At 37.8% G+C, this 144,179-nt stretch overlaps 5 protein-coding genes across 19 annotated transcripts in view; 2 read left to right on the forward strand and 3 right to left on the reverse strand.

Moving 5' to 3' along the window:
- The first annotated feature begins 1,434 nt into the window (after positions 1–1,434).
- Positions 1,435–9,281, forward strand: LOC306992188 (uncharacterized protein). 2 transcript variants are annotated; one of them, XM_079600804.1, is made up of 18 exons: positions 1,435–1,602; positions 2,668–2,910; positions 3,069–3,158; positions 3,302–3,440; positions 3,960–4,055; positions 4,142–4,525; positions 4,647–4,748; positions 4,824–5,056; positions 5,150–5,328; positions 5,428–5,518; positions 6,001–6,348; positions 6,453–6,570; positions 6,857–6,948; positions 7,051–7,168; positions 7,443–7,550; positions 7,837–8,025; positions 8,163–8,339; positions 8,555–9,281. In XM_079600804.1, exons 3-18 carry the CDS (start codon positions 3,084–3,086, stop codon positions 8,770–8,772), a joined length of 2,667 nt encoding a protein of 888 aa, XP_079456930.1. In that variant the 5' UTR covers positions 1,435–1,602; positions 2,668–2,910; positions 3,069–3,083; the 3' UTR covers positions 8,773–9,281. The 2 variants fall into 2 exon arrangements, with proteins under 2 accessions (XP_079456930.1, XP_079456929.1); XM_079600803.1 differs by lacking the exons at positions 1,435–1,602; positions 2,668–2,910 and having other exon boundaries at positions 2,956–3,158.
- Positions 9,282–12,328: 3,047 nt separating this feature from the next.
- Positions 12,329–18,823, reverse strand: LOC306991144 (uncharacterized protein). 2 transcript variants are annotated; one of them, XM_079598702.1, is made up of 9 exons: positions 18,696–18,823; positions 18,361–18,578; positions 18,086–18,254; positions 16,359–16,655; positions 14,754–14,813; positions 14,314–14,364; positions 13,753–13,826; positions 13,572–13,615; positions 12,329–12,517 (listed from the first exon to the last, which is right to left on the reverse strand). In XM_079598702.1, the coding sequence occupies exons 2-9, from the start codon at positions 18,574–18,576 to the stop codon at positions 12,469–12,471; spliced, it is 960 nt and encodes a 319-aa protein (XP_079454828.1). In that variant the 5' UTR covers positions 18,577–18,578; positions 18,696–18,823; the 3' UTR covers positions 12,329–12,468. The 2 variants fall into 2 exon arrangements, with proteins under 2 accessions (XP_079454828.1, XP_079454827.1); XM_079598701.1 differs by having other exon boundaries at positions 18,361–18,718.
- An 8,399-nt stretch (positions 18,824–27,222) lies between these two features.
- gfra2b (GDNF family receptor alpha 2b) lies at positions 27,223–77,250 on the forward strand. Its single transcript, XM_079600287.1, has 10 exons — positions 27,223–28,037; positions 30,046–30,360; positions 43,356–43,433; positions 57,458–57,842; positions 68,752–68,861; positions 69,386–69,526; positions 69,748–69,935; positions 75,065–75,115; positions 75,692–75,835; positions 75,948–77,250. The coding sequence occupies exons 1-10, from the start codon at positions 27,986–27,988 to the stop codon at positions 76,014–76,016; spliced, it is 1,533 nt and encodes a 510-aa protein (XP_079456413.1). The 5' UTR covers positions 27,223–27,985; the 3' UTR covers positions 76,017–77,250.
- Positions 77,251–137,664: 60,414 nt separating this feature from the next.
- LOC306991235 (uncharacterized protein) lies at positions 137,665–141,672 on the reverse strand. Of its 5 annotated transcripts, none has more exons than XM_079598898.1 (4): positions 141,576–141,672; positions 140,681–140,755; positions 140,536–140,591; positions 138,352–140,435 (listed from the first exon to the last, which is right to left on the reverse strand). In XM_079598898.1, exons 2-4 carry the CDS (start codon positions 140,737–140,739, stop codon positions 138,391–138,393), a joined length of 2,160 nt encoding a protein of 719 aa, XP_079455024.1. In that variant the 5' UTR covers positions 140,740–140,755; positions 141,576–141,672; the 3' UTR covers positions 138,352–138,390. The 5 variants fall into 5 exon arrangements, with proteins under 5 accessions (XP_079455021.1, XP_079455024.1, XP_079455023.1 ...); XM_079598897.1 differs by lacking the exon at positions 141,576–141,672 and adding an exon at positions 141,162–141,238; XM_079598896.1 differs by lacking the exon at positions 141,576–141,672 and adding an exon at positions 140,867–141,156.
- A 1,763-nt stretch (positions 141,673–143,435) lies between these two features.
- LOC306991956 (uncharacterized protein) overlaps positions 143,436–144,179 on the reverse strand; it is a 5,048-nt gene continuing 4,304 nt past the window's right edge. For all 9 annotated transcript variants that reach the window (XM_079600288.1, XM_079600296.1, XM_079600294.1 and 6 more), the window contains one exon: positions 143,436–144,179. This exon is cut by the window's right edge. The gene's annotated coding sequence lies outside the window, so the exon portion shown is untranslated.

Here is a 144,179-nt window from a genome sequence, read left to right on the forward strand (position 1 = left end):
TTTAAAAACTAATGTATATTGCTTCCGCTAAAAAAAACACACTATCCATGGCAACGCTGTTTTTCATGGCAACGGTGTGTTATCCTTAGCAGCGGTGTGTTATCAAGAAATAACAGACCGCACATTAGAATTCAACCAAGCCATGTAATAATAATAAACAATATATAAAGATAACAAAACGGAAGAAAGATATTGTGCGCTAATAATAAACTATAAGGATAACGTCACGGAAAAACGATATCCTGAGCTAATAATAAACGATATACAGCGATAACGACATGGAAGAACGACATTCTGCGCTAATAATAAACAATATATAATGATAACGTCACAGAAAAACGATATCCTGAGCTAATAATAAACTATATATAACGATAACGACATGGAAGAACGATGTCGTGCGCTAATAATAAACGATATAACGATAACGACATGGAAGCAGAATATTGTGGGCTAATAATAAACAATAAATAACGATAATGACACAGAAGCACAATATTGTGCGCTAATTATAAACGATTGTCACAGAGCTGCCCTCTGTTCCCTGTGTTCCCCTTGTTAGCCCTTTCTTTTAAATATTTTAAAAGACTCTTTATTTACCTTGATGTACCAGCGAAGGGAGAGATGGATTACACACACACCCACACAAACATACACCTACAACTAGACTGTTGTGTCTCAGACTGGCCACCTGAGCACTAACCTAGTGGACATTTAAGCTTTTCACAAACTGCTGACTATCACCTGGATCAGCATACATAGTGGCGGCCATCTTGATTTGAGTAAAAGACCGGAATAGACTTTTGTCATGCTTTTTGTAGCTGTGCTGTGTTGCATCATGGGAGTGGGAGATACCAAGTATGGTGGGTAAAGGGTGGAATTGTTTTGATGAAGTTATTGCTGTATAATTATTGTTGATTGAGATACCGGTAATTATAATTGTCTTTCTATAATTATTGTTGAACTGAAGTTTGTGCTGTGTTATTTAAATGTGTGTGTTGAAGGAAATGGGGTTACTTGATCTTTCAATACTGTTACTTGATCTTTAACACATGTTTATGGTCTTTAATACTTTCCCATGTTATGATTGTTGAGAAATGGTTGTACCCATTATGTATAAATTCTCACATAAGGAAGTGGTCAGGGAGTCTATGACTGGTGGTAGAGAGTGCAGTATCTGCTGAATACTATGAGTGCTGAGAATTGTTATACCTGATCCAAAGTTATTGTTTTTGTATATTGAAGTTTTTTTTTTCTTAAGTTTTTTTTCTTTTTAAATTGTTCATGTTTTTGGCACCTGTGAGCAGAGCACCTTGCACTTTCCTGGCTTGGGAGAACCGAAAATAAACTTAAAACTGGCATTTAACGTCCTCCATGTGTTGATTCAACCCGGTATCACGCTAAAGCGTGTAATACACACGCTGGACCACTAGCGGATGCGTGTCAGGGTCACGCTTTGCCTTCTCTAGGCGTGAACATGACACGCATGAATGTAGGTTGAGTACCAGTAGGGGGCGATCATTTCCTCAATGCCAACAACTCTCCACGGACCAAAGAGAAAGCGATATAGTGCATTCTCTCCAAAATTCCCGCGTCGTTCAGGTCGGTCAAAGGCATATTTTTATTATGGTGCTGTAATTTAAGAAATCCTAACGTTGCTGTAGCCTAACGTTATATTTGTGTGTGTGTCGAGTGTGGAGCTTTTAATCAATGGTGCTGTTAACGTTACTGTGGTCAATAACGTTAATGGAAATTGATATTAATTGGCTAATTAATTAATCACAGAAAAATATCGATTCTGATGTTGTATCTATTCTAAAAGGATCGATCCTCACATAAAAACATGTCGATCTTAAGGTGTTTTTTTAAACCAGTAATGTTAATTTTATTTATTTAGAACGAATTTATTTTATTCAGAAATTATGCATTAAACTGATTAAACGTAACAGTAAATGCCTTTACATTGTTACAAAAAAATGTATAGGCCTATATTTCATTTAAATGCTGTTCTAATAATTATGATGCTGAAAATTCAGCTTTGATCACAGGAATAAATTACATTTTAACATATTCAAATTGCAATAATATTAAAAAAAAAAAAATTATAATTCGTTTTTACAAAGATTTACTGTATTTTTGATCAAATAAATGCAGCTTTGGTAAGCATTTTAGACTTCTTTCAACATTAACCATCTTAACGACCCCAAAACTTTTGAACAATAGCGCACATGTTACATTTACTATAATTATTCTAGTTTGTGCAATTACATTTATTTTTTATTGATCGTTAAAGTTTTCAAGTTTTACCTATTGGGGTACAACAGTGGCAGCCCTTTAAAAAATGAACACTGGTTTTACTACGGTAACCATACACACGACTAATTACAGGTGCATCGAGAGCACAAATTACAAAATCTTTTAGTGGTCATGAAAATGTATTCAGATTTAGCATATTAATGATGCATTCACCTCATATATCACGACACACTGCTTCTGTTCATTCGTGCAGTTTACATGCTGAATATACACTGTACAATAAAATAATCACAGTTCCTTATTATCTTTGTTTATTTTGTTACAGTTACAGTACTTATATGTATAATATGACAAATCCAGGAAGCCTTGCTGCAAGAGAATGAACTGTTTTTGTTTTCCTTTGTCCAACAGCTCCTGTTTTTACCCACCATCCTTCCCTGTTACCTCCACCTGCATACCTTTATAAGAAAACCAACGGCTCTTTTAAGAGCCACTCCTATACTCCTCTTACTACCTCTCTCTCTCAAACACTCTCACACACACACACACACACACACACACACACACACACACACACTCTCTCTCTCTCTCTCTCTCTCTCTCTCTCTCTCTCTCTATATCCATTTATTTTTTCTAAAGCTTCACTATCTTCAAGTAAGTATTACTCTATATTCTTTATTTATCTTTCACTTTACTCTCTCTCTCACTGTCCAAAACATTTTTTTAAAATTGAGTTTTTATATAGCCTAAAGCCACCCTATACTCCGTCCTCAATTCTTTTTGTCTGACCGTGTTTTTATCTTCCTTTCCAGTATAGTATCTTTGAAATGGCTGCTCAGCAAGACAGAGGGAGAGTAGATGATGCTATTTTCATTGCAGACATGCTTATTGCTCAAAACAAAGTGAGTATTTTTTTAGACAGTGCTCTTCCAGTATTGGTAATAATACTAAAGAGTGGCAATTAGAGTGCAACATTTGAATGAACTGCTCAAGAGTTGGCTGTATTTCAGTGTTATCATACAATGCTCTCTTTCTGTCATGCAAGGCAAAGGAAGCGAAGGGCAAAGCAGCATCTGCTAAAGGCAGTACATTTAATGTCCGATGGGTGGAGAGAGATGCTGAAGGACGTCCACTGCTAAAAAGAAGAAGAAGTGGAGAGACACGAAAACGTGCTTCAGCTACAGGTAGTCCATGTCTTCCAAGATTATCTGTGATTACCCACCACCCAATGCTTTTTAACTAAGTATAACTGTGCCCATTGTATACAGAATTCAGCTTGCTATTTGTTAGGTAACATATATGGTTTTGTGTCACTTTTAAAACATAGACCACTAAACTGTGGGGGCTTCCAGTGCACAGCTTTTTCCTTTATTTATTTTTTCTATGGTAAAACTTAATAGGATTTCTGTTTTCCGGTTTTGAATAATTTTCCTTTAAATACTGTTTGTTAAAATGTGCCATCAGAAACACCACATGTTGGATGTGTTACTTATGTTGACTTCACTGTAATGCTAAGCAATTACAAAGAAATTAAGTGGAAGTGAAGCAATCGGTGTCAGCTTCATGTTCAGCTGACAGTTCAAGATTATGTCCAGATTATGAGGGGGGGGGGGGAAACGTTTTGAGATTAATGGAATTGTCAGACTGTATTATGTGCTTGTAAGATATGAAAATTGTTTACTCTTTCCTTTCTATCTTTTCAGTTGTTTCCGTGGTTGGCAGTGAGGATGCTACTCATTTTGAGTCACCTGAGGAGGTTCCCACAGTTACCCAACCAAACTGCTCTCAACACTTATTCGGTAAAATGACACCTGACCTTACTGTAATTAAGCAAGTTAGCAGTAAGCATGAAAGGAATGATTATTTTCTTATTTCTGTCTTTTAGACAGTGAGATGCAGAAACTGCAGGATATTCTGACATCAGCAGATGTTCAAGGTACCAACAAGCATCCTTCAACATCCACATCATGGTGCTTGCGCCAATCTGTAGCCCAAGATGAGTGGCGGAAAGCAAGGTCTTATCACATCAACTGCTTGCTGTCCTGCAATGTGGCTCCAGAAAAGAACTGCAGCCACTGCACATCTCCTGCTGTCATTCGCTGCAGAGACTGCATGCCACAAGAGTGGCTGTGTATGGATTGTGACATACACATACACAAAACACTCACTCTCCATAACAGGGAGTCCTGTATTGAGGGAGTTTACAAGCCCATTGAGCCAACAGTGTGCTGTGTAAAAAAAGAAGGCAAATACACACTGGTCAATCAAGGTAGTGTTTTGAACCTTTTTGGTAAATTGATTAAAGTTTTTTTTTTATCTTTAGTCTTTTATTATCTTAATTGTACATATTTTTAATGCTTTCTCACTAATTATTTATCTTCTCCTTTCAGTATGTTTATTGCCTACAGTGAGACCTGTCCAATTATGCACTTGTGACCCTTCAAACGTCACAGAATCAGCTGGCAGAGCAATAATTTTGGTTTGCATAAATGGTATGAACTATGGTTTTATATTTTAATTTTATCTTGTCCCTTTGTGTGTTAGAATGTTCTACTTTTTGATTTTAGGTCGGTATGATTTGCACTTGCCAAACTTGCTGTGCAGATTATGTCTGGCTCATTGGACACCTGACATGAGCGACCTAATAAGAAGTGGGTATTGGCCAGCATCTGTGAATGCTGACACGCTGTTTTCCGTAGATGTCTTCAGCTCATTTGAAGAAATGAAAACTGTTGCACCAGGTTTATCAAGACAAGGTTTTTTGCGGATGTTGGAGAGGAGGACCTGTCTCTTTGGAAGGGTAAGATCAGTGTGGATAAAAGTTGCCTTAAGTAGAGATGGGAGAACATTAGTGTAGCTATTTAATTTTACTCTTTACTAATCGCATGTACAGACTGGGAAAATACATGGAGACGTATTCCAAAGAAGCTTCATGGAATACACATTCTGCCAGTACCAGTGTGAAGAAATGGCCAGTGTAGAGCACTTCACCTGCCCGGCATGTACACCCAACATGCTTGCTCTTTGTGCAGATGGCAACAGAAAAGTGTACCGATTTCGGCAGTCAAAGGGGTTAGTTGTTTTAAACTTGTAATTGTTTTACTTAATGTAAAGTTAACAGAACATATAACGTCTGACACTGAACATACATTTTTTTCTTATTCTATTAAGGTCAGAGGAACCCTATTTTGATGGCACCTTCATTGCCAAGGACACTGATGTACACCATTTTGTTGATGAGATCAGGAGTAAAATGAAAAGTGTTAGTGTTGCAAAATTTGAAATGTATGATTGTTGCTTTATTAAATAGATATTGTATCCCTAGTTGGTGTAAGCTTATATAATACACACTAGTATCTTAGTTTGTTACAAGCACTTTGAGCATGGTGCACTCTTTCAAGCAATCTTGTGTTGAGGTTTGAAATTAGATATGATATGTGTGGTGGCATCCAAAGTGGCTAGTTTAGTAGCTCATTCATTATGTAATAGCAGATCTCTGTAAGAGATGGTGACTATGCATGCAGTTTGTCACCCTGCCTTTCAACTAGTTTGTGTTGCTTGAGTAGAGAAAGTGTTGATGCATTTTCTGAAGCTCCTCTTTAGTAGTAGTTTGAAAGTAAACCTTTATTGTCACCGATCATTACAAAGATGCCAGTTGGTGTGATGTAACCTGACTCATCCTGATGGATGTAGTAACTAGTTCTAGCAACTTTCAGTTTTAACCAGAATTATTTTGTCATGCAGACTGCCGGCAAAGGGATCTGTGGAGCCAGTCAGTGGTCTGCTGCACGTGAAACGTCCAGAAGAGCAAGCAAACTGGATGAAGAGGGCCTTGAGGTGGTTGTTTGCAGACACGGAGTGCTACTCAAGGCTCTTAACATGTACAGGGGGGAAATATTTGCTTATCCGCTGTACCTGCAGAAGGAGCTCCAAGCAGCCACAAACGGACAGTTCTATTGCACGGATATTGCTTGCAAGTATTGGCCTTACCTGGAAAAGTTGGCAGTCTCCATGTTGGAACTCAGACCTTTACTGCAGATGAGACCATTCCTCTCTGTCATGCATGCCAAGGCTCATTCAACCAAGTGTGAGGTACTGCATATTCTTTATCATACCATTTGAAATTGTATTTTTATGACTTATATAATACACTGACTGTATATGATTATAATATAAGTGCCACCCTAATTTGTTAGATAATCTGGAGTGGCAAAAATCAGGAAGGTGCTGGCACAACTGCAGGGGAGGAGGTCGAAATGGTAAACAGCTACCTGTCTCGGTGTGCCCTGACAACCAAGTACATGACAAAATCTGGTAATTGTTGCTTATTTATATTATTTTAGGAAAACTGTCTTTTATTCTTTCTTCTTTTTATTGTTTTTATTCTTTCTGTCTAATACTTTGTACTCTAAGGTTGCAAATATTATATATGATTTATTGCAAATATAAAGCTGGAAATATTCTAATATGATAGTAACACATTAATAGAACTGCATTACATCTCTCTTAAATTAAAACTCAATGGTCAATGTGTGGATGAAGTAAAATGTCGTGAGCATTAATGGGACTTTCCTCCATCACATCATTTTGTTGTTTAAAGCCAGGAATGACATGCTAACTGTCCATGCCATTGGATGGAACCGACGGAAGCAGGAAGGCCTTCATCTTGCACTATCCAGCAGATACATCAAGGTATTATGTTGTGTCTGAGTTATGTATACAACGCTTTTCATGATTTTTCTCACTTTTTAAGATCGCAAAGGCAGAAATCTTGTTGTTGTTTTTTTACACCAGACTTTCAAAAAGGCTGAGGCTGAGTCTCAGAGACTGGAGAATTTGAGCAGTGAGCTGGGGTGTCCTGAGAATATCGTGCATCAGTGGGTAGACGATGTCAGAAAATGGGCTACTGACGGTACAGTATTTTATAGACATTCTTCTATGTAGTTTACTAATATTGCAGTGTGATAATTAATTGTGTAACTGAGAATCTTTGCCATGCATAAGGATTAAGTAAGGACGTGTCGTCCTGTTTTTTTTGTTATAAACTTGTGGTCTTGTAAGCTCCTTTGAGACTGTAAACAGTGATTTGGGGCTCTAAACAAACTTAACTTGAACTTCAAACTGTTTAAATGTACAGCCTAAAATACATTATAAACATTTACTTGTATTATTGTTGTTGCTTTAAGATTCTGTAGGTACCAGATGTGAGGATGACCAACATGAACGTCAGAAATCTATAGAACAAATGTTTCTTGGTGTTCATCAAAAAAAAGCCAGCCTTTATAATCAGACTGGTATGTTGATAACTCATCTAATATTTATGTCATTTTTATTACTTGCAGATGTCTTATCTGTATTGTTTTGGTCTTAACGTGTTTTAAGTTCCTTAATTTTAAAATGTCTTCCTTAAAATTTTACAGATATTAGGCCTATTAAGCCTTTTAAGTCATTCTATTTTTTTTTACATTTTAATTGATTAATTCTTTAGTCAGTTATAAATATTAGTATTTCATTGAACTTTCTGATATCTGCATACACATGCTTGTGCATCATGTTTTCTGTGTTTTGCCATTTTTATAGACAGCAACAAAATCCGACACTTGCGTCGAAGAAAATTGTGGGAAGAGAAGAGAAAACTCTTGCAAACAATCAAGCTCTACAATGAGCAGGTGGCAGATGAGGAGCGCATCGTTGAGGAGAAGGTGGAGAGCGGGCTCTCTGTGGGGGGAGGAGACAGTCTAATATGGCCATGGGAAGTGCACAGCAGTGGTATGTAGCAATTTCTAACTAAGGCTATTTTGCACCCTGCACCAGGTTATGGGATGTACATACACTAATGTTTTGCCTGCTGTTTAGAATGTACAGGTCAAATTTGTATTGAAGGGATGTTATTTGTGTGACTTCAGAATCCAGCAACATTCTCACCAAGAAGAAGATTTTTGATGTGTACATGTCAAAAGTGCGGCTTCAAGAGGAAAAGATCATTGTGATGAGGGAGATGAGACAGCACTGCACCTATCTCAGAAAACTGGCTGGAAACATTAGGAGAAGGATATCAGAAATGTCTTCTGACAGAAACTGTGGTAAGAAGCTAACTTTTATTAGATTCTTGCTATAATGCTTTTGGGGATCCTATAAAACCCCTCTCACTTTGAGATCCTCTAGTGTTACATTATGGCTTCCTTGTGGCTGGATCTAAATGGTCTGTACTTCTTTAGTAAAGTCAGTTAATGAATAGCTCAACAACACTAACTCAATGGAAGTATTATCATGCCTCGTTTTTAATTTTTCCTTCTAGGCAGTTTAAGTGAAGAGGGTCATCGCGGGCTACTGTGTCTTCTTCAGAAAAGGCTTGCAGATGTGGAGGAGAAGTTCCAAGTCGTATGCTCAAGTTACAGCCTGGCTTTAGGACCAAATGCTGCTTCTCTGCTGGAGGATGTGCCCGAGGAGATACCGGAGGACCATGAAGAAGTTGATTTTGAGAGTTCAGATGACAGTGATTTTGAAGCAGTGTAAATTAGTGCTTAACTGGTGGGATGCCTTTAGACTGCGTATCAATTATGACTGGACTGCAGGTGTGTTGCAAGGAAAACATAAAACGTTTTGAAGTGCAATGGATGTCTGATACAGTGCTTTTATTTTGGACTATAATTGTTTCCTGCAGTGTGTAGGTAGCATTAGCTTCATAGATGGATAGGAAACCACTGTTAATTTTTTTTTATGTGATTCTCCAAAACTCAGTTTACAAACAGCAGGTCGGTTTTTAAGTTTCACCTCCGATGTTTTCACGGTCTATTTCTGCGGTCAACTGTGGTGCTAGAGCTTGCAAATGACAGCAGCCTCTTGCAGTGGTGACTTCCCCAAGCTTTACCCATCTCATCTTGTCAACATAATGACCTTTACTGTACACAAATGTTACACTTACATTGATGTAATAGTTTGATTGTTTTATACTCTATACACCTGTATAATGTTATTCACAGTGATTGTGGATACTTTTGGAATAAACCATTTACTGTAAATTACTGATTTTTCATTTTTCTCTTAAATTTGTATGCCAGTTGTATACAGGGTACATAACTAAAAGTAATCACACAAAATAACATTTTCACATGTTAATTGTCAAGTAGGTATAGAGTTGTGTGTTGTATTAATTAATTAGTTAATTATATCCATAAATAAGACAAGTTTTTCATTATCCTGCTGCATAACTTTGCTCTGTCTGGATACAATAATTAACACTAGACAACTAGTGTTAATTAGTTGGTGTTGTAAATATCAGCTTACAATCATAAGCAATTTGCTTTCATTTATGTCTAGCATTTTATATACCGGTACATATATTTATGTATGTCCTTGTGGTCTTTGTATCAGATATAACTTTGTTCTTTACATTGAAAAGTGCTATGCAAATAAATTTATTTGTATCATTATTTTCTGTATAAAAATATATTTAACCTAAAGAAAACGAATAGAATAGGTTAATTGGAGACTCATAAAATTGCCCTAGGTGTGAATGGGAGTTTGATGGTTGTGTGATGGACTGGCGATCAGTCCAGAGTGACCCTGCCGCTCTCCAAAATGTCAACGAAAACATCCCTAGCATCTAGTGCCTCGATTTCAACATGAAAACACAATTTTTAATAAAGGATAACATATTTTATAACATATAATGTTTTAATATGTTAAATTATTTGTTAATGTCAGTTATTCATATTTCTTTCCCTAACACGTTTTTTTTTTAAACGCACCCTTCTTCCGTTTCTTTTTTAATAAAGGATGACATATTTTAAAATTATTTGTTGGCAATGTCAGTATTCACATTTCTTTACCTAACACGTTTTTTTTTTTAAACGCACCCTTCTTCCGTTTTTGTGGTCAGGCTCACGGTTACCTTAGCAACTAGCATGAATCTCCCAAACAAGCAATTTTGGCTGATATTGATAACCATAAGACGATGTTTTTGGTCTGAATTTATACAACACGTATATGCTTTTGCAGTAGCATGTCTGTTAGGAAGTTACTTTATACTATAGTTATTTTTGAAACCCTACTTACTTACAACCCTATTTTGCCAACCGGAAGAACTACATATTTAACGCGCTGTCTATCACGTTGTAATCTGCTGCAACAGGGAATTGTAGTTTTCTTTTTGTAAATGACTAAAACATGTAAATGGATGTCTGGAGTATAAAACTGAGAGTTCACTAATGGGTATGGGGGGATGTGAAACATGATAGTTCGGTCAGAATTTGATATTATAAATGATAACTAGGTGAGATTCAATTTTTACCATTTTTGGTGATGCCCCCTATTGGTGATCTCACCAAACGGTATCCCTCGTGATGGAAGAGTTCAAGAGCTTTACATAACAGTTGGTTTCATCATTGTAGCCCATTCAGTTGCTGAATTATAAGACTCACCACATGCATTAATATCAAAGTTCAGAGGTCAATATCTCAAAGCAGGAGCCAGGTACTGCCTTCAGATTGCAATGCTGTTACTCGGCTGATCAAGACCTTTCCAGTGATGTGTTTGGTTTAATCATATGACAAAATTTTAATTTTCACTCTGCCAACTCAGCCCTTGTGTCATGCATGCATTTCAAAGAAACATGAAGTGGTGTAATGTATAAATGTTAATTAAAATGTATTTGTTGGACAAAGTGGCCAATATTCGTTAATTAAATGTTTATTTTGACTTATTTGAATCACAGATGTCACTGTGGACCTCTTGGAACGTTTCTTTTTCACAAACCCTAACCCAGGGGTAGGCAAGTTCGGTCCTAGAGAGCCACTGTCCTGCAGAATTTAGTTCCAACCCTAATCAAATACACCTGAACAAGCTAATCAATGTCTTCAGGATTACTAAGGCTATAGCCAAGTGAGGTTTTGTCAGTGTTGGAGCCAAACTCTGCAAGACAGCGGCTCTCTAGGACTGAACTTGCCTACCCCTGCCCTAACCTAATAAAAAAAACTTTCAGAGTGATCTCAAATTAGTGGTGTTCATGAATATGAATTAAAATACAGAGGTGAGTTACATTAAAAAAGAAATCACAGTATCATAATAGATATCCAGTGTCCATCCTCCCATACCATACTTTATCATAATTAAGTGTTTTTATGCAGTGGTCATATGGCTAAGTGGCTATATAGACAATCGTCATCTAATTTACCTTAAATAACTATGTCATTAAATTACACTTCCCATATCACCAAGAGCAAAACAGTAATTAGATTTACTAATTACTTTTGTGTAACTTTGTAAAACTCACACCAGCTACCACAAGCAGAGCAAGACACCAAATCATGAGGTCTGATTCAGGGTCAGTTTCACATGCACACACACACAAAAAAAAAAAACATATTAAAACCTGGTCCTTGACCAAAAGACAGCAGGCAGACGGGTTGGGACAAAAGTTCAGCAGACTAGGTTGACACCTCCTGAAAAGTCCTGTGCTCAAGTCATGTACATTACCTTGTTAATGAAAGACATCTGTTTGCAATAATTTTAGTAAAAGTAATCTATACACTGTTGGTAATAACAGTGCCATCTGAAGAGGAAGGGGGATCCAGGGACAGTTGTATAACAGGTTGCCATTTAGAACCATGGTGCTGTATGCAAAGGCATTTCCATTGTTTGACATCATCCACACTAATTAATTGATCACATATTTTGCCTACACATTTCATTGTAGGCAAAATATGTGATCAATTAATTTGTGGATGATTGATATGTTTCAATAGCCCAACACTGACAGGACATCATGTATTATTCATAGGAGAAACAGTATGTTTTCTACATAGAGAAAAGTTAAGGATCAAAAGCTACAAATGGTTTTATTTTTTTAAACTATTCTCTGAATAAATTCTCAGATACATTTTTATGTTGTCTTGGAGGCTCATATAATAAAGTGTATTATTCAATAAATAGTGTGTCTGAAAATAAATGAAATGTTTTATTGAAGAAAGTACAGTAAACAACAATGACAAATCATAACTAAACTTGCTCAAAAGTGACAATAATTGGAGTGCAAAACACGAAAGTATTAATATCCAATATAAAGTGCAAAATGAAATACAACTGAAAGTGGCAATGAAAGGGTCCAGTCGCAAGAAGCGTTTATTTTCATAACAGTAAGAAGAAAGAAAGGCAAACTATTACACACACACAAAAGTGCTCCAGCACCTTCTTGGGCACCTGATGGAAGCACTAACAAGTGTCCATATCCGCCACCCACTCCAATGGCCACTTCTTTCCACTGTCACACAAAAAGGAAATAATATGCAATTAGATGTTTTGGTTCTGCAGATGAACTGTAGACACAAAGACACACATTAAGACTCCTGTAGCTGTTTTCCAATAGCTGTGTTTTAGTGGGGTTTCATTACAGGCTAATGTTCACTGTAGGCTAATGTTAGTCAACTACAATGCAAGGAAAGCCTTAATTGTTATTTTTAAGTCAAGAAAATCCTATAATCTGTTATGTTTCTGACATGAATCACTGTTTGGTGTGCACAATACTCCAAAGTGTTTTACATTTTTGGTAGGTTTATCTTGCTTACCATTAGGCCAACTACTTAGTTTTTGTCTTAGTAACTCAAAAATGAGGAGTCCACATTTTACTGTGAGACAACATATGTGACAAATGAAGATCACAAGCTGACACTAAATATATTGATCCAGTTATTAAGGCAGTAATGCTGTAACAGACAATTTCTGTATCTCTGTATTGTAGATTTATGATAATTAATGATGTCCTAAAATGAAAAATGTCACATTACTTTTGAGAAACTTAATTAAAAATGAGCTCCAATGTAACTACATGGGGCATATATATATAGACTTTCACATAATGCAGGCCGTGTAGTTTGGGCATATCTTAATCATTATTGGCTATAACGGTACTTTTGGTGTTCATGTAAAGTGTTAATGGGAAATAAGATTAAGGGAATTAAGAGAAAAAACTAAATAAAGTGTCTTAGTAAGGTGTTAAGCCACCAAGAGCCACCATAACTTTTTGGACTGAAGCTGTTATGGTTTTGGACACCACCGTCATCAAAACACCAAATGAAAGCATAGACGAATGGAGCTCCCCAGATTTCAGAGACTTAAAGAATCTATGCCAAAGAGCATGAAACTCTTCTGGGGCACGTAGTAGCCCAACACCTTCTTAAGACACTTTGTGTTGGTTATAATAATATATTTATGAACTACATAAACAAATCTTACCTTGATCTTACCTAACATATGTCAATAGTTTGTACATGTTAAAACTAATTGGCTATGTGTTACTCATGAGAAGTCGTACACACCAGAGTTTGCATGGCTCCCACTCCACTTGCTTCCATTTTTGGCCCTAAAAATAGTGAGACTTTTTCAGTTTCAAATATTTGCTATGTTTAGCAGTTATACCAATCACCAATACTTTTTTAAGACCATTACACCAATAAAAGAACATTGTGTAACTTGTGTAGTGTTTTAGTGGTATTTAACCTTAATAACTTTGTATTTGGCAACCCTCTTCACAGGGTAATAATCCTGGCTCCCTGTCACTGTATGTGGGCATTCTGAAAGGAAAAAAATATTACATTCACAGAGCTTAACACTACAATAAACAAGCCATTATAGAATGATAAGTGGTTATTAAGCTAGCATGTTACAGTTAGTTAGTTAGTTAGTTAGTTACAGTTTTCATATTGTAGTTATTATGGTACAGAAGTTGTATTGAACACTGATAATTTACTGTAATAAACACAAGCTTTAGGGTTGGGCAGTTGTGATATTGGCAAACAAAGACAAGTTAAATCCATGAATTCAAATGAATCTCTGTTGTACTGCTTGGGAGTTGTTAATCGCTTTCTCATAGCAGAGACTAACATGCTTTTGACTGTGAAAACCAAAACCAAAAAAAATGTGTGCCACTTTTTTTTTTGACTATGCTATTATGTTGCCAAATAATTGCCAGAAGACTGTAGCTAAGTAATGCAGCTCATACTAATCAATTTTGTGGCATTCAGTCCACATTACTATACAGAAAGCTTTACATCAACATACCTTTCCTTTTATTTGGCCGCACTGTAGTGGGAACTCCTTCCACAACTTCCACTGTCAAACAGGGTAATAACAACATATTTAAATGATTATGGTGTGAATTTTGCAAGGATTTGTATGTAACAAAGAGCTGTAGAATATGATGTGTAGGCCAGCGCTACTATATTTAATTTAAAATGGTATTGTAACACAAATTTTGCCTTTAACAAATATAGCACCTCCTGTGATTTGAAAATTGCAGTAGGCCATGTTGCGATTTCGATAAGATTTTGATTAGTTGTTCAGCCCTACTGTTCAGCTCTACTGTTAAATAAACATATGCATTTGGACATCGTCTAAATCTAATAGACCACAGCCACTTACAAATGCAAATACAGCCTTCATGAAGACTCACAACAATATAAATCCCAATGTATGGATTTACACACAGTACATCAACATACCTTTCCTTTTATTTAGCCGCACTGTAGTGGGAGCAGGACAGCCTCCTTCCACACCTTCGTCTGTTAAATACAGGGAAACATTTAAAATATGTTAAAATATATATATTATTTTGTGTAAATTTGCAAAATAATGAAGATGAAGACTGGGCTTTATTTGTCTAAATGTTTTTCCAAGGCGAGACAGAGACCTTTAAAAAAATGCTCTTTAGACAGACCAATTTCGAATAATACAACCAGGTATCCTACACATTTCAAATTTCCAGATTTTTCTGTAGGTTTTTCAGACCATATTAGAGATCTGAGTACAAATGTCTAGATGTTTATTATGTACATGAATGGTTTTAAAATCTTGCTAAATCAATTTCCATCAAAGTGTCTATGGGAAGTAGGGTTGCACGATATTGACAAAATGTGATATTGGAATATTGTGATACCGATATTAATTTAGATATTCTTAAACGTATGAAAAAACACTAAAGTTGATTGGCCCCGTTTCTGATATTTTTTCGCCTCCGATCTCCATTTTTTTCGTTGTCTCCCAGAACCACACTCATCTTTTTTTTGTTATTTCTTTTCTTTTGCTCATCTAACTCTCTTCTCTCTCTCCCTCTTTACTCACACACTGTCGAAGTATGCACACACATCATGTGGTCTTCTACAGGGAATGTTCGTGCATTTGACAGGGCAACTGGCCAATGAAACATGATCATTACATAGTGGTTTCAAGCGGGCTCTAAATTGAACACAACTACAGTCGACAGATGCAACTCTCCATAAGATGAACGGAATATTGCATACCTTCTGCAACATTTTTATATGATATTGCACAACGTGATATTGCAATAAAGATAGTGAGTCAATATATTGTACACCATGAATGGGAAGACACCGAAACACCCAGAAACAATGTCCTAAATATGTGCAAACACAGGCATGGTTGAAGTAATGATGTAATGATAACAGTAGCAGTTCATGGAATTTGATGAGAGGTTCTAATCCAAAAATCGTTTTAAAATATATATACAGTGGTGGCCAAAATTATTAGAACGGTTCGATTTATTTATGTTTTAAAAGAAGAATTCCAGTCTCCAAGGCTTCATTTATTTGAACCAAAATACAGCAAAAACAGTAATATTGTGAAATATTTTTACAATTTAAAATAACTTTTCTATATGACTATATTTTAAAATGTAATTTATTTCTGTGATCAAAGCTGAATTTTCAGCATCATTACTCCAGTTTTCAGTGTCACATGATCCTTCAGAAATCAGTGTAATATGATAATTTGATGCTCAAGAAACATTTATACAGTATATATGCATTTGGCAGACGCTTTTATCCAAAGCGACTTACAGTGCACTTCCAGGGACAATCCCCCTGGAGTAAAGTGCCTTAATCACAGACACACTGTGTAATTTATTATTATTATCAATGTTGAAAACAGTTGTGTAATTTTATTTTTTTCAGGATTATAATAATAATAAATGTTTCCGGGACTCTGAATTTGTTTACAATTTCACATTACACAAAGTAAGAGTATGGTTTTGTGGGGCTTACAACTTATTTTCAATACTCTTCATATACTGTAGCTCTTTTTATAATTACCTTTTTCAAGAGAAACTGGGGATGCTGCTGAAGGTCCTTCTGGGGAGTGGGGTCTTTCCCCCAGGTTCAGGGATTGCTGCTGTGGTTGTACTGAGGGTGCTAAAAGGGACACTGACTGTCCAATTGGGGACTTTGGTGGTTCAATAAGGGCTGCTGGGGGTCCCGTTGGAGCTGTTGGGTGATTAAGCAGGGCCACTGCCTCCTGGTGATCAGGTGTGACCATTGGTGGTCCTGTTGGGGGTTCAACTGGGTCTGAAGGTTCATTTAGTTGTTCTGCAGCGCCTTGTGGGGTCCAGCCTACATTGTAGAAGTACAGAATTATCTAGAAAACATTGATCGTCCTTTTTCACAATTTTACGTCACTTTATAGAACAAACATCTAATCGATTAATCAAGAAAAAAAACGACAGTAAAAATAATCGTTAGTTCCAGCCATAGTAGCAAAAAGAGATGTGTATAGACCTAACAAGTGCTGTTCTAACTACTTCCAATATTGTATTGATTTAATAGGTGAATGTTCTCAAGACATGTGATGGATGTTTGAGATAGTCTGGTGGTTGACCAATTGTGACATTTTTTCTACTGGAATTTTATAATAAAAATTATAGCATGGCTAATTACCTTGTCTTTCAATTCAATAGAATAGAATAGAATAGAATGAAGCATTTACATAGAACTTTCATATGTACTACTGTACACCCAAAGTGCTTTACAATGATGTCGGGGTCTCTCCTCAACCACCACCAGTGTGAGCATCCACTTGGATGATGCGACGGCAGCCACAGTACAACGGCGCCAGTGCGCTCACCACACACATGCTATAGGTGGAGAGAGAGTGATAGAGCCAATTCAATGGATGGGGATTATTAGGAGGCCATGATTGGTAAGGGCCAATGGGTGGAGTGTGGTCAGGACACTGGGGTTACACCCCTACTATTTACCAGAGGTGCCATGGGATTTGTAATGACCACAGAACCTCGGTTTAACGTCTCATCTAAAGGACGGTGCTCATTGACAGTATAGTGTCCCCGTCACTATACTGGGGTGTTAGGACCCACACAGACCACAGGGTGAGCGCCCCCTGCTAGCCTCACTAACACCTCTTCCAGCAGCAACTTGCTTTTCCCAGGAGTCTCCCATCCAGGTACTGACCAGGCTCAGCCCCGCTTAGCTTCAGTGGGCAACCAGTCTTGGGCTACAGGGTGATATGGCTGATGGCGTCATAGTTCGTTCATCAATGTCTTAGTTCGTTATAAACAAACAAATAATAAAATATAGGCTATCGTGAAGTTACTCTGCTAGGACCAGTGTCACCACCTAAAAAGTGTACAGCCCTGATCTGCAACATCTATAATGTGCATGGATCACTAAGTTTAGGACCAAGCGCTGTTTTAGTGAAAAAAAGGCAGCATATCTGCATGCGTTTGTAAAATAAATTTCATCTCTATAAACGCCAAAGTGTGTGCTTCTGCGTCTATACTGGATCATCTGGTGTGTACATTCTATTTTATTTAAGATTAAAATTAAAACCAAGCTTAAACGTGAGCAGCTAAATAGCTAGCTGCTTAACTTTTAACCTCTCCCAATTAGTTTAGTTTTAGTTGTAAGCGAAAACCATCAATGATAATCTGAATGATCTATTAGTCAAGAAAAGGCAACCACAGCCTTACCTGTGACAGCATCAAATAAAGGACATTTTTAAAAAATTAATAACAGAATATTCTTACCTTGAATAACAATATCATACAGGCCCTTAATTCTTTCGAGACATGTATGTGCTGTCTCCTTCAACTGGCAGCGGGGTGCCAAAACCTCAGACACCCAATCATTCGGCTTTTTTCCAGGCTTGGACAAAAGTAAAACCCCCCTTAATCCCAGGGCCTGCAATTTTTCGAGCTGAAAAGACAAGGACACACATATAAAATAACATATATTATTTTAAAATATATATAGCAACATTTGGAAAATAACCTGCATAAAAACAATAAAACCAATCGCATACCAACAACACAGCTTCGTCCTCGATATGAGAGGTGGTTCGATTTTTTTTCTGCATATGCACCCAGCTCTCCCTCTTCTGATCAAATTTTTTTAGTTTTTTTTTTAGCCTCAGCTTATGTGGCTGTTCTTCCTTGCATGTGTTGCAAGTTTTGCAGGCCACATTAAGATTTGTATGGCAGACCATACAATTTCGCCTTGTTGACCCTTGGCCTGGCATTTCTATCATAGATAGAGTAAGCGGGAGAGAGTGACAGAGACACAAAAAGATTTTGAGAAGTACTTCTTTCACACAAACAAAACGGGATGGATTTTAAATAAAAAAAAAGCAATACTTACTTGAAGACAACAGGCTTCTGGAAGAGAGGAAGAAAGAGAGAGAGAGAGAGAGAGAGAGAGAGAGAGAGTGTGAGTGTGTGTGGGAGAGTGTGTGTGTGTGTGTGTGTGTGTGTGTGTGTGTGTGTGTGTGTGTGTGTGTGTGTGTGTGTGTGTGTGTGTGTGTGTGTGTGTGTGTGTGTGTGTGTGTGTGTGTGTGTGTGTGTGTGAGAGTGTTTGAGAGAGAGAGGTAGTAAGAGGAGTATAGGAGTGGCTCTTAAAAGAGCCGTTGGTTTTCTTATAAAGGTATGCAGGTGGAGGTAACAGGGAAGGATGGTGGGTAAAAACAGGAGCTGTTGGACAAAGGAAAACAAAAACAGTTCATTCTCTTGCAGCAAGGCTTCCTGGATTTGTCATATTATACACATAACTGTAACAAAATAAAGAAGGTAACTGTGATGCTGCTGTTATTGCACAATGCATATTTAGCATGTAAACTGCACGAATGAACAGTTGATCTGAATTCATAGAAATTAATTACATTTACTGTTTAGCCAAAAGAATAATTTCTTGTCACTGCAAGCTTGTGACAATGTTATTAATGACAACTTGTTGCAGGACTGCATAAAATAGGAGAGATAAATAGTGGAGATTGCACACCACAGAACAGAAAGCACTATTTGGTACTTTGGTACTAAAGTAAAATTTGGTATTGATCCGATACCAAGTAAATACAGGGTCAATAACGCCAATACCGTTACTTTTTACTTTTAAAAGCATCCACTTGGATTTAAATGTATTTTCCTTTAAGGGAAAGCAGTGTGTCGTGATATATGAGGTGAATGCATCATTAATATGCTAAATCTGAATACATTTTCATGACCACTAAAAGATTTTGTAATTTGTGCTCTCGATGCACCTGTAATTAGTCGTGTGTATGGTTACCGTAGTAAAACCAGTGTTCATTTTTTAAAGGGCTGCCACTGTTTTACCCCAATAGGTAAAACTTGAAAACTTTAACGATCAATAAAAAATAAATGTAATTGCACAAACTAGAATAATTATAGTAAATGTAACATGTGCGCTATTGTTCAAAAGTTTTGGGGTCGTTAAGATGGTTAATGTTGAAAGAAGTCTAAAATGCTTACCAAAGCTGCATTTATTTGATCAAAAATACAGTAAATCTTTGTAAAAACGAATTATAATTTTTTTTTTTTTATATTATTGCAATTTGAATATGTTAAAATGTAATTTATTCCTGTGATCAAAGCTGAATTTTCAGCATCATAATTATTAGAACAGCATTTAAATGAAATATAGGCCTATACATTTTTTTGTAACAATGTAAAGGCATTTACTGTTACGTTTAATCAGTTTAATGCATAATTTCTGAATAAAATAAATTCGTTCTAAATAAATAAAATTAACATTACTGGTTTAAAAAAACACCTTAAGATCGACATGTTTTTATGTGAGGATCGATCCTTTTAGAATAGATACAACATCAGAATCGATATTTTTCTGTGATTAATTAATTAGCCAATTAATATCAATTTCCATTAACGTTATTGACCACAGTAACGTTAACAGCACCATTGATTAAAAGCTCCACACTCGACACACACACAAATATAACGTTAGGCTACAGCAACGTTAGGATTTCTTAAATTACAGCACCATAATAAAAATATGCCTTTGACCGACCTGAACGACGCGGGAGTTTTGGAGAGAATGCACTATATCGCTTTCTCTTTGGTCCGTGGAGAGTTGTTGGCATTGAGGAAATGATCGCCCCCTACTGGTACTCAACCTACATTCATGCGTGTCATGTTCACGCCTAGAGAAGGCAAAGCGTGACCCTGACACGCATCCGCTAGTGGTCCAGCGTGTGTATTACACGCTTTAGCGTGATACCGGGTTGGTTGATTTGAAGAACTCAGGTATCCCTAGATGATCTTTGACAACGATATATAACGATAACGACACAATATATAATGATAACACCATGGAAGCATGATATTGTGCGCTAATAATAAACTATATATAATTAACAACACGGAAGCACCATATCGTGCGCTAATAATAAACGATATATGACGATAACGGCATAGAAGAACGATATTGTGCTCTAATAATAAACTATAACAATAACTGCACAGAAGCACGATATCATGCGCTTATAATAAATAAAGTTTTAACATGCGTTGGAGTGGACTCTAATTTAGTTATTGTTACAGTTATGTTTATGGTCATTGTTTTTGATGTCAATGGGCCGAAACCTCCCTGACATTGCAGAAAAATCATCTTAAAATACTCTGTCATTTATGGGCATTCAGATAAAAGCAATACATATTTTGAAACTGTAAAAGGTCTACTTTTGCATGCGTCCTCTAACAATCAAACAATCAAAACAAAACATTTGCTTTTGTAAAATAAAGAAAACAAACAGGGTGTGTGCTTCCTGCCCTCTTGGTGAAACTTTTTCTGGAGCACGTATCTAAACGGAAATGATCAAATTCAAAAACGAAAACAAATATCCTCTGTTTATGTAATCTGTATGAAAATCGAGAGATGTCCAGTCGCTAATGTAAAGACGCCTATGGATCACGAGCGCTGATCTGAGGCGATCCATGCAAACAGGGCCTGACATGATCAAAATTTTGCTTCAAACCCTGTTGTACATCTTTTACAAGCCTTCTGCAATCTGATTGATAGTTACAGATCTTTGATTATAAAACTATCATAAATATCGTCTTACTAAGAGCTATAGAGCGACAACTCTATAAGCCACCGGAATTTCATCTTACTTTTGGCCATATAATAATAATATCAGCAATTGCACGAATCTGCATATTTTTTGCTCAGTTTAGGCTGTGAATAAGTGTGTGAATAAATATGTATGTGCCATAAAAGCCTGATGTATCAAATATGATTCTCAAAAAAACAGATATGCAAACTTTAAAAATATATATATTTATTTTTTTCAGATTTTCTCCAAAGGCTTGTCAAGCTGCATTTGGGACAGAGCCCGCAGACATTGGACTCAATCTTGAACATATAATGAAGAATTATGTAAGAATTCATAATGCGGTCAAATGGAGGTAAGAAAAAGAGCGAGTTTTTTCTCATTATCGTACAAACAGCCTGTCCCGCCCCATTGACATGTGAACAATGTGGACAGTCTCTGTGGACAGAGAGTTTTCCACTAGGAAAGTCTGTCACATCGTTTCCTTTCTCATCATCACAAACATCGCCGCACCGCTTATGACAGATTAGGAGGTGGAGTGTGCTCTTTCGTTTCACTTTAAAGTCACCTTTGTCTCTGCTGATGACAAGGTCAGTGCTTTCAGATTGGAAGCTCGGGCGAGGACTGTTGCTGTGTGATCGCTGAGTGATGTTGTTTAAATATGCCATTGCTTTTGCTTCTATTGTATGTCTGAGAGAATAACCTTGTCATGCAGTCTATGGGCATGAGGTTTGAGCAAACAAACCCACGCAGATTCTTGGCAGCCTTCAGGTCGAAGAGCAGAGAATGCTGGGTAAGAGTTGTGTTTAAGATTATATATATGAATTGTATATATATTCATACATACATGTATAGTATATACACTGTAAAAAATTTATTTATTACAGAAAAATACTGTAAAAAAAACTGCAATAAAACCTGTTTATTGGTAAACTGTAAGTTACCTTACCATATAAAAAAACTGTAAATGGTTTAATATGAAAGTATAAGTAACATTAATGTAAAATACTGTCAAATGTGCAGTTATTTTGCAAGTAAAAATTAATAAAATTACCATATACTTTACAATGAAAAACAGTAAAAGGACATTTCCAAAAGTCCCTGATTGGCCCATCACATCATTTTATTTTATTTCAGTAGTTTTGATTATCCTTATTTTAATGTAAATTAGGGTAATTTGTGTTACATTTTATGTTATTTATAAAAAAAATTGTTGCCATGGGCATAAAGACAAAAATGTCAGGATGTTACAAATCTTTCCATATTATAATGAAGCATTTTATCCACCAAATCAGCACAAAAAAATGGAAGTAAAAAAATTATAAAACAAGAAATGACATCATAGAGAAGACCCCCACAGACCCTTCTGACTGTGCGTCAAGGTCGTCAAGTAAAAGTGTCAGACAATGTGTCTTTAAGACGTGTTTAGTTCAAGTTAAAAATTGCCATGTGGTATAAATCCCTAAAACTTGATGCTTATGAATTATATAAAATAATAATTATGATTTAAAGATTCATTATTACATTTTGCTCACTCACATGTACAAGGTGAAAGGAAAATATATTAATAGTTTGTATTGATGGTTGCACCACATTACCTTTTTCGGGTTAATACATTTAAACATTTGTAAAAATGGTTTAAAAGTTTTTCAAAAACAAAGGAACCCAACATGAATACAAAAAGTCAATTCCTAATGAACCTCTCTCATGTTTTAAACATTTTTTTCCTTATCTTACTCGCTTGTCATTGACCCTTGCATATGCAGAACAGACAACTTCCTTTTGCAGACGGCATCTGTCGATTCACACTCATGTGTTCACAGGCGGCTCTTGACCTTTCCAATATGGCCGACGCACAGATGTGTGGTAATTAGAAAGAGCTGCTAATGCGACTTTTTGTATTCATATCTATGACGTGCACACAAACAAAAGCAAGTTGCCTACAGCATGTAGATTTAATGACGCTCTCCATTTCAGCCGGAACTCAGATAAGGTTTTAGCGAAACAGTGAAAACATCATTAACATACACTACATGGATTCAAATGACTCATTGAGAATCTCGCATTTTGAGTCAGATTGGCTCAGTTCGCATAATCTACGATGGCAAAGATGGTGCCTCATGCCTTTGTGTGTGAAATATGAAAACGGGACATGATTATTGCATCAGATAATAGTGACCAAAACACAGCCAGTTGCTCTTTTTTCAGGATAGCGGAATGATGAGACCACTATGCGTGCCAGTTTGATCCTGCAGAGCGAATGCTGATGGGGAGATTGAGAGACGAGCCAAAAAATATCAAATGCACGTAAACGACAACAGCACAACAGCCTGCCGGGATAATGATATTCTATCCTCCTCTGCAGTAAAAGCTTGCCTCGTTCGGGCTTATTTGAATACCTCCATCGGTTTTACACAGAACATCGAGCTACTGTATATCATAAATATTGATAGGACTGGGAACTTCTAGTGTGCGAGACAACAAATCCGCAATCAGCATTTAGCTGTTAGAAAGCAGGAAATCCTACACTATCGCTTAAAGCACAAAACAGTCGTTGCCCATTAGAGTAAAATCATTCGAAGTGTTTTACAGACGCTTGCACCCAGGTGAGAGGAATACATGTGTGCAGCGGCCCTGTTAAGCACCGCCGGAGCAAACAGAGCAGATAGGAGGAAATGTACATTACTGATGACTGCATTAGATAACTACATCAAAACGTCTCGGCTTTGTGCAGGATTCTGAAGGACCTTGAAGGGTTCCGCACAATGAGAAGCGAGACAATTATTTTCTTTCTCGTAATGGGCTTGTCAAAGGCTGCTTTCTGCTCGCTAAGAGGGGCCGTCGTCTTTTATGTCGACTGCCTGTTTCCTCTCTCTACTTTAAAAAAGGCTTAGGGGGAAAACCTGCACGGTGACATGTTGACAAAGTAGCCATGTTTCTCTTCCCCGACTGTCGATTTCAAAAAAGCTATAACTGTTTCATTCCGAATTGCAGAGCAATGCAACCGATGACGGGGCAAATATCAAGCTGCTTGAAGTGCATGAATATCCTTTTGCCAGACAGAAAAACAACTCTCCTGTTAAAGCCCATTTCTCTTCTGAAACAAGCCATTTGCACATGTTAGTACTTACTTTTATTATTTATATTACTCAGAGCTATATTTGACGATAAAATGGAATTTATTATCAGTTTATACAGTTACAAGATAGTCATTTATGTAATAGAGAATATAAATGAAAAAATATATAATAATAATTCCAGAGGAAATTGGAGAAGAATTAGCATGTACTTACTTGGAGTTATATATCTGATTAAGCTTTTGAATTGAATGCCTCCATGCTTCATTCCAAACTGTTTGTTTATGACAGGCAATGTGCATTTACAGATTTCCATTAGAAATGTATCTCTGTTTATATGGTTAATTAGCTCGACTCATTTAGACACGCATTTTATAAATGGCATTTTCCTCTTGTTTTCATTTAGACATACAAATAGATTTGTTCAAACATAAGCTAGAGTTTTTTTTAGGTCAATTAATTGGTAACAAATAGATCAATCAATCAATCAATCAATCAATCATAAATAAATAAATAAATAAATAAATAAATAAATAAATACATAAATAAATAAATATATAGGGTCACTCTGAAGCGTGTCTATAGAATAAAATTTTTGAAGATTTTATTTATTATTTCAAAGGTTTTGCATAATTTCTATAGGGATAAATTGCTGTGTGTCACACTTTTGATTCCAGCAATACACTCACCATCCAGTTTATGAGGTACACCTGTTCAACTGCTCATTAACACAAATATCTTATCAGCCAATCACATGGCGGCAACTCAATGCATTTAAATTCCCCTTGTAGTCAATGATTGTTTCCCTTAAAACTCTTCTTTGATCACCAAAATTACGTATTTAAACGGTTTTCCTTGAAAGAAAATTCCTTCATGCCTTAAAAGCTTGAATGTAACTCCATACCCTTGCCTCATTTATTATACACGGAACCATGAATATGTAAATTAGCCCCGCCTCCACTCACACCAGCTCAGAGATCCACTCATTTACGATCACACGTTAAAAAAGGTACACACACGTTGGTTAAATGGTAGTTTGTGACGTCAGAAACACCTGCTATTTCAAACTGCGTTTTTGAGACTGTCTTTGGTTCACTGCAGTTTTAAGGAGAAAATACTCAGCAATGGTGTTGACTTATGAATTTGTAGTACATGGTTTGTCTTAAAGAATATTAAAAACACCATGAACATTAAAAGCTTGATTTTCACCACAGGGGGACTATGTAGACATGGTCGAGGCGATCTCCTGAAGTTGTTGCATGGTTGTTGGTGCTAAACGGGCTGAGTATTTCAGAAACTGCTGATCTACTGGGATTTTTTACACTCAACCATTTCTAGGGTTTACAGAGAATGGTCTGAAAAAGAGAAAGTATCCAGTGAGCGGCAGTTCTGTGGGCAAAAATGCCTTGTTGATGCCAGAGGTCATGGAGAAGGCCCAGACTGGTTCGAGTTGATAACCAACAGTAACTCAAATAACAACATGTTGCAACCGAGGTCTGCAGAAGAGCATCTCTGAAAAAAAATTATATATATATATATTTATATGCTATAACTAGAAGATGTGCAAAACCAAGCAATCTGTAAATGCAACCTGCCCTGTTTGTGTTCGTTTCTATGGTTTCTTGTTAATTTCATTATCATGCTGTTGTTTATTTCATTAATTGTCTGCTCTCGTCAGGTTAACATGGTTGCTCTGTTTTTCAAGTGTAGAGTTTTTGTTTTGAGTCATTGTTAATAAATCTAGCTGATGCGAATAGATCCTCCTCATCTCCTCCTCAAGCTATAGCAAACATCACATGATAGGTTAGTTGTCACATTGGAAACCTGCCAAATAATTAGTGTATAATAGCCTACGGTTTGTAGCAACATATTTTTTAAACGCGTATGAAATGAGAACACTTCTCGAGACAGCAAAATGTTTGTAAAACTTTATAATTATAATATAATCATTAAATGTTATTTAATCAACACATTGTTACAACCTGCCCTACTCTGAGATGTATAAAGTGATTGTGGTTTTTATTGTCTTTATCCAAAATATGGTGATATTGTTATTTTAATGTTTAAACCCATATTAATATAAAACCACTGCTCGAGAAAACACGTTTTTGTTAATCGACAGTTTGCCCATGTGACAACTAGCCCCTGTCTCCATTACACTGCCACTGAAGTAGGGCTACTTTAGCACACATTGCACACCAATGTAATTCGCAGCAAATCCCATTCTATATAATAGTGCTCACTTAAAAATGGCAAATTGTCCTCCTTAATTGGCTATATATATATATATATATATATATATATATATATATATATATATATATATATATATATATATATATATATATATATATAAAGCCAATTAAGGAGGACAATTTGCCATTATATATATATATATATATATATATATATATATATATATATATATATATATATATATATATATATATATATATATATATATATTATATAATTACAATTGTAAATGTGAGGGAAGTAAGCTAATCCAATGATGGAGGAGAAACAAATCCAAACAAGAGTGCCAACAAGTCATATTTGTGTAGTACAAGGTCATCTCAGACATGACTGTGCTGTGGTGCGTCGATGCCCTTGTGCACTCAGCCAGTGAGAAGCGGTCAGATTCATGCGGTGATATGTTTTCATTGCGTCCTCTCTGACGTGAAGAGAGACAGAGCCCCGAGGGTCGGACGTGTAACTTCAGTTTCGTGGGAGAAAGCGTTTGCATGCGCCACAGAAAACAGAAGATAAGTGGAACTGGAAGTGCCCTTTTTCCTGTTTGTTTTCTTCATTATCACCGACTCGGAAAAACTAAGGCAGTTCTAAAGCCACAGGCACGCTGGTGGACACATACGGATTTGCTGATGAAAGTCAAGGTTGTCCAGCTTAGTCGAGGTTATCCAGCGAGGAAGATTCATTGCTACTCACAGGAGTCCGGAGAGATTTTTAGTTCACGCAAACAACCAACTTCAGTTTGAACGTGCTTAAAACATGCGTTTGTACGATACAGGAATGACCGGTCATATGACAGACAAAACCGACTTATTTGCCGTTCGAAGTTTTGTCGTTTGTATCATAACATCTATGAAATAAAAGTTTTTAAAGATTATCTAACGTTCGTATAGTCAAGTGTTATTCACATTTGGAAACGCGGACTAAAACGCTGGCTCGTGCTACCTTTTCTTCGCAAACTAGAGGAATGCTTCGACGCTCTTGTGGAAAGGATATGTTGAACAGTTTCATCAAATAAACGTCAATTAGTTTTTTTACTCACTCACTTCTCAAAAGCCCCCAAAAGGAAATATCCAAGTCCTGGAATTGTAAGGTTTAAACTAATTCTGACGCTATTTTAACCAGCGACTGACTGTTGGAAATGAACCTGAGGTTTGAAAAGGACGTCCGTTAAATAACCATTGGATTTGTCTGCGAACATTAACGGAACCTGGGATCGTAATACCTCACTGGTAGTTCGAATGGGATCTATCATGATTTTACTGAATATTCTGAGCGTCCTGTTTTTACTGGGTAAGTACATCTAATGTTTCATAAATGACACAAGAGACAAAAAGTAATAACCCGAGAGAATGAACGAATGATGAAAACCCCACGCAGACAATCATTTATCATATTGAGAGAGTGTAATATGGTTTAACTGCCGGGGTAAAGTAGATGACGGTTTACAGTTTACAGAATAAACTCACTCTTCTTTCATGCTGGCAGTCTTTTATACTTAGTCTCATAGGCTACAACATAACTCAGTCAGAGGAAAGATAAAGATTAAATGAACTGTGTAACATTAGAAAGGCTGTGTTTACTATCCCGATAATGTTGCAACGCAATCTATATATTACGATGCAGAAACGCGTTTCCCAACTAGCAGTAAATTGCTCGTTAACTTTAGGGCATTGTTACGGGAGCTGTCAGGTCCAAAGGTGCTGAACTAAGACCATGTCAAAACTTAATAGCGTGAAAATGCTGACGCTGAAACATTTCTGATTTTATTTAAAGGTTGCTTTTGTTTCGAATATGGGCTATTCATGTGAAGTTTATAAACATTAATAAAGGCTGTGCGAAATAAACGCTTGCTTGTTTATTTATTCCCTTATTTGTTTGCTGGTTTATTTATTCCCTTATTTGTTTGTTCCTTCGTTTATTCATTTTGGCTATCTAATACATTTTGTTTTTTAGTCCAGGGTTCATAATAGGATCAGGTAGTGGGGTCGGGATACATAAATAAAAAGTGCATAGCCTGAATACTTTTCAGTGAAAAAAAAAAAAAGCAATCCCAAAATTACGTTTTTACCTGCCGCCAAATAAAAAAATGTAAAACATAAATCGCGTTCGCTTGAGGTAACCACAGCAACAGCCTACACTGTTCAAGCACTTTCAGTTTGGATTGGTGGTCTACCAAACAGCACCCTGGAGAAATAAATAGCCTACATAAATAGGCTATTGTACATAATTTATTAAACATTCATCTCAGCTATAACCAAAACAGCAATTTATAAAATAGCGTTGAAGATAGGACCACAAAGACACTTACGCAAAGCGAACCTCAACAGATTGTGCCCCATTAATTATCATTAGTTGTACATTTATGCTTTAAAGTAAGCCTACATAAAGCTGTGGCTTGTTGTCCGACTCCGTCGTAGTACACATTATACTAGCAGCTAAATTTAGGCCTAGCATGTGGGATTCGCAGACGTTGTAAATGATCCAAATATTTTTTTAGGTGTGCATTTGTCTCTTATAACCTGTAAACGTTTTACGTGCTAATCAGATAATGATGCTTTTGGGGGGAAAGCACAGAGATTTGCATGTACTGCGGGCGTGACACTACAGTACTACAGGGGAACTGTCCATGGTGCTGAACACAAGGGGAGGCAGATACAACCACTTATATAATAAAATTACTTTTATACACCGAGGATTTTTTACATACATATTCAGGTAGACTGTATACATATTGTACACTTTAAATGTTTTCTTCTTAAATATAGACCTTATATGCCAGATAAACAACTTTTTTAAAAGGAGTGGTTCATTCATTGATCCGTAAGATCTTACCTTCATGCTGTGGAAATACAAACTGGAAAACAGAATATAACGAGAGCAGCGCTGAAAAGGGGCGGGGCTGCTATAGGACACATCAAACAGATTTTTTTCAACAGACACACCCACATCACATGACTCCATAACAGCACACGGGAAAGAGCAGAGTCATGCTTTTTTTTTTTTTGAAAGTAAGATGGATTGTGTTTGACATGCCTTCAACATAACTTAAAGCTCCCATATCCAGTTTTGTCAAGTAATTCAATTTAGTGCCAATTGAAGCAGTTCCTTACCCTGTCAACAGGGGTCGCTTTACTTAGGGTTTAATGCTTTCAACCTCAATGTCACTGTGGGGAAAAAAATGGTTGGGACTCTATTTTCACGACAACTGAATAAATATGACTAGTTTTGTTCTTTTCCAAATGAAGTCATTACAAAAACGAATAAATAAATAAAAACTTCTTTCACGCCCTTCCCACAGATGAGGTGGTACTTTCCATGGCCAGCCATTCTGCCTTGTCAGGGCTGGGAACTCATGGCTGGAGAGCCCCCATGGACTGCCTGAGGGCCAGTGAGCTGTGCAACCAAAACTCACAGTGCAGCTCACGCTTTCGCATCATGCGCCAGTGCCTGGTAGGTCGTGACAGGACTACCATGCTGGCCAACAGGGAGTGTCAAGCCGCCCTTGAGGTGCTGCAGGACAGCCCGCTGTATGACTGCCGCTGCAAGAGGGGCATGAAGAGGGAGCTACAATGTCTGCAGAGCTACTGGAGTATTCATATGGGTCTCAATGAAGGTACATTTTTGATCCTAAAGTATTTTTCTATCCCATCCCATATAGAGACAGCTATACATAAGCCATATTAGTAGGTTGATTTCTGGGAAAAGTGTAAAAACTGTGGTGCTGTTTGTTTGAGCATCCCGACAGGCCCAAAACAATGGCTCAACCAATGGGGTGAGTTTGGGGGCGGGACTATCCCTTTGGTGACACACTTCGGCTTTAAAGGGACAGCTCACCCAAAAATTTACGTTGGGTCATCAGTTACTCATGCTCATGTCGTTCCAAACAGGGCTATCTTAGACTAAAACTACAATTAAAAACATTTTCTAAAATTGAAACAAATTTTAAATAAAACATAAATATTAGAATACAAAGTTTAAGTTGTAAAAACGTTACTAATTGGAAATAAAAATGAAAACTGAACTAAAACTGAAATAAAATAAACAGTAATATTTAAGAAATGAAATGACTTAAAAAATATCAAAACAGCAAAATTAAAAAAATAATAATAATAATAATTAACTACATTTAAAATATTAATAAAATGTATTACAATATATAAACAGTGCTGAAATAAAACTGCTGTGAAAAAAAAAAACGATGACATTTTGAAGAATGTTTTTGTCCATACAATGAAAGCCAATGGGGTCCAAAAGAAAAGTTGGATCCCATTGACTTTCACTGTATGGACATTTTTTTCTTCAAATTATCTTGTTTTGTGTTCAGCAGAAGAAAGAAAATCACACAGGTTTGCAACGGCATGAGAGTGAATAAATTATACCCGAATTTTCATTTTGGGTAAACTGTACCTTTAAGTGACATTTGATGTTTAAAAAATAGAGCATCGAATTGGTCATGGTAGAACCCTGTAAACAAATAATGGCATAATAATGCCACTAATGTGAGTTGCTCTTCCAAGTGCTGCATTATAGGCGATTTGTTTTTTTTTATTTGGCGCAGGGGAGAACTGTAGCGTAGATATATGATGGCGTCGATGTGCGGATCTGACAATTAGCCAGATTTCACAGTAAGTCAACGCGTACCTGCTCTCTTTACAGTCAGTCCATCACGGAAGCATCCAGACCTCTGAGATGGCAGTTAGCGTTTGCCTTTGGGAGTGTTGGGGAATCATTATAGGATTTAAGCAGTGCAAATCGGCCTGAATTATAACCCATCTGCTTTGGCAGTTGCTGCGGGAGCCACAACAAATAGGGTCCTATTGATGCGAGTAATCAGAGAGCCTTTTAAAGCAACTGCCCCTCTCAAGTCTGGCATTTCAATGAGGCATTGTGGACTGCTGGGCCTGCTTACTGCCTGCTGAGGTAAGGGGGAAAATAAAATAAAAATCACACAGCTTCCTTTCATCAGAAGCTGTGTACTAACAGATTAGGTACCGCAGAAAGTTAATGCCATGCAAATGTGCCACATTCCAACCGTCACATTAGAGGAAACGGAGAATAATAAGTGATCCAACAGACATGTTAGCGTAGATGAATGTGTTCATACAGGGTATTAACAATTAGCAAGAACTTGTTTGGATGTTCCAGAAGTTTATACGCAATACTTACATAACAAATAATTTGTTCTTTGGGAATTTCTCTATTGATGTCGCTCAAACGCTTGAAAATGGCTGGACCCAGTTTCGTGTCCTACTTTGGACAGCACCAGCCCTCATTATGGTGTTTTTTTTTTCTTTTCTTGTGATTTTGCTCTTCAATCTACTACAGCCATTTCATTGAGCTCTGGAAAAACACAGGTTGCTCTGAATCTGAACCCAGAGGGACCACGCAATGATTGCACCTCGACAGAACTCTATCAAATCCACCGACGCTACACAATTGGCCCAACGAGCACCCTCAATAATCATCCAAACTAAGAGTGGCCCCATCAAAGGTTCATCTGTCTGCCATTCGGTTTGAATGGAATGGATTTTCGGTTTCTTTAGAAACCGGCCTCCATAAAACAAAACAAAACAAAACAGGTCAAATATTGGTCATGCTGCGTTATGATGCAGAAAGAAAAGAGTAGAAAAAAAGGTTAGCATGGGCACTTTACTACCGTTAAAAATTATTTATAAAAAAAAAAAAAAAAAGATTGTTTACATTTTTTGAAGGAAGTCTCTTACACTCACCAAGGCTGCATTTATTTGATCAAAAATACAGTAAAACAGTAATATTGGGAAATGTCATTACAATTTAAAAGAACCTGTATTTTAATATACAAAAAAAAATAATTATTCCTGTGATGGCAAATCTGAATATTCAGAATCACTACTCCATACTTCAGTCACATGATCCTTCAGAAATCTTGATGCCAAAGAAACATTTCTTACTATTATCAAGGATCATGTGACACTGAAGATTGGAGGAATGGTGGCAGCTGAAAATTAGTTTTTACCATCACAAGAATAAGTTGCATTTTAAAATAGAAAACAGTCATTTTAAATTGTAAGAGCATTTCGCAAAACTACAGTTTTACTTTATTTATGATTACATAAATACAGCCTTGGCGAGAGTAAGACACTTTCCAAAACATTTCATTTAGTGTTAAATTTAGTAACATTTAGTGTTACATTTAGTACGTTTAATTCTAATCTTTTGACCGGTAGTGTTCACTCATTTAAATAAAGGTTCCAGTACAGTTCTTAAAAGAACCAATTTTTTTATTAGCGTGAAGAACATTTGTATAATCTGAAGTTTTTCCACTATAAAGAACCGTTTGGGCAATGGAAAGGTTCCATGGATGTTAAATGTGGAGCCATAGATGCTAATAAAGAATCTTTATTTTCAAGAGTATAGGAGAGATACAGGAGCTGAAGTCGCGGCAAGACCGTGAGACGTTTGAGGGTTTGCCAAAGAAATCAGAAAGCCAGAGTTCTCGCTAAAACGACTCTGCGCTCTGTTGGAGCGTAACCCCTTCGCCTCCATCTTGCCAAGTCAAAGCCCTCGCAGCGTGGGCAATAGTCAGTCTGATCCATAACACAGACAGGCATGTTGTGGCATTCAGAAAATCACCAACAGACACTGCCAACTAGGATGCTTGGGACGTCTGCTCCAGATTTAGAAACACAGGACTGGTTGTGCTTTGCAATTTACATGAAGCTCTCCGTCTGAACTAAAATCTCCCGTTGACCGGGATTTATGAAACCTGCAGGATTTGTGAGGCCAAACATCGGGAGCAGAGCCCTTAAACAAGATGTGTTTAGCTGAAAACATTGTATTCTAAGCCACGGTGAGCCTAAAACAATGTTTTTTACTCGATAATGCAGATAACAAACTAAATATTTGCTATTTGGATTTATTGAAGTACATTTTAGCCGGAGGAACACTAATGAATACATTAATAAGAAACATTTAGGTGATTATTTCAAAGCGTAATGATTGCTTTGTGCTAATGGAAAGATAATGGCTGTTATAATTATTCTAAATTATTTGATAATTATGCATCTTTTTTATGGAAAAAGCACTGCATTTTCGGGACTGCACTTTTTAATATAAGCTGGAAAAAGAACATGCAGTGTGCAGTTGTGTCTGTCTGATAAAAACATTACTTTTGCCTAATATAATAATAATAATAAAACAGTTTGAACACTAAATATACATAATAATGTACACCACATGCATACAAATACATTATGGTTTTAAGACTGGGGTAAGCGAGATAAAAAAAAAAAGAAGAAATTAATAATTTTATTCAGCAAGGTTGCAAAGACTTTTCCATTGTATTAAATACAAATAAATTTCACATAAATGCTGTTTTTTTTAACTTTCTATTCATAAAACAATCCTAAGAACTATTTTCAACACTCATATTAATCCGAAATATTTATTTAACATCAAATCAGCATATTAGACTGATTTCTGAAGGATCATGTGACACTGAAGACGAGTAAATTCAGTTATGCAAGGAATAAAATGACATATAGGAATAAATAACATAAATATGTTATTATATATAAATACAATATTTACAATTGTAACAATATTTCACAATATTACTGTTTTTACTGTATTTCTGATCAAATAAAAGTAGCATTAGTGAGGATGAGGAACTTCTTACTGACAACGCACATATATGTGCCTAAATATAAATTGCACTACATCATAAGAACACTGTGTAATAGGGGATGTAATCACACCAAACCTAGTTATTCCTCCCAGCTGGCTTGCTTTTTTGACAATTTTAAAAGCAAATTTTTGCTTGCATGCAGTTTGCCCGTATCACTGTCATTGAACACTAGGGGCAATTATGCAATTACAGTCAAATATGTGGCTTATGACCTCAGCCTGAGCCCATGCTAATTTTTATCATAGCTGTCCATGTTAATTAGGAGATTAAATTAAGAGGACTAGACTTTAAATAAAACAACTCAGAATGTCCCCTGGCATAACTAAGTCTGCAAGTACATCTGAAATACAGGACTCAAACTGATACTTAATACAAGCCAATAGCAGACTGTTGTGCTTACAATGTATACATTGCATTTAGAAGCATTTAGAAATATGTAGGATGAAAACTCAACCAAATAACTCTCTTTTATAGTACAAATAGATTATTATGGAAAAGGTTTTGAAATAATTACTATTTCATTCATAGCTTTTATATATTTTCAAAATAGTGAGAATTTGAACAGCTGTTCTTGTTACATTTGTGGCACAAGCTTTACACTGTTATCACCAGGGCCGGATTAACCATTAGGGCAACTGGTCACTTGCCCAGGGGCACAGGACATCTAAGGGGCCCTGGGCACCGTCAAATATTATGTTAGATCATAAACGCAGTCCTCACTTTCCTAATTATATGCAGATTTTTGCAACCCGTTTGATCAAAATATTATGTTAAATCATGTCAAAAAATTGTGTCTGTAGCTTCCTGTGCAGCGAGCAAGAGCGAGCTGTCACGTCGACTCATGTGACTTGACGCTCTGAAATTTGAAATCAGTGGGAAGATGAAAAAGCAGTTGCCTAACAAAGGTCTCGACTCTCTCGCGTTATATTTTGCCAACAAAATATAAAAATGAAACCGTGATATGGCTTTGTGCCTTTATAAAACATTAATATTTATATTTAATTAAGTAGCCGATAGGCAGTCTGTTTGTGCTGCGTGATTTAAAGAAAAGTGTGCACTTTTCTCACGCGATCAGCATGGTGATCTGTTTTCTCCAAAACAATAGCTCAAGGGTTTATTTCTGGCAAGTGAGAAAATTAAGACAAAAGTATTGTAATTTTCCTATACTATAGTGTAATGCAAAATATACCTTTGAAATATTCATTTTCATTTATACAGTATTTATAGGCTATATGGATTTTACGTCATTTTATGTTTTTATGTTGTAGGATTTTATATTATTATTATAATTGTTTTGCATCCTAAAACACCAGTGATAATACTCTATATCATAACTAAAAATATACAGTCAATGTTTTTTCTTTGTTCAATGTGCACAGTTCATGGGTTGAAGCTCTTATTTTAGAGCTCTCAAAGTGCACTAGATTGATTTAACCTTAAAATGTTAAAAAAAATTCTTGCAGGGGAGCATGCCCCTGAACCCCCCTAGAGGGACAAAGGTCCACCCAACATGGTTTTACAAAATCCTATGGGAGAGAACGATAATTTATGATTTTCACTCCAGCATAGTACAACAAAGTTTGTTTTAAGTCAGTAAAACTGTTAATGCCAAATTAAAATGTCCTTGAACGAACTACATTGGGCCTGCCTGGGGGTGGGGGGTCTACAAGACATTGTGCCCAAGGACCTCTGAATTCTTAATCCGGCCCTGGTTATCACCTTTTCAGATCAGAAATACAGCAGTTAGTGTGCTAAAACATGACATACCACTGACATGCAAAAATAATACTGTTCCACGCTATGTAACGCAGCATTCATAATTCAAGCAAATGCCCATTGATATAATCAAGTCCCACCCTGCATTTTTTCCTCATTAAATATCCTGTGTCAGATTACTGAAGTAAATGGGTTCCTGTTAACTAAACATAGTCCCGCATGCGTTCCATTAGAGTGTCTGCATTCACAAGTACTCCAGCTCATAATTACATTGGTAATCAAAATATTGACATTTTGTCATAATGTCCCAGTAAAGCACTAATTTTTGTAACATTCCCTGTGAATGATAATGATGCATGAGCGACACCGTTTCAGCAGTCAATGAGTTAACAAATAAATATATATATAAAAAATAGACCACCATTATGAATTTTCCAGCTTTACTTATGCTGATTCTGTAATTACATTCCTTCAGCTTATCAGAAGATTAGTATTAACCAAGCGACGTTTTAGAAGCTAAATTGATTGAAGATAATTAGCGAAGTCCGCCAGATAGTCCAGGATTTCATTGCAATGGAGGTGCATGTTTCAAACAGCATGCTTAATCAAATATCAGTGTAGTCCACCCTCTCTGGAAGCTTTAATTAAACAAGCATGTTGATATGAGGATGGGAAAAGGGCAGAATTCATTAGCTATTGTGCACCTGACAAATCGTGAAGCAAAACTGGGCCCTCTGTTGCCAAGTCATTTGGTATTTGTGGATTAATGAATCTGCTTAGACTCCACAACAGATTTACTTTGTTCCGTAGAGGCAATGTATCAGGCAATTGTTCTTTGTTTGCTAATTGCATCCTTTGATTCCCACCAGGCACAACATGGGGGAAACGTAAGCCCTACCTCCTCATGAAAATAAGATAATAACTGTCTCCAGACTCTTTGGATATATTCTCATAATAAATCTTACCATAACAAACCATTTCTCATCGAGCCAACCTTGAGCATTTTACTCTGCCTTGAATATTCACTTACTCACCCCCCTATGCAAATTTAAATGTGCAAAGTTAAATAACTTTAAATGGCATTTAGGTCAATTGTTGTGACCCTCGACACTTTATAAAACCATAAGACATGATAAAAAGAACATAATAAAAGATTGTTGATCAAAAGACAGGAAGGTAATAAATTGGGGGCTCGTCCGGGATATAAAACCAGCACGGCTCGCATCCCAATTAATTAAATTCAGCCCTACAAAGCGTGGCTTCTTTTACAAATTCATTTTTATGTTTCTCCTTGGACAAAGTTTCTTCTCATTTGCTGATATGAGAGTTTTGCTATGAGATTAAGTCTGAGTATGAAACTCACAAAAGTTCTTCAGTCTCAAAGAGCCTTTGGAAGTTTAGTAAAGAGTTGTGCATCTCTAAAATCGCAAATATAGATGCAGTCAAAATGTTGATATTGCACGTTTTATCCGAACATACTCAGTGCATACATTACGCATGAACGCAAATGATTTCACTTCGGCATTGCAAGTCATCCTTTATTTATTTGTTCAAGCAGGGAATTTGTGTGGTATAATTGATTTTAAAAGAAGAAAGCAATTTCAAAAGCATCCCCTAAAGCCCCCGGTTTGCACAGCATTGTTGTTGTTCTGATTACTGCTGACTGGTTTGGTTCATATCTGGGGGTGGCAAGAGAAAAGAAACGCAGTGACAGAGCCATGCTCAGCTAGACTGAACCAGTTCTGATAGTGATAATAATAGATCAGGCTCATATAAGCACACACACTTAAACTCAACACCACAGAGACCCCACTTTGCTGTTTGTGACAGACGTCCTTCTCTCACTGAATACACCCACCTGCGAATGTATAAGCTGGTTAGATTGTTTCAGTCCATAAATACGAGTCAGCCTAAATGTAACTTTGTCTTTTTTGCATAAAATCTAATCGCAGTGAGCAGTAATTATTCATCGCGAGGTTTTAAAAGCTCGAAATGTTTTATTCAATCAGGTCCTGGTGCTTCTCAATAATGGATCTGACTAATGGATCCTTTTTCTAAAAATCCTAGCAGGGAAACTTTTTTTTTTTAAATGCCATGAGGGAGTATAATAGAATCGTGTTGCTTATAATAAGTTAAAGCATCACACATGTATATTCTGAAAGTAACATCACAAACTGCAGTTTACTTAAGAGCTCTTATTAGACAGATGAGTTAGTGTAAGAACTGACACACTAAATGTTCCCGTATACAAATATGGGACCACTGGACCATAAATCTCAACACATGTATCAAATAGTTACGCTCCTATTCATTTGGACTTTTCATCTATGCATCAGTACCGGTATTTATAAGATTTATTCCATCTGAAAATTTTCTCAAGGGAAATTTATATTTTTAATATTTTTTCCTTTTCTCTCATGAATTCGTTTGAAATCAATTTAAAAAATGCATACATTTAATTATAATGTTTAATTTGAACGAATCAAATGTAATCAGTTTAATAAAATCTATTAAATCAAACCAATTTAATAAAATATATTACAATTTCCCCCCCCAAAAAAAAGATTTCAAAGTAAATCATTAATAGAAAATATATATGGTAAAAGAAACACGTTTCTGGTCTGGTGTTGATGAAGGGGTTTTTGAGCCTCACGGATCAGGCTGTGGTTGGAGAAAACAGTTCTACACATCTTCACAGTTAAAGTTTTATGCGAGTGGAGGATAAATACAGCTGATGAGAGGATTCTTCAATGCTGTTACATCTCTGCCCCTATGAGGAGAAGACATAGGCTGTTCAAATCCAGAGATGGGGACAGTCTTTATCTGAAAGTCGGGCTCCCCGATTGAGTCTGAAATATGCCATTGAAGATGTTTCTCCAACAAAGGCCCCAGCTTACAAGAAGAAAGCACCAAGTGCATTTCTTACGATGGAGAGGTTAATTAGAAATTATGCCAACATTATTGTCTGAGGTAATTAAAATTGGTGGCACAAAGACAGTGCAAGTTTTAATCAAGTTGGGTAGCCTTTTCGACTCATGTCTGGTGACTTGTATCCATCCAAGCCAACTTAATATTCAGCTCCGGTTACTATGAAAACCCACAGCCCTTGTTGAATCCTCCCCCAATGTGTATAATAGAACTATAGAAATGACTGGAGAACACAGAAGGGTAAATCAGGTTGTTTTTCTAAGAGGTCAAGGTTTGGCAGTTAGCATATCTTTCTCCATTTACTTCCATTCAAAACAGCAATGTACTGTGACCACATGCTTTTTCCAATCAATATTATATTATATTATATTATATAATATTATATTATATTATATTATATTATATTATATTATTATATTATACACTCATAAATGTAAAGGTTCTAAAAGGTTATTTTTGTACAGATTCAATAGAAGAACAATTTTGGTTCTCCAAAAATCCTTTCAATTCTTAAAAGAACCTTTTTTATTTTCTCAGTGTGAAGAACATTTTAATAATCTAAAGAACCTTTGTCCGTTGTAATGAACCTTTAATGCAATGGAAAGTTTCCGTGGATGTTGAAGTTTTTTCATAGAACAACCAATGCAAATAAAGAAGAGTGTACTGAGCAGTTCTTGATTTGTTCAAATCTTGATTGACTGTTCAAAACATCAAATGTAGTTATATTTTTAGGTCTGATGTCTTTGACGTCATAGCTTTGGACAGTAACAAGGGTTTGTGATCATAAGAACTGACGGTTTTACCGTCAGCCAATCATGACATAATTTTAATGTGGCTACTCAGTAGATTTTAATGAATGAATGCCGTTTTATCTCTTTATTCAATCCAATTTAGTGAATTTATTATAAACTCCTCATTAGTGCCATAAAAAACAGAGTAAAACCCTGAAAGGTCATTATGGCATCTGTCAGGAGTTCGCACACGAGACAGGAGTAGCGAACTTCATCCATCTGGTTTACTCATCACTTCTATTCTTACATTACACAAGTTCAGACTTCCTTTACAAAATAGTAGTTACAAGACAATTCACGCATGAACACAACAGTCATTTCTACGGCAGTTTGCACATTTGAAATCTTTCCAGCATCCAAAAGCGAGTCTAATTTCGGTATCTTGGGAACGCTCTCCATCTGTTAAACTCTTCAAGTCACAGCATTTTTAACAGTGCAGGGGACAAAGTCAGCGGCAAGGACGATGTCAGTGGATGTTTGTGTTCTCTGCATTGTTAAATCTGCTTACTAGAGTAACTCCCGGCCAATAACTGCTCTTTTGCATTTATCATGTCAGCATCTGCTCTCTAATGCCCTGCTGAAAACTCTCCGAAGGATCAAGTTTTGAAGATTACACTCACCTAATTTATGCTAAATACATGCCTAGTACACTCCACAAATGTGACGGGGGGACAAATGCCTCTATCCCGAGATTTATGTGTCCACTTATTTTATGCCACTAGCAGTTCCCCTCTGGAACTTTTGCAATATTTCCCCCAAGCAGGCACTGCGGGGCTGGTATGGCAGAGATTAAGGCTGTGTGTGCAGGATTAACTCATTGAGGAACAGAACATAAAGGTGGCCACACAGCAGCAGAGCTGGGAGGCGGAGAGCAGAGAGCTACAGTGACACAGCAGATAAATTCTTGATCCAGGATGATCCCATAAAAGAATTCCCAGCCAGAAGTACATTTGGGGTGGACACAAAGACACTGCGGAGACCAAAAGGCCCTCTGAGCTCATTGGGCTGGGAATAGGGAAGCTCAGGCTGGGCTGATGATGTTAAGAACCATCATAGGGTGACGGTAGCACACATGGCTTCAGTGTGGAGCTCTAACCGGCACATGGCACCTAAACCTACCCAATGCATACCACAGAGTCATTATTTATATCTGGATCTCTGACTGTGACCTTCATCTTTATCTATCTTTGAAAAAATAAAAATTAACCTCTACTGGAAAATGGTAACTGACGGTAATGTTAACTGAAATTGTTTGGTTACCAACCTTTTTCAAAATATCTTCTTTTACGTTCTACAGCAGAAAGAAAGTTATACATTATATAGGCCTATATATATATATATATATTTTTTTTTTTTTTTGTGAGAGGTTCTCCTGTGCATACAAATACGAAATAATCCACACAATTATTAGTGAATGAGACCCGATGTTCTTAAAAATCATTGTAAATACCTTCTTAAAGTTGAGGTAACCTCCAACCCGTCTTAAATACGCAAAAGTTGGCCAATTATTGGTTTGTTTCAAATATTAAGCATTACAACATAACACTTGCTACAATACACATTACTAGTACCATAAATGTGGACGAGTACTCTATACTCACAAATGATTTATTTGTGTCTCTTCAGTCTACTTGAAGCGTTCCCTCTAGCTAGAGCTAGACACAGGACGCATTCACTCTGGAGAAAGTGCATGAAAGACGGATGAGTAAATGAATGGGAAGAAAGACTGCTACATCTTAAAACAGGCTCTTTTAAAAGAACGATTTTAACTTGAAAGTGCATTAAAAATATGACTCTGAGTGATTAACTCCCGTCAAGCCAATTCCAAGAAAAATAGTCTGCACGAGTATTATGATATCTATGGTAATCTGCAGCAGTGGAAAAGACGCGCTTTGAGGTGTTTTTCATTCCATGAGTCTTTAGCAATATCCACCTTTCAATACTCAATTTCCCCCAGTCCCCCTGTGGTGAAAACTGAAAATCAAGTTTTTAATGTTGTTTTTATGTTTATGTTGTGTTTTTAATATGCTTTAAGACAAACCATGTGCAAATTCATGTCAACACCATTGCGGCGTTTTTTCTCCTTAAAACTGCAGTGAACCAAAGACAATCTCAGAACGCGGTTTAAAATCGCAGGTGTTTCTTACGTCACAAACTACCTTGTGACCAATCGCGTCAACGTGCCGGCGGGCTTTAGCATATCATTAACTATGTTCTGAACCAGGGGAGTTTAAAGAGAAGGCAGGTTATTCTGGTATATTTTTCTGTTGATATGAAAAACGGGGAACATATAGCAATGTAGCGGGTGAATGTATGGGATGTATTATGATGTTATGATGGACTAAATGCCTTTCCCCACTTCTCCATTTGTTCAAAGCGTTTGTAGGGACACATATTTTTAGAAGGCAGCTGGCAGACTCTGAGATGGCACATGGTTCATGTAACATTAGCAATGAATTGTTAGCTGTTGATAACGTAGTCAAGCCAAAGGCTAATCATGTTAATTACTGTTATTTGTCCGGCATTTTAGAGAGTGATGCATAAAAACACATTACCATTCTGATATATCGACTTGTAGATCACCCTTGTATAATTCACTTTTCCACTTCTTCTTCTGAACCAGCTCCTGGTTCAAACATATATGGCTGAATTAAAGCAGCCATTAATGCAGCCATTGTGCGGTGTTTACTACAGTACAGTTGACCGAGTAGATCTCTGAGCTGGTGTGGTGAGTGGAGGCAGGATACTTTGCATATTCATAGACCCACGTATACTAAATGAAGCAAGGGTGTAGAGTTACACTCAATTTATTTTAAGGCAGGGATACAAAAAAAAAAAATTCACAAGAAAAAACCTTTAAATATCTCATTTTGGTGAGTTTTTAAGGGATAAAATTATTTAAAAAAAAAAATATTTCTTAAGAAAATATTTGATAAGTTCTTCAAGAATTGCACCTCTTATAAATTAGCTTAAGAATGTTCTTAACTTCTTCCTTAAGAAGACTTTTGTGAATCCAGCCCCTGGATCTCGAAGGAAAATGTCAAGGAGCTGGACAGCTGGAAGTCTTCATTTGAGAGCTTCCCATCAGTCTGTTGAAGGTCTAGTGTCACAGCTTTCATTGTTATATTGGCACCTCTACTGGGACCAGTTAGCAGATTTGTTGCACTTTGTGGGCTACAGCTCAAGGCCCTGGATTAGAAAACAGCAGATTTTTCTGGACACAGCGGATGGAATGCAACACCAGGGAGCTAATTTGTGATTGTTGGCTCGTACAAATCTGGACAAAAGACTGCTGAGCTGTAATTGTTCAGAGAATTTATAAGAGTCAAGCCATTTGAAAGTATAATTTTAAAGTATCTATCCAATTCTTGCTAGATGTAGATGTATTCCTAAAAAGACCAATTAATTAACTAACCTGTATGCTGTGTCCTAACCAAAATATTATATTCTTGTAAAACCCAAATAATGTTAATATCTAATATTTCTATGCTTTTTATTATTTTCAAGGTGAAGAACTGTATGAGACGTCCCCATATGAACCAATGCATCTCTCTGATGAGTTTCGACTTGCATCCATTATTTCTGGTAAGTTAAGATATCTTATGAGCTTTTCAATGTTGTTAAAGAAAGCCCAGTTTCCCTGTTCAAGGTCAGCGCTGTCCTTTATGTTCATACACATTCTCAGACGATTTAAGTGTGATCAATTGATTTCTATAGACATTCAGTTTGCAGTGTGATGTTATTAGCACAACCAGCATGATCAAAATTGTTAGCTTTTATCCAGTCTCCAGTTTTATTCAGTCAACAGTGAAAAGAACTATTGCTTGCATATCAGCGTGTCAATGTCCATTGTCCACACTGCCAAGTCTTTTCTGGATCAAAATTGTGAATTTGAAATGATTGAAATGGAGTGTGACACTATAGCAAGGCTCAAGGATAGCTACTGTCTTTTAGTTAGCAAAAGTTAGATTTTTGTTCCTAACTCGTATTATTGTCATTAATATTACATTTAAATTAAATTATCATACACATTATTACAATGATTAACTTTTTAAATAGCCTAAATAAATACTGTGGCTCAGGGTAACTAAAACCAAAACTAACGGAGCCATGCGGGGGGAAAAAAGTATGTACATCATGGCCATGAATTAAGAATTTGTTCCCTCCACAATTTACATATACGTCGACACATTTTACTAATTCGTTCCTTCATTTTAAGTAAATTGTGCGCACAATATAATAATTAGTTCCCTCGTATTAGTAAACATGGCCACATTGTAAAAATGTGTTCCTTTATTAAATCAAAATAAGGGAATAAATTAGTTCAATGTGGCCACAACACAGTAAAACGAGGGAACAAATAATAAGTAGTGTGACCAAATTCTTTATTCATGGCCACCATATATGTATGTATATATATATATATATATATATATATACACTGGTATATGTGTATGTATGTATGTATGTATGTATGTATATGTATGCATGTATCTATATGTGTATAGGATCTTTCCTAATTTCAGAAAAGACCCGCCCTCTCCAATTTTTTTTAAAAATGCACATGCGCAACACTCTATTTGCTCCCGAGAGGGAACGCCTACTAGCAGTGATTTTAAATGGATTTCTCCAAATAGCATGACAAACTTTACCTGTCTAGTTGAATCTTCACGACTGCGGCATCAGTGGGAAGCCCAACCTGTGCTTTTAGCGCACGCCAGCGTGTGAACGGCCTTACGTAAACATATCACCAGAATGATTGACACTTAGGTGGACCAATAGTATAAGCTACCCACCCGGAAAAAGAAAATCCTCCGCTATACCTTTAAATATATATATATATTTAAAGGTATAGCGGAGGATTTTCTTTTTCCGCTATACCTGCTGTTTTCTAATCCAGGGCCTTGAGCTGTAGCCCACAAAGTGCAAAATATATATATATTTAAACTAGTAAACCGACTAAAGCACAAATAAATTACTAAAAATGAATAATAAAATAATAAAATTAACGTGAAAATAAAAAAAAAAAAATATATAAAAAAGGTAATAAAAAAATAATAGCACTAAAATATCACTGCATTTCAAGTACATGAATGTGTTAGCCATTAATTACAATGAAAAAATAGATTCATTATTTCTATTAATTTTTTGACAGCCACAAAATTTATATTTATAGATGTAATTTCTGTTTTATAGGTTTATCAAAGCAAAATCCAGCCATAACTTATTATACAGTAAATGACTCAATATGAAAGTCTCAAAATGAAACACGTCAAATCAGTTCAAAATCGCGACATAAACACATTCTTTACTTCATAAAATGAAGGATATATACTACCCAGTGTAACATGCTTTTGATTAAAGCGATCACTTTTCTTTAACAATACAAATCTTTATAAAAACATATTTCCAAGTAATTAAAAAAAACACACAAAAAGTATTATTCAAATGCTTTCCAACAACTAATGTATTCTTATCAAGGAAAATTCTGTGCTATACAGTAATTACACAGCAGTCGCCATCTATCACTAAAGCACAGCCTCAATTCATCTTAAACAATGTAAATGGGACTATGTGTATTAGTCATGATGGCCATTCAAGAAGACCACCGACGAGAACGAAATTACTCTGTTTTAATCATAATTGCAGCTTTGAGAACGCCATTGAATAGCAGCTTCTATGATTCATACGTTTTGCCTTTCTTATTCATTGTCGCCTCCATATGGATTACATTTTCTTACAAACCAGCAACACGATGACATGCTGGGGCTATTGGGATATGGTTTGTTGGGAGGCAGCAACCAGTTCAGGTGAAAAGGTAAACAGAGAGAGAATACATCTATAGAGAATAAAACGCATGCTGCAGTCTCGCTGATGGCTTTTAACAAAAGCTATCAGCACACAGCCACTAAAAAAAAAAACGATTTTTGTTTCCAAGTCCTTATGTGACTGTTTACGTTTCTCATATTTTCAATCACAGCAGAGGTAATCTGTAGCCTTATATAAGAGCGACTAGGATGCCATCTGAAAAGCCATCTCTGCGGGCTGCAGGTGTTTTAGAGCCACATCCAGGCACACGGTAGCAACATATGCAATCATAACGAAAATTATTTGGTGTGTCAGAGACATTTAAGGTAGTAAATGCACTAGGAGGAAGTGTTATATTTTCATATGTTATAGGCAAGGACATATTTTGTGAGAAGTGTGGCAGTTTCAATTATTTCTGCAGTATTTGTCTTACACCTGTTTTGCTGTGCTGTCGTTTTATATTACCGCACAGTAAATGCACATGGTCAAATGTAAATCTAAAACCTTGTTTCAGAGTTTCACAGTCAATTACTTGAATACATATACTATTTCGGGAGCTTCTTCGACAGTTAAAGGGGGGGTACAATGGTGTTTCATGTATTCAGAGTTGTTTACAGTGTTAAAGAGATGGATTCTCATGCTAATAATGGCCAAAGTTTGAAAAGTTATTTTGAACGAATAACAGAGAATTTCTGTGCTGAAAATCATACTTCCGGGTTGCAACACGTTTCGGCTGTTTTTTTTCTATCGTAGATCTAATGACGTAGACCAGAGTGGAACTCCTTATATGAGCATTGCTCTCGGAAAAGCGCGTTCACGCACACGTCGACCAGAGGAGAGAAAGACCGCGCTCATCGACGCGCTACTACCGGAAATCATCATCAGCAGCGCTAAATAGGAATGGTTGATGTCAAGAATGTCTCCAAAAAAGTGTGTTTTGGGATGTGAGGGAGGGAAGTTTACCTTGTTCAGCTTCCCAAAGAACCCAGTGTTACTGGAACAGTGGATGCAGTTTGTATTTCCGGGACAGCAAAGGAGTTCGGCAAGTGCGGTTTTGTGTTCTGGTCATTTCAGTGACGAATGTTTTATTAACAAGGCCCAGGCCGTCGCTGGATTTGCAAACCGGTTGCAATTAAAACCTGGCGCGGTCCCAGTGATAAAACACCCCATTCATGTAAGTACAACGGTATCACGCGCTCCCGCTTGACTCTATAGCTCCGCCCACGCCCAGAATCAAGGACCTCGGCTTTTTCCGGATAGAATCGGAAAGCTGTATTTTTATTTTATAAATATGATGAAACTAAAGACTTTTTGGAGATATGAAGGACGCACTATTACTCTATAGGTACTCAAGATTAACATGAGATTGACTGAAACTAAGTATTTTACCCCCCCTTTAACATTTGTTTGAGAAATACTCTGTGATGGAAATTACATTCTAAAGTGCCTCTAGTTTACCTTTCATGCAGTGTGTACTATAGCTGTTTGTGAATGTAAATGGCTTGCATCGTTTTAAAGATCAAACTGCACTACAAATAAAGTTATTGCATTCGAAAAGAGTCTCAGCTGTCAAAACGACTGATCAGCAATTCCAGTCTCACTTCCTTTTACACACCTACTTAAAGTTACACTATGTAGAAATTAGTGTTTTGTTAAAAGTACCGACTTCGGTACCAAGTCGGTACTGAAATTTTAAAAATGTGACGCTTTGAGCGCTGTTGAGCAGAATCGTAAACACCTCGGAATGGCCGGCCACTGTCACGCGCTCATCAAATATGTCTGTGATTGGCTACAACGATCAGCGCTTCAAAAACATGTTGTAAATATACATCAATAACGCTCTTCAGCGAGCGATTACAAAGATACGCACGGGAGCGTTTGAAAGCAGGCGTCTATCAGCGGATCGATCCACTGGCGCTGATAGACGCCTGCTTTTGCTTTCAAACGCTCCTGCTTTCAAAACACTTTCAAACACTTCCGTGTGCTCTCAAACGCTCCCGTGCGTGGATCATTGTAGCCAATCATAGACATATCCGATGAGCTCATGAACACAATGACCAATCAGAGGTGTTTATGATTCCGCTCAAAGCGTAATATTTTTAAAATGTCAGTACCGACTTGGTACCGAAGTCGGTACTTTTTGACAACACTAGTAGAAATTGTGTTTTTGTCAAACAAGTCGCTGTGGAATACTTGCACTGTCGTAAATATACCCCCCAATCGTAATGTTTCACGATTTCATACAAATATTAGGCTACTGCATACTGCATAGTCTACTGAACTATTATGGTAATATGATAATAGTAAGTTTATGTCAAGTGTTAGACTACTTTATAATAATAAAGTAGCCTACCGCGTTTGACGTTTTTACATGATTGCAGCTAAATCACAAGTAAATAGCCTATAGTCTAGGCCTACTGTATAATTTAATTTGTGTTTTTTGATTGTAATGTAAACATTACAAAATGCCAGATGACATCAATAAAGTAAAAATGACGCCATCATTCGTATCACTGTGTATCAGACACTGAGGATGCGGAGCTGAAATTTAGATATGGTAAAAGGTGTTTTGTTTCTGACACACTCTATTAGCGGTAGACCAATCACAGAAAGCTGGGCCGTCTGACCAATCAGAGAAAGGAGGGGTTTAGAGAGACTGAATCCTCGAACTAACCGTTTTCAGACTATTTGAGAAATTAGGGATGTGCAATGTATATTGTGAGAAAATTAAAGTTTAATTTTTTTGCCTATATCTAAACCTATTGTAAAATACCTCCAAAATTGTACCTTTAGAGGTACAACGACTTGTCACTGGGGCAGTACCCTCAATGGTACATCACCTGGTGTACCCTTTATAATGGATACATATTGGTACCCGTACAGTTTGTCCATTTTAAAGGCAAATATTTACATTTATGCATTTGTCAGACGCTTTTATCCAAAGCGACTTACATTGCATTGCATTTCAAGGTACACATTTTTACATTCTTATCAGTGCTCAGTTCTTGCTTTCCCTGGGAATCGAACCATGACCTTGGTGTTGCAAGCGCCAATGCTCTACTGTTTGAGCTGACTAAATTGAGCCTTGAAGTGCTATGGTACCATAATGTACCTCTAAATATGGTAAAAATTTGTCCTTTGAAAGGTACTGCCCCAGTGACAAGCAGTTAGCACCTCATGATGGTCAGTTTTGTACACTTAAACCACTGCCTGATGCTGCTTCTGATTGCTTTTAGGAGGGACAACAGGCCATAATTGCTGACCTAGGATCAGTTTTCTCAGTAAAAATAGCATATGGGCGAAACACCGGTTTTTGCGCACTGGAGAGCATCAAAAGTTTCTATTTTCAACGTGTTTTTGCAGAGTTGAGCAATGTAGCCAATGAAAAACATAGGATTTCTTGAATGCAATGGCCAATCAGAGGGGCCAATCAGTGCCAAGTTAGAACTGAACATAAACTCTTTTGTTTTGAGAGGTGAGTGTATTCTGAGTTCTGCACACTCGCAAATCCTTTCATTATAACAAAGAAAGTGTAGACATTATGCAAATTAGAAATTCATTGTGCAGTCAGCCTCATTTATTATAACAGAACTTTGTCAGATCGCAATGAGCTAAGAAGAGTGACATATTTTTTAGTGATTATAAAGGGAGCGCTCTTTGCACGCTTTCTGCCATGCCAAACTATGCATTATTTCCTATTAAAATTAACAGAGGTTTGTGAACGTAAATAATTGTTAACAACAAATAATTTATCAGGAGCATTTATGCTAGGATGTGTAGGTTCGGTTGTGCAGTGACACTTAAAATTGTAGCATGCTAACTTCTCCAAATAAAAGGTGAAGGTGTTTTAAATTGTGTAACAATATTAATTATTTTTCAGATAATACATATGAAACAAAAACTATTATAAATGACAATATTCATGTGACAAAATTACTAAAAACTTAAACTAAAATGAAAACTGAAATAATAGCTAATTCAAATACTATCATAGTATACATAATACTAAAATAAAAGTGATATGAAAATGGTTGGTTTATTTCTCTTTGTTTAGATGATCATACTTTTAAATATTATTACTAAATAAAATTCTGTGATTCTTCTTAATATTATTATTTTAAAAATATATATTTTAAGATTGAAAGTCTGAGTCTATGCATAGAAAGCATTTAGAAGTAGCAAAGATATAAAAGAAAATCCCAGTGAAATGTTTCTAAGACAATCTTAATGTGACTTTCATATAACAAAAAAATTAAAAAAGGTGTTTGTTTTAATAAAAGCCAACCCCTGGGGCATAAATATGCTTGTTATTGAAGAAACACTCATTTACAGGTTTGTGAAATGGAATCTGAACCCTCTAAATAGCTTTCTGCAAGAATAAAAAAAGACTAAATACATGGACCAACAAGCACAAGATGGTGTTTGTATTAATAATCTACTAAGTGACCTGAATACACAGGGCCGCACTGATCCTCGGATATTTGCATAATGCACATAGATTGTGCCTTACTTCTTAAATGCCTGTTGTATACGGCGATACAAAATGCATGTAACACGTGAATAAGTACTCAAATTACTAGTACACACTTAAACAACTGCCTTAAGGCAAGTCTATACAGAAATGTTAGCCGCATTTATTGCATTGATTTGCGTGTACTTCTCATTTTCAAGTGGAAATATACACAAATTTATTCTATTTGAGCAAATTGACATTAAAGGGAACCTATTATGCAAAATTCACTTTTACATGGTGTTTGAACATGAATGTCCAGTTTGTGTAAACAACCATCTTATAATGGTAAAAATCCACCCACTCCATTTTTATAATACCTACAGTAAATCAGAAACAGTGTCTCAAAAAGAGCTGTCCCAATTTTCATCCTAATGTGATGTCACAGTAGGGCAAGCCCCGCCCACGACTGGTGACAATCTATTAGCATAGATCCCGCCCTAAATGTGAGCCGCACAGTTCACAGTCTGTTTATATCCTGGCTAGAGCAATAGTGATGAAATATCTAAACTACATAAGCAATATAACTGTTCTGTTGTTGGCTGTAATAATGAACAGTAGAGTCTCCAGCATCTGAGCCACTGAAAGGGGGCGGAGAGCAGCAGCTCATTTGCATTTAAAGATACAAACACGAAAACGACGTGATTTTGCTTCCATCCAAAAAAGGCCAATAAGGGCATGCTATAATAAATGATCAGTGGGGTATTTTGAGCTGAAACTTTTACAGACACATTCTGGGACTTATATTAAATCGTAAAAAGGAACATAATATGTCCCCTTTAAGAAAGCATCACCGACAATGTAAGATTGCAAAGAGAACTTTGGAAAGTGCGCTGACATGATTTTTGCTTGTTTTTAACATGTAGGTTATTAAAAAGCTTGTGCAGATGATATCAAAATACACAAGAGAACCAGCTGATTCAGATCATGCTAGATTTATGATCCCAAAATCGACTTATAAACAAAATTGTACATGTTTACACTCCCCCAAATATGACTAGGAACCAAATATGTTCCTTCAATCTACAGTGTAAAAGGTGATTCAAATGCAGATGTGCAAGATGCAGTCGAAAATCAGCAGATGTTCTCCACTCAGAGCTGAAGCCAAAACAAAATCAAATATTTTTCCTCCATAAATCCCTTCCCTCTCTGGCGAAGCTCCCGTAAAGCTGGCTCTCCTTGAGGATTTGTTAGAGACCCCTTTCCCTTCGACATGAGATAAGATGAATATCAGGACCAAAACAACACACCTCCAAGCACACGTTCTGCTTCAAAAGCAAGACTGGAAAAAGCACTCGTAACATAAAAATAATCAGCCATCTTGTTACATGGCTCTCGTGTTCATTTGTCAATGAACAGATGACCGCTCACATCTGCTTGGTTCTTTAAACCGAAGAATTGCCATTGAACCCGGGTATGATAGATTCTCAAGACAGGAAGGGGAGATAAGAGGATAATAGAAAGGGACTTTTTTGAAGAAAAAAAAAAATAGCCACACTAGAGAGAGCAGTGCAACATTAAAGGATGTTTTCGATGAGTGTTTCCAATTGATTACTGTGGAACAGCCAGCTAAGATGGGAGTGATGTTGAAAGAGCATTTATGCTCTGCGATTGCCAGCGGATTTGAAAGCAAGGAAGGATTCTGAGAAGCATGGATTAATTTTTATTTTAGCCAGGTGCCGGATGCATGATAATCAGATTTTACTGACCTTTTTTTTTTTTTTTTTTTTTTGAGGATGATGCATAATAGAAAAGACAGTTTCACATGTATGATAGTAAGGATATAGACGTAGAAAAAAGAGAGAGTCTATGTAAGAATCTCAAATTTAGTCCTTTAAAAAATTCAAAGTCAACATGATCAGGAGATCTAAGGAAGTCTATAAGAGCTGGAGGATATCCGTTAGCGTTCCCGTTTTCCCCTTAAGGCAGTTGCTCTGTCATTATGTTGAGCGGGAAGTATTTAGTCAGAAAACGCAGATTTTTTGGAATGGCTGTCTTTTTTTCTTTTTTTTTTCAGAAATGAATACTTGGACTCAGTAAGAATGCATTAAATTAATTAAAAGAGACAGTAAAGACATTTATAATATTACAGATTAGGGCTGGGAGATATGGCCCAAAACAATTATCACAATAAAGTTTTTCATATCAGGTGATATCGATAATTATAATGAGAAATGTCAAATCTTTATTTATTTCAAGTTATAAGGCATTTTTGCTCTTAAGTGAAAGTTGTTGAAAACAGATCATTAATTGTGGTTTTAAACTAATATTTATTGACGAAGACTTTACTTATTTTTGCATTCTTTACACTTTTCCAGGCGTTCTTCCTTAAAGTCTTAATAGAAAAATGATTTCGTAGTTTCTGCATGCACTAACCGGTGATATGGTTTCAAATCATGAAGCATATTTGTGTTGCCTGAATTTGATGATGCGTATCTTCAGCCCAGTTTGCAGAGCAGGCTGCAATATTAATAATATTACACGTTTTGTCTCTTAGAAATGCACATTTGACAGTATTGAGTTGACAGTAGTAGACCTAGTAGCTTGAGTTAGAATGCAGAAGCAAATTTGTGTTAACGAAAACAGTAGCATCCTGTGTAACAACCTCCTTTTTACAATTTTAAATATTCTGACTGTTTTATTAAAATTAACCATTGATCTTCCATACATTTAGATCATGATAACCAGTTAAAACCACAAATATAGCAGCTCAAAATTTTTATTATATGGTTTCTATGGTATTTGTATGAAAAACAGTAGCCTGACTACATTTATATAAATGCACAAATACTATAGCTTAATCACAAAACAATTATGTAATTACTCCTTTAACACATTTAAAAGGCTACGGGCCAGATTTACTAACACAAACCTTCTTTATGAGTTAAACTACTGTCGGGATTTACTAAAGACACGCAGAGCAAAATTAGCGTTGAACATGCGTGGACTGAGATGTTTTTGCGGCTGACCTTATTCCATATGCATTTGTAGGAGTTTCCCTTTCAGACGCAAAATGTTTGGGAAGAGAACATTTAAATGAATCATCCGTGGCCCTCAAGTCACTGTAGAAAATGGCCATGTCAGATTTCCCCTTTGATTTTCCCGGTTAAGGACCACGGACAGCACAAGGTGTTCCCCCGACTGCATTTACTTTGCCCACAATAGAGTTCCATGTGTCCCTTTTGCGAGCAGGTTGGACATTGTGATTTTGAAGTATTTTATGATTATTATATTTATCAACTAACACCTCCAATTCTTCGGCAGAAAACTTCTCATTCCGCAGCCTCTCCTTGGTCTGTGTTGCCATGCTGTTTCCTGAGAAAAGCATACGTGTAAAATCTGCATATATATGTATATATATATGTATATATATGCCTATATATACAGTATATGTGTGAGTGTGTGTGTGTGTTTGTCAGATTACATTTAACAAGTTGCGCCTGTGTCGACCCGCACCTGATGAGCATCTATTTGCGACCCAACGCTACTTTGCGCTGCTCTTGGTAGATTGTGTTGGTCATCATTATATAAATGATTTGACTGCGCTTGTGTTCTTAAATTTGTTCGTCAGCAGTAGATCACGTGCAAAACTTGCTCCTCCCATCGGCGCATTTGTGGAATTGCGCTCTCACGCTAATTTGCCCCATTTAATAAATCTGGCCCTACATTGTCTACATTAATAATATAATAAAATTGTATATGAATGTCCCACATTTCTGCCACAATACCATGGTGCAGTTAGTGTTACTACAGTAAATTAAATTATGGCGATTTGTAGATTTAAAAGCCTTCTGACTGTATCGTTGCGCACAGTGTTTCTCCTGTTTTCCATCTGGCTTTAAACTAGTTTAAAACGCCAAGACACATGAAAACAAGCGTTTTTTTTACTGGATCTCACAGCGCCGTTTAGTGGTCGCGTGATCGAGACGATCAGAGAGTAAAGCGGATAAATGCTCCGTGCGGCGCGGTTCAAATGAGTAGCGCTGTTTCGGTCCGCTTTTGGCGCATAAAAATTATATTGAACATTTATTGAACTCTTGTTATCGTTTTATCGAGGAAAATTATACCGCAATAATTGTCGTTAACGTTTTATCGCCCAGCCCTAATGTGCACAGATAAATAATTTATAATAAATACTGCAATATTACATAAAGAATACGAATTTTCCATTTTGATGGTAACTTTCAATTTGTACTTGATACGTGCTATTTTTATGTCAAAACTCCATTTATAGTAGTAGTGCATTACTGTGTAAGACTAATTTAATATGTTTAACATCGTAACATTTCTTTAAGCCAGGTATACCGCATTAATTCAAGCTATTTTAAAAGACTGGAATGCACCCTCTTTACAGACTTCCACAGTTATCAACATCACAAATCTAGTGAAGTTTTTTCTTTGATCATTTAGGACTCCTGCGTGAGTGTTTATAATGCAATGGCTGACAAGCAAACATTCCGTCTTTTTGACTGCTGTAATCAGTCTCTCTAGTCCTTTTTCCCTCTTTTGAAATTCCGTGGAAACACTATCATGGATTTTTTTCTCCTCTTTTGTTATTGGAGCAAATTGGAATACAACTATTAGGAGATGAGCACTAGGCTCCTGCAGGTTAGTAGGGAAATATATTATTCAGAATGCATGTTTGGAAAAGAAAATATATTTAATTTCAGCAGGTTCAATATAATTCATGTTAACACAGAGCACATGATTCACTGTTTTAATACACTCACAGCCTTAAAACATATAATAATCTCCATTCTCACGAGTAACCGCATTGGTGTGCTGAACACTGCTATCGGAAACATCTGAGCCATAATTAGTAGAAAGCAGAAGTAGTTGTTGTGCAAGTAGTCCATGATGTATTCTGAAGGCGAAAAAAAAGTTTAAGGAACATAAATATTCGAGACATGATATCAAAACACAACATTTCAAGTTTAATTAGAACCACTTGATCATTTTTTAGTAATGTAAAAGCAGGCTTTTTAATAAATGCAGTCATTGTCTAAGGACCTGTAGGGGGTTTCTGGAGCAGAAGAGAGTTTGTGAGTCTGGCAAGAGAGCAAGGATGTTTTTGCCAGAGAGGTAATCAGCGGACAGGTACACTTTCCACTTACATGACCTTGTGAGAAGCGAGGCCTCGGTGAGATCTGGTTTGAAGCCCCTGCCCGATTCCCTCAGCTTTAATAAAACATGTGCGAGCACGCAGCAAGGAAGCGCTTTGAGTCGCGGATACTGTAAAAACCTTGTCTGTCAGAGAGATAACAGGGTAGCTCTGGCGTAGTGCTAATTGGCCATTGCGTTCCTATATGCAAAGAATATTTATCACTTCTGACAGGGCTTGAGAGCATTTCTCTTTTTTTCCACTTCAACAGTTTTGCCCTTTGCAAACAGTGAGATTTATCAGTGTATTTGAAGATGCACAGTGTGATAATGAGTTTTGGAAACATGAGGAAATGTTGGCCAGTGTTCCTTTGGGGTTGGATGTTTAAAACTGCTTAACATGCACACACTGGTTGACACACACACACACACACACACACACACACACACACACACACACACACACACTCTGGGGGCCGTGTCTTTGCTGCCAGACCTCCCTTAGCCAAAATGTTGTATTTGACCAAGCTATGAAATATTTCCCATGTGCTTTGCTCTGTTTAACAGCAACATTATGCAATTTTGTTACAGCATACATGGTATTTGTATCTCCATCCCTGTCCCTTTGGTGTTATTCTGCATCATATGAATAGGACAAGTGTTATTTTGTTCATTATCTCCATGAACAAAAAATACAAAAAACATATTTAAACATAACTAATACACTGGTTGCACTGTATGTTATTGATTCACTAAAAATAATCAACTCTTAAGAGTTAAAGGGATAGTTCACTTTAAAATGAAAATTCTGTCAATTTTGATTAAAAGCCCTAGCAAAATTCTGTCTATTTTGAAGAATGTCGGTAACCAAACAGTTAACTGGTCCCATTGACTCACATAGTATTTTTTTTTACAGGTTTGAAACAACTTGAGGGTGAGTATATGATGACAGAATTTTCATTTTAAAGTGAACTATCCCTTTAAACATTTCCATTTGTTTGGAAATTGTACTACACTGTCATGCTCTATATGATTGATTCCCAAAAAAAGGGGGTCTTAAGAGTCATTCGTTCAGGAATCTTTCTGCACTGATTGCGCTGAGTGTTTCTGAATCACCAAAAAGAACAGAATATATATAGTTCAAAATATTCATGCTTTCAAGAATCATACTACACTGGTCACCCTGTATGTTATCTTTGTATGTTTTTTTATTTATTATTTACCAAAGAGAAGTGGCATTTGTTTGAAAATTGGACTACATGCTGTATATGTTAATGATTCGCACCAAAAAATCAGTACAAAAATATTTAATTCAGGAATCCGAGTACACAGGATATTTTGTGCTGTAAACCGCATAAACAAAATGCATGAAAATTATGGTCCAGTTATGACATTTTGCTTAAACATTACAAAGTTAAAAAAAAAAAAAAAAAAAAAAAAAAAAGGTATTTTTTAAAGATGCAACCGATTCTGAATGAAACCTTTTAGTCAGAATGTAATGTAAAAGAGCAATCACATCAGCTTTAAAACAGCCGAACCTGAGACAAAAGCACTAAAATAAAAAGGTAAATAATCCTGGGTAAATGTTTCCTTAAACTGTAGATAATTAAATATTGCCAGTGTGGAATGATTCTCATCCTGGAGCATGACAATGACAAAGCCATCTCAATAAGATTTCAAAAATCAGAAAAGGCTATCTTCTAAATGACAAGCAAGAGCTATTTCACACTGAACCACCCAAGACGTCTAACAATGGCTTATCCAGCAGTTCTCATTGGGTAAAATCTAATTAAACATGCTTCAAAGGACAAAAGCCTGACTACCATGAAGCCGTCTGTGCGAAAAACGCTATTAGAGCACATGTTAGCTCTTATCAAAGAGTCAGAAAAGGTCATAATATGTCATGGTTTTCAAACGGAGATGTGAAAAGAGGCTAATTTGGAGGACACATGCACAGCTAGGGTCATATTTAATAAATGCGCTTGTCTTGATTATTTTCATATATGTGCCTTGCAAAATACCTTTATTAGAATACATGTGCACTGACATTTGCAGATCCGAAAGCTGAAGCAACCTGACAGTATGTTGCCTGAGTAGAAAAATCTAAATATGTATTTTAACTTGAATCTAGTTTGTCTCTGTTTAGTCAAGCATGCTGACCCTCACTGTTTCCCTCTATCTGTGCCGACAGCCATGGACTCCGCTTCTGCAAAAGGGAATTTGTGTTCTGACACAGGCAAGCCCTGCAACCCATGCCTGGATGCTACGAAGGCCTGCAACCTCAACGACACCTGCAAGAAACAACGCACTGCACTCATGGCTACCTGCAACCCTGCAACTCCCATTCATCAAACTCACGAAACCTGCAACCGAAAACGCTGCCACAGAGGTCTGCGGCAGTTCTTCGACCGTGTACAAACGGAATTCAGCTACCCGTTACTCTTCTGCTCCTGTCGGGATAAAGCGTGTGCTGAACGTCGCCGGCAAACCATCATGCCTGCGTGTTCATATGAAGAGAAGACAAAACCCAACTGCCTTGAGCTAAGGAGGACCTGCCGTTCAGATCCGCTCTGCAGGTAAGGTTATCCCGTCCGGGTCACGGCACCAGAAACGCAACAAATTCCACTAGGGATTCAACCAAACTATTTCGATAACCGATTAAACGTGTGCATGCTCTTTCCCAATGTAAAAGGTCCCAATGAAATAAAAAAATATATAATTTGGTGCTTCTGGTATGAATATTATACCCGTAAGGTTATCTATAAGCTAGTGTCCTTCAAAACCAAGACAAATATCACATTTACAAAGATATAAGCTTTCAAAAACCAATATGTATCAATGATTTTGATGACATCACTCTGCATTTCAGCTTCTCATTAGATTTTCTGTCCAATCAAATGCTCTCTAGAATCTGAAGCGCCCTGCCCCTAACCAGCCGTGGCTCGTCAATGGGCTATTCGTCCAAAACATAGACCTCTATAAGATTTTAGGACTGCCTAAATTTTTTCTTAGGACTGCCCCCTATTAGTCAACTAACCGTTAGTCGAATAGAAGAGGTTTGGTCAACCAAAATTGTATTAGTCGTTTAGTCGCAGATACTAAACTCCTCAGGAAGTGGCGAAATTACAATAACAACAAACCGTTGTGCTTTTGTAAAATAATGGTGCTTTCTGTCGATTCGGTCATAGTGAACTTCAGCGTGTCATAGAAACTAAACGAAACTCCACTAGCACGTCCACTAGCTACTGCGGAGATGACGAGTCAGCATCGTCGACTTAATCTCTGCAGCCGACAATACAGAAAACATTACCAATAAATTAAAATATCTCCCTTTTTCACAACACATTCATAATCATTACGTTTGCCAATGCGCTGTGGCAAGCTTTATGCATGCGTTTGAGCACTGATTAGGTATATGTATTTTATAGGCAGTTAAAGGCTCACTATTATGATTTCTGGATTAATAATATAAACGTGCGATTAGTCGAAAAAGACAGACTACTAGTCGACTAGAAAAATCTTTAGTCGAAGGCAGCCCTAGATTTTCTATACTATTTTAAGTCGTAACGTGACCAGGATATATTAAAATTTAGCGCATGGCTTCGGCAGGCATGTATTATGATACTAATAGACATTACTTTCTTTTCCTCAAAGGAATTCCTCCACAACATGTAATATTCCAAAACAACATTCAATGAGTGCTACTTTCAATATAAAGCTTCCAAAATGTTTATCATAAACTAGTGCTAAGACCCAGAATCTGCCAGATCTAAATTTACTGCCAGGAGCCGCTAATGCCCCCTACACTATACATAGACGCTGAAGCTATGGCTAAAATCAGTCCCTTTTTCACACAATTACTATTTTCTATATGGTAAATGGCTCATTGTGCACTATATAGGGGATAGGGAATGATTCAGACAGTGTAAATAATGCTTTCTATTGGGGTGCATCAAGTCTGGTTTTGAGTTGTCACGCGAACCGCCGCAGCACACACGCAGTTTCCTTCGGTCCAGAAACACGATAGCACAGAGCGGATCAAAGATGGCCCAGACCACAAAAACAAATCTTACCCATTTTAATTCTACACAAAATGCCTTATTTTAAAGCAACATTAAAGAGATTATGAGGAGAAACAGTTCGACAGACTCCGCATTAGAAACAGCACTGACGAGCAGAAGAGATAACACCGGTGCCATGCCCCAACATAACTTAGCCTACACACTTTTAAAACACTTCCTCAGCATAATTATGTGAACTGTTTTGCTTTAGTGACAGTTTCATATTAAATCTAAAGGAGGAATCTATTAGACTGGCATAAGAGCTTTTGAGGAGCTCAACGGCTCTGGACGAGCTGTGATATAAACAAAAACGCTATTGGCTATTTCAAAAAAGGGGGAGGAGCTGCTCGATATGTCCCGCCTGTCCTCCTGTTGCCCCCAACATGCAGAAACCCTGAGGTATTTTGTGAAAAGTGCAAAGACCTACTTATTGAGTAGCTGTTGAACGGACAGCAGAAACCGAAAAGAGGTTGGATCAGTAGGTGATTCATATACTGAACACAGATTACAAACATTGGATCAGCAGGAGATCCATATGCTCAAAAACAATGTAGAGATTGAATCAGTAGGTGGTCAAAAAGCAATTCACTACAGATGTAACTGATATGTAATCTATATAGCCAAGGACACACAACCTATTAGAAGCATATTATTGACCCGAACACTCTTGCTGACAGACAGCACTGCATTGGCTATAACATTTGATCAGTATACAGTGTATCCAAGCATGCAATGTCTTGACCCTGTCTTATCACATAATGTCTTAATGTCAGAAGAACAAAAATCATTGATCGATCACACAACCAGTGAACACTTGTAGTCTATTACTAACATTTAGAATAGATGTTTTATTGAGTGGGGAGTGTTAATTAACCTAGTATGGTGAACTACGAGAAAATCGATTGGCTGAGTGTCAAATGAGCCTTTCTCTTTAAAGCCTGCGCTCACCTCTCCACAGTTCATGCGTCATTCATCAACGCTCACCAGGGACTACAAGAGATTGCCTGAACACAGACCTGTCTTTGAAACGCATTGAAAGAAAGAGAAACTCTAGAATCTTCTTGCTCATACTTAAAGAAGTTAGGGGTCACAAACACAATTTAACTGAATTGCAAGACTGGAGATTGTATTAAATGAAATGCAACAACACTAGCCACATTTACATGGACACTTTTTGTTTCAATTGGAATGACGACGAGCACACAAGAAGCAAAGTGGGACAACGCTGCCATGCACCACTTCACAGACGATAAGTCGAAAGAGAATTGTAGATTGAACCTACAGTCATGTATTATATTCAACAACATCAGCTTGTGTGTCATTCATCATTACGCCATTTCAACATCATTGCACATGCACACAACTTTCCAGTTTCGGTTTTTAATCTTATCGAAAGTCGAATGGATTCGAAAAAGTTTATCCCACCCCTCTCAACCTGGGGTGCATTTCCCGTACAACTACGTAACTCGCTGCTTCACTACCATAGCACGATGCATCGTTGGAGAAATCAACTAGCTAGTCACGGCTGTTTCCCGAAACCATGTTGTCGCAAAGTGGACGTTCAACCACCTTGGTTTATGACGTCAGGCACGTGGTGGAGTAATAACTTCTTTTAATGAAACAGTTTGAGATCGAATTAACGCTAAATGTTTTGATATAAATGACAGACATGGCATCTGAGGACTATTTCTCATTTATCTCAGTTATTTTGCTTTATTTCCAGATTCAATCATAGGCTCGGTCTTACGTACTAGAGCACGTTCGCACATGCGCACTCTTTAAAAAACGACGCTTTAAATCTCTTGACAAACTAAAAGACGTAAATGACAAGTATGTATTCTAAATAAAAGATACAGATTGTACTGAATGTCAGCTTGCTTATTTGGCTCAAGATAAGGATTTAAGATAAGTCCACATCATGAAAACTAGAAAATATGCTTCTAACGACAGGTCGAGAGCTGTCGCTCCAACCACACAAGTTTGCGATGCTGTTTGCGAATGTTCTTTAGAACGATGGTTTCGGGAAACACCGACTCGTTGAACTATGCTGATAACAACAGAACTTCCGAACATAGTTGGCTAAAAATGCTTTTGGGAAACGCACCCCAGATCGGTTTAGGCACTTTTACTCCGATTTAGGTGTTTACATGGAGCATTTTCGTTCGGATTGTAATAGGAATAAAATGCTCTGTGTAAACGCACTTACTGATGTGAATGAAATGGCATTTATTTCTTTATAAAACACTATGGTTATATTCCGGTTATAGAGTACTTTTTGGACCGACTAACTTTTAAAACAAATGAATATACTTGTAGTGTTAAGGTGAAGCATGGCATATGTGTGCCACTAGCGGCACCAAACAGAAATACAAAACACAAAACAAACACTTTTAAACAAGTTTCAAACTCTACACCCAGACAAACAAATACTCTCAAAACAAACAAACAGATTGCAATTACATTTGGTGCTATTAGTGATGCAGAATTCACACACTTAAGTAGCCTATTTCTATAAAAGGGTATAGAAGACTTTCATAAGTACGCTTTGCTCAATCTTCCTTCATTCAAACTTTGTGAAAAATATTTACACAATGTCACGGAAATTGCAAGATGGAATATAACAGGATGGAAAATCAGGAGCTAAAGCTAGTCATTGCTTGAATTATAACTTACATGAGGACATCAACTTGAACATAATGTTAATAACTGTATTTTGATAGTTTCATATAGATATCTGTAATATATCAAACAGGATGCAATGTTTTGGAGTGACACACCAAATCTAAAACTAATGCTTCAAAACAGTAACAAATCCCCATTTCAAACTTTAAAACAATTACAGACTATTCCAGTCAACCGTCATCACAGTCAAACGTAAGAAAAAAAAACACACAAAAAAAACTACAAAAACTTGGGAGTCAAAAGTGACCAAACACCTGAAATGTGTGTGTATATATATATATATATATGTGTGTGTGTGTGTGTGTGTGTGTGCGTAAATTATATAGGCCTATTGTGTAATGATGTGTTGTAACCACTAGATTCCTGTTTAGCTCCATATAAAAACCCTTATAAACTATCTAGTTGTTTTTAGACAAATACTTATTTTTATTAAGTTGTGGATTTAGATTTGTGGATTTTCTACTTTTTGTAAGGTTTAGATATTTTGTACTTGAAATGTTGATTTGAAGTGTCAGTTTTTGCATTCATTTCACTATAGTCAAACCTGAACACAGAGAAATACATTTTGTTAAACATAACATCAAAATTCAATAAAACATTTAGAAAAATGAACAGAAATACTTTATCAGAGCTAAATCAACCTGATTTCAACCTCTAATTTGAGACTTCTGGCTCAGTTTTGCCATATTGTTACAGCCACTCCAGTTCATTGGTGTGTGTATAATAGTGTGTTGTGTGAGTGTGTGTTTGAGTGGGTGTGTCTGTTTTGTACTCTTGATATTTTAGAGAGTCTCTTTTTTTTATGCATTGTGGCTGATTTGTAGATTGTAAAAAAATCACTGTATTTTCATATTTTTGGGTATTTCCCAATCATTTCCTATATGGTGGTTATTTTTGACCATGAACAACACAAGTGTGATAATTTATTTATGACAATTTAGCTTTTCCGATTCAAGTCGATGATGTTCCCTCCTCGAGTATAAGCTCCATATTTTCACTATATCATACTATAATACAATATGTGCAATAAAAGCCTGATGCATCATAATACATGTTTTATGATTAAAGTTTGTTCAAAACTTTTTTTTATTTAGTCTAAAACGTCAATAAACTGTTCTGTAAAAAAATTATTATTTCATATTTAAGGCTTTACGGGGTTAAATAACTTATATTTTCTTTAAGGTCAACTTAAATGGTATTTTCTTACAATAAAATTCATATCATAATATAATATTTAAAAACATGTAGTATTTTATCACATTTTTTAATGCATGCCTGTTGGGAGCATAAAAATGTACTGCATAAACAATATATAAAACAAACCAACAGAAAACAACAGGTTGAGGGAAAAGTGTGCAAGCATGACATTTTATCCATCCTGAATTTAACAAGCTTGCTGCATCCTTAACTCCGGCTCTTATTACACGAATGGCCCCTGGGCTCCAGACCCTTTGTCCTCAAACACTGTATGATGTGTGAACTGAGAGAAAAGTGAGGGCCCCCGCCAGGCCAACCTGAGGTCTTTGGCTGCCCTTTCTATCTGTCATAGCCTCCAGAAATCACCTTGCCTTTCCCATAGCAGGAGACTGGAGGACATCCAACAACAGAACTGACTCAGTGAAGTGGCCAGGCTGAGAGATACAGTAAACAGAAACACTCATGTATTGTTATCCCTGACTTGAATAACTTCGTGAGACCCTGCCATTTATTTTGTCCTCTGTAAAGGGCATTTGGTTTGTAATCTTAAAGAGGACTTTATCTATCTGTCTGTCTGTCCATCCGTCCGTCCATCTACCTGTCTGTCTGTCTGTCTGTCTGTCTATTTATCTATCATCTACCTACTTACCTACCAACCTTCTTGCTTACTTAACAAAATATAGATTGTGTAACACATAACACATTATCTTGCAGTGTCCTTGTTACACATAGTTACTGTAGTAATAATAACTATAAAATATGCATAATTACATGCAACTAACCCTAAACCAAACCCTAATCCTAACTCTATAGTAAATACATGAAGAGTTTGGTTCCAAAATGCGATAAACGGCATTTGTAAAAAAAAAAAATTGAGTAAACTCAAAAATCAGTATTGTATCTGGTCGATATTGAAAAGTCAATATTTAATTTTACGTAAAATGCGATATCCGCCGTGTTATTCTGTCATGTTTACTCCCTTTCTTTCCAAACCGTGACAAACGCAGAATGCGATACATCCGCTCAACCAATCACAGCGCACCATTCCACGCACTGTAAACAGTAACGGCGGCGCTTTGAATACACCCGGCATTCTAGTTTTCCTTATATTAAGTACTTCGTGATCAACAAACAAAAACAAAAATGAATAATTTTGACGGCATTGATGAACCTGTAGTGGTTTCTGTGGTGGGGAAGAAACGTAAGCCATCGAAATCGAATGATTTACGTGAGGAGATTAAGAAGATGAGGCATTCATGTTTTTGTTAATACAGCGTATAGCACTAGTCAACTAAATGAATGTAACAGGGCAAAGATGAATGCACTTTTCGGAGTTGAATGTAAGGGAAATGCCATTTTGTAATTTCTGTGGTCTAATGTGATGTTGTTTATGATGACATTTTTGTTTATTGTTGTAATTAATTTATAGCATTAACAAGATGACCCATCACTACCCAAATTCATTTTCAAGTTCAGAGGCTGTCATATGTAGATCAACTTACTTTGTTGTGTATTTTCAACAGTTTCAAAATGAAAAATAACTTTTTTTTTCAATGAATTAATTGCATTTTGAAAAGAGAAAAGTTTAATGGATTTATTGCTTTTTTGGAAAAAAAATATCAATTTTTATAATAAATCTTTGAAAATTTAAATCTGGATTATAACCTAAAGATGCTATGTGAAAGTTTGAAACAGAAAATAGTGGTTTTCATCTTGCCATTTTCTTGAAGAAAACTTTTTTTTTTTTTTTACTCAAATTAATCAAAATGGATTTATTGCGTTTTGGAACCAAACTCTTCACATGTAGTTAATTATTAATACTCAGTACCTAAATGCATAATTACACTGTAACACAGACACCTTAAAATAATGTGTGACCAAGTTTAATATCTAATGTTTTGCTGGGTCTCAGAAGGATAAAATATCCTTATGTTCACATGTAAATGTGAAGAAGAACAATCATTTGATTTTGCTAGATATGTAATCTACCAAAAGATGGTGATACAGTTCTAAATTAACAGTAAGTATTTAATATTTATTTGAACGTTTAACGGTGCATTCAGATACATTTCAAATACTTCTTTGATGCTTTTTTTGATGCCATACCTGAACACAAATAAGATTTATCTGAGCTTTTGACAGTGTCCAAAACCATTTTGAATAAGCTACCATACAGATGAAGCTTTGGCTTAAGCTTAAATGTTGAAAAAGCCAGTCGTAGACTCTTATTTTGGTCAGGTGACATGGATATTAGATTCAGTGTGCCTGCAGGAGTTGTGTAAATGATTCATGGTCTTATTGCTTCGACTTCATGGTCATGGTCCTGAATCCCGCTGGACCTCCGGACTTCTTAGAAGATGCTAATTTAACCACACAAGCGTAAAAATATGCACACGCAGGAAGTAAATCACATTAAAAGTAGGTACAAAGTTTAGAGTTTAAATAACAGTCATAATGCTTCTCTTTCATTTAACTTTTTATTTGCAAATTTTATTGCCGTGTAAACCCAGCAAGAATGTGTATTATTGATCAGTGTCATGGAATAATTAAGTCACACTTTTTATGACAGTGATTCATAGATTTGTGTTGATATTGTAGTTCGATTGCTCCCCCCCACTGGATTGTGTTCACATTATATTATAAAAAAATAAAAAAAATCGTGATTTTTCAGTTTAACCAGAATCGTGCATCTCTAGAATAAAGCATTTGATAGATGCAGCTGATTAAACCGTTTTGACAATCAGTTGTTTCAAAGAGTTGTTGAAAGAGAAATTAAAAACCAAACCCGGTAATTATTTTTCTGTAACCCTTGTTCGTCATCTGCAAGTCACCACTGCTCTCACTAACTCTAGTTAGAGAATGATTGGATGATATCTGCACGGGATGTTTGGCAACGAGAGAGTGACATCCGATTAGAGATGTCCCTGAATGACATCGCGGGCTGATGATGTCTCCTGAGGGCAGCGGGTAACGTTAATGCTGATGATGAAGGTTTAACACTCCAGCCCTGCAAACCTGTTACCAGGGGCATTCATTTACACATATCTATTCTGCTTCCTTGAGCCAGCCAGAATGTAATTAACTATGTAAATCATCAGCTCCACTGAGGGATTCGTTCATTTAGGCAAGCATCGTTATTATGTTCCTGGTTTAATAGAAAAACAAGGCAGTCCGTGTTCATCTTTCCTGCTTTGCCATTCAAAAAACTCATATAACCTTATTTTGTCATCTAAAAATCTACTTCATGTAGCCTATCAACCAAAATAAAGGTGATGTTTGTCATTTTTGAATGTTAAAATGTTCTTTGCGGAAAAAATGCATTTGTGGAAAAAAAAACAATCTGTAAATTGATTCCCACAAATAAATATAAATAAATTCATGTGCTTTTAACATTGCTCTCTGTGAGTTTGACCCAGCCACAGCTCAACCAATAGTATGATTTTGGGGGCGGGGTTATCTGTTTGGGTGACCAATAGCAGATGAGGGAGTGTTTTTTGGGAACATGTCTAAAAACGGTCATTGTTTTACTTTTGGTGGTTTACAAATGACACAGTCCACCTTTAACTGGTTTTATTCAAATCAGATTGTTAATAAATAGCCCTAAATACATTGGATTCCAGGACTGAAAATATTTAAGGGTCAGATGCAGTAGAAAGAGCTCCTTAAGGTAAAAACTGCACTTTCACTTTTTCCAAGTGTATTTTCTGACACGTCTACAAACTTCACATATCCGCTTCAGGACATGGCCGTCTAAGTTCAAGGGGTTGAATCATGATGGTAGACTGATAGAATATTCATGATCTCTGCATAGAACTTGAAGTAAGTGAGGTAACATGCTAAATTCATCTTTTCTTCAGCGGCCTTAAAATGACTTAAACAGATGTTAGTTTTAAAATCATGCTGTTATAAAAAGTAAGATTGTGGCAAGATAATATAATTTTCTTTCAAATGTTTGTGTGTGGGTGTTTAAAAAGAAAAAAAAAGAGAAGAAAAAAATATTCTAAAATGCTTACTTGCTGCAAGAAACATTATTATTATCAATGTTAAAAACAGATGCTTAACATTTTTGTGGATATTAGGACATTTTTTCAGAATTGTTTGATGAATAGAAAGTTCAATACTGCATTTATTTGAAATACAAATTGTTTTTAACATTATATACAATATATATATATATAAAAAATTTTACATTACTACTTTTATCCATCAAGGATCCGCTTATACAGTGTCCCATTTTGTGCAGTCTTTATGTGTATTTGACAGTGTATCTTCTCACTTCACATTGTTTAAACTGACGGTGTTACAACTGACCCCATGTAACAACCCTCCAAAGTCTCCGCTAGTTGCACTATGTAAACAAGGTCTTATACTTCAGCTCTGGAAATTAAAGCTATGATGTAGTTGAGAATTAACATAATTGAGTAATATCTTTGAACGGCTATTGCCGTAATTCAGGAGCACTTCAGTTCGCCCTTTCAGAGCGGTCCACTTTGGATTGCGTCTCATCAGCGTGCGCCGCTCCTTGATTGCTGATTTTACACCTTGCTGCTTTTGCCTCTTTTTTTTTTTTTTTTTGCTGTGAGTCACGGCGGCGGTTATCTAGAGATAAAGCTTGGGGTGAAAATACAGCACAAAAAGCATCAGAGGAACATCCATTTCCATGTCAATATAGCAGAGTAGAAAGGATGACCTTTTCGGCCAGTGCCCATGAGAACGAAGCAGATAACATTCTTTGTTCCGGGAGGTAAACACCCCGCAGGCAACACCTATGGACCCCACAGTAAGAACGGTTCAGTTAATATTCACACCGTAGTGGGGTTGGTGAGTCAGGGGTTCATAGTGCGGCAAAGGATGATTCACTATTAATCAGGGTCTTTGGAGGAGGGCGCCAAGCCTGAGATCTCCATCTCGCTCGCGTTATTTGAGGGAAGGCAGTGTCGTGCTTTTATTCCGAGTTTATGTGTGTGCAAAGTGCTTGGGGAGAGAGTTCATACTCAAGAATAAGTACTAATGTGACCCCCTACCCACCTCAGGTCTAGTGCTTGGAGCAATCTGTTTCTGAATGCACATAACCCCCTAGGAAGAGGCTGTTTGAGGCAGATTGCTCGAGTTGGAGAAATACCACATGGAGTCGAGCAGAAAATGGCCTTCAATTGGAACCCCACTAGACACTAGTTAGGCCTGACAGAATGCATCTCATATTGCACATTCACTGCTGCGTATTGTTTCTGTCTTGGATATTAGAGCACTGATTATAGCGGATGCAGCGGTGGCAATAAATAGCTGCGAAAATAAATATTCCCCCATAGCTTGATCAAAAGACGCTTGACTCTTGGAGCACCTTGTAGAGAGGAAGTACAGACGGCGGTTATTTGAACGGATGATAATCCATGCTTTCCATAGCGTCATCTACCGTAATTCTGCTTTATAAATATAGATAGACAAGTTGGGTTATTCAGCCATGCATCTAAATCCTATTCAGTCAAATGTGCTAAAAAATTTTTGGGCCTCTTCAATTCTATAATTTGTTTTGTTTTTGGACTAGATCCAGGCTGGCAGACTTCCACATGAATTGCCAGACGACACCGCATTCAATAACAAGCTGTCCTAATGATAACTACCACGGTTGTCTGGTGTCCTACGTTGGACTCATTGGTGAGTGATTATGGAAAAAATCTGTTGCACAGCAATAATAAGAATTTGGAACTGCATTTTAATGGACTGAGTGTTTGGAACATGTATTTTGTCTTCCTTGGCTGTTTTAATTAGTGATGCATCAGGAATTTTACTTTTAAGAAAGATTATAAAGAACAGGAGAGCCGATGAAGGCTGTGTGTGTGTGTGTGTGTGTGTGTGTGTGTGTGTGTGTGTGTGTGTGTGGCGGTTTCCAAAAAATAATCTAAAATAATTACTACGTCTAGAGTGTAAATTAGGACTGCAAACCTTTAGAGAATTGTTTTAATTGCATCCTTTTAGCCTTTTATCTGGAATAAATCCTGGAGGGTTAAAAATCCAGGGTCATGCTGTGAACAAATGTATCTCTAGAAGAGAGCAGACCAACAACCTCTGGCCATTATACTGAGCCAAACAGCACATTATACTCCAGATAGCGAGACCTATAAACCAGCATGTTCCCATCTCATGAATATTTATGAGAATCTCTACCCTTGGCCTTACAGGATCAGATGTGACTCCAAACTATGTGGATGCCAGCCACACCAACATCACCATTTCCCCTTGGTGTGGCTGTCGAGGCAGTGGAAATCACGAAGCTGAGTGTGAGACCTTCCTCCGAGACTTCAGAGAGAACACTTGCTTGAGTGAGTGGAGACAAAATCTCACCTAACCTCACGACTCACGTCCTAAACAGCCATCCTTATGGGCTTAACCTAAATGGCATATCAATAAGAAATGCTATGTCTTACGGGCATGTGATCTCTTTTGCAGAGGGTCTGTTTTTTCCTACATGAAAGTGGCATGGCTTTTTTATGCATGTTTTTTTTTTTAACGTCTTTATTTGCACATGTGTTTTGGTGTGCAGGAAACGCCATCCAGGCATTTGGTTATGGCACGGATGCGGGTCTAGTTCCCATCACGGAGTCTCAGTCGGCAGTCCCATCAGTACGGACCAATCTGCAACCGGCTATCATCACCAAACATGTCATCAACTCCAATGATGTCAAACAAATAGACAGTGCATGCGTTTTCTCCACATGCGCTAACCTTCAGGTAGGTCTGAAAACGTTGTTGTCAATTGCATTGTGTTATGTCATCACCCAGTGATTCCAAGGCGGCAAATTAAGTAATTTTAAAGGTTCTAAAAGACTTAAGCTATTTGTAGGTTGTTTTCACTACAAAACTGTAAACTGTTGTGCTGAGGTGTTTTCAACACTGGTTTTGTTTGTTTGAGAATCCCGAACAGCCTGGCACAGCAACAGCTCAACCAATGGTGTGGGTTTGGGGTGGGGCTATCTGATTGTCTAGCCAATTGACACTTCGCAGGGAGTTTGATTGACAGGCGATCTGACCAATCATAATCCGCCATCCACCGAATCCACCATTTTGTCCGACAAAGCAGTCAGGAGAGTTAGTAGATTAACATTGGAGGATTTGAACTTGAAAAACGGAGTGTACGGACGTCTTTCCGCGGTTAAAACAACATTCCTTCTTATGTTCATTCATTTTATTTGATGCTATAAATTAACTAAAAAAGAAGAGATGATTGGTTCAAGAGCAGCTTTAAGAGGCTCTACAGCGATCTGTCAGACACATTAAAGAGGCACAAAACGGTATTTATTGTTTAAATTTCGTTAAAAAATTACCAAATTAAAAAGTAGAGACTTTGTTTCATATCAAAAGTTACCTGGTCTGTCCTGTCTGTTAGCGTGTTGTCAGTGTCCTCTCTGCTCCGTGATGTATTTTTCACTGTGTGAGAACATGATGTGGCGTGAGAGAGGCGTGGCTTGTCGGACATAGCAACAGTAACTAAAGGGACGGGTCTTTGTGAACAGTCAAGACAGCGGGAGTGTTTAGGGAATGTTTTGAAAACGGTAGTTATTTTGCCAATTTTGGTAATTAAGTTCCCATGTCTATGGTTTTACCACGGAATCGGGATACTTTAAAAACTGTTACCACGGATTGATTCTTTCCATTAAATATTCCATGAATTATATTTGACTGAAATAATTTACTCTACTCAATTTAGGGTCTACCAATGATACAATCATGCTAGATTATATTTTTGTGAGGGGCCGCTGGTGTAAATATGTACTATATGACATGGAGCAAAGAGAAAGTAGCATCAGAACAATATCTTAAAACTGTAAATAGTTCATTTTCAAATAGCTAAAAAATTAAGGATTATCACCTTCACCAAAAGATTTTGTTCACCAGCTGTCAGTCTTAAGGTACTGTGAAGAGTACAGTGATTATGAAGTATTTTATGTATTTGAATATGTATTTTTCGGTATGTCAGTGGCATAGTTTGTGTTACAAAATTTGGGCTAGTTTATTTGGTCATTGGGCTAGTTGGCCAATGGGTTGTTTTTATTATGCTTAGGCCATGTGTCCACCAAAGTGTTTTTAGCTAGCTCTTCTAAGAACGCTTAGCTGGGGGCGCTTGAGAGCTCTTCGGAGGCACAGCGGTTTATTTTTTTCAGTTGAGGATCTGTGGTTGCCATGATACGGAATATTCACTGAAGTGTTACTAGTATCTGATTTTGTATATTGTTTGTTTCTAAATATATAAATGTTGAGATGTAAAGTACTTGCTCTGGCTCTTGTTTTAAATGATTTTTGTTCGGTTGTTGTGCTTGTTGTGGTGTGGTATTTGTCACCCGCCCCCTCCTTCACTGTGATTGGATGACTGGGAAAAAGTGACAAGCAGCCCTCAGCATAAAATAGAAGTTCAGTGCTTCATTGAAAAAAATACACTGAAAATATATTGAAAAAATGCTTTGGTGGACACACAGCCTTATGCTAGTAGCATAGAAATCACGCAGTTTGCTTTTTTAAAGTCATAAATTGCATTAATTACCTAATATTCTCCTGGAAACCCATATTTTCTTTGTTTTTTTAGTCAGCGTAATGGGCAGTAGTGCTTGTATTTATGCTAACCCAAGCAGAAAAAAAGCCTCCATTCAATTTAGATAGTCCTGTGCATGTCACATACCGGTACTCACATTAAAATTGCTCTGAATGTCAAGATTAGTGCTAAAACCTGCTTTGTGCGTGTACAAAAGCAAAACACAGAAACTCCATTAAACCCTGCTTAAATCTATAGGCCAATCCTTGGGTACATCAGCTATTACAAAATAACTGAGGGAAGCAGAATTCCTCTTTTTCCCTGTTTTACCTGAATATATGCAGAGTGTCTAGTGGAAGGTAAAACAATTTTGTATAATGCAATATGTATGTAAATAATTCATGAACTAAGAGCATCTGTCAGCTCATGCAGGATACATTCAGCATGGCTGTCCACACCAACGAGGTCTGTAATTTTTGCGATGGCATACTGGTTAATGCACATGCTCATGAAATATTGAGCCTTGATGCTCAGATGTAAGATTAAAGTTTGAATCTGGCTCATGTCGTGTCCATATCCCATTTAACCCTTCTCTCTCCTCTAGATGTTATGTTGATTGTCGCATTGATCTAAAGGATGGTTTGGTTAGTATGATTTCGCTTGCATACAGGAAGCTACGTTACCCTATGCAAATGAGTGATGTGCATCATAAACACTAATTTGTCAGCTAATCCAAGTTTGAAAGGGGCTGCATTATAGAGATATGGCTTTGTGTGACCACTTCCATCATATCGTGCCTCGCAGTTCTGTCCTAAGTCCTGAGGATTCAGTTATAAGCCCCTGGGTACTGAAGAAAATGACTGTACTCTCTCATCCATGCTGAAACAAATTATGAAAACTCCACAGACAGAAATATCATGTAGTCACACGGGAAATAACTCTTTTAATTTATGTCTCTGGCAATTGTCATAGGAGGCAACAGTCAATCTGTGAAAAGTGCTATCTGACATTGCTGCTCATATCTGCTCGATTACTTGGTGCGTTTACAAGTGTGTTGAACTTGTGCTTTTAGTAAAAAATGTGCGAATATGGAATGTGTTGATTGAATATGCAACTGTACTCAAGAATGTCAAGTCTGTGATTATTTAGTCTCTCATTGACAAACTCCAGCTTTTCATAAAAACAAGGGGAAAACGCATCAATTTTCATAATGGTTGAATTTTCATTTTATATCATGATATTAGTTTGTGATGCAAGAAATATGTATATCATATTTGTAAGGCATAACACTTTTTGCAGAAAAATGTACCGTTTCAAGATCGATTTACTTAATACTTGTTCTGTCTGAATCTCATTTCAAATGCTATCCCAACCTTGGCAACTTTTTATTTAGAAAAAGAGAATTTGTATAGTTGCATAGAAAGTATGCATGTTTGTGCTGAATAAATGACAATAGGTGCCTTCACAAATACAGGCTTTACAACTGAACTGTATTTTTTGTGTTTAGAGGTCATGCATGAAAAGGACCAATTGTCAGTATATAGAAAAGCATTTGAAAAAAACATGATTATCTACATTGAAGAAAGAAACGTCATCAAAGTGTACAGATGCAGAAACAGATAAATAAATGAGTTGACAGATTACTGGAATTGTTTGAGATTCTATTAAATATGACAAAATACGCAGCCTCCTTTGGGAACAAGATATACACAAGACCAAAAGCACATGACGTGAGTTTAACGGCATGTTGTTGCTTATATTGGTACACAAGAGCAGATCAGGAGCACACTTGTTACACCTGGTTACCCTGGATTACAAGTGGTGGGTGAATATGATGCAGGTTTTGCGAGTAAATATTGTGGGCGCAAAATGGCTGCAACTGTTTAGTGAATTCGCCATGGAATATTTACAGATGGGTACAAAAGGAAATTCATGTTTTCTGAGATGAATCCATTTCTCCATGTAGTCTGGGATTTGACTGTGCTGTTAAATAGGGCACTGAAACTATCAGTTATTAATCTTGCTTATTAATGTCACCATGCCTATGAAGTTCTGCTTGGGTTTCTGTTTGTTTGCTTTTTTTCAACAGCGTTGTTAATCCTCTGAAGTCAGTGTCATAAAGGAACTTTATTCATTGATTTCATGCTCTTTCTTTCTTTCCCATAAAACAGCTCTAAAAACTGCATGCTTCTTGTGGGAAAAGCAATTAAAAAAAATCAATCAAGCAAACCATTTTGCGATTTTTTTCCATGAAGCTTCTTAAATATGTTTTTTTCTGTTGTTGTTTTTTCTCACAAAGACAGGAGATGTTACGTTTATGATTGTCTTGTAGTTAACGAACTACAACTAGTTAAGAAGTTCTTGAACATGTTAAGTGCACGACTGTTTCAAATATCCAATACACCTGCTAAAAACACCTGATATAAGTGACATTTCACACAGAAGTGACCCTTAAGCCCCTTTCACACAGAGATTCCGGAAAATACACGGATAATGTGACCCGGGATTTGTCCCGGGATCGTTTGATTCCACAAAGTTGGCGAACGATCTCAGCCTCAGCGCGGATAGTAAGGAGCTCCTGGCCTCTGCTTCGTTCCAGTTTGCAGAAATTGTTTCGTTCTTTCTTTGTTAATGACGAACACAAACTTTCTAGAGTCGCGCGATTGCACGTGCGTCATCACTACAACACACCCCTTACGCCATTAATCCTGGCTTTTGTTCACACAGGGTGTTCCGGGACTGATCCCGGCAATGTTACTAGGTCCCCAAACGTGTTTGCGTTCACACAGAAGGCACTCTGGAAATTTTGCGTCAATTTTACCGGGATCAACGCGCTGTGTGAAAGGGGCTTTACAAAGTGAATCCTTCTAACAAGATTGGTCAAATAATTTCCAGAAATCACTGATTTCTGAATATTTAAAGGGAACGTTTGAAATGTCTGCACCCCCATCTGTCATTGGTCAACCAAATAGATAGTCCCACCTGTAACTTGCGTTATTGGTTGAGACAATGTTGTTATATTGGGATTGTTGAGATGCTCAAACAAACACATTATGATTTCACAGCGTTTACTTTTAAGGGGAATCAAATAGCTTACTCACAGTTTCTCTCTCTTAAGCTAGGATAGAAGTATTGTAACATCCAAAGAATACACAATTTACTTTAACATCCCTATTACACTGTTCCACTACAGCTTAGAGTATGTCTTGGGTAATTATGTTGGTTCATGATGGAATGATGGATGTTGGGCAACCAGACACAATCAACATTGACCAGTGCTGTATTGAGGTTATGGATGCAATCCTAAGAATATTCATTATTTCTATTTTCACAGGACAGTGAGCAGAAATGTTCTCCTTCTAACAGTTTTGATTGTGCTGATGAGGTAAGAAATATTTCATAAATCATAACAATTTTGTTGTTCCAACTTTGTTCCATTTTGGGTAAATTATCAAATGCACATTTATTTATTTTTAAATGGAAATCATATTATTTTTTATCACACTCATAACTAAGTGACCATAATTTAATTTTCTTTCATTTTGTCATGATGCTGCACTTCTAACATGAAAAACTGGAAATGTATTCATATTGCATATATTGATTTTTTCTTTCTCTCAATTAAAATTTCTTGGCAATTTGATTGCACTTTCCAGCTTCTAGTCTTGTAACTAAATAAGGTATAATTTTAAAGGCATCATGCTGATGTGAATTCATTCAGGAAAAACAACAACAACAAGTCATTGTCACTGTATAAATAATGCAGTTAAAATTAATAAAGTTTAAATACCTGCATATTTCTGAATGTTTCCTATAGCTTTTATAGAAATACCTCTTAAATTACAGCACAAACCAATTCATTTTTTAAATGTTACCGAGTACATAAAGGAACAGGAATTGCCCGCAATCTGAATACTTGAACAAAGCATATAACCAAAAAAAGCTTGTATTATTTCTACAGAATGTGGTGAACCCCAATATGGAGGGATCCATTGACTCGGTGGGCTCTCACCAGGCTGACAACAACAGAGCCAGACATTCATCTGTGACTTCAATCAGTGTTTCTGCCGCCACACTGACACTGGCCTTTGCACTGGTCAATCAGGTTCTGTAAACACAACCTGACTCTACAACACCAGGAAGCATCTGAAGGATTCTTCTGACCTCAATCAAAGAACTTCTCTAAACTGACATTGATCTTTCTCTCTCTCTCTTAGTGTGTGTGTATGTGTGTATCACACGCCATCTTTAAAAACCAGTCGAAACAAAAAACAACAAATCCCTGAAAGGAGCTTCTAAAAGACTAGAAATAGAACCACTGCCCCATCCAAGAGAAAGGGAGGAACCACCAGCGTTGTTGAGAAGCTGACAGGGAACACAGAGAACTTCTATAAACTTCTTCTCTTGCCAGGAGGAAAGTAGCCCACGATGTTCTCTCATATTATGATGGACAGATGATTGAGAACATGCTGTGAAATGCAGCCGGGCGATCATGTGACCCATTGATGAACTCTGTATATTTACCTAAAGATATAAAGTAACCATTATAAAAACATCACTATTCGCTATCCCCCGCGCACATCAGTACAATATTGCTCACTGCCTTGATCATTACCAAATAATTTTATGTAAATGTTTCTTTTGTTCAAAGAAAAAATATATATTGATGAAATCTCAATTTGTGCCCCATTTAATTTCTCAAATATGTTTCCAGCAAACAACAAGGATTCATCAAGGACATGTTTGGAACATACAATTTGGCTAGACTTGGTCCATACTGCCCTGTGTAAAATGTGTATAATGATGTTTGTAAGTATATGAGATTCTTTGAGAAAATGTCAAGCTTTTTTTTTCCTGTTTTATCTCTAAAGAAACCTTTAGCATGTGCCGGAAAGCGGAGAGACGTGGGGAACTAGAACAAAAGTGGAGAGCCACGTGAAACGTATCACCATGGAGAGCCGTCAGTGCCAATGATGTTCGTCTTAGGCTGTTATTATGTGTAATCATTTCTTTCTTGCCAAAAGACTTGGATTATATTCAAAGAAAAGTGCTCCGGGGAGAGTGGAACAAAAGATCCATTTGCCGAGAGGGTCAATTGTTGGTGTATTTTATAGTGTGCAATCTATCGTGTGGCCTTACTTTTTTGTCTTTGCTCTGTTCCTCTCTCTTATGTAATGGTTTCAGACCATACCACTTGCAGATTTGCCACCAAGTCCGACTGAGATGATTTTAGACGTTTAAAAATAGCAGCTCCTATGACTCAAAAACGTCTTGGTTTATTTGTGATGCTTTAAAATTGAGGCAAGACGGAGGCTCAAGAATGTGTCAGAAATATTTGTTTAAATCTGAATAAAAACATCCTAGTAATGTCTCGAAGAGTCGTGACTGCAGCATTTATTGTAGAATTAAGTCAGGTCAGAGTGATTATCTTGGAATAAGTTTTGAAAAGCTTTGTTTAACCTAAAATTACATATTTAAAGTCAACATGAAATGAGAATTGACCCCGTTTAACATTATTCTAAAGATAAAAAAAAATCCAACCAACTTGCTTTTCGTCTGAAACTATTTTTCCATTGATGTCACGAAGGCCATGTGCAGACGAGTTCACACACTTACATATAATCAAATTAGTATAAAATATGTGTATTTGGCGTGCTGTCCGAGAAGAGGGCTCTGAGCTTGGAATTTGGCCCGACCCCAGAAAACTCTCCCCCCAATCCCTGGCTGGGATAGGAATAATCGAGAATGAGGAGTTGGGGTGGAGGAGGGATGCTGGAAACAGCGTCGTGGAACAGAGGTAATTCTGCTCTATATATAAAGCTCTCGCTCTGATTGGGTAGATTATCTGAACGTGCTTGTTCTGAACAGAGTTCAACAGTGCCTTTTTTAAATTGCCTTTATTCTGGCAGTATTCTTTCCATAAGGAGTTTTAAAAAAGTATTTGTTGGTTAAAAGTGCTGTATGTAATTTTTCTTTATTGTTATAAAGCATAAAACTAATATAATACATTTGCCGAGATTTAGGACAAAATTATTCTACTTTAAAATGTGCATTCTGTGCAGTCGGAATGTCCGTTTTTGTTTTGGTGTGCGTGATGCAGCCCACTGCCAATTTACCCAATAATATTTCGACACCACAGATTGCCAGTTGGTGGAAAATACAGCGTATTGCAGCCATGGAAGCCAGAAAACGAACTGGGTCAGGGATTGTGGATTCTATCTGTCCTAAAAAGCATCTGCAAAATAAACAAATTTAGCAAATTAGCTGATCAACTTTCAGTGTAAGGCTAGTAGATTTCCATTGTCAATTGCATTCATTCCTGTTGCGTGTTCTCAATCTGGCAACCCGTGCAAGCGCTGAATCTGAGGAGGAGGGGGTGGGGGAAACAACTCTCTCCAATATTTTGACTGCCAATATTACATACTACACCTTTAAACGCCATGAACCAAACCAGCTATGAGGTGCATCACAACAAACTTTGATTGAAACAAAAAAAGTGTTCCAAAATTGTCCAAAAAGACAAAGGTACAAGATGGCTTTAATAAGGAAAAGAACAATCACATGGAGCATTATGATTAGAGAAGATTTTGCTGCTGAATCATAGGTAATGTAGATTTTAACCAGGAATTTCGCTGTTAATTATAATAATTAAAAAAAAAAAGTTATAATAACGCAGGCTGATTGCTTCAACAAAAGCATATATAATTGATTAACAATCTTGTAGCTTACAGTAGCTCTGTCTTTAACCATTCTTGTTAAAAATCAATTCCTTTATTAAGAAAATAAATGGGATTTTCACTTCAAAACCAACTGTTGCACTGTATTGGACCATTTTAACCCATAGCAAACTCCATTCTGGAGTGTGTAATGCCTACTTTTCACAGTCCTAGCCAGCCTTCTTTCCCCTCTGAACATACATCACATTAATGTGGCAAAATGGGTTGCATTTCACATTCACTTTAAATGTAGCCTTCGTCACGTGTGAACAACAAATAGAATAAGTCTGATCAACTGATTTTTCTTTTTTTAAAGACTATCGCTCTGTAAAAACAGCTGTACAAAAAAAAAACACCACTGCCCCCCAGAAATCTGCTCAAGGTCTGATGATAATCCTTGGCAGTTATGAATGGAATCAACACACAAACACATGGGCGTTGTCACTGCGAGATGTTTACTGCCAAAGTGCTTGCCAGCTGTAGACATTCAGCTGCTTTTATTATTGTTTGATGCTTTGGCTTATCTGCTGCTGGAGCTAAATGGGGTATTTTCTCTCTCTAAGATCATTAATGCATTTTAACATACTAATTTGTCATTCAGCGTACACTTTTAGCCAAAGTCAGTGACGGAAAAATTCTCGCAAATGCTTGACCAACACATTGCAGCCGCACTGTCCATTTGAACAGCATGTGTTCACTGAGAATGCAACAATTAATTATTATTGAGACAGTCCCTCTGGGATTGAATGGGGGTTCAGTATCTTGTTCAAGAGCACAATTCTGACATTTCAAGTTAACAGCCCAAACTTCAACTACTAGGACTGCATATCCACCAACTTAAGTATAATATATACCCATGAGATGCTGCACATATTTATCTCTTTCCTGTTTGCCATCTTGATGTCCTTCATCAGTGAGTTTCCATCTGCTCCACTTCCCCCATCATCACGTATCTATATCTCTTCACTAATTTGTCTCAAAACATGACAGCTAATTAATATGTTTTATAGGCCCACATCTGCTGTTCAACTACAAGGGCAGTTTAGAACTACTGTAGATCCTTATGCCAGTAAAACTATACAATCCTTTTCCATTTAAGACCATTTTCCTTACACATTACATCAACACAACAATTTTTGACCCCCACTGTATGTAATCAACAGAATAAATATTTAACGATTAACCATTAAATCCTTATAACAATTTATACCGTCTAATGACTTGAAAAGGCCTACTTATTTTTAACAGTCCATGAACATTATTTATTTTCAAGGAAAATGAAAACTAACAATGCTTCATATATGGTATACCGTTCAGGTAAGACTAGCGCAAGTGACAGGATGTCCATTTTTAGACATACGCCAGATGTGTTGTAAGCCATACTCAGGATATATATATTTTTTTTTTACAAATAATGTATTATAACGTAGGACAATAGTGCATTGAATGTTGCCACAGGTTTTTAAAACATTACACAGTGATCCAGTGGGAAAATTAAACCCTTTATTGAAATGATCAAGCCATAAATAGTGAAATGTGTGTAATTTTGGTCAGTTTTTTGGTGCATATATTTACAATTTATATGTCAATATTCTTTGTTTTGCATTTTGCATATGCTATAGATGTCAGCCTCATGAATGCCTGGATCATGTATGTGGGACACCAAGGCTCTTGCTGTGAATGGGCGGTCGTTAAAGAACTTCCGGCTCCAGGTGTTCAGGAGTTGCGGCAGCCAGAGGACAGTCATGTCTCGCCCCCGAAGGAACTCATAATTTCCATGCGCTCCAGCACCTCTGCTGATGTCCCCAAGTCTGTCCGGGGACACCGCAGCAACACCCCAGATGCTTCCGAGCGGTTTGACATGTCCCTGTTCCATGCCCCTGTCTACACCACGGGTCTCCAACCCTACCCCTGGAGGGCTACTGTCCTGCAGACTTCAAGTCCAACCCTGTTCCAACACACCTGCCTGTAATTATCAAGCAACCCTGAACAGCTTGATTAGCAGGTCCAGGTGTTTGATGGGGTTGGAGCTGAAATCTGCAGGACATTAGCTCTCTAGGAGCAGGGTTGGAGACCAAATGACCACATGACCATAGAGGAACCATATATCGTAACTTCATTGACCTTGACTTCATTGCAAAATAACTTTTTTTTTAACAAAAGTTCAAAAGTTTTGTAATAACCACCAATAACACTCCAGGGTTGAGATATTGAATTTCCAAGTATTTAAATGAGGGCCCTATAAAGTAATTCATTTTTAAAAAATGCTCAATTAAATAAATAAATAATTAAAAATTGTTTACTTGCATGTCATATGACCATTAACCTATAACATCTGCTGAGATTTGCACTGCACTGCATAATAAAGTGCACAATAAAGAAAAGCTTATATAAAATAATAGCAAAGGTCAAATAATAACACAGTGGTATTAATAACACAGTGGTAATAATGCAATATCTTATATTATGCATTCATAAGTAATAATTTGAATAACACTTTCACATGTATGGAGAAACCATGTCATTTAGCCAGCTACATTGCTAGCTAGTCAAATCAGAAATGTATCTTTTTTGAGAATACATATATGATTAAAATGAAGAGTTAGTACTGTATGTCATCAACTCCTACCAAATCTTGAACAATGATGTAGCATAAATCTGGAACTGTTAGGTAAAAAGACATCCAGAATTGTCCAATTGACATTAAAAAAAGAGACAAGAGTAAATTATAGATGTGTCAACTCAGCATGAAGTTTCCTAAGTGCTCATTATAAGTGTTGACTCTTGAGTCTCCCTTAAAGTTCACCTAAAATTCAGTCGTTTACTCACCCTTATGTCATCCAAAAACATTATGACTTTCTTCTGTGAAACATAAAATAACTTTTTTTAAATATTCCATATATCAAGGTAATGGTCACCAAGACTGTTTGGTTACCAACATTCTTCTAAATATTTTCAAATGCTGTTCCAGACTCGTTTTAAGCCTGATTATTTGGCATCAACCAACTGTCCAGTTTTTGTCTGAATCTATACACAGTCACAAAAAGGTGTAAGAATGAGTAAGACGTGTTTAATGAGGAAATAACCACAATCCCATGAAGTATTGTGAACGACATAATCTAAATAAAAACGATGGATAAATATAAAACATTTTTGATTATGTTTATAAAAACAATATATTTTACGTTAAAGGTACACTGTGTAGTTTAAGTATTTTATTAGCTAAAATCAATGTCTTTATTCATAAATATGTCCTCATTGGTGTAGAATTACCTCTGCCAATGATCTGACTTGCGAAGCGAAGAATTTCTTATCTTTATTTACATGGGACAGGTAAGTCCATAGAGGCTTCCATGTCGTTCCGCCATCTTGAAATACTATAATAGCAGAGAGGGACAAAAAGCACTAGCTACCTCAATGCGTTTCCACAACGCGTTTTCGTTCAGAGCCAGCGTCACGTGACTGAAACAGACAAGGATTAATTAATAATTAATAATTAATTAATTAATAATTCGTTACATTTATATAGCGCTTTTCTCAACACTCAAAGCGCTTCACATAGAAGGGGGGAATCTCCTCAACCACCACCAATGTGCAGCATCCACTTGGATGATGCGACGGCAGCCATATTGCGCCAGAACGCCCACCACACACCAGCTTACTGGTGGAGAGGAGACAGTGATGAAGCCAATCAGTATATGGGGATGATTAGGAGGCCATGATGGACAGAGGCCAAGGGGCAAATTTGACCAGGATGCCGGGGTTACACCCCTACTCTTTCTTGAAGGACATCCTGGGATTTTTATGACCACAGAGAGTCAGGACCTCGGTTTAACGTCTCATCCGAAGGACGGAAGGAGATCAGTGAGAGGTGCGCGCTTGTCACTGCCCCGGCAAATTTGAAAGGCTGCACTGCACGGTACTTCATACTTATGCCGAGCCACAGGAGAAGGAATCCTCGTCACAAAAAAAGCAAAACATTTAATTTAAAAGGAGACGTGACCGGCGAATTAAAAAGAACGAGGGTACGTACGGGGATAGCTTTTCCCAGGTGGAAAGAGCTAATGAAGGAGAACGACTTTGAAAGGGACGTGGAACAACATGAGGGTGAGTAATTACTGACAAAATTGTAATTTTTGGGTGAACTAACCCTTTAATAATTATCATTAAGAATCTATTTCCTTACGGATAAAATGAATGGGATTTTTACTTCCGGAACGCAAAAGATTGAGTAACTTAAGTTACTCATTCACTTTATCAGATTAAAGAAGTGTTCTATAAAAACAATAACACACTAGAAATTTGATCAAGCGTAGCGTTAGTTCTGGCAGGTCACGTTAGTCAAGCTCGCATCAGCTAACTATCAGCTGATCCACATCTACCAATAGGAATACGACGCCTATCATCGTATACATATACAAGCTCTTTCAGTATTATGAGCAGCTATCGTGTTTCTCAGCATGAATTACCCTCCTCCATCCCCAGCTCCTCCTCTCGTCAGTCAGGATTTGGCATTCTGATTCCCCTTGAATCGAAATTCTCGAATTATGTCGTACTTAAAATCTTGAATTAATGATATCTGCAATACATTCATGTTGGTTCTGTTCTGTTTACCCTAAGGGGGGTTATTGCTGCTCTCCCCGCTCTTATCCATGCTAGGCTGCATGGATGCGCAGGGAGTTCTTGCCCAGAACGGAACCATACCGCCAATCCAAACTGTATGCTAATTGTCAATCATATATGACGATAGTGGTCCTGACAGAACTGACATTCTATGCAACCCTCTTGCTAAAGTATTTTACTGATATTATACAAAAAAATCTATGAAAAATAAATGAAATGCATTTGCTTAGGTCACTTTCACTTAAATGCTGATAAATGCTACACTCTGTAGTAAGGGAAAACTCAAGTTTGCCTCATATTGCTAAGCAACTAGAAAACAGCGATTATAGTAATTGTCTAATCCATGCAGGAGCACCATCCTGAAAACCTGAGGGAGTTCAGACAGACAAAAGTGGCTGATTAGAGAATATACACTGAGGCCAAGATATGGTGTCAACTATACTGCCAGATTTTGGGGCTACTGACACGGGCAGCTCTGGGGGAAATTAAGTTGTCATTTTAAAAACATTTTACATTTTGGAATCTGTTTTGAGTTGATCCATCGTAGAAAAATCACATAGATTTCATGGCTATATGATGCTGCCTTGTAAAATTTGTAGGCAGAGAGGCATCTCACTATATATATATATATATATATATATATATATATATATATATATATATATATATATATATGTATGACAGGGATTCCAATTTAAAAGTGACAGAAATGTTCACACAGTTATTTAAATGGGGTGCTTTCATTGAAATATATCCAGCTTTCATTGAAATATCTAACGTTTTGCTAACGTTCACTTTGTTATAAAACGTAATTTTTCCGTTATATATAAATATATATATATATATATATAACGGAAAAATAACGACCAAACATATATATATATATATATAACGGAAAAATAACGTTTTATAACAAAGTGAACGTTAGCAAAACATTCTTCAAACATACTTTAGTTAGTGTGGCAGAGCTGTACTCTGGCTTTTGGTCAAAATTGCGGCATATTTCAATGAAAGCACCCCATTTAAATAACTGTGTGAACATTTCTGTCACTTTTAAATTGGAGTCCCTGAGTGCTGAATTCTTGAACAATATTATATTAGGTGCTCTATTATGGAGACGTGAAACATGCATGCGGCTAATAAAGCTGATACAAAAAGGTGACATTGAGAAAGAACGCAATAGGTTGGAAATTACCCAGCTCAGTGGGCAGATGGGCTTTTGACAGAAATATTGAGCCCCAGCCGGCTGAAATGGGTGGACCAGAATAGGCAAAAGAGCAGCAAATGTAGAAAATCAAATCAACAGCTGACAGGTTTTGTCGTCCCCAGGGAAGGACAACATACACAAGCACTAGAGCAAACATTAGCTTTGCAGGTGGGTGGGAAAACACTAAAATAGTCCATGATAGAGATATGCTGTCTGCATGACAGAGATATGCACATTGCTCTGACAGGTCAGTAAAAAGCTTGTTTCTAGTAGTGCACTGGACGACCAAAGGTGCCTTCGGGGGATGACGGCAGTAATTATCATCATGGCACGACAACGTTTTATAGCGGAGATGGAAATGTCAAGAAAGACCTCTATACAAAAAAAAGGGTCTCAACCTTTGACTAGCGGCAAACGGCTGCTTCACAGCAATCTTCACAGGAGGAAGTGTCGACTGAAAGACTACAAAAGGACTGACTGGAGGGCAAGAGAGGTTTGATTTACCCACTAGATTCCAGAGGATCAAAAAAACTGAATCCCCATGGACTGAGACTGACTAAAACATGATATAAGTGTCTTGACCCACATGAAGCATTGGCAGTATAACAGCTATGCTATGATTGGTCGTTAGAGATTGTATACACGTCATAGTGAATAAGAGGGTCTGACAAACACTTAAGCTATACTGAAACACACATTTTTAGGTGGTGCAGACTTAATTCTCACTATGAGAATGTCTAACAGGTTATGTGGAGTCATTAGTCTCTTTAGCGCGAAATGGATGTTGAGAAAATGAGACAAGAAAGAGGCCCTTACGGTAGGCTATATGTAGACTAATTTAATTGCCATTAAGTGTGTGATCTCACAGTTCGTTGAGGCACCTTTAATTAGCGATCTGACACATACCTCTGTATTATTTTCTCTTGTTATTCATTCTGTTAACTTATATTATAGTGATTCTCAGCTGATTTGCTAAAGATTTTACTTGGGAAATACGTGGCAACCAAACTAAATTCCAAAATATTTTAATATACAAACAGGAAAAAAAATTCTTAGAATAAAGAAATTTGGTAATGAGCTGCATGACAATTTAAGCATAGGCTATAAACATATATATATTTAGTACATTGTCTAATATAATGCAAGTCTCACAAACCTAAATTATACATTAAGCAAGCATTTCTATTTCAAATCAGACATAACCAAAAATGATTCACGCTTCAGTGGTAGAGTCAGTTATGAGCTAAAAATAAGTGGCAACATTCCGGTCTCTCTCTTGAATCCAACATGGAAGTGACTTAAACTGCCATTCATCGACTGGACACTAGAGAAAGGCTCCAAAAGAGAGACAATCCCATATCTGTAAGACTTGAGCAATTATAAAATGCCGGGCAGTCTGGTTGAGGAACGACCACTCCCAAAGAAGACAAACAATGTTTTAGGATATTAATTATTAACTATTTAGGATATTAAATATAAATAATTAAATATTAACATTTGAACTCTCTCTTGTGAAATTAGCATCACCACCTCAGTAGCATCCTAATCTACATATCTTTCCCTTGACTCCCCATTCCCCCATTCCTTTTGCTGAGATCACCAAAATTCACCAAACAATCTATATGGTATAATGTGAACAAGAATTATCATACAACACTATACATGTCTGGTGGTATCATTTGGAATGTCTCAGTGTGACTGGTAGAAAGGTCTCATCCCTAAAGAAGTAAACCAAAAGGGAGCAACCGAACTCAGACCACCTGCTCCAGGTAGTATCGGGTTCGGAACCCCAGTGCGCACCCGGGTCCGCATGACGGCGTTCACATTACCGATTTTTCATGCGAACCGTGCCCCGTTCCGAACTAAACTGCCAGTGTGAAAGCACCCCAACTGCTTGACTTTAACTAACTTGTTATGCAGTCGCATTACTATAGGGGGCTAGATATGTACTAGCTATAACCTCTGATTATTATTTGGGCTTTAACGAAGTTGTAATATAGGCGACTGTAGGGGGCTACATGGTACTTTTTAACAATAGCAAGCGTGGGTGGCATTGTTAAACTGCTTTAGCCATAGCCGTGTCGCTAAACTATTAAATATAAATGACCAATAGCCAATTGGCATTCTAACCTAAATTCGAGGTTGTGATAAAATGGAGTCAGATTAAAGTTTCATTGGAATTAAATTACTTTGCTATGATGAAAAGACAATAACATGCAGTAAACCTTCACCTGCTTAACGTAAATTGTCGTTGGATCGTTTGGGCAGGCCTTACACCCCCCATGTTAAAGGTTGGATCAGTAGTTTTTGAAAATCACTTTTGAAAACTGTATCGGATCGACTACCAAAACACTTGTAACCAATCAGCAGTAAGGGGCGTGTCTACTAATAATGGGGAGGAGAGAGCGCTCAGTGCACACAGCACAGACATTAGCCGAACGACTACAAAAAGAGAGATGGCAGATAAAAAACAAAAGAGGAAAATGTCTGTGGAACTTAAAATAAAAAAGAAGGCTTAGGATCAGGCAAGAGGTAGAACTCGAGTTAATATCGGAGAAGCTTACCAGCGCTGGAGAGAACTCAAGGAGCACAAAGGCCTGACATCGGGCGCAGAGGTTGCTTTATTTCTTCACGATAGGCGAGTAACATTGTTTAGCTGAGAAATCATATTTTCCTTGAGCTTTTGGCATATAAGAGGTCATCATACTTTAAGAATATCCTGTAAGTTTCAGAACTAAAAACTTCCTTGTTAGTCCAATAAAAGCTTTTATTGACACCAGGCACAGCGAACGACAGATTTTTGTAAAGTGGGGATCTATGACGTCAAAGGGTATCAAACACCGCCTCCGCAGAAGATCAACGCCTACTTTAACACAGTATGTTTAACCCCGCCCACCGATTCGCGCATTATGAAACCCATTATAATATGCGAAACTGTTACCCAATCATAGCACGGGGCGTTTACTTCCAAGTCTTCAATGCAGCACGCCCATAAAAACCGAGCATTTCAGGAGCTAGGCTCAAAACCAGGGTAGAAAATAACCTATTACTTAGTCATTTTGATGTTTTTGAATGTAAAAACCAAGCGAACGTCATAAGTTGACCTCAGACAACAATATATATATTTTTTAAAGACAGTTCATTTAATGCACTCATGTAATCCCATAATGCACCGCAATAACAAGTGTACAAGCGATGTACACACAACGACTAGAGAATACCCATAATGCACTGTGAGGGTCGTGCTGAATGAACTCTCGCGTCTGACCAAAAGATGGCACCCGCTGAAACATCCATCCATCCATTTTACAAACCGCTGGACCACAGCATAATATCATACAGATCAGACAGAGTTCAAGATAAATCTTTTAATTTTATCGGAGTAGCCAGTTAGCGGTTTCAAACCCAGACACCAACATAGTGTTGGCCCAGATCCGGCCCACATACACGTGGATTCCACACGGCCCAGATGCGGGACCATGTTGCTGTGTGTGCATGTGTTTAAATATATATAAAATGTATCTTTCATTAAACTTGTAACCACTATAATATATGTATTTTTAAAAAGTTTTGATTCATACACAAAAGAGAAAAACACAAATATTGTTCTCTCTCATTATGCTTTTAGCCGTGTAACGTGTTCAGCACAGAGTCAATGACATGGCAGATACTGTGATCGTGGAGGGTGACTTTGTAAAGCCAATTAATGGCCGAGTATTTGATCAGAGCTTTAACCATCATTCATTACTCCCATACTGCTCTCCTAACCCTTCCATTAATTAGCTTTTATTAATGTGAGCAGTCAGGGGACTGTTCAGCCCCCAGGGCTAAAGCATTTAGAGCAATCAGCAGCCATGAATGTGAATGATGCAGAGTCGAGATGAATAATTTACAAAGTACGCGTAAGGACAAGATCATTCTTGGCCTGGCTCATCCTGCAGAAAAAAGGTTTTGTCATGCCAACTCTGATGCTGGGACAAAATAATAATCCAAATGGAGTTAACCAGACTTCAATGTCTGCATCTCAGATGTCATAGTGAACATTTGAGTGCTCATAAGAAGCCGTTACCCTTTCTCGGATACAGTGCTGAACATGTTGAGCTTATTAGGATTAACACTGAAATAGTAGGAAAAAAAAGTTTGGTGTAATTAGATGTTCATACAACTAAAAATAATTAAGGCAACCATTTGCATGCAGTTATTAAGTTATTACTGTACTTTAAAGTGCACTTTTAATTAAGTGCACAGTATTTTGGAATTCATGAAAACATTTTAGACAATGAAATTAAGAGTAGGACACTTTTGAACACCAGTCATAACACTAGCCTATAAAGCTTTATTTTACATGGGGTAGGTCATCTCATGAGGGCCGCCATGTTGAGATCACGAGTCACGACACATACACAACTTAACAAATCATGGCTGACTGCAAATATTAATTGCATTGATAACTGTAGACATCCACACCACTAGGTGTCAGTATAAGCCCAAGATGATTTTCACATCTACCAGTCTGGCACACTAAACAAAAAATACTAACACTGTGGCTGAATCGGAAATCGCCCCCTAAAACCTCATTCACTATTCCCTACGTTAGTCCACTAATACTATTCACTTGAAGGAATAAATGAAAAGGAGCGAGTGAATTTGGACAGCCGTTGAGCATACATTGGTTGTACACTCGTTATTGCGGTGTATTGTGGAATTGAATGAGTGCACTAGATAACGTCCACTATAGGGGGCGATTTCTGATTCAGCCTGTGTCGTTGCAATGACTTAAAACCAATAATACAGTAGATTTTTTTTTAAAAGTAGCATCAACCTTAAAAGAGTCATCTACATTTTTCAATATTATGTGCTTCAGATCGTTTTCCCTTTCATGCAGGACCATATTTTGGAAACGAAACCGCTTGATTGACAAAATCACATGAATATTAATTGGGCTACATGAACACTCATGAGAAAAAACACTTGTGAAATATCATGGCAACGGTAAGATTTTGAGTAGAGAAACAAATGCTTCCAGACATCACAAAACAACGAGTTTCAAATAAATGAGACAAAAAAAGAATGTAAAATCAAACAGTCAAACCATGTTAATTATACATGCCCCAGGACATGCTGGGAATGGGAACTACAGTACAAAGCACCTTAAATGTTGGTATTAAATGTTTTGTGGATCACCCCATCTAAGGTTCAAACCTATAACTTGCCAACTCAGATATTTAACCATAATTTGCCAATGCAGTGCGCAGAAATACAAAAAGCATTCAAAGAACTCTATTATAGTTTATTATAATCTACTAAGCTGTGGATCACATTGGTCATCTGTACAGCCATCATCCTTATCTTTTCCAGACACTTCCTCAATTAAGAATCCTTTAGCATGTTGTTGTCAATGAAGGAGAGCACTTGACCTTGCTGTCAACTTTAATTTAGCTTGATGTGTTTGACACACTGTGTATACATCTCAAATTATCATGTTACAGTCTAATATAACCTTTAGTCAGCCTCAGAAATCCCGACACAGCTTTGCACTGGCTCAATAAGAGCTGCCAGGTAATGAGTTACCCAGTTAGACACCGACAGCTGCTCCCATCTGACCGGAGCCGAGACGAGACGTGGGAACAGAAAGGTGTCCGAGAGGGTGATAAAAAGAGATGAGGTGCACCGGCAGAGAGGACGATGAAAGGAGAACTTTAAAAAGCACAATTATAGGTACAACTTGTCTAGAGAGGAGAGTAGCACAATGGTTTTTGTAGTGCCATTGAGCTGTTGCCTTCCTAGATTAAATTAGCATGGCTACGTTAGAACTTATTTATTTGAGCGAGCGCTCGAGCTGACCCTTTTTAACCTTGCTGGAGTTTAATTAAATTAAATCAGCCATATAATTGTTCTTTTAAGCTTCAAATAACTTTAGGGGAGTGAGTTTTGAAAGTTCACCCAAATCATGTAGGTCAAAAAGAATCAATTGCGATTACGGCCAAAATATATTGCGCAAACGTCTGTGTTTGTGTGCTGCATTCACACAGTGATCCAGAAATAGGATGGAAAACAACCTGCATGAGGTTGCTTAAGGAATCATGTTGTCAAGAAGTTGAAACAAGTGTGTTTGAGATTCTGGTGAAAGCAAATACGTATTGAACCAGAAAATCCTCTAATATCATGCGAAACCCATTTCCTCTCATTTGGATTGTTCATACCATGCATACATTTTTATTCCAATATTATGAATTAATATATTGGCCAAAACATTAAACTATTACAATATTTATTCTAGATTTGCCTTTTTTTCTCATATAACAAGAAAAACAAACATTTACAATGATTAATTTCCATATCTTTTAATTATCCATAATATCTATATTTCTCAAAGGAATAATTTTAATTCCTAATGAAATTAGGTTTTTCCTGTGTCCTTAATATCAACATTAATTTTTATCCTGCTACTCTTTTGTAAAATTCCTCTAACAAAAGTGGGACAACAAAAGCACCAAAGTCAGTATGTATTAGCAGAAACGTGCCATACCTATCCAAAAACATGCAGTACAAACCTCAAAACATTTTACAATGTGCATGATGTACAAAGTAATATATTCTGACGTTCAGAGTGTGTGAACGCAAACACGTCCCGGGATTGATGACGGTATCGATGCCGGGTTGGGGACCTAATAACATTGCTGGGATCAGTCCCGGAACTCGCCCTGTGTGAACAAAAGCCAGGACCAATGCCGTAAGGGGTGTGTCCATTGCGCGACTTAAAGTTTGTGTTCGTCATCAACAAAGAAAGAACGAAAAAATGTCTGCAAACTGGAACGAAGTGCAAAAGCACAAACCCTTGTTAAAGCAAGATGGTTGCATCGGCAAATGCTTTCTTTATGTCTTTGATTTTGATATTTTGATTTAAGAATGTTTAGATATTTGTATGGAAAACAAGACAAAAATACTGAGCAAGAAATATATGTAAGTGTAGAACGCGGACACTTCATGCACCCAACTTTGCACACAGCTTTAAATGCATATTAGTGAGGGAGAGGGAGGATCTATCAGACTCTGATGTTTAATGACAAAAATATAGAATTATTAATTATACATTAGCCGGTGCAGAGGCCTACATCATTTTAACTAATGTGTCAAATTGTGCAAGCAATGTATCATTTTGTAGAAATGCACCACACACATATATTTCCAATAAGCCTGGGTTGAATTTCTTACTTGCAGAGTTCAAAAGGTATAAGAAATTACTCATTCACCTTCATTCCCATTAATATAATAGTAGAAGCTAAGATTTGTTTGCTAGGATTTGTAATCATGAAATGGTCAGTCATACCAAAAATTGGCTGAGGGTTATCAGACCCTTTGTTATACTACCATATAGTCAAAGAGAGCTCACCAAAGCCCAAAATGAGTTAAATTGTTAATCTTTGTATTAGAAAATTACACAGTGTACTTGTTCGACAATCTAGTTAAATATGTGCAGAACACATACTGTTATGGTATAAATGATCAGAACACCATGTCTTCTCTTAACAAGGCCTGCGTCTAATGGTTTTCATCAGAGCCAGACAGAGTACTTGAAATAACCCTCTCATGTTGAAAGAAAGGCTCACAGCTTTTTTTCTCCTCTGTGTATCTCAGAGATCATTTTCACAGATAATGAGATTTGTTAACTTGGGAGATCAATAGAAAAGCCAGACTGTTTCCGCTTCTGCAGGGAAAGAGTTTGGACCTAAACAGTGAAACCTTTAAAGACAAATATGTCATTATGCACAAAACAAATGTGCATATAACAGTAGCGCGTGGTGGTCTTCTGAAATGGCGAGGTAAGCTTTCTGAGTTTGGTTAGATAATTTCTGTAATATTTCAATGAATTTATTTTGGCCTTAGTAAAATGACAAATTAAACCTTTCACCTTTCCTCAGACAAAATAAATGTGTCTGTAAATACAGCTGCTTTTAAATATTAATATATAATAAATAATAAGAAAAATTTATATATTATGTTTTTTCTTTCAAGTGGCTACTGGTAATTGGAGGTCCTTGGCATCAAAATGTTTGAAAACTCATCCGGCGTTATTCATATTCAATTCGGTTTTTGCATTGTCATTTATTTTCTCACCTGAAATTTTGGAGGAGACACTGCCTTCCTTGCCTCCTTAGAGAAAATACCTCTGGAATGTACGTCAGAATAAGAATACAATCCAAAAAACAATTGTATATGCTATTATATATATAATATGCTATTATCTTTATCTCAAAAGATAAACGCGTCACTCAAAAGTTGATCAGTTAATTCAAATTTCAGAAAACATTCAATAGCATTTTTTTGACAATGTGGCGGTTGGGTAAACCCTAGATGCACTCTTAAAAATAAAGGTTATAAAAGGGAGTTTTCGCAGTGATGCCATTGAAGAACATGTTGGGTTCCCCAAAGAACCTTTCAGTGAACAGTTCTTAAAATAACTTTTTGTTGTTCTTGTGAAGAACAATTAAATAATGTAGAAATAAATTAAAGTACCTTTTCCCTCACTATAAATAATATTTTGTGCAATGGAAAGGTCAATGCGCATAGCATTCCCCCATAGCGTCAAACCAGACACAGTGTCTCATTCCGTTTCTCAGGGAACCAGGGTTATATTTGTAACCTGAGACGATTTCAGCCCATTATCACGATTTTGCCCTTAATTAAGTCTTGTAAACACAGTTTACTTTTGTAACCGGATTATTGGTCAAGGCTACATGTAAAACGGGATAATGGGTTATTTCACTAAGCTGGTTTTTAGTTATCAGCCTATTGATGTGCATGTAAACGTGCTCACTGTTTTTAGAATGAGACATCCGAAAATAGAGTGAAGTTCAATGTGGTGTTGCAGATTTTTAAGGATCCCTTGGGAAGGCTTTAGTTTCACGTTAACAAAAAACAGGGCAGAGAAGCAGTGTATTTAGATGTACCTGACCAATGCTTATACATCCGTTTTAAAATAAAATTGTTTTAATATTTTAATAGCATCGAGCTCGATATAATTATTTTATTGTAATGTCAGAAACATTAATCTAGACAACTGCTGTAGGAGAAACGTTCTGACTTTAGTGCACTTCATATGACGTAGAGCTGCATTTCAAAACCCCGCTTAACTTCTTTAAACTTTTAATAGAGCTAACATAGTATTGTAGCTTAATACTGAAATATTTAGAACAAGCTCACTTTTTTACCATCTTGAACCTCAGTGGTATTTCTTCTCAGGGCTCCTCTGAATTAGCAAAGCACCACTGTAAAATCACTGGAGCTGCAACATGGCAAAAACTTTCTGCCCTAAATCTTCAAATAAATCTCTTTCTAATGAGGCTCATATAATATTATTAGTGATTGAGTGTTCACAGACACAAACTATGCAAGACTTCAATCCTAGATAAAAGTTGTGGTCAAATAAATCATTGCTTGGTTTGCATATTACCAAAGACTTTTCAGAAAGACGGTGTATTCGCATTACTTTGAATGGGAGTAAGTGCACAATTTGGCGATACTAAATAAGAGCCAATCGCCGTTTGGAAAAGTCATCATGTCACTGCAAAGCTCAGTCAGACTGAATGCATGCACATTAGCTTGGTCCAAGGTGAAAATAGCAGATTTTTTGTCATGATTCGAGCATTTAGTAACAAAATGTATGAGATTTGTTGTCAGATTTCATTGGTGATTTTAAATATGAAATTTAATCGAAAGCTTGGTAAATAGTTTTGGATAATTTAATGTTTCCCCATTCAAAGAGATAGGAGCTTGCACTTGCATGACCGAGAGGCGTTTCAAAGATGGCCGCCGAGTTAAATTACTTGCCTTAAAGGGACTTTAATATTACAGTACAACACAAAAAGGCCATTTTGGCTTGTACTGCAGTAAATAGAACAATTGTCTGTGTGGTTAACAGGCCAACATAACATAAAGAGACAAATCACATCTCATCAAAAAGCTGTATTTTCTGACTTGAAAATGGAAAATTCTCTCAGTAACCAAACAGTTGATTGACACCACTGACTTCCAAAGTATTTTTGTTTTCCTACTATGGAAGTCAATGGGGTCCATCAACTGTCTGTTTACTGACATTCTTCAAAATATATTGCTTTGTGTTCAGTGGAAGAAAGAAATTCATACAGGTTTAAAACAACTTGAGGGTGAGGGCAACAACATTAAAAATTTTAAGTGAACTATTCCTTTAACATAATATAGGCTGAATTTTGGGAAAACTTAGAAAATTAGACATTGTGAAGAAAAGATATACTTTAGCTACATTAAAGATCAACATTGTATACACATCACATGTTGTGCCAGATGTGCAGAAGTTTGGAAATGTTTTATGATGGTTTGTGTGGGTACTACTTTTTTATTTGTGCTATTAAATAAATCTTTAATTCGCCTTTGGCTAAGCCACACCCTAGAATGTAGATTGACCAATCACAGCGCAGCCAAGAACGAGCTCCCACAGAGGTCTGACACTTTTTCACAGCGCTCCATTGACTTTAACACAGGCGTCTCATATTTTTGGTCTCGGCAGGCTATTACCGTCGTAGTTTTATAAAAAAATATGGTTAAACGTTGTGCCTGGGGCATTTGTAACACAGTAACCCTAAACCCCTCAAGGATCAACAAGCACACTTTTGTGTGCTCTAAGATACATTTTGCTTTTAACCTTACTGTGAAGTTATACTAGTTTAGTATACTAGTCTACGATTATAGAAGTGAATAGAGACCTGCAGCTTTGTATGAACAGTGTTGCTCCTGATATTGTTAGTCCCAGCCTCCGTCTCGATTGCGGTGGTAAATTTTTTGACTGTTACCGTTATGCTTTTGCCTCTATTTGGATGCCTTGTTGTTGCTTGCGTTTCACTTGTATGTCTTGAATATAGCCTTTAAACGCATATTGCAGCCCCCTTTGCCTACTTCTATCGGACACTTTATTTTCTGCTTTATAAAAGTTTGATAAAATTTCAGCAGGAAAAGCTGTCACAGCATAAGCCATGTTGATACCAAACCAGAGCCCAGATGAAGTTGTCGGACGTAGCAACAGTAACTAAGGGGGGTGGGGTTTAGTCAAAGGTGAATTGTAACATCATTAACATTAGTTAAAGTCGAGTTGTATTGACTTGATTGATTCTGTACAGTAAATGTAAGATGCACAGTCAAGATAATAATTTAAAGTTATTTTAATTTGTTTTTAATTAAAGTAATTATATGGCTAAAGCTCAACATTATTAGTAGAATTTACATGTTTGAGTATTAACAGACTGATATAGGTTAAAATTAAAGTTAGTAGTATAAGTTGACATGTACTTGCAAGACTTGCAGACTGTCTGTTGGGGGTGCAACAAAATAAAGTTGATATTAGCTGATATTAAGTAGACAGTCAATACTCTGACTGGTAGGTGACATGTAGTTGCTAAGTTACTTATATTAAGTAGAATGTCTTACGTTGACTATTGAAATAAAGTGTTACCGCAAGGTTTAACGACAATGAAGCCTTTAATATTTTGTACTTAATAATAAAATGATATAAAGTTAATCTCAAATGTATTTAATGAGCACAGTGTAATCTGAAAGTAATCTGTAGCATGCATTAAATTGAATCCAATCCAACAAATTAAAAATGAGTTACATAAACTTGATGCTTTGTTAACAGTAAATCAAATTTAAAAAACCATCTGGAAACCAAACTCATTGAAAACCAAAAAGATAATCTTCACCTTTGTTTTTATTGGAAAGAACACAGAAGTGTGATGTACAGGAGCTGCTAACAGATGGCATGAGTCATCGGGGCCAGAACACTCCAGCGGAGCCACTTGAGGAGCAGCGGTTCACTAACACACGGGAGTAACACCTCAGGAGCAGGAGCGCTGCAGACGGACTCAGTGCTATAGTTGTGCGTCTCATTCCAAAAAGATTTGTTCACCCCCAAGTTAAATCTGCAGTAATTTCCCAAGGTTTTTAGTGTTGTTGTTTTTTGCTCGCAGATGGTGTTCTTCTCTGATTGAACAGCTTATGGTTCTTAAACTGTCAGAAAACTAACATGCAATTGAAAGTGAAAACTGCATCTATCTATGGTGTGTCCATATTACTGAAATAATGTGAAGGCGTCATGCTGTTGCGTGATCTATAGGAGTTCTTTGTTCATTTTCATGGGGGCAACATGAAGCCGCTTTCTCCTGTGGTGTGGTCAACGTCAAGGTCATTTTAAAGTTCTAGTTTTAACAAGCCATTAACCTGACCCAGCTTCAGAGATACTCTAACCGATTGTTCAGACTATGACAGTGCTCTTTTTTTCCCCGGTCATCGTAATGGCAAAAAGTGTCCCACTTAACCCGGATTCACATATGAATATTTGTATTATTCTTTTTAATTATTTTTATTATTTTTAATTAATTTTTATAAATATTTGTACTGTTTTTGTGTTATTTAAATCAGTCAATATATATTATATATACATACATACATATATATATACACACACACAAACTATATATATATATATAGGCTATATATATATATATATATATATATATATATATATACACACACACTAGTATTTTCATAATAAAATAAATATATGCATAATATTGTTCTTTACCTTATGCTCTGAAACCACAATTTTCTATTATAACAGTAGATGTCTAAATATTTCTAAAATAATCTTAAAATAACACCAATAAAACAGATGCAAAATAGTTTATTTTTTCGGTCCACAAAATTCATATGAAATACAAAAACTTATTTAGCATTTCCCATGCTGTCACAATTGATATTACCAAATAAAAATGACCGAAATATCTTGCTGCAAAGAGAGACGGAACAAAGAGAATTTCTTATAAACTTGTTTTAAAACATCATCAATGTAAATATTTCCACCATTGTCCATATCTCTATAGTATCACTCTTTTTTATTTCATAGCAATTGCTGCCAAAACCATTACTGTAATTTTGTCTTTTTCAGACTACAAAAAACTTAAAACAAAAAGGTTTTTTTTTCTGCCTGTTTGAACAAAGCTGGTAATCCAATGAGGTTCTATGGTCTTTTTATATGAACTTTTTGTAAACAGTTTTGATTGAAGTGTATGACAACCCAGTTGTGATTATGAGAACAAACGTGTGAGTAGATGTTTTGCAATAAGCAGAGTCAGTAAAGTCATGCATGACAAATAAATGAAAATCTAGGCTCTGGTTTGACACAAGATGTTCCTTTCCATTAAGTTTTTCCATTAGGCAAGTTATTATTTTGTTCCCATTATGGTAATTTCGTCATAATACAATAATATTATGATACAACTAATGCATCGTCGATACAAGCCACACAATCTACAAGAATTAAGACCCTAATGATTGCAGCACAAAGAAAGAACAAAATGAACCATGTGGTTGCTAGGAGATATGCAGAAATAATTCTGTTGCTGTATGGATTCAAAATAAGATCTACAGTTTTAGATTTTCTGCTAATCCAAATTAGTTTTCCCCTCATGCTATTATTTTCCCTTTGTGTGTGTCAGTAGCACTTCCTGTATCATACTGGAGTCTGTCTACCATTACGGACAGATGTGTTTTCTTTTGACAAGCTCCGACAACTTAATGGTCCTTCCATAATGTGTATGGTTCTTAACTGCCGACAGCAGCATACAAATAGCATCAATTACCATGTAGAACTACAGCAGGTCGAAGCAGGGTTAAGTATAGCTGTACTGTACCTGCCGGAGCTTTCTTTCTATTCGCAATGCAGCTAAGACAGCAGTCGTCAAGACAAATGGGATTTAGAAATCAATCTTTTTGGTAGAGCAAGCTCTCTCTTATTGAACACTTAAATACACAAAGTAATGCTGAACACGTGCATCTTGTTCAATACAGACAGATTTCATGGCGTACATAAGTGTGGTCTTTACACTGATCCATAATGGCTTCCACTTACAGGTTAAGAATCTGGAATTCGACTTGGAACAGTTTGTGCATTATTCTGAAGAGATGTAAATTGTTGGCTTAAAATTGAAATTGAAAGAGCCTGTTTAAATAACATTAAAATAGTATGCATGCAATCAACGAATACATTTCTCCTTATGTAGAACCTTTTTTGCATAAAGGGATTCTTTAAAATTGAGTCAAAACCCCTAGAGTTATGGAAAGAAACCCATTTTTTTAAATCTAAGAATGTAGATTATCTTATTCACGGATTCAAGTGAAAATTAAACCTTATCCGTTTCGGCACGAAATGCAACAGTTAAACAATGAGAATGGTTTGGTCCAACGGAGGAAAAGTGGCTATTGTGCCCATCAAATGAACACTTCAGAAACTTGCAGGTAGTACTGTCGGTCAGGTCATATGAGATTTTTTGCCTACTGTTTTCCAATACTATGTATTCGAACAGACTACTATTTTGCTGTACGGTTATCCGCATATACTATGTTGTGAACATAAGTGAAATTGTATTGCTGACTACTATTTTGAAGAGGAAGTCAGAACTGTTGAGGTTGTGCCTGAATGATGTAATGACGTAATATGCGAGAACAGAAATGTGTACAAACAAGATGGATGATTTGTTACTTCTGTCTCACTCTCATCTGCTTTATTGTTTAATTACTTCTGACAGATACAACACTATTCAGTAGGGAAGTACTTGATTTCGGGATGCAGTGATTGACTCACTCATAAGTCAGTCACAACTGAATTTGGGGGCTAAAACATTGCAGACTGAAAATGGAAACAACCCAAAATATGGGGGCAAAAATCATGTAGAGAGAAAGGATTACTGAAGGATTATAGTTTCAAAATCTGTCTCACAGCATTTTATCTTTGCTGGTGTGTTCTTTTTCTAGAAAAAAAAGATATTTGTTCACAAAAGACTGGAGGTTGTTGTGATCCATATATGATATTTGGCCTTGCAGGGCAGTTTGTTTGAAACTAACAATTTTGATGACAATGGGCAACAGACAGTTGACAACTATTTTGCAAGATAGAGTGCTTTTTTGAAGACATGAAAGCCTCACCCTTGTGTTCACTTTCCAGCTGATTTCCCTAAAATGTCACCAGGCTTATGATCAGCTTGAAAAACATGATAGTATGAACAAACAAAACACACTAGATCCATTGATCTTGTCATCTTAAATATATACTTGCAAACATTAATATGCAGAAGCATCAGATATTTACACCAAAGGAGGAAATGTAATTTCAACATATGTTTCTAACAACATATGTTTGCACTTGACTAAGATATTTACCTAAGAGCAATGAACCCAGCCACTGTGCATTTCTTCAATAACAGCGTGAGGCCTGAGTGATGTCATGGCCTTTTGTTGGAAGTCAAGCTGACTGCTGTGTGTAAGCGTGTGGCTTGTTAGGGAGTGTGGAGGTGAAACAACAAAGCTATGAGCAATATAATATCTGATGAGAAAGCTGAAGTAAAATCCGCGTGTAAATGCGACCCTATAGAAGCAGGCTGCATTGCGCCACTGGACTGCTGCCACTTATTGACTAAATATGAGATGTGAAAATCTAAATAGAAGCATTTTCATTAGTAGTCTCAAACATTTGGAGCCCACTATATATTGGTAAGAAATATATTAAGTGTCGAAGATAAAGAAAAGTAAAGGTAATTTGGAAAAATATACACCACAGGTCAAAAGTTTGGAATAAAGAATTTGGTTTCATTTTATTTTGATGTTCCCTTTAACACATTCTGTTGACTATAAGTACCGTTGCTCTCATTAAAGTATTAGTAGAGTATTATGGAGCTTTTCCACTACACAATACCAGCTCGCCTCGACTCTGTTTGGTTTTCCACTGTGTAAAAGTTGTACCGGTACCTGCTTCCAGGTACTTTTTTTCATATCACCTTCAGCGAGGTTCTAAGCGAGCTGAGGCGATACTAAAATATGACGTGAAACACGGCAGACTGCTGATTGGTCAGAGAGAATTGTCACTATTCACTGCGTCATCATTGCACGCGCCAGACGGAGTATCCTGAATAACCCCGGCATTTTTAAATAGTTTGGCCAGAGATTGCGTGATATACCCATCACTAATATTATGTAAAACGGCATAAACTCGATTTCCTCCATTGTCCTGTGTGTGTGGGTAGCGGGTGTGTGTCGCGTCGCTATGACGACCAGGTACTATTGTGGAGGTACTGTCTGCAATGGAAAACGGAGCGAAACGCGAGCCGAGTCGAGCTGGTACTGGTAATGGAAAAGCGCCATTAGAAGACTGGTGGGGTTAGGGTTAGAATAAGTTGACATGTAGGCTACTTGTAAAGTTATAATCAGTAGAATGTCTGTTGGAGGAGCATCACAATAAAGATTTAGCAGATATCACGCAGACAGTCTAATAATACTCTAATGAGAGTTAGTTGTAGTTGCAGAGTTAATTATATTCAACAGAATGTTCAATAGGGACAGTCTCTTCTGAGGCTTTATTATTACAGCAAAAATAGTAATATTGTAAAATATTACAGTTTAAAATCACCTTCGTCATATTTCAAAATATGATTTATTCCTCTGATGGGAAATCTGAATTCTCCAGTATTTAGTGTCAAATGATCCTTCAGAAATCCTTCTAGTATGTTGACACAATATGTAAGATTTTTGGATTAAAATATTTAAAAACCACTTGAACATAACAACCTCTAGATGTTATATATTTTTATTGACCTGTCAATGATGTCACATCAGTGTTACCCTCGATTACCAGGTTTACTTCCGTAGAAACCATGAAAACCCAAATGCGCTTTAATATATTATTTGATAGGTAAGCAACTGTTTGGATACACTTATCCACATAAAACTAATCATTGTTATACAGCTCAACACGGTTAGTCTTATTGTTCGAACCTCTTGTTTTCTTGATTTACTGCGAGTAACATGTTTGTGCCTCAGAGACAGCACTATTTTGTCAAGTGGCTAACATTGCGTAATCAGAAAGAGCTTTATTTGTAGAAATAGTAAGTAATACAGCATTTCCACCATGCAATATATTTTAACAATTAATTTCATGCTATTTAGCAGCACAAGTCATCCAGCTTTTATGATATTCTAATATCGAACTAGCTTCCTGCAATGTACACCAAGCGTCTTATAGAAGCCACTGATCTAACCCACAGAGTAGATTGTTACTCACATTAATCAGTGATTTAGAAAATCGAGAACTTAATATATTACTAGCTCATTTTCACTGCTTCCAAACTAGCTCAGAAGAGGATCCCATGGCAACAGAATAATGATAATGAGACTTTTCTCTTTAATGAAGCATTGCATTAAAGCAATGACTAGATGAAATAAGACACAACTATGAATTATTCTTATGTTCAGCTATGCTGAAGAACACATGATTGCTTATCTTGACTGAATATGAAATTAGAAACAGCAAGAATGGAGACAGTAGAATTAAAGAAAAATCTACAAGTGAAATGTGTCATGGCAAAGGGAAGTCTAAATGTTGATGGTGTCACCTTAAGAGCTGATGCATTTGGGGCACAGTTGTGCTTTAATGCATGAATATTCATAGAAATTCAAAGAAATGCTGTAACCGCGTCCACATTAAGCATTTACTATGCTCCAGTTTGCATAGTGACAGAATGGAACCTCTCATTTCTTACTACCCACAATCAACAGACTGAATGAGGGGCTTCAATATTAAAGGGATGGTTCACCCAAAAATGAACATTCTCTCATCATTTGCTAACCTTCTAAACCTTAATTACTTTCTTTTATTCTGTGGAACACACACACACACACACACAGATTAAAATAACTTATTTTTTTGTCCATAGAATTAAAGTCAGTGGAGTCCAATGTTCTTCAAAATATCCTCTTTTGTTGTTATGCATCAGTAGTTAAGTAGAAATTTCAGGCCAGTACCGTTAATACTAGTTTTGATTGCAAGCACAAGCACAATCCCAATTGCATTTTGTATGCACTGTGGTTACTAAAACATCAATTTGAAAACATTTAGTCTGATTCAAAAGTAATAATGATTTTGGTATCAATATTTGATCATGAGAAATAATAGAGAAGTAAATTGAAAATTGCCTCATCATCAGAGTCCTAAAACTCTGATCCAAATGTGCTGAATTATATACCCATAGCAATCTACAGATAATCCAGCAACCAAAATGGATTTGAGTGTTTATTAATTTAAGAATGAGTGGAAACAATTGGAAAATCCTTAGGGATTTAATTTAAGTTTAATATTTTAATTTTGTGTGTGTGTGTGTGTGTGTGTGTTTAGTTCTCTGTGTTGCATTTTATGGGCACTGTCTCTTTAAGAAAATTAGCAAAGGCATTATCCAATGTCAATACCGCACTGTCATGTATCTGTCAAATATTCTTCTATTTTATGACAATAAAGACATTTTAACACTTTAAACCATACCTCTGGTCTTTAGTGACACGGGACATCATTCACTACCCGCCTCATTTATACAACCTCCTTAGTATTCCTCAATCAATTCATTATAAACAATACTACAATATATTTTTTAAAAGAATGCCTGTTTTACCATTCATTTTTTGTAAAAATGGTATATGTGTGTAATAGTGCAAGTATATATATATATTTTGCATAATAATTGAATCTTTGATGACTGAATAAGTGCAACTCACCTTTATTCCACAAGGTGTCAATGTCTGATACAGACGTTTCACTCACAGTTACCGCAGGCAGAAAACACAAGAATAGGGAGTTGCTCAGCGATTTATTGCAGAGCAAGCACTGAACTGAATATTAGTGTCACTGTCACTTGGTGGTGGATCTGGTGAAGAAGCTGTCAGCAATCAGATACTGATTTTAAAAATGTGGAAAATGCTAGTTTTGAAAATATGTTTGAGATTGCGAATATGAGCCAGATGCTGAATGTACTGGGAAATGAGCAGTATACTTGCACTGTATAGTATACAGTATAGTGTAGTTGTTAGTTGAGAACTCAAAGTTTACTACTGTTACACTTAAATTATAGGCATACTTAAAAGTAGGATAATTTAGTCCCAAGTAGTATTGAAGAAGTACACTTACAAGTACACTACTAGTACATTGATATACTTGCTACATAAAGTATACTTAAAAATATACTTGAAATGTACTTAACCCTCTGGGATCTGCAAACGCGCCGGCGCGTTTTGCTCGGGTTTTTTACATAGCAGCAAAATATACTTACAAAAAATTGTATTAAGGGAATGCAGAGCTGCAGCATTAGCAATACTAATCACACCAGCCAACTCCATATTCCAGCCACAGCGCAACTAACCAGCACATCATGCAAATCAGCACAATAAATAAAAAAATTAGAGGTCGACCGATAGTGGATTTTACCGATAACGATAGCGTGGGCCATACTTGCCGATAACCGATTAATGAACCGATAGTTTTTAAAATTGATACTGGATAAAAACAAACATAATACTCCAAGTAAAACAGTGCTGAACTTTATTATATAAAAAAAAAAAACTGTATTGAACCATGAAAACATGCTAAATGAAATAAATATATAAATGTGAATAAATATTTAAGTCAATAAAAGACATTCATTCAAACTGAAACAAAAAGTAATACTCTAAATAACAAATAAAACCAGTTACATTCAAAATTTAACTATTTAACTGTTCTTTTCAAGCCAACTTGATTAATAAAAAAGTAACAAAATTTGTATTAAAGTGAAGATTAAAAAAAATAAATAACCGAAATCGAATGCTTTTCTGATTCGTTTATGTTTCTGTCGGCTGTATGAACATATCAGTTTGCTTACGTCTCTAGCTTTAAATATGCAACTTCTCTGCATATTTAATGCATAAAAGTGACCAGCTGGATATGAACTAATGCAAATATAGAGGTAACAATTGTGACATTAAACATTCGGGTCGGACTTACGTTTATGTTTGTCAGTGTTTTAACCGCTTGAGGTACTACTAATGTTGGCGTCCTCAGCCTCGAAGGCAAACAAACATACTGTTGTGCTGTTCTTTCTCTACTAATGCAGCATTTAGTCAACAAATGTATCACTTTATAATGATATGACAATGTACTGTATACATACATTTGAGCTGTCGGTGCTTTAAACGCGCGTCTGATGTCAGCGCTCTCCCGCAGCATGTGCTCTCAGTGCAGCACGCAGAATCACGTGTCGAAATAAACAACACGAGGCACGAGTTTTTATTACACCTCTAGAGGCCGCTCTTGTACTGCATCATGCCAGCAGACCCTTCTCAGCTCTTACACTGTGTAATGAATGACAGCGCGCGCTTCTCAGCCGCTCCAGCAATGGACGCAACCAGGAAAAACTATCGGTATATATTTTTGCCGATAACGATAGTTCCACCAGTCAACAATCGGTGCCGATTAATCGGCAAAACCGATGAATCGGTCGACCTCTAAAAAAAATAACCCATATTAGCTGCTATCTAACTTGCCTGTACTTCCCAAAGCTCACATAATTATAATGATTTTCAGTATAGGCACTGTTCTGCACATAAGGCTAGCCCCTTAATCATATTAGCATTCATCCCAAATGATTGTTGAAACAAGTGGGGCATGGAGAATTTTCAGTCTACTATTTGTACTGCTGTGTCATGTGACTCGCTTGCCACTCTTGTCACTTACTGTCAAAATCTGGCACAAGTCACCATTTATATTTATATCATTAGCATACGCTAGCATCGAAGTGAATGTGACTGATCCAACATTCTGACAAGGATACGAACAGATTTTCGAGCAGATTGTAGCTGAAGATTTAGATGTTTCTGCAGCTAGGTTTCACAAGTTGGCTATATGGAAACGAGAAATTGCAAAGCTTGTTACCCATCTCATGGCTGAATATATTGTCAATAATGTTGAGGAATGTGGTACTCACTTATTTGCTACAAGCTCTGCTGAATAGTTTCAGCTGTTCATTATTCAGACAGCTCTGAGGAGGAAGCAAAATATATTTCCCATGTTCTGTGGTGCAGTATGCTTTAATGAGTTTCGTTAACCGATTCAATAATTCATCTCACCGCCAATGCCAACAGCCGCATAAAGTTGTAGATAGCATGAGCATATGGGCCTGAATCTGCTGCTCCCGTTTAATAAGCTCCATAAAGGGAACAAACAGCTTGAATCAAATCCATCCCAAGTGATTCCTAACTTATTAAAACACATTACTTCCAACAATCCCTTTCTCCCCAAACTAAATCAGTGAAGAACTTGGAATTTGAAAGTGGGATGTTTTGCCATTTCCATCCGAGGAAAAATGCTGAGACTCTCTATTTGACTCCCTACGGAGCATGGTAATTGTGTTGGTTTGCTTGGACTCTGTTTGATCCACGGTTCTTTGATGCCGGATGCCGCAAAATGCTCACAAGATGCTCTGTCAGAGTTGATTATGGTAGAAAAAGGTGTTAATAAGAAAGAGACTTGTCTCCCTCAGGATTTTTGATTCACGGTAGGAGCGAAACGTGGATTTTTATAAATGTCACTATGCTTTCAAGGATGACGTCAAAAAATTATTACTCATTATGCTCTTTGAATATGCCAGGGATTTTCAAACATATACTGTTAACTTTAAAGCTATAATTATGCTCTTATTTAGCATACAGCCACTACCCAAAGTGCTCTTATGACTTTTGAATGACTCACATTTAAACCGCATTCAAAAATGTCTGTTAGAATCATCGACATGGATAGAACGAAAAAGTGTGCAAAAAGCATTTGAAAATAGCATTCATGACAGGTAAAGGTTGCCATGCCAGCCATTTTTCCTCTGAACTGATTATTTCTATGTTCTGAAAGACAGCATTAATTAGACTGCATTATGAAAAGTTGAATTTCGCACACTTAAAAGATGTGTGTGCCATTTGTATGTCATACAGTAGATCCTTCTGACTGTGTGGGCTGCTAGTTTCCATTATTAAATTGGACTTAATGACTATGTGATGAATAGCACGATCTCACTCAACATCCTGCAGGGGTCCAAATGGCACGTTAAGGTGCCAGTTAAAGGGAACTCTCAAAACAAGAGATAATGGATTGGTCGACATCCAACAAACACTAACATTTAGCTGCAGAAATGTGTGCTTAATTAGTCTGGATGCTGATTAGAGAGAAACACACAGCGTGTGGGTGAATAATTGAAATAAAAAGCCTTGTCACAAAGCTAGCGTAATGTCACAACCAAATACCAAAACGTGGTCCCTCCATGGGGTCTGAATTTGCCAAGCCTACGCAATAACTGTAGATAGACCATCAGTTTTGGAGAGAATAAAGTTGCAAGTTAAAAAGCTCTGAACTATCTCTATAAACATGAGCTATGGGAGTGAGATGAAGAAATTGCCGCTCATATATGCTCATCCACCCACAACTCACTGAATCATATATTTATTTACAGTAGCGCCAACGGAGAGTTTCTAACAAGCACTAATGCCTACCTACCATTAATTTACCTCAGAATCTCCCCGCGGACAGCTGAAAGAATTAGCCCCGATTTGTATCCAAGCGCTTGCACATTAATCCGGAGACCTTGACCTTCTAAATGAATAGTGCCGTAGAGACTTGAGGGTCAGCGGCTACCGGCAGATATTTTTAACATTAATATTTTTAACTTACCTGATAGACAAGCCCAAACCACCTGGGAACTTCAAAATGCTTCAGCGTCATTATTTTTTCTGAACTCAAAAGCCATGTCTTAATACTGATCTACTCTTTCAATCAACACGTCTATAAAGCACAAAGCCACAAAAGGCATAGACGACATATTAGAGAATTTCACATTTGTGTGAAATAGCTTTTTGTCTGCACAATTGGCAGAGAAGAAGTCTTATATAAAGGAAGATTACCCAAATCATCGCAGTAAGTATACTCGTTCGATCGTGCAGACTGACAACCTGTCTTTACTTTTATTTCTGAATGTGTCATCAGTAGGTTTTTTAACGATCTGTCCAATTGTCTGAACAGTCTGGAGCTTAAATTAAATGGGTTATGATTGCTCTGCAAAAAGAGATGAAAGTGACTATGTCAGTACAGATCAATCCGACCAAAAATGTTTCAAGCAGGTCGCAGGCAATCTAAACGTTATAGCACTGGAGACAATTTCAGAGGACAGTTTCTGAAGCATTATTCCAAAGATAATTACAAAAGCGGCTGCTTCATATTGAGTTTTAGAAAAATCTTCCTGAATTTCCCATTTGGGAATGGTGCCTTCATACATGCTCTTACGCAACCAGGGAGCACAAGCACCAGACTTGTTGTGGTCACGCTACCTGGCAAATCCGGTGTTGCCAGAAATAAAAATGTTAACTTAGGCTAGAGCTCAAAAAAAAAAAAAAAAAGACAGTACTACAGAAAACACATTGTATGTAAATCTCTATATTTAAGATGAGTCTTGTATAGACGATCTTGGTAAGCTGATTCGTATTCAACCCAGCTAACATTCTGGCAATGTTATTTCAAAGCTATGAACAAACATTATTCCAGTAAAGGCTGATTTATACTTATACTGGGATAGGCAAATGTGCTCCTGGAGGGCCACTGTCCTGCAGAATTTAGCTCCAACCCTAATTAAACACACCTGAACAAGGCAATTTTCAGGATTACTAGATAGATACAGGCAGGTGCGTTGTTATCAGGGCTGAAGCTAAACTCTGCAGGACAGTGGCCCTCCAGGACCGGAGTTGCCTATCCCTGCTCTATGCTATAGACTACGCGTTGGTTTTCATTTATTCACTTAGCGTCGTTGTCCGCGTTGGCGCGCAATTACACGTTGAGGGGGCATGTGAAACCCGAGGGAGGGGTTCTAGCAGACCAATCACAGCGCTTGCGTCCACATAGAATTGACGCGTTGTTACATTTTTGGAGAGGTGCACGTCAGGGTACGCCGAAGGGGATGCGCGCTACACACAGCCTACGACGTAGCTAGTGCATGAGTTCGACGCAGAAGTATAAACTGGGCTGAAGGTTAATAAAATGTTGATTCAGTTATCTGATCTTTAATAATGTCCTCAAAATGTTAGCACAAAACGTTTTTCTGAAACGTTTTAGTTGGACATTTATCTGTTTTTTCAAAGAACATTCAAAAGTTTGTATAATTCCCTTAAAGTTTGTATAACCACAAAAAAAATATTATATTATTAACATAGTAAAAATAATATGCATTTTAATTTCATGATCAAAGAGCAGTTTGCACATTTTGACAAAATTATCTGCAGCTGTGATTCAATTTGAGTGTGAATGGTTAGTTTTTGCCGAAGGAAAATACTTTTGCCTACAATAATCATGCAAAATAGAGCCAGATTTAATAACAGCTTGCGCCAGCACAAACCCTCTTTTGGCGATAAAAAAATACTGTCAGGATCAACAAAAGACACGCAGTGAAAAATGAGCAAAGGGAGAAAATTTTGAAAAATCAAAGGGAGTAGAGTATTTAAATGAATCATGCAAGGTGATTTACTAAGGTTTGCGCTAGTCAATTTACTGGTATTTGGGCCATTATCTTACGCCCCCCAAAAATGTTTTAAACCAGACGCTAACTTGCACTACTCTTAGATTGCATAGGTCAATATGGAAATGATCCGGCTGTGTCTGTGTTCTTTTATTTACACGTCGTTAGTATTCATGCGCAGAATTTTCCAATCCCGGAATTGCGCTTACGTTAATTTGCCCTGTTTAGTAAATCTGGCCCTTAATTGTCAAAGATGCCAATTCTGATGGGGAACATGTTTAAGTGGGAATGACACTTCTAAATACTACTGTTATTATGTTACATACCTGTACTATCACCTGTGAAATATAATTGTGCAATTTGAAAAATAAGAATATGAAAAAGAAGTAATATTTTGCCTTATTTCCATTTTGAAGACTCCCAATGGCTGATAATAGGGGACACGCATAAGTAATATTCATGCATATTTTTTAGCTTGAAGATTAAAGAAGCCTGAGGTGATTTTAAGAATTAAAAAAATGTAAGAGCTGCTTGAGGATTCGACAGAGGCAAGCCTGATATCCATGCTAAAGGTAAATAATCACTTATTTAAAGTAGGACATTTGACAATATAACAATGTGGCAATACATACTTACAATCAATATACTCAATTCAAAGGATGGCATCTAGTCTCTTTTGGGCTTGACTTTAAAAGCACAAAGGGTATCCATAGTTGTACAGTAGGTTGTACACTGCACGGTAATATTGCATGTTGTGCGTGTTACCATTGTTGAGCTGCAGTGTAGTGTCGACTATGCTCATTAATACTATGTGCTTGTATTATGTTGCTTGCTGCTCTTTGTTATAGTTTACATCAGCAGAACTATTTTGCAGAAAAACATTTACATTTGATAATTTAGCAGATTCTTTTATCCAAAGCGACTTACAATTGAGAATAATAGAAGCAATCAAACCAACAATAGAGCAACAATATGCAAGTGCTGTGACAAGTCCTAGTTAGTAAACAGTAAACATAGCAAGTTTTTTTTTTTTTTTATGTTAAAAAAAAGATTAGAAATATAATAGAATAGTAAGTGTTAGTAAGTATTAATGGGTCAAGTGTTGATGAAAAGGATGCGTCTTTAAATGTTTTTGGAAAATAACTCGGGTGGAATTAGGCAGGTCATTCCATCCGCAGGGAACAGTCAAGGTAAAGGTCCATGAAAGTGATTTTAGCAAAGTTAAAGGGACACTTCACCCGTGGGAACATTAATCTTTATTGAAAGTGGGTCATATATGTAGTCGAACTGTACCAAAAATTTCGAATTTGGAGCCTTCTGGACCGAGTAAAGACAGAAAGTAATTTTAGGGCGAATTTGTTTGGAAAACCACAACTCCCACAATGCACCATTTTGCACAGCTCCGCAAGCCACTCCCACTAATCCAGAACAACGCTTCAGATTTAGAGAAAGCACTATTCCGTCTACAGGGATAGCTACCGCCAGAGATTGACATTCATTTCACAGAGAAAATATCAAGTTTGTTGCCGAAATACTCTTTACTATTTATTTCGAAATGGTTAATTACTGCATGGTACCGGGATGTTCAGTCCGAACAAGGAAAGGAAAAAAAGTACGTTTACAATTCCTACCGAGAGATGCTGAGCGATGCAAACAGTGGCTAAAAGCGATTAACCACCCGATGTATTCGCAAGACACAGCCTTGGAAGACCTAAAACACAAGAAGATTTGCAATCTACATTTCAAAAATGAAGACTTCCAAATAAATGTCATGGGAATGAAGAAAGTCGTTCTTTTGGATACCGCAATTCCGTCGGTGTTTACGTTTCAAGATGACAATGAACAGCCTGGAACATCTGGCACTAGCAGCGCTAAACGCATTCGCTTGGAGGTAAGAGTTGCTTGACTATTTCTGATCACACAAATACAGTCGTCTGCAGTAAAGTAGGGCATCACAAACGAGTTAGTTGTATATACGTTGGCTGTTTACAATGTAAACAGACGCCGTTGTCCATATGCGGTCCGAAACTAGGATGGTCCACAACACAAACCTCCTTGCCCGCTTCGGAGATTTCGTCCAATAGAAATTGGCATCTTTGAAATTCTTTGCAACATACTATGCATACTATACACTATCTCTGTGTCCGTAGGTGCACAGTGAAAGCACAGGCACCACCAGTAAGCCCTAGCTCGAACTAACGTTAGTCCGGGCTCCTCGTCCACGACAGGCAGGTCTTCTGCCTCGGCTGCAGAAGCCGCCTCCTGTTCCTCCATCAGCCTCAGCTGCTCTTCACTATATTGCGGCTCGTAAAGATAACCACGAACATCGGATTCGAGCAGCAGATTTTCAAAATCCTCTTCATCCATGTCCTGTTTTGTCTCTTCCGTCATAACCTCTTAGTTCCACAGCGCTTGTTAGCTTAGCTTCCAAACAAGATGGCGGATATTGCTTTCTGTATCTGCAAGTAAAGTCCCACCCACTGATCTGTAATAGGTCTGTAGCGTGAGTGGGTCCCACCCCCTGGATAAATGATGAGCTAGTGTTTGTAGTCTTACTCTTATTCAAAGAAATTGGACTTCCTGCGTTTATGACGCAAAATGATGATTTTTGCGTCATAAAAAGCAGGAAGTGGAACACTTAAATCCTTATTTCTCCCATCTCAGGGGAAAATAAGGGAATAAACCATGACCATTCGAAAATGTGACTGGGTTTCTAAAGATACAAAGTCTAATTCAAATGGGTGAAGTGTTCCTTTAAAGGCTCAGAGACGACTGTCGCACAAACAAACAAAACACAGAGTAAAATCCAGGCCTGTGTTTTTTCTTGTCCTTCACTGTCGTCACTCCTCCTTTTATCCATCCGGAGCTCCTCCGTGAGACACTAGAGGCAGGTGTGTGCAGTGCAGGTGATGCTCATTAGCAATCATGCCACCGGCAATGCTCTGTTCCCACGGCTCTCGGCCCCATCCTGCCCGCCACAGTGATTGTATGCCTCTTTGGGATGGCACCACTAAACACGTTCACTTATAGAATGCAAGCTTCTGGAGGACACATAAGTCTGAAGTAGTGAGTTTAGGTATGGGGTGCAGAGCGAGTGTAGGCAATCATCAGTGCCTTGAATTTGATGCGAGCTGCTATTGGCAACCAGTGCAAATTGATGAAAAGAGGTGTGACGTACGCTCACTTCAGCTCATTAAATACCACTCTCACTGCCGCATTCTGGATCAGTTGCAGAGATTTCACAGTACATGATGAAAGGCATGCCAAGAGAGCATTACCAGTCTGGATAGAACAAGAGCTTGGGCAAGGAGTTGTGTAGCATGCTCCTGTAGGAAGGGCCTGATTTTCCTAATGTTAAGGCAAATCTGCAGGACCGAACAGTTCTAGCAATGAGGTCTGTGAAGTTTAATTGATCATCAATCACAATTTTAAGGTTCCTGGCTGTCCTGAAAGGAGTTATGGTTGACGAACCTAGCTTAATGGGTTGGGTTGGCACAAGCAGTTCTGTCTTTGCAAGGTTGAGTTGAAGGTGGTGGTCAGAAATGTCTGTAAGGAAGGCTGAGATGTGACCAGCTACCGTCAGATCATCTGGCTGGAATAAGAGGTAGAGTTGTGTGTCATCAGCATAGCAGTGATAGAAAAAAACATGTTTCTGAATGACAGATCCTAGTGTTGACCTAGCTTCACACAGATGGAGAAGAGAAGTGCTCCAAGCACTGAGCCCTGAGGCACCCGAGTAACTAGATATGGATAATTTACCCATCCACAACACCCTAAAGGACCTACCTGAGATGTACGACTTGACCAACTGGAGTGTGGTCCCTGAGATGGCCATCGTCATGAGGGTTGACATGAGGATCTGGAGGTTAACTGTGTCAAAAGCAGCAGACCGATCCAGCAAGAGGAGTACTGATTATTTGGAAGCTGCTCTTTCCAGTCTCAGAACTTCAATAACTGAGAGCAGGGCAGTCTTGGTTGAGTGGCCGCTTTTGAAGCCAGACTGGTTTTTGTACAGGAGGTTGTTTTGTGTGAGAAAAGTAGAGACTTGGTTGAACACGACTCCCTCAAGTGTTTTAGAAATGAACAGAAGAAGAGATATCGTTCTGTAGTTTTCTAAAAGTGCTGGATTTAGAGTGGGTTTCTTAAGCAGTTGGTTTATCCGAGCCTGCTTGAATGCTGTGGGAAATGTACCAGTGTGAAGAGAAGTGTTGATCATGTGAGTGAATGCAGGCACAACTGTAGAGGACATGGCTTGAAGGAGATAAGTGGGGATAGAAGCAAGCGGACAGGTAGGATGATTGGAAAGGAGGAGTTTGGAGACTTCGGTCTCTGAGAGGGGAGAGAAGGAGGGTGTTTGGTGTGGAGACTTGGCCACTGATGGATGTTGTTTTTATTTACGAAGAATGTGGCACAGTCGTCAGCTGTTAGAGACGATGAACGAGGTGGAGGAGGACAAAGAAGTGTAGGAACTGTAGGAACTGAGAGCGAATCAGACAGATAACTCATTCAAGCCGAGCAAGATTATGAAGCAGAATTCCAGAGAGAATTCCAAATCAACAAGTCCAAATTAACTCCATAAATAAGAGATCTGTCAATTGGGTTCCTCTCAGTCTGGAAACGAACTGACTCTTCTACACATAAGACAATGAAAGCTTGTAAGTTATGGTCCCAATTAGAGATCGGACACTTAAGATGTCAATGTTAGGCAGTTTTTAAAAATATGGATTGGTTTCGGAGATGGCACATCTTGAGTCTCCCAAAGTAACTCATGAGATAACCCCAAAGATGGTTTGATCCCCAAGACACAGACTTAAAACAGACATTCTTCCTTTTTTGAAAAAGACCTCTGAGTGAACTCTTAAACACAGTACTAACATCCCTCTAAAATTCACAGAGACCACCTTTACATATCTAAATGCATCAGATCATTCCAAATAGGGATCTCACGATACCAGAAGAGAAGTCTCCAAACTCATCCTTTCCAATCATTTTAATACATATTTTTAAAAAGAAATTACAATTATCTCACTAAAATGTTTGCTCACTCAATGATAAAACAAGAATGAATAGACATTAGAATCAGTAGCATAAAATACAGTAGAATATAGATACAAACAAAACAATGCTGTATATTATTTCAGGTAGGTCTAACAGTAGGATTCAAGTAAAAATACCACAGAAATTGAATAATAAAATATTACAGGCGCCTGTACAGTGATCTGTCGCACCACATAATAGAGTATCAAAACAGCATTTTTTTCGTTTGAATTTCATGAGAAAATGGGCAGAATTTGAAAGATGACACTTAGTTTCTAATCGAAAGTAACAAAACGCAGAGCTTATTCCAATTATTGGTGGTTAGGCTACAACGCTGTATTCGTCTGTTCATAAGACACAAGGTCCAATCAGGCTCCAATGAGCCAGGGCTGGCCGAGGCAGCAGGGGGTGGGGCAGGGCGGGGCGTGATGCCATGAGAGTATTGCGATACGTACCATGGCGTGGTGTATCACGTTTTTTCGGTTCGGTTTAAATATTGTTACACCCTTAGTAAAAGTGCATACAAATAGCCAAAAAGATACATAAGTACATAAACTAATTATATTTTCTCCAATATTTGACACCACTGCTTGTAAACAACTTCTATCCACTCCTTTTAATTCTGCGTAGATCTCCTTTGCTTTTTTTTTGGATCCAGAGTTGCTGTATTTCAGAAGATACATATCAGAACCCCTACCAGATTACCAGAAAAAATTGAAATGGAGGGGAAGCATTGTCATTGTTAAAAATCTCGTCAATGGTGGGGAATTCGACAATTCTTGGTGTCTTGGAGAAGACCATATCAGATCTGGAGATTACCAACAAAAATCTAATTTCAACATTTAAAAGAGAAATCTGAGCTCAAAGAAAGGAAAGTGTTATCAACATAATTTTGGAGTCAGTGGGAAGCTAATTGACCCCAACAAGAGGCACAATGAGTTGACTCATGTTTTATTTCAGCCTGGTGAAGCGCTTTATAGATAATCACATTGAGGCTGTCTAATCTTAGCGTGAATGAAAAATGACAATGAAAAAAGAAACAATCCAAGAGGAAGGCCCGGACAATTTATCTGATGCCTCAATCAGCAAACCTATTTTAACTAAGCATGTCTTGTTTAGTGTGATCTATGACCAGAGTTGTTAAATCATTTATAATTGAAGTAGTTTCTCACACACTTGCTACATCTTTGTGAGCCTTCACGTAATAGATCACAGACTCACAGAGGCAGAAAATGGCATTTTTGAGTCCATTGTTAGCGTATGTGAACTCAAACACTTTCATACAATATACAGCCACACAAGTTTTTTTTTTTTTTTTTTTTTTTACAGAAAAGGGCTTGCAAAAAAGCTTATTTTAAAAAATAATAATAAAGGGAACTATGATTCCTATGATATTGACCTTAACAACTGAATACCAATGTCTGTATCTTTGATAATGACTTTGCATTTTTGTCATTGTTACATGGTCAGCCATTTTGTTATATTTAGGTTGCTTCTCTGTACTTAAGAGGATAAATTCAATTGACTGAACCATTCTCTTTTGAAAAGTTGTGATGTGAATGTCGTGACATTAACTACAGGATTAAAACTAATGAAATATTGACAGTCAACAGTCTAAGTATTTCTTAATAGCTCGACCTTGGTTTAGATTTCATGTCTTCTGTAGATCTTGAAAAAGGTAGACTATCCTGTGAGGAGAGGGTGGTCACTGAGAGGAGTGTTAAAAAAAGAACATCTACAGATCTGGAGTTCTTTTTCTTTGATTGGGATTTGGCTTTTATTTCTGATCCGCAGGAAGTCAAGTTTTGGCTGGTTAGCATTGGCAGTTAACCTCTGCTGCTAGATGCTACAATACATCCATTATCTTGGCAAAGAAATGTTTTTTCTACATTGAAAGTTGGCATGAAACGGATGCTGTGAAAGTTTTTTCTTCCCAGTTGTGCTGTATATCTGAATGAAATAGATACTCAAACAATAAAAAAAAATGTAGACCGGGACTTGTTTTTGTCCTGGCATGAGGAATCGATTGGATGGTTGTGGTTTGCTATGGCTGTGATGTCATGTGAGTGACAGCTCGTCCTGCCCTCACACCAATAAACACGTCATTAGAAAAGAGAAAAAAATGTTGCTGAAAGAGGGAGGGGAAGTTATTTTGATTAGTTTACGAGAGCACATGAATAAAAAAAAAAAAGAATGAAGCGTATGGATAAATCATTTCCATAATCAATACTGCAACATAAAAAAATAAAAAATAAGAATTGTCCATTTTGATTTTTCTGTGACGTTAAATATTACAAATACTCAGGACTTTTAGCTGATGCATTAATCACAAACAAAAAAGGAGAGATTTTTTAGAATGCATGAGCTGCTCTTTGAAAGTTAATGGGGACCAACTTCAAAGTCCCAAATCACCATTTATGTATATCAAATGTAGTCCATATGTCTCATAAAACATATATTTGAACTCTTCTAAAAGGCATTTAACAGCATTTTGTGGGGCACAGACTGAAGTTTAAGTTTGTTTTCACTGAGATCCTTAATTTAGTTTGACAGCTGTGATCACCATTGGCTTTCATTGTACAAATAAATGAGAAGCAGTGAAAAAGTTCACATTCTTAAATCAACATGTTGTGAAGCCTGACAGTTTCTTTTTTGTATGTAAATTACTCTTACATCATTTTTAAGAGTGTGAAGGCAGTGCCACATGAATACTTTCTGTAATAACAAAGATTGTTCATGCAAGTAGAGAAGCCATGTCTTTAAGCGTAATTTGACATTCATGCAATCTGAACAGCATTTAACACTAGAACGGCCATGACGGTCATTTTGACCGTTTTGAATGTTAGATCTGCAATAACTTTGTTGAAAAATTAAATAAAATCCTGCTGGTACCTGACTTTTCCTAAAAGTGTCTGTATTTTCATTTAAAATGTTTTTCATATAAATTACACATGCTAAAGCAAAAAAAAATAATTAACATAATATTTACCTATTTCGGCCGTAGACGTTCATATTGACCGCACTGAATTTCGCGTTATTCTTTTGTTTTATAATTAAATAAGATACTTTTAGTTGTTATTATCTTGTTCTGAGTTATGTTGAATGGATATGGAAATATAGCCTATCTGTTGTGAATATGCGATAATTACGGTAGGCTACTAATGATATTATTATTTATACATAATTAAACTTGTTTAAATGTACAGTTTGGTGTTGTGTTGTTTTTAAAAGATATCCTAATACAATAAATGCATTAATCTCTCAATTGGGTATTTATCATTAAATATATAGAGATTGGAATCTAGCGGTCAAAATGCCAACACAAATGAAGATCTTTTTGATGAAATTTGAGACCTTTCTATCCCTCCATAGACAGTTACACAATTACCACTTTGACGCTTCAAAAAGTTCAGAAAGCGATTGTAAAACTAATCCATATGAATTAATTGGTTTAGTACAAATTTTCTGAAGAGACACGATCGATTTATATGATGAAAATACTAAATTTAGGCTTTCATCCACATATAAACATTCATCAACTCACACATCAGTTATGGTAAATAGAAGCTCAAGCATGTTCACTTGACGTGCGAGAAACAATGAGGTTCATTCTCGTGTTACGCAGCACGTTTGAGCTTCCGTAAGAACCAATGAGGTTAATTCTCGTGTTACGCAGCACGTTTGAGCTTCCGTAAGAACCAATGAGGTTCATTCTCGTGTTACGCAGCACGTTTGAGCTTCCGTAGGAACCAATGAGGTTCATTCTCGTGTTATGCAGCACGTTTGAGCTTCCGTAGGAACCAATGAGGTTCATTCTCGTGTTACGCAGCACGTTTGAGCTTCCGTAAGAACCAATGAGGTTCATTCTCGTGTTACGCAGCACGTTTGAGCTTCCGTAAGAACCAATGAGGTTCATTCTCGTGTTACGCAGCACGTTTGAGCTTCCGTAAGAACCAATGAGGTTCATTCTCGTGTTACGCATCACGTTTGAGCTTCCGTAAGAACCAATGAGGTTCATTCTCGTGTTACGCAGCACGTTTGAGCTTCCGTAAGAACCAATGAGGTTCATTCTCGTGTTACGCATCACGTTTGAGCTTCCGCAAGAACCAATGAGGTTCATTCTCGTGTTATGCAGCACGTTTGATGAGGTTTGTTCTCGGGCATCAAGCAAGTTTGGTTGAGCTGTTTATGTTCACTGATCAATGTTTAAATGTGAATAAAAGCCTAAATTAAATCTGTTTATCATATAAAGCAATCAAGTCTCTTAAAAAAAATTGGACTAAGACGCTCAATTCATATGAATTAGTTTTACGATCTCTTAAGCTTTTGGAAGCGTCAAATTTGTTGCCAATGGAGGGACAGAAATATCTCAGATTTCATTCAAAAGATCTTTGTGTTTCAAAGATGATCGAAAGTCTAGTGGGTTTGGAATGAGTTGAGGGCGAGTAATTAATGACAGAATTAACATTTTTGCGTGAACTATACCTTTAATCATTAATGAAACAGCTCATCCAAAAATTGGCTTCTTTATGGCTTCTGAAGTCTTGAAAATATAGCACATGAGTTGTATGGACTCAAAAAGGGTGTCCATACAAGTTTCATTTTAGGTGCATAAAATGCATGAAAAGATTGTTCAATCGAATTTCTTGTTCCACAGAAGAACGAAAGTCGCACAAGTTTGAGTAAATAATGATGGAATCATCACAGCTAGAGACGACTTAATGCTGAAGTTTTACCACATCAAAAGTGAATCCTGCTATTTGATTCACAGGAATCAGTCTACTGCAGAGCTGGAATGGAGCAGTTTCTTTGCTCCAATAGCACGGCAGACCCTTTCAACTTCTCTGCTGTTTATTTGATTAGAAGGCTGCTGTGGTCATGAGAGACACACTGGATGTTAGCATCTGCAAATGACCAGACAAAGCAGCAGCGGCAAGATCACTATTTCAACCATAGCTATGCTACTCATTACAGCAGCACACTCTTTCAACACCAAAGCTCAACACAAGGTCAACAAAAAAAAATATTGAGATTTGATAATTCAAGGAAAACAGGCTGATATTCATGGAATGTGAGAAACATGCCCATTTACTGTAGCTTGTTTTGACCTCTCTTAGTAAAGTTCACAAAATGAATTATCTATATTGGAAGTTTTCTCAAACCATTTGTTCGCTTTAACAACTACAACTGAAATTTCACACAAAGCTATCGTTTGGCTTCAGGAGACTTGGAATATAGAGCATGAATCACATAAACTATACTTTTATTGTGCATTTATGTCCTTTTTGGAGCTTGGCAGCTCTTAGTCACAATTTACTATTATTGTAACCGCTCATTTCTCCTATTGAATCATACAGGATGAAAGGTCTTAAAAATGACAGAATTTTCCTTGCAAGTGATGTATTTAAGTAATTTTTTTCATGCAACAGAAATTGTGATAGACTATCTATTGTGACGTACAGTATATCCAAATGAAACAGGTTCTGGGATGGAAAATAAAATGTAGAGCAGGACTTGATATTGTCCTCTGGTCAATAATATTTAAATAAATAAGGCATATGCAGAACAAAAGGTACGAGACCTGGTTGAGTTGCATTACGGTAGTAGTGTTGTCAAATCGATTATTCGCATCCAACATAATAAAGTTTGTTTTTATATAATATACATGTAAAAATATTATTATATTAATATTATGTGTGTGTGTGTGTGTGTGTATATATATATATATATATATATGTTTATGTGTGTCTGTATATGTATATATAAACAGACACGCGTGCACACACACACATATATAAACTTTTATGTTAGATGGGATTAATCATGATTAATTTAACAGCACTAGTTAGTAGTGTGTTGAAACTCATGGTTATGGTATAGGCTTAGTTAGGGCGTGAACTTTCAGAAACATGTTTGTGCCGGTTAACCAATCACAACACATAGGTCTAGCCAACCAATCAGAGCACATTGCGCTTTTCAGAAGGAGAGGCTTCATAGAGACAGGAACTTAACAGGACATCACTGCTGCAATAATGTAAAATTAATGTATTGCAAAACCTACAGTACCTAGTGGACACCAAAAAAATAAAATCAAGACTTTGTTAAAGGGCATACAACTGTGGGTCCTGTTTAATTCAAAATAAACTAAATAAGCACCAGCTCCTTATTACACAGCTCTTGAATCTGACTGAACAGGTGCATTTGTTTTTTTCTTTTGGTGGATAGACATGTAATAATGTATAGCCAGAATAATGTATTCTACAGTTAGCCAATGACTATATGATATATTAATATCAGTATATAGACTTGATATAACACAATTATTATCTTGGAATGATGTTTGCTTAAGCGTAAAGGTCATGTTAGTCCCCAAGTTGTTTTCTAATTGACATACATTTACAACGTTTTTTTCACTCCCATAGCAATACACCCCAGTGATTCCTGAGTTAGGGTCTAATAACTTTCAGGGCATTAAACTACCTTGCTGCCTGTTGTACTGTGCGGCCACCCAATCAATCACCACTCTACATGGTAATTGTGGTTTAATTGCAAGACAACTGCCCAGAGAGTGTTTCTTTATATAGATAGCCTGTAAACCCATTTGTAACCATGACTAGTTATGCATGACAATTGCCTGCAGATCTTTCAAATAAATTTAGACATGGATGTGGGGGAAGAAACTTTGTCATTAAGGTTCATCTATTTAACAGAGAATATTATATTTGCATCCAAGACACTGTTTTACACACATTACGCAATCAGACGGGTGTGTGGTGAGTATCAACACAGCTGCTCAAAACACCCGTTGGTATTCAACGCATGCAAACGCGAGTAGCCTAACAATTACCGCGCGCTGCTGAAAATGCACACTTCGCTCAAATTCAGATTAGCTGCTGGATCTGCCTCTTCATTATTTACGAATTTTACCTTTGAAGAAAGCAAAAGCACGTGTCTGTTTTTCCTCCACTGGCAGTTGTCCGAGCCCCTCTCCTTTCGCCTTCATGTCTGTTTGGAGGAGACGAGACCATCAATCAGAAAATCAGAGAGCTGGATAGGAATCTGACAACACTCACACACCAGTTCTCTTGAAGGTGAACTGGCAGAATATAGCCTTTTGGATTTTTATCCTTTTCTGCATTTTAGTCTTTGATATTTTAGTCTTTTATTATTGTAGCCAGTGTAGAACATTCTTAAAAATATGTATGAAAACAAAGTGCTGGTTGAACATCCATATTAGATGGGGGGGCGCCACAGCAAAAATCTCCGGGTGTGTGTCCACGGTTTGTTGTGTGTGTGTTCACTTACTCCTAATGTCTGTGTGCACTAACTTGGATGGGTTAAATACAGAGGACAAATTCCAAGTATGGGTTACGATCCTTGGCCTTTAAGGTCCTTGCATTGTCAAAACACCTCTCAAAATGCTTGCTACGGATACGAAAAACGCAGAAAATCGAACCCGATCCGAATTTTTTTTTTATGGACGAAATTTTCGGAGGCAGTGTTTAAACGTGATTGACACAACGTGAGGTCGTATTTACTGTGCGGAAATTTCAGAGGAGAATTTAGGACTCAAGTGTGCAAGGACCTTTACATGTCACTTTCATATATGAATGCTTGTAACACTGGCCATTTCCGAAACTTCATATCCAGTTCAGTAGGACAACATCAGGGATGGTTGCGTTAGAAAAACGTGAGATGGAGGGTAGTGGAATGGAAAAAAAGAAAGACATCTTTTTAAAAGTTGAACTAATTTTAACTTGAGACATTTTTCTAACATTTTTAGAACACCATGTCATGTGCGAGACACTGGAAAAGATTCGAGCGCAACGGTCAAACACGTTCGTCAAGAGCATTTTTGTAGAGAAAAACTATTGAAAAGCAGTAAAGCGGAATGCAACCTTTTTTTTGAAAAAGAAGACTTAAAATTAAATAGAAAAATTCTTAAAAAACTTATTTTAACTTGGGCGCAGAGCTTTTAGAAAGCGGTGTCATGCGCGAGACAATGCAAACAACATAAACATAATGGTCAAAGGGGTAATTTACACAGAACAGGGCTCCAGACAAAAAATAAATAAATGAATTGGCTCCAATAAGGGAAAAAAATCGGAGCCAAATATTGTCACAAAAGAATAAACGCGTTTTAATTTTGTCATGTGTTGTCAGCATCAGCATTTTCATCCATCCTGTAGATGTCTAGGGAACTAACTAAGATTCACTTAAAGTAGGAACTGGATTGCTTTTCCAACTTGAGAACTACATACAGTCACAAAGAATTGCTCTTTACACAGAATCTGAACCATCACTGACCATAAAAATGTCAGCATCACTTGGCCAATGAGTAGGCTATAGTTTGGCCTACACCTAATGCTATAAATGTTGTTGTATGTCTTGCACACACCCAATCTATTTTTCTTTATTAGTAATATCTGAGAGGTAAATTTGGTGAAAGGCAGCTCTTCATATGGAATTATACGAGTGGTTTTGAATTTAATTTCTCATGTAGACAACAGGTCAAGTAAAAACATAAGGATTATGTGATATAGTGCATTTATTTAGCAAAATGTCGCTTTCTATAGTTATTTTTCTAGCTGACTAACGAGTTTATGAGCATTGAATGGCTTTTCTGGGGTAAGTTTGACGTTACATGACATGATTGTTCTCAAGCTGTTTCTTTCCAAGGTCTAAATACTGACTAAGCGATCTGTCAGGCCACATTAAAGAGCACCAAAACAATATTTATTGCTTGCATTTCGTGATTAAAATTTACACAATTTGAAAGCTGAAAGTTTGTAAATTGTTTACTAAAAATAACAAACACATTAAATGTGACAATTAAGTATAAATCTTACTGTGATTATGGATGGCTGTGCTACAAATGTGAAGTTTAGACGGTAACAGAAAACAGCAAAGATTAATAGATATTGAGAATAAGAATCCATTTCAGTATCAATTAAATACGAGAATTAGTTAGCGTCCACACAGCTGATATGTTTATCTATTGTGGTTTATCCACGAAGTGTGCACGAAATAGACTGTCTTCCTGCACTTTTACAGTACTTGCTTGTTCATTAATTGACACGTCTCCGTCGTTTTCTCTCTCATGCTGGCACTGCTGTCATGTTGTTAGAGATGAGGTCTTTGAAAAAAGCGTGATATTTTTCGTGTTGATGCGTTTCTGATGCGGAAATGTAGTTATGGGCTACATCACAGAACATGCAGGTAAAAAGGCACTCAATTTTTATCCATAACATTTCAATTTATATTAGGTCACCAGTGGTGATCTATCTTAGCAAAAAATATCACTCACAAATTAATATTTTTGGTCGTAAATGACAGTTTTAGTCGCAGTCTGTAGCCCTGCAGAACACATTTTTGTGCGATTTAAAACGTGTCAGACGGGGCAGTGGAATGAAGAAATATCTAGAGACGTGCTTTTTAAAAGTTGAACTAACTTGAGTGCCGCATTTTTAGAACGCCGTGTCGTGCATGAGATGCTGCTAAAGACGTGAGCGCAACGGTCAAACACGTCCGTCTAGTGCACGTTTAACATAGAAAAACAATGTAAATGTAGCGCAGTTGGATGCAAAAACACATTTTAATTCTGCTGAAGCATCACATATAGAATAGCTTCCATTTTGTGTTGCAAGCCTCTTTTTCCCTGGTATTATTATGCACTTGATAAGATTGTTCGGAAAGGCACAAAGAGAACTCATTTTCTAGTTAATGTCCCTCAACGATATTCCAGCTGAATGAGGGTAGTGTTCTCATGGCTCCTGTACAGCTGCTTGGCTGACTCTCACTGATATGGTCTTTTGGATGACACTCCAGAAAATGTTATTTCCAGCAAATGTCACCCTGACTTCACTGATCTCTCTGACAGTGCTCGGAACGGCTCAGATATACCCCCGTTCTGGTAAAGCTGATCATGTTCAATGCCCGGAGCACCCTTCTCAACATTCCATTTACTTTAGATGGAATGCTCTGCTTTAGAACAGACTGCCTGCATTGAGAGGAAAACAACCCTGGAGTTTTCTCCCCATCTGGGATACGAGAAAGCATTTACACACTCGCCATCCCATTAATCAATGTTTGGAAATGATTTTCAGTTAAATTTTGGTTGTGTCTGGCTTAGCCAACCCTATTTGGCCACCTGACTGTTCCCCAGTCAGCTAACCATGTGCCTTTCCTTCTGCACAGTGGCTGGTGATTGGCCACAGTTCTCTAGCTAATATACCTTTGCTTTGCAAGGCAAAAGCAGCTGTCTATAGTGTGCTCTCAGGCAGGCGGTAATTTGATATTATACCAGAAATAAAATTGATCATGGCTGGATTTCAGGTTTAAGAGTTCCTCCTTCCATCGCCAGTGTTTCTGGCCCCACATATGAAATATGCTCACAGATGTTTGGAGTAAAAGGGTGACCTCAGCTGTTTGGACCAAAACGTAATGAATTCTACATCCACATTTAACTCAGCTTTGTGCCTCCATGTATCAAATTAACTTAAAGGGATACTTCACCGATTAGCATTAAGCTTTGTATCAGTAGAAAATCTGTAGTTTTTTCGAATTACCATGCTTCCCTGCCTCATATCCCCCTGAGATGATGAGAGATTTATGTATTCTTTGTTTAGAAAAAAATCTTCCTATGACGCAAAAATCGTCATTTTGCGTCATCAGAATAATTCCTGGCCAGAGGTTAAAAACTACAGCCAGTAGTAGGAGCTAGTTCCGCGTGTTTTCAACCCGCCCATAGTGGGTGGGATCTCACTCACAGAATGTACAAACAGTAGGGGTGTAACGGTACATGTATTCGTACCGAACCGTTTCGGTACAGGACCTTCGGTACGGTGCACATGTGTACCGAATGCAATCTTTCACGTAAATTAGGCTAGTTTAGTGTGCGGATTCTGCGGAACATACGTCAATTCCGAGTTTCCACACGAACATATTAAGTGTCGGAAGTCTCCGCGTTGTGTTGCCATAGATATCGAAGAGCTTTGTAGATAATGCGTGTTGAGCTTGAGCTTGAGCGCGTGAATTTTTTTTTTTCCTCCAAAACACTTCAGCCGAAATCCCGCCCTGCAGCTGACTCTAAAGTTTTCATTGGTCATGCTCATGTCAAACAATCACCTGATCCCTAAACCTACCCGTCACTGTAACCTAAACCAATGAAATCGGCTGCAGGGCGGGATTTCCGCTGAAGTGGTTTAAAAAATAAATAAATAAAATTCACGCGCTCAAGCTCAAGTGCAACGCGCATATCTACAAAGCTCTTTGAGAACTACAAACAAACTGGGATTGGTAATGCTGCACTCACTGTCTGTAATCCATAGTTATTTATATTATTCATTATATTCTATGTGATATTGGTTTAGGAGTATTTTATTTAGTGGAGAACTTTGCAGCTGTATTTTATTCCTTATTATTTTTTTATTTTATTAAATATATATATATATATATATATATATATATATATAAATAATATTAAAACGTTAATAATAAATATATATATTATATTTTATAAAAAAAGTGTTTAAAAAAGTGTAAACAAATTGTAACAAAAAAAAAGTTTATAGTAAACATTCAAACAACCAGCAGTTTAATGTATGCATTTCTTTCCCTTACTGTACCGAAAATGAACCGAACCGTGACTTTAAAACCGAGGTACGTACCGAACCGTGATTTTTGCGTACCGTTACACCCCTAACAAACAGTGTCAGCCATCTTTTTTTTAAGCTAAGCTAACAGGCTCTTGCTCTGTGGAGAAAGCGGAGTAGTAGGGGTGACCATACCTCCTCTTTTTCCGGGCTCTTCCTCCTGACAGCCAAGGAGGTCCTGCTCCGGCTGCCTCCCATCCACATCCACATGCACATATTTGACAATCGGAATATCTGTGTTTCATGCTATATCTAACATGTTTTTGAATATTTTGAATCAAAAAGAGAAAATTACATAAAAGCAGATCATCATTCATTCAGCGCTGTGTTGTGTTTGCGCTGTGTCACGTGACAAGCAATGATGCGTCACCATGGAAACGATAAAGTGACAGGTTCTAAATAACGGTCGCCTTGAAAAACTCACGCTGGGGGGTCAGTTAGAATATTTTAAACTTACGTGTGAAAGGGTTAATAATAGAATTAGGCCTATGTTGCTACTCCAATTTCTTAGTGAAATATAAACATTTAAACAAAAGCAGCCTAACTTGTTTTCATGACAGATTCAATTGCAGGCTACATTATAATGTACAAATAACTATGTTAAGTAAAAAAAATACCACCCTCCAGAGTGGAAATCTTAAAAACGCTCCGCATTGCGTTCCCGTCTAGGGTAAAAACGCAAAAGTCTGCTAGACAGTGAAGGCTTCGCGTAAGCGTTTACGTCACAGGCATGCAGTAGCCTACAGGAAAATAACAAAACATTATCAAACTAAAATATAGCATTAATTTCATTGACAAAAATAATAATAATTCTGAGCGACACGCAAACAGCACCGAGGGTTAAAACAGCAGCTTTACTGTATTAAACATGAAAAACAGTCAGCGGCTCTTTCACTTTCAGTGCTTCACATTGACACCTAGCCGCCTGGAGTGCATACCACATCGAATTTCACACATTGCGTCACCATATGCACGCTGATTTCCCCCTCATAATGCTCGTCTAAACGCAGAATAAAAAGTGATAACGCAACACCACTTTTGCGTTTTCTCTTCAGATCGTTTCGGTGTAAACATAGCCTGAGTTGTGTGTACTGAATAATTTCCTGCGATCTGTTTGTTTGACGTTTTTCCACGTTTTAAACAGCTTTGTTTCAGTAATTTGTAGGCTACTGTATCTTTCAATATACTTTCTGATATGTATTCATGTTTATTTCGTGCTATAATAACTAGTAAAGAGGATGATATGATCTGATATGGTCCACGTGCAGCTTCAACTGGGCGCCCAAACTGTTTGAATTCCACGATACAATCAACAGAATTTGAAAGCTGAGATATAGTTTCATATTAAAAGTAGCAAAAGCACAAAGCTCATTGCGGTTATTGGATGTCAGGAACTACAAATAATTGTTATAAATGCATGCATAGGCCTAACGTTACAAACTGAAAATAGACCGATTTCCTATTTGGAGTTACAGAGTTAAACAGTTTGGGATGACCTGGTGAGATAAAGCTACAAAAATGCATCTCTTTTACAAGGGAAACACACATGAGGTCATATATACAGGCTTACTTGTGAATGTTGTCATTTTCAAGGTCAAAGCGATCCTCACACGAACACTGAAGTACGAAAGTGGGGCTAAATCGCGCGTACACGAGCAAACGTACTCGGTTACTAACGTAACCTCGGTTCTCTCTAGGAGAGGGAACGAGTACTGCGTCGAAGAACGCTACGGGAAAGATATTTCTTTGTCGAGATTGAAGCCAAAAATTAATCCTTAATTTTGTAATATTGTAAAACGCTTTTCTGAAGCATACAACCTAGGCGGAGCAATACAGCTCACCCATTGGCTGCTCTGCCAGAAAAGCACAGCCTATGCGAGGCCAGGACGCTGACCAATGAGGACGCTTCGCGCCCTTCTGCGTCACCTCCCGCCCAAACAGGCGTGGCCTAGGCCTATAAATACGAGCATAGCTGTCTAACACGCCGATTTTCGTCAATGAAGCGACGCAGCGTGGACACGCACGGCATGAGACGCAGTACTCGTTCCCTCTCCTAGAGAGAACCGAGGTTACGTTAGTAACCGAGTACGTTCTCTTACGTAGAGTTCTCTCGTACTGCGTCGAAGAACGCTACGGGAACCCTATGCAAACCGCCGTGCGTGTTCTTGGATCGACACAGACACCTAAGGGCGCGCGCGCCCTGGTATACAAGCGCCTACCCCAAGAAGTATAGGGAGAGCGGCTAATAGCATCAACCCTTATAGTAGTGCCTCTTAAGGCATAATAGCATATATATGTAAATATAGATATATATGAAGGGTAATAGCATGCTCATGGGACACATTGTCAGTGAGTGATGCTTAAACATTGAAGTGACCTGGGCCGCAGCGCGGGGCAGGAACACTTATACATATTAGGCATTGAAGTGACCTGGGCCGCAGCGCGGGGCAGGAGCACTTGTACATATTACCATTGAAGTGACCTGGGCCGCAGCGCGGGGCAGGAACACTTATACATAGTCTTCTAGACCGAGAGCAGTTTAGCCTGCAACGCAGGAACCTCTAGGTTACAGAACCTAATAAATGTAGACGGGGAGGCCCAGCCTGCCGCCATACAGATATCATGTAACGAGATTCCGCTATACCAAGCCCATGAAGAGGCGATGCCTCTCGTGGAATGTGCTCTGATGCCCAAAGGGCATTCCAAGCCTCTAGATGCGTAGGCTAGCGCAATGGCGTCCACTACCCATCGAGATAGACTCTGTTTCGTTGCGGCTCGTCCCTTGGAGCGCCCGCTGAACGAAACAAAGAGCTGCTCCGTCTGTCGAAAAACAGCGGAGCGGGACACGTAAGCTCTTAATGCCCTGACCGGGCAAAGGGAGCTATTTCCGTCCTCTGAGGCCGGCATGGCCGACAGGGAGATGACCTGAGCCCTGAACGGTGTGTTGAGGGACTTAGGCACGTACCCATGCTTCGGTTTCAATACGACTATAGAGTCGTTTGGCCCGAACTCCATACAAGAAGCTCTCACTGAGAGCGCTTGCAAGTCTCCCACACGCTTCACTGAAGCGAGAGCCAAAAGAAACACGGTCTTGAGAGACAGGTGTTTCATGTCAACTGAGTGAATAGGCTCGAAAGGGGCCCCTTTCATAGCGTTCAACACTGTAGAAAGGTCCCAAACGGGGACTGAAGGAGGCCTTGGAGGGTTTAACCTCCTGGCGCCTCTCAGGAAGCGGACCACCAGGTCGTTCCTGCCTAGTGAACGGCCAAGCGTTGGATTAACGAACGCTGATATGGCAGCCACATAGACTTTGAGCGTGGATGGGGTTCTTCCCTTATCCAATAGCTCTTGCAAGAAGGAGAGAATCTCCGGTTCTCCACACTGAAGTGGTGACAGACCTTGATCTGAACACCATCCAGAGAACACCGACCATTTGGAAGCGTAGAGCCGTCTAGTAGACGGAGCCCTAGCTTGTTCGATCGTGTCTAACACTCCTCTTGGGAGGTTAGCGGGTACCCGTTTATGGCCCATACGTGTAGGGACCAAAGCTCGGGGTGAGGATGCAGAATCGAGCCCTTGGCCTGTGAGAGGAGGTCTCTCCTCACTGGAATCGGCCACGGGGCAGTACTTTTCAGTCGCATCAAAGCTGGGAACCAGGTCTGATTCGTCCAGAATGGAGCAACTAGCAGTACTGAGCATCCGCTCTCCTTGATACGCTCCAGCACTTGAGGCAGGAGTGAGACAGGAGGAAAAGCATAGAGCGGGCGGCGGGGCCAGACTCTGGCCAGCGCGTTCGCGCTCTTCGAAAAGAATTCTGGGCAATGAGCGTTTTCCTGGTTTGCAAACAGGTCTATTTCCGCTCTGCCGAACGTTTTCCACAGCAGACGCACTGTCTGTGTGTGTAGGGACCACTCTCCCGTAGGAACGTTGTTCCGTGAGAGTCTGTCCGGGCCTACGTTCAAGTGACCTGGCACGTGCATTGCTCTTAACGAGCGCAGGTTGTGCTGGGCCCACACCAGTATGCGTTCCGCTAACCTGAATAGGTTCCGGGATCTCACGCCACCCTGGCGGTTTATGTAGGCTACTACCGACATGTTGTCCGAGCGGACCAGGACGTGGTGTCCTTTTATCCGGGGACAGAAGCGCCTCAGCGCAAAGTCCACTGCCATCATTTCCAGGCAGTTTATGTGCGGTAGTTCGGCTCGCTCTGACCACTGGCCAAAGAGCGGACTGCCGTCGAGCAGTGCTCCCCAGCCTGAGGTGGACGCGTCCGTGGACACCACCTTCAGGCTCGAGGAAGTCCCCAGGCTTACACCTGACCGGTACCAGTCTGACGCTCTCCATGGTGTCAGGGCTGAAATGCATTCCTGAGTGACCTTGAGGCGATAACGACCGTGTAACCATGCTCGGCGCGGTACGCGCGCTCTCAACCAGAACTGTAGTGGGCGCATGCGCAGCAGGCCCAACTGCAGCACTGTTGAGGCTGAGGCCATGAGGCCCAGCATTTTCTGAAATCTCCTGAGTGGCACTATGTGGCCGCTGCGGAAGGATTTCGCCATTGCAGGGTATTTTGCCTGCGCTGTGATGACAGCTGTGCTGTCATAGACAGTGAGTTCAGATCCAGTCCTAAAAAGGAGATCCTTTGACTGGGAAACAGTGAACTTTTCTCCCAATTGACTCTCAAACCTAAGCACTCGAGGTGATCGAGAATTAGGGTCTTGTGGCGGATGCGTTCTGAAGGTGATTGAGCTAGAATCAGCCAATCGTCCAAATAATTCAGAATTCGAATGCCGCGGAGTCTCAGGGGTGCCAGCGCCGCGTCCATGCACACTGTAAATGTACGAGGTGCTAGAGACAGGCCGAATGGCAGGACTGTGTACTGATATGCCTGGCCCCCGAAGGCGAATCTCAAAAATCGCCTGTGACGTGACGCAATTTGTATGAAAATACACGTCTTTCAGATCTATTGCCATAAACCAGTCTCCTCGGCGAATCTGCGCGAGGATAGCTCTGGTCGTGAGCATTCTGAACTTTCGCTTTGTCAGCGCTTTGTTCAGATGCCTGAGATCTAAAATGGGTCTGAGACCCCCGTCTTTTTTCGGTTCCAGAAAATATCTGCTGTACAGACCCCCTTCGCTCTGAGCTTGAGATAAAGGCTCTATGGCCCCTTTGCTCAATAGCTTCGCTATTTCGGCTCGAAGTAGATGTGCTACTTCTGTTTTCACCGTAGTTTCGACTTTCTCCGTGAAACGGGGAGGGCGTCGATGAAACTGTAGCGAATAGCCTCTTTTTATAGTCTCTAGCACCCATTCTGAGACCCCGGGAAGTCATTCCCATGCATCTGCACGTGTGACTAGGGGTTGAATGTAATCTGGGCCCTGGTCGCGAAATGGCGGCGACACGAGAGCAACCGTGTGCTGTGACATGGACGCCGTGGCGTGTGAGGCGGGGGGCATGTTTAACACAGTATGCATCCCGCGCGCGCTCAGCTCTCTGTGTCGAGAGAGAGCGCGCGGGACGAGTCCCGTAGGGCTCGTGATGTTTGTGAATAAACGTGGGCGCTTGGTGGCGGGCACATTTATAACACCGGGAACACTGTTTTTGTGTACTGACTGACCGTTCGTTAGTTTCGTTTTTACAGAAAACCGCGGAACGTGCAGTGTGTAGTGGTTGTGGGCACTTGGCAGTGGGTCACGCTCACTACATGTAAAACACAATCGGCATGAGCCGATTTTATGTGTGCAGACCCTGTGTTGTTCAGGGCTGTGCTTGCACGGGTTGAAAAACCGGGCTCTGGTCGCGAAATGGCGGCGACACGAGAGCAGTCGTGTGCTGTAACATGGGCGCCATTGCAGCGTGATGCGGGGGCGCGCTTAATCGAGCGGGCAGCCCGCGCGCGCTCTCAGCTCTCTCAGCTGAAAGAGGGAGCGCGCGGTGCGAGCCCCGTACGGCTCGGCATGTTTGAGAATAAATGTGGGTGCGTGAACGCGGGTACATTTATAGCACTGGGAAGTACTGTCTATTAGAACTGACTGACCGTGCATAGGTTTCGTTTCATAGAAACCGTGTGACATGTAGCTTGTAGTGATTGTGGGCGCTTGAAAACGGGCACGCTCACTACATATAATGCACAATCGAAACGAGTCGATTTATGTGTGCAAGCCCTGTATTGTGCGGGGCTGTGCTTGTGTGTACAGATGGGCACTGGGTCGTGGGCATACAGTTACACACATTACATCATCGGCCATGGCCGGGACACCGTGTAGCACAGAGAGTACTGTCTATCAGAACCGACTGACCGTACATTCGTTTCGTTTTTACAGAAACCACGGGACATGCAGTGTGTAGTGATTGTGGGCACTGAAAAGCGGGCACGTTCACTAGCTTACATGTGAAGCACAACCGACACGAGTCGATTTTATGTGTGCAAGCCCTGTATTGTGTAGGGCTGTGCTTGTGTGTACGAATGGGCACTAGGTCGTGGGCATTACGGATACACACATTACACCATCGGCCGTGGCCGGGACACCAGTAAATACATTTTCAGATTTACCTGGGGCGTCGTGAAAACGGCGTCTGTGTGCAGGCAAACGGGCATTGATGCCGATTTGGTGACTGCAAAATACACTGGCACGGTCGCGAATGTTGGGACTGTGCGAGCGAGACATTTTAGTGAAATCCGGCCGCGGCGGGATTTTAACACTGTAGCTTTCCTCGAAGCAGAAATGCGCATCCTGGCTGAAAACGGGGCTTTCCGGGACTCCGCGATTTCTTCGTGAATTCAGGAAGAAAAAGGCGCGGGTCGTGAGGACGGTAACGTACGTTCCTCTGCAGAAAAGCAGCCATCCAGCCGGTAAGCGCATCGATGCTGGTCTTTCTCCGTCGACGCTCACGAGCGGCGGGGGAGGGGAGATCCTCGGAGCTCGCCCATCCCTCGCTACCCGAAGCGAGGAGAGAACAGCAGTCGTCCTTCACAGACACGGCTTCATCTTCCTCATCCATGACGGACGCGGCGGCACACAGCGGCCCTTGTCCGTCGGTCAGAGAGTCCAGCGAAGCGGGCGGAGGAGCTAGCGGCAGCAGCGGCGAGCACCTCGTGGTGAAGGGAGGTTCCGGGCTCCGCTGAGCACGGCGCTTTTCACGGCGCGGCACTACAGCGGGCGGAAAAGGGTGCAGCTTCAGTAAATGAACGCCAGGCGAGTCCGCAGAGTCACCGTAGGCATCAAATTACAGCGATGGCAGCCGCCATCGACGAGAGCTGAAGCTGCGTGATACTCACAGGCAGGAAACACAGCACGTGGTCCCTGTCGCTGAGCGGGGCTCTACACGAGCCACAGGAGGTGCGAGACATCTTGAAAAAGACGCTCGGCTCTTTTAGTGTGGAAAAACTGTGTGACGCGACGGCGAACACACACACAAAACACACACACATAATGTAAAGGATATTCCACGCCGGAGAAGCGCAGCAGGGAACGGCGGCTGAAGGCGGCGATGACCAGCGGCTTCAGGTAAGAGGCGCGTCCTGCTGAGGTGCTTGTATCCAAACGGCTGTGGTGGCTCGAATCCAATCCAACGATGCGTGCAGCTTCGTGAATTTAAGAAAATCGGCGTGTTAGACAGCTATGCTCGTATTTATAGGCCTAGGCCACGCCTGTTTGGGCGGGAGGTGACGCAGAAGGGCGCGAAGCGTCCTCATTGGTCAGCGTCCTGGCCTCGCATAGGCTGTGCTTTTCTGGCAGAGCAGCCAATGGGTGAGCTGTATTGCTCCGCCTAGGTTGTATGCTTCAGAAAAGCGTTTTACAATATTACAAAATTAAGGATTAATTTTTGGCTTCAATCTCGACAAAGAAATATCTTTCCCGTAGCGTTCTTCGACGCAGTACGAGAGAACTCTACGTAAGAGAACTGGAGGCGGAGTTTGAGAAAGAAATCATCAAGTGTGTTGCTGTTGAATTTTGATGTTACAATATTAAAGTCCTTGTTTGATAATATGTGTAGACCCTTAAAATATAGCCTAACTCTATGCAAAGTATAATAATAATTGTCATTTATAAAAGTATAAATAATAATTGTCATGGGCTCGGCGAATGGGGTGGGGGGGGGGGGGTTGATGTGTGTGTGTGTGTGTGTGTGTGTTGTGGGGGAAGGGGGGTTAAGGGTGGCCATAACTTCAACAACATAAGGGCAGATCCTCAACAACTTAATGTAACGAATAGAATTGGGTTGTTTTTTCTTCAGAAAGCGAATGTAATATAGCCTATGCTAGATTCGAATTATGTTAACCACTCAATAGTGCTCATGCATCTTAATTTATGACCAATATTAAGGGTCACCTTCATAAATCATCCAGATTAATAATTGACATGCTCATTGATTTTAAGCTTGGAGTCATATCCAAGCATATGACAATGCATTTCCTATTGTATTATGCAGGAAGAAAATGTGTTTTTTTTTTGTTTTTTGTGTTTTTTTCAGAAAACTATGTTAATTTGACCACTCAACTCTCTCTTGTAAGCATGCAGGTTTATTACTGCACTGACCAGCACTACACTAATCTTATTACTTTTCCTTTACTTCTGGCCAGTTTCATTACACTCCAAACAAGCTCTAATGTGCCTGCTTAAGGATCCCATGGATGCCTCAAATGTAAATAATTGGAGGAATCAGGCCATCTAATCAGTCATCTGCCCGACTGCTTAAATAGAGCCAGATCAGTACTCTCCATATGTTTAGTGCTGAAGCTCTGCCAAGCTCTGTAAGATCTGTCACTGTTAAGACGCGCACACACATATTTCCCCTTTTTTTATCTGAGCATTATTACAGCTAAAGCATTACTAACCAACCCTAAACTATATCACATTTCTGTATGCCTGTGGCACTTTTCCCGGGTTCAACGAGCAGTCAAGAGAGGCCACGATATTCTCCGAGTTCAGTTTCAGGGCACAATAAATTATTTTTTCATTGCTGGATGAAATGTTTTTTTTTATTTCACTTTCTCTCACAGGCTTCACTAAATGGACAGTGAACAACATAAGGTTGTTGCAGAAATCTCATGGCTGAAACATTTCATACAAAACATGAGCATGGCTAGACCCTGATTTGGAGGGCTTCTGTCTCCATCTTTCATCTCAGAATCATGAGAATCTTTGATTAGAATAGTTGACAGCAACCTTAAAAATATGTGATTAGGTTTCATAGGTAGGTTTCATTTATCAACATTAGTTATTTGTTAACATGAACTAAAAATAAACTTATATTGCATTTTTTTATAGTTAATACAACATTTTAAAATACATTTTAAAATCAAAAGTTGTATTTAGTTAATTCATTGTGAACTTACTGACATGAACAAAGAAAGAAACAAAGACGTTTGTATTAGGTAACATTAACAAAGATTAATAAACGTCCTAAAAATATAGAATTTACTGTCCGTTTTTACATTAGCTAACAAATGAGATCTTATTGTAGTGTCACCACTCTTCCCACTGACAAACCAATTTTTAAATGGATAAATATTGCTTGAATATTTTAATTAATAATTTTTAAAAGTGTGGAATTTTAACTTATTTTTTAGTAAATTCAATTGTATGTTCCATTTTAAATTCTAATGAATTTAATCTAATTTATGAGTCAAGTTATACCTTACCTCTCTCACTTTAGGCAACTAACATTAATATGAGCCACATCAGACTGAAATCCTTGAATTACCTTTTGTACGAACAGAAATGGCCATTTATTAGTATTTTTGCTGCATGCTAATACTGCCACCTCAGTTGTTTAGATTACTTAAGTATTTCGCTTGTTTACATCAGCTTGTAATATGACACCATGGGGATTGAATATATCTGACGTGTTGAATCCTCAGTTTAAAATTGGCAGTAATCAACCTGATTATAACAGCATACAAACTAACAAAGCAAAAGTTAAATATATCATCATTGCAGGCGGCACATTAATGCAACATTCTTGCCAGGGGCTCCATATTAAAATGTATGAGCAAAAGGGCAGCAGACTAAAAAATACACTGACATCATTAGAATTGTTGAGGATGCTCACAGTATGAATAAACATAATCCAGGAGGACTGTTGCAAAGAGAGGTTGCATTAGAGCCCCAGGACATCAGGGAAATGATGTGACTTAAAGTACATGGACATGTGATTAATGTTCTCATAAAGTAGGGCAAATATCGTTGCCAAGAAAGCTCATCGGGACTGTAAAGCTGTTAGGCAGGCCAGAGAAGATAATGATGATAACTGTATCATAGCACACATTAAACATGCTACGCTTTACCAGCTCTACTATTTAGATGATATTATGATGAATTGATACCTGAGAGGTACTGAAGGGTCTTCAGTTTTCTCGCCACTCTTCTCATATACCTCTATACCCACCATACAATTTGTTGTTAAAATGTGACACGTCAAAAGGTGACGTGTCATGACAATAATCCATTACTGTCTTCTTTTTTTTTTTTTGGCACCAGAATGCTGCCACCTCCTGAGGGCCAGTGACACATCTGTCCATGATAGTGGCCTTAGTATCGAGCAGACGCATGTTGACCTATGGGACGTGACAAAGAGGTCACACCGGAGCAGCAGGACGAATACCTCTAATGATGATTACAAAAAAGAGAGATACGCTGCCAAGTGGAGCATTGTGTGCCAGGATTTGTCCCATCGCAAAAGATGAGAGCTGTACAAGAGCTTTCATCAAAAACATTTCTCATTCACAAAACACTGCTTGTCTATATAGAGCCTGACAGATGCTCTGAAGAGAGCATTTAGTCAGAGAGTGGGAAACAATCTATATGCTGATTACGGTTTATTATCATTTTCTTTTTTCTAACAGGTTCCATTTTGCCACAATTTCACTATATTGTAGATTGAGCACGTTGCCAGAAATGCCAACATTTCTACAGTTCGTTGAAGTCTGAGTAATTCCTTACACTTTTTAAAGGGATACTAAAAAGAAAATTCTGACATTCTTTTCTGTCTTCATCATTTTGTCACCTTGTGGAATGTAAATAAAAAGTTATTTTAAGAAATGTTTCAGTCACCACCATCATTTTTTACTTTTGGGTGGACTATCTCTTAGGACATCACAACAGGGTTGTGATTTGGGCTTACCTGGTCATTCCAAAACCATGACTTTTCAATATTCTGGTGGCCTTGGTGTCATTGTTCTGTTGTAAAACTAAAAGCCAAGCTTTATTTGTTGGACAGATGGCCTCATATTTGTCCCTAGAATACATTATACAGAGGAGTTCATGGTGGACTCAATGACCGGAAGCAGTCCAGATCCTGTGGCTCCAAAACAAGCCTAAATTATCACCCCTTTACCAACAGGCTTGATATCTCATAATTATGTTTGGGGCTTTTTGTGATACATTTGGTTGGGACTGTGCTGGAAATAGCATTGTGCATTATGCCCAAAACACCTTCCCTCTGGTCCCTCCTGTGCAAATGACATATTATTTATGTGACTTTGTATCTTTAGATATAAACCCATGGAAATAATACTCCATTTCTATCATCAAAATTCCTCAAACACTGAACCCACACATTTCAGTTGCCGCAATTTCATACACACAGCTGGACAGAATGGAAAACATATAACGCATGTCCTTTAAAGCAGCATTTTCACAGAACATTACATGAAAATGAGAAAACAGGGTTGAACCAGACCACAATCCTCAAAATCTCTAGTAAATACACAGCAATATTTTGGACGATCTGGCCTTTATCTCATGTTTTCTCTGTTCATTGTACAGTGCACAGTATAATCAGGCGTTAACATTCATTTAATCAAATCAATACCAAAGATGCATAATTTCATACAATGCCATGTTGTTTATGCACTGTTACCCACTAAAATGTCTCAGAAATAGTCTCAAAGGGGAAGACAGCCCAATGAGATATGGGATCTTATTATATTTATTGGTTTAAATGACCACAGCACCACTCTGTGGTAGCCTGCTGAATGTCATATACAAACTTTTATTCATAACTGTTTTAGGCTTTGGACAAATGAAATAACAGTGGAGAAAATAAACCCAAAGTAAATGCAGATTTTTTATGGACCACAAGGGAGTTCCTTGGTTTTTGCCCTGGCATTTTCCTCTGGCTGGAAATATTAAGCAGTAAGATGAGAAGGTAAACAGTTAACTTTGATAGGCCTGCAGACTATCTACTGTAAATAACCATCTGAATAACATGATTCTCCCACTCAAACCTTGCAGCACTGGCAACCACGCAGACTTGTTTATAACTAAAATCTTGGTGTAAAAGCCATTTTTATCTTCAATTTTTTTAACCTCAGTTTAAGTTGAGTTTTACTGATTTGAATCTCTGCCCAACAGAGCTTTTGTGCAATTGTTTTTCAATACATTTAAATGATCAACCAATATACATAAACCAAATATGGATAATGGGTCTGTGTCAGTGCAAAAACAGTGGAGGTGAAATAAGACTCAAGGTAAAATAAGCATTAGAAAAGTTACAGCTTTGAAGAAAGTTTTGCATAAAGACATTTAAGGGAGATACCAATCATCAATATTTTAACATCAAGATCAGGCATAAACAGATAGCTAATAGTTTTACCTCTTGCCACTTTTATTTAATATACTGCAACGTATAACTACACATTTCAGACAATTTGCATTGTGAAATGCCAACACTAAAAAGGCTGAATATAAGTAAAGACTGGGGAGAAGAAAAAAAAAACTGATATTTAAAAAGGAGATTAGAAACTCCAAAACTGCACAAAGCCTCAACTATAACCGCTTTTAAATATCCCCCACATTTTAGTTAAATAGAATGCCTACCAAAAAAATAAATAACCAATTTGTTATACTGAAAAACCCTAGATGGCACTCCTTTACCAAGGTGAATAAACTCAACTAGCATGAGTTATATCCTTTGAATGTTGCATTAAACCCACAAGAACAAAGAACAAGAAAAACGTTTCAAACATTTATTTAGGAAGACATCACTTTGCATTAGGAGGCAGTTTTTGTAGAGCCCCTTTGCGATTGACGGAGTAGTAGAGGCTTGAGGAATGGTTGGTTGTATAGCTGGACACCTGACCCAGATTCATGTAGAGCCTGTGCAGTCTGCGGGATACCAGAGAACATGCCAACAGAAGATGCTTGGGCACTCAAGCCTAAAGATGGAGCTCTGTTGGAACCTGTGAGGCGCTGCAATGTCACAAAACGCTCAGATATCTTCTTACTGATTGGGGAGTCGGGAGGAGCTTGAGATGAAAGTCTAGAGGTTCTTTCAACTACACCAAGGAGACCCTGGGTTCGCAGAGAGTCTGAGCCATACAGGCCATTTGACCTCTGATTACTGGTAGTAACAGATAGGGGAGGGTAACCAAGCTTGGCATTAGACTGAGGGGTGTACTTACTAGAGAGGCTTTGAGAAAGGCCACCATAACTTGTGCTACCATCCTGTGCAGAAACAAACCGTCCAGAATATCCCAATGAGCCTCCTGCTGAAGACAGGGAAGAGAAGCTACTCTGTATTGGAGAGCTTTGAGACAGAGAGCTACCCTGTGACCCAAGTCCACCTGAAGTCTGAATACCTTGAGAAGGCTTCCATCTTTGGGACTTCTGGCTCTGGGACAGAGAATAGCTTTGAATCGCTTGGTTGGACTGGCTAGCAACATCTTGGGGCGAGGACAATGATACACAATGACAATTATAGGATGGAGATGCAGGGGCAAACTGACTTTTGGTCGCTTGGGGCTGGAGTGATCCACCATAAGTGGTGCTTCCCTGAACGCTAAATGGAGTAGAGGACCCTGATTGGGAGGGCGAGTCATAGCTAGAGGTAAACTGCTTCTGTAAACTCTGGACTGTAGCAGACACACTGGCAACATCTTGGGGCGAGGACAATGATACACAGTTACAATTAAAGGAGGATGGAGATGCAGGGGTAAACTGACTTATAGCTTGCACCTGGGGTGACCCACCGTACGTGGTGCTTCCCTGAAGGCTGAATGGAGTTGAGGACCCTGATTGGGAGGGCGAGCCATAGCTAGATGTAAATTGCTTTCGTGAACTCTGGACTGTAGCAGACTGACTAGAAGCACCTTGGGGTGAGGATAATGATACACTTGGATAGGAGGATGAAGACCCAGAGGCTAACTGACTTGGGTTACCTTGAGGCTGCAGTGATCCACCATAAGTGTTGCTTTCCTGACGGCCGAATGGAGTAGAAGATCCTGACACGGTCCCATAGCTAGAGGTAAACTGCTTCCGTGAAGTCTGGACTGTAGCAGACTGACCGACAGCACCTTGTGTTGAGGATAGTGATAGACTTGGATAGGATGATGAAGATCCAGGGGCAAACTGACTTGGGGTACCTTGAGGTTGCAGTGATCCACCATATGTGTTGCTTCCCTGAAGGCTGAATGGAGTAGAGGACCCTGACACTGTGCCATAGCTAGAGGTAAACTGCTTCCTCGAACTCTGGACGGCGGCAGACTGACCGGCAGCACCTTGGGGTGATGATGATGATACACTTGGATAGGATGATGAAGACCCAGAGGCAAACTGACTTGTGGTACCTTGAGGCTTGAGTGATGTCCCATAAGTGGTGCTTCCCTGAAGGCTGAATGGAGTAGAGGACCCTGACACAGTGCCATAGCTAGAGGTAAACTGCTTCCGTGAATTCTGGACTGTAGCAGACTGACTGGGAGCACCTTGGGGTGAGGATGGTGATACACTTGGATAGGAGGATGAAAATCCAGAGGCAAACTGACTTGGGGTACCTTGAGGCTGCAGTGATCCACCAAAAGCGTTGCTTTCCTGCAAGTTGAAGGGAGAAGACCTTTCCTGGGTGCCAGTGCTGCCTGTGATGGTAAATTGCTTCCGTGAACCTCTCTTCAGGAGTGTTTTAGTGAATAAACTTGAGCCCACTTCTTCAGGCAAAGTCCCAGTCACAGGGACCTCTGACACAGAAGACTGGACAGCATGAGGTAAGAAAGTATTGTCAGAAGGCTGACCCCACTGGTTGTAGGCATTTGAATAAGCTCCACCTGTGAATTCAACAAAATAGAAGGCTTTGTAGACAAAGCTCACAATTAAAGAACACACATAAGTGAATATGAATGAAAGACAAGAAGAAAAAAAGATTACCTTTAAACCCATAAGCATTCTTCAAAGAAATCAGGAAGATTACAAACAAGGGTAACCTACAAGTAAAAAATATAAAATGCATAACTTATAACAAAGTAAACTGAATATTTTCAGAATCATTCACAAACAGATTGAATAAACTCACTTGTTCCACCCTTGCTCCATGGCAAACAAAAAACCCTGAGTACTCCAAAACCCCAGCATTTACTTTCTCAAATCACTACACAGAGGATACAAACACAAGCATACATGTAGCTGGAGATAAGTGTATTTTATAGGCCCTCATTTGTCCAATTAGAGCAAATAACTAATTACATGTAACATCTTTCACCTGGGAAACTAACTGGCTGTGAAAAGATAATTGGTAACAATTTACAATAAGGTTTCAGTAGTTAACATTGGTTTATTACTTTAGTTAACTAGAACTAAGAATGAACAATACTTCTACAGTATTTATCAATCTTAGTTACTGTTATTTTCAACATTTACTAATAGATTGTTAAAATGTTAAATTTGTTAACGTTATCAATGCAATGTGAACTAACATAAACAAACAATGAACAGCTGTATTTTTACTAACTAATAAGATTAACAAATGCTGTAACAAATTGCTTTATCTGCTTTACAATGTTTAAACAGCAGAGGGTATCAGAGCCTTCATAAAAGAATCATCAATTATCTGGTAACACTTTACAATAAGGTCTCATTGTAAAAATTAGTGAGTGTATTATTAACTAGGTTAAGTGGAGTTGTAATCACAGACACCTGTGCGTCCTTCACGAGGTTATCCCTCTGAGGGCTGAGGTGTTTTGGGGCCCTGGAGGTGTTTTGACATTTGTGCTTCACTCTGTTAGCTATAACATTTTTATGCCTAAAGTCTGATTGTATTCAGCACAAGCTCTGCTATAATAATATGTGAGCAGCATGTATGTAAAGTTTGTAGTTGTGAGAAAATAACCCATTTAATGGAGTCAATGGGCATGTCCGAAAATGTCATTAAAACAACCTTTAACATTAGATTTCAAAACTGTGCAACTCACCGAGTGATTCGTGATGTTAGTTGATGTTCCAGAAACAAAAAGTGTTGCGAAATACAGTTTCTGTCGTGTTTTATTCGTCATTTTGTAAAATCCCATTGAATTCTGTTGAAGGACTGAGTGCTCGTTAATATAAATGCGCTACTGGAAACGGAAAGGGGGCTGTTTACATTTGGTCGATGTAGTCTTTTTGCTCGCTTCCGTTTCTCATAAGGCTAGCGAGCAGAGCAACTGTGCTCCGGGAGAGTAAGCGAAATAAACAAACAAAACCTTCATTAATTGTTACTTGTAATATGAAGTTGAACTCGACTGTGACCGTGAGTGTCCCGCGAGACATAAACATCAGTTATCGCCATCAAGTGGTCGGGAGTGTGCTAATGCTTCAGATTCAAATATTGAGCAGAAGTTACACAGTTGTGAAGTGTCTGAAAAAATAGTTCCACTATAGCAAAATAAACGGATTGGAATCATATATTGCGACGATATATTGTTTATAATCATCAACGAACACCACTAAACACTCGGTGAGTTTAACAGTTTTGTAAACGATCATTATTGGCTGTTTTAATGAGATTTTCGGACATGCCCATTGACTCCAATGTTAAATGGGTCCATGGCCAATTCTATTATAGTCAAAAACTCGAGAGAGGAACCATTGTCAAAACATTTTTGTCCACCACTCTTGTTCATCCAAAACAAACTACAATATAGACTCAAGGTGTTAAATACCGGAATTATCCTTTAATCAAATCACTACCAAAGATGCATAATTTCATACATAGGGCCTACAATGCCATTGTTGTATATCCACACTTTTGCCCACTAAAATGTCTCAGAAATAGTCTCAAAAGGGAAGACAGCCTAATGAGAAATGGGTTCTGATTATATAGTTCTTGGTTTAAATGACCACAGCACCACTCTGTGGTACCCTGCTGAATGTCATTTACAAGCTTGTATTCATAACTGTTTTGGGCTGTATGTGGACAAATGAAATAGAACAGTGGAATTTGAACAAAAAAAATTACCCAAAATAAACCCAGATTTTATAATGGACCAGGCATAAAAGTCAGGCTTTTATTGTTTTTGTCCTGACATTTTTCTCTGGTTGGTAATCTTTGGCAGTAAGAGGAAAGGAAAGGTAAAAAGTTAACTTTGGTACAGTGACTATCTGCTGTAAATAGACATCTGAAAAACTTAGGTTTCTCACACACAAACTAAAACAAACTACTACTATTTCTCACCAACTACAACTACACAGACTTCAGTTTATAAGCTTTAAATCTTATGTTCTTGAAGCCATTTTTTAACTTCAGGTTATGTTCAGGGAAGTTATTGATTTGAATCTCTGCCCAGTAGATCTTTTGTGCAATTGTTTTTCACTTGCCCAATAAATTTTACAAGTTAACCCTTAAATGCAAACCCCGGGTCTTTATAGTAATCCGCCACGTCATTCACTACCCTCCACCTCATTCATTTTTTAAAGTTAGACAACCTTCTTAGTATTCCTCAATCAATTAATTATAAACAATATAACAAGAAAAAAAATATAAAATTACAAAAGAATGCCTATTTTCCCATTAATTTTTTGTAAAAAAAAAAAAAAAAAAAAATTGTACAGGGTCGCTGAGGTGTGTAAAAGTGTAAGTATATATTTTTCTGCACAACAATTTGATCTTTTATGAACTGAACCAAGCTCCAAAAGGAAACAAAATAAGCTCTATTTTTTTCTTCTGTAATAGTTACTTTAATATTAGGAGAGTTTAATATGATCACAACAGGTAGAGATCCATCAGTGTTAGATGTAGATCCGGGTCGCTAAAGACACGAATATGTAATGATAGGCGAAACATTCTATTTAAGGGTTACATTTGATCCACCATGTATTAAATACTTTATGCATTTAATACATAATATACATTGGTTAATACAATGATAGGTCTGCCATTAGCACAAAAACAAGACTTGAGGTAAATAAGATTCAAAGTTAAAAACAACATTAGAAAAAGATTTGAGAAAATATTGCACCCATCAGGAAATTTGAGGAAGATACCAATCACCAATATTTAAACACTAAGATCAGCTATATACCAATTGCTTCTTTTTTTTTACTTCCCCTTGCCACTTATTTAATAAACTAAACATATTTCAGCCAAATTACATTGTGAAACGGCACTATGAATAAATGAGTGCAGATCATGACAACAGAGAAAATAAAAAAGCTGTAATTTTCAAAAAGATTTTAGTTTCCAAAACTGCACAAACCTTACCCACATTTTAGTTAAGGGTCAATGCCTAATACAATAAATAATGTCATTAAGACAGCTACTGCCTAAACCAATTTAGCACACCAAAAAACCCTATGGCACCCCTTTACCAAGTTAAACTTAACTAGCATTAGTTCGTTATTTCCACAAGCACAAGAAAACTTAATTTAAAACATTTTAGATTTTAAATTCTGGAATACATCACTTTGCATTTAGGAGGCAGTTTTTGTAGAGCCCTTAGCGGAGTAGTGGCTGCTGGAGCCCCCAAATTTTAGTTAAAACAGAATGCCTACCAAAAAATAAATAATAATTAACCAATTTGTTATACTGAAAAACCCTAGAT

The sequence above is a fragment of the Phoxinus phoxinus genome (genome assembly GCF_949152265.1).
Source record: "Phoxinus phoxinus genome assembly, chromosome: 23".
NCBI lineage: Eukaryota > Metazoa > Chordata > Actinopteri > Cypriniformes > Leuciscidae > Phoxinus > Phoxinus phoxinus.

Coding starts and splice junctions, on each gene's coding strand:
- LOC306992188 (XM_079600804.1), top strand. CDS start 3,084: ATGGCTGCTCAGCAAGACAGAGGGAGAGTAGATGATGCTATTTTCATT. Junction 3,441..3,959: donor AAAACGTGCTTCAGCTACAG/GTAGTCCATGTC, acceptor CTATCTTTTCAG/TTGTTTCCGTGGTTGGCAGT. Junction 6,349..6,452: donor CTCATTCAACCAAGTGTGAG/GTACTGCATATT, acceptor CTAATTTGTTAG/ATAATCTGGAGTGGCAAAAA.
- LOC306991144 (XM_079598701.1), bottom strand. CDS start 18,585: ATGATAGAAATGCCAGGCCAAGGGTCAACAAGGCGAAATTGTATGGTC. Junction 16,656..18,085: donor GTATGATATTGTTATTCAAG/GTAAGAATATTC, acceptor TCTACAATGTAG/GCTGGACCCCACAAGGCGCT. Junction 14,365..14,753: donor GCGGCTAAATAAAAGGAAAG/GTATGTTGATGT, acceptor CCTGTTTGACAG/TGGAAGTTGTGGAAGGAGTT.
- gfra2b (XM_079600287.1), top strand. CDS start 27,986: ATGGGATCTATCATGATTTTACTGAATATTCTGAGCGTCCTGTTTTTA. Junction 69,936..75,064: donor CCACATGCGCTAACCTTCAG/GTAGGTCTGAAA, acceptor CTATTTTCACAG/GACAGTGAGCAGAAATGTTC. Junction 75,116..75,691: donor GTTTTGATTGTGCTGATGAG/GTAAGAAATATT, acceptor TTATTTCTACAG/AATGTGGTGAACCCCAATAT.
- LOC306991235 (XM_079598895.1), bottom strand. CDS start 140,739: ATGCTGGGGTTTTGGAGTACTCAGGGTTTTTTGTTTGCCATGGAGCAA. Junction 140,592..140,680: donor ATGGAGCAAGGGTGGAACAA/GTGAGTTTATTC, acceptor TTTTACTTGTAG/GTTACCCTTGTTTGTAATCT. Junction 140,436..140,535: donor GAATGCTTATGGGTTTAAAG/GTAATCTTTTTT, acceptor TTGAATTCACAG/GTGGAGCTTATTCAAATGCC.